Source organism: Pelobates fuscus, chromosome 10, assembly GCF_036172605.1.
Source record: "Pelobates fuscus isolate aPelFus1 chromosome 10, aPelFus1.pri, whole genome shotgun sequence".
NCBI lineage: Eukaryota > Metazoa > Chordata > Amphibia > Anura > Pelobatidae > Pelobates > Pelobates fuscus.
The window spans coordinates 39,370,880-39,482,980 of record NC_086326.1 but is presented as its reverse complement, the minus strand read 5'-3'; the positions used below and the strand labels follow the sequence as shown (position 1 = coordinate 39,482,980).

Genomic DNA, 112,101 nt, shown 5'->3' with positions numbered 1-112,101 from the left:
TCAATACAAGGTGTCCAGCTTAAAAGCTTTCATCTCCAATACAAGTCCTTAGTCTGAGTCAGCATACATAAGTGACTCAGAAGCATGTGAGTTCAAACAGTTATCTATGGTCATTTTATTGATTTATGACAATATTACCCTATGTTTTTTCTCTCTTTTATTGTGTTAGACATTTATCCAGGACGATACTGGTAATATAATTTTAATTGCATGTACTGAGTGCTCTCACTATTTTACTTCTTTATGCACTTTAATTCTGTGTGGTTGAGTTAATTAAAGTGCATAAAGAACCAAACCTTACTGTTTTTCCCATACCCTTAACGTTTTACTTTATTCGGCTTACTCAGCCATTGCGGGATGACCTGGCTATCTGGGATTCCTTCTTGGCCTCCTATAATGGTAGAACGTACTGGCAGGCTCCGGAGGTCTTTAACAGTAAATTGTCACAAAAAATTATTGTCCATAACTAGATGAAAATGTATACAACTTATTATTGAGTTGATAAAAAAAAAAAAAAAAAGTTTGGTATAGCATTAGGTCAGAACTAATTTTGTTAGGAGAAACTGTGCTAGGTACAGTGGGATACGTGCTACTAAGCATGTCAGAGTCTAAAGTAGTTTGTATAAAAGTATAGACTTTGCACATGCTCAATCTGCTCCTAGAACTGATGTGTGATGTCATTTATTCAGTTATGCTGGGGGTGGGGCTGTTGGGGCTTGGAGACCAGAGAAAGAAGCATGTTCAATACCTCTCTTCTTAAGACTCCTCCTCCTGTGCAGAGTTGAGAATAAAGGTTTTCCTATTTCTTTTAAGTATTAGCTCATTTAGAAAGTACATTTTTATTTACAGGCTGCCATGTAGTCTGTCAGTACTGCTGGATGAAGAGTGGGAAGACAGTCTGTCTGATATCCTCCATCTCTCTGCTGAACGTAGCGTTGCCATATCGACAATGCTTTCCTGAATACATATCACTTCATCATACTGATGGCAGTGCATGAAAAGTGCTGCCTTCTAGTATATGTTGCATGTTTCCCTATTGATTAATTAACAACAGTGCCGAGCAACTGCCTGCCTTGACATTTTAAATATGGTAAATACGTTACATAGCTGGATGAAGAATATTAATACTATACAAAAATCGTTAATAACATGCAAATCATATTAAATCACACAAACTAACAAATATGTAAATGTAAATACATACTGAAATATTTCCATAATACCCTAGACAAACCCTCATTACCACCACTCAAAATCACGGGACACACCCTCTTTACCACCACTCAAAATCACGGGACACACCCTCATTACCACCACTTGAAATCACGGGACACACCCACATTACCACCTCTCGAAATCACGGGACACACCCTCTTTACCGCCACTCAAATTCACGGGACATACCCTCTTTGCCTCCACTCGAAATCACGGGACACACCCTCTTTACCACCACTCAAAATCATGGGACATACACTCTTTACCTCCACTCGAAATCACGGGACACACCCTCTTTACCTCCACTTGAAATCATAGGACACACCCTCTTTACCACCACTCGAAATCACAGAACACATCCTCATTACCACTGTCCTAATACCCAGGTCACACCTTCACTAATACTGCCCTAATACCCTGACCACACCTTCATTACCACTGCACTAATACCCTGACCACACCTTCATTACCACTGCTCTAATACCCTAGCCACACCTTCATTACCACTACCGTAATACCGTGGTCACACCCTGATTACCACTGCCCTAATCTCTGGTTACACCCTCATTAACTATAGTTTATTGACCACACACTCATTACGTATGCCCTGACCCCTGGCTCCACCTTTATTATGACCACCCTGATACCATGGTCACACACTCATTTCCACTGCCCTAGTACCCTGGTCATACCCTCATTCTGAGTACCCTAATCCCTCGGTCACAGCCTCATTACCACTGCCCTATCCCTTGGTCATACCCTCATTATGAGTTCCCTAATCCCCTGGTCACAGCCTTTTTACCACTGTCCTAATTCACTGGACACACTCTGATTGACAAATCTTTCTTTTCCTGACTTACTTGCTCACCCCTCTTACCATGTCAGTATTTACACCGTGACATTAGCCTCCTTCCAACTTCCCTCTTCCACATCCCTCTTGCCTTTTCCGCTGCATCATTTTAACCTTATTTTCCTGGACTTCCTCTCTTTCCTAAATTCTATTTACTTCCTACAGTTTAGCAGTTAATTTAGAATCTCCAGGTTCTTTTTATTGCGTCTTCTAGTTAATTTAATAGAATTTGTAACAACGTGCGATAAGCACATAACAATAGACATTGCGTGCTTCTATCTTAACACATATGATGTTCTATGCACCAGATACCTGAATTTTGTTGGGATATAATGGCAGCATGTTGTGTCCAGAGGAATGCTATAGATGTGAGATCTGCATCCCATTTCCTGTTACTCAAAAATCATGGACACAAGTGCACTACATGCAATGAACATTACTTTGCAAACTATTGCATATCCAAAATATCTACAGGGTTATTTACTAAATTGAGAATTCAACGTGAATTCAATATGAATTTTAAATTTGAGTTCAGAGTAGTCAAACTTAAAACTTAACTTCTGACTGTTGATGTAAACTGATACATAATCATTTTATATCTGCTCGGATCATTAAATATGACAGCCAACTGCTATACGTTAACAGAGCTAAATAAGAGACAATCATATACACAGGAAATATCTGAAGTGTGAATAGTGACAGAACATCAACAAAAACTCTAGAGATAAAGGAATAGGGTGGGAGCTGAAACATCCAGGCAGTGAGCACAACATTCTGAGAGGGAGGAGAAAAACTCAAAAAGGGAGGACACACCAAAATATAGTCTTTGAGGATATTTAGAAGGACACAGTCATGCGTTTTTCAAATGTATGCTAAATCATGGACAGCATGTGCATTTGTTTACAAATCTGATTAATCACCACCACTAATGGTTCATCTTGGTCCTGAAATCCCATCGCTGGCCAGAGAGAAGATGAAGACTTGGACTTGGATCCTGCTCCTTATCCTGAGTTGCCTTCCAAGTAAGGGTGACTTCAGAAGATTATAGATTTGTGATTATAATGAATTGTTAGTGTTATTCAATATACAATACAGCCTTATGGAAGGACATGTCATCAGTGACCAACTTAAAGGAGAGATGATTTTGTTTGTTTTTTTCACTAGCAATTGTCTTTAGTGTTAATATTTTCCAGTATTACATGTATTTAGATGCGTATTCCTCTTCATCTTCTAATTCTTTAATCTCCTGCAGATGTGTGCCAGGGAGCGGTTGTCACTCAGAATGAAAAGTTGCTACTAGTGTCGCCAGGGGAGTCAGCCATCATGAGCTGTAACCAAAACGATGCCAGCAACTACTACATGTACTGGTACCAACAGAAACCAGGAGAAGGACTAAAGCTTATTATTTTGTCCACTGGAGAAGGTGAAACACAGAATATGGAACCAGACTTTCAATCAGACTGGGAGCTTGAGAGAAAAGACACTCACAATTCGGTTCTACGGCTTAAATCAGCCAAAACAGAGGACTCGGCTGTGTATTTCTGTGCATGGAGTATACACAACAACAAAACCCAGGGAAGCAGCTGGCATAAACTCCAACCACGGAGGGAGCATGAGGGTGCTCTAGAATATATTTGCTGCTTCACAGTATAAACTGGATACATAGTTTCTCAATATACAATATAATTATATAAAGGCTGATTTGTTAAAGATGTGGTACCTTTGCTGTGTTACATTGTATTTATTAAATGTATCTTCTAAAAGAGAGAGGAATCTAGTTTTCATTTATTTATTCAACAGAAGATTCTCAAGTTCTCTTTGTGTTTCTAAATATATGTTGAAATGATGAATATGTTTATACATGCGGTACTAAGAATTAAATATTTGGGGCATCTGCTGGAAACAAAATCTTTTCTAATCCTATATATCTGGGATATAGCTCAGCTCTTTACTAACCCTGTATATCTGGGATATAGCTCGGCTCTTTACTAACCCTGTATATCTGGGATATAGCTCGGCTTTTTACTAACCCTGTATATCTGGGATATAGCTCAGATCTTTACTAACCCTGTACATCTGGGATATAGCTCAGCTCTTTACTAACCCTGTATATCTGGGATATAGCTCAAATCTTTTCTAATCCTATATATCTGTGATATAGCTCAGCTCTTTACTAACCCTGTATATCTGGGATATAGCTCGGCTCTTTACTAACCCTGTATATCTGGGATATAGCTCGGCTCTTTACTAACCCTGTATATCTGGGATATAGCTCGGCTCTTTACTAACCCTGTATATCTGGGATATAGCTCAGCTTTTGTGTAAACCTGGATATCTGGTATACATCTCTTTACTAACCCTGTATATCTGGGATATAGCTCGGCTCTTTACTAACCCTGTACATCTGGGATATAGCTCAGCTCTTTACTAACCCTGTATATCTGTGATATAGCTCGGCTCTTTACTAACCCTGTATATCTGGGATATAACTCGGTTCTTTCCTATCCCTGTATATCTGGGATATAGCTCAGCTCCTTACTAACCATTTATATCTGGGACATAGCTCAGCTCTTTACTAACCCTGTATATCTGAGATACAGATACAAAAAGAGAAGTCCTGCGCTTAGTCCCATTACTGCTGGGCCAGCAGCAAGGACTACAATACACATCAGCCCCAATATATAGTAAAAACCAAAGAAAAGAAAATGTTACCTGCGCTTTCTCCTTAAACCCTATGTATATTTAGACAAATGGAGGTAATTTAGTTGCTCCAATGGCCATTGGAGGGAATGCCCGCCTGCCAACGTCAAGGCAGACCCCCCTAAGTGGGTCCTAACACTGACCCTTCAGCCTGCTTCCTTGAGCTTCTGGCAAAGATATCTCTAATGAGACAGAAAGGGGTATTTTTTATATACACCCCTATACTTATTAACCCTTAATAGGGAACACATGGGATGGGCAGCAGCATTGTAACCAGGCTGTGTGATACAAAGTAAATACAAATACAAAAAGAGAAGTCCTGCGCTTAGTCCCATTACTGCTGGGCCAGCAGCAAGGACTACAATACACATCAGCCCCAATATATAGTAAAAACCAAAGAAAATAAAATGTTACCTGCGCTTTCTCCTTAATCCCTATGTATATTTAGACAAATGGAGGTCATTTAGTTGCTCCAATGGCCATTGGAGGGAATGCCCGCCTGCCAACGTCAAGGCAGACCCCCCTAAGCGGGTCCTAACACTGACCCTTCAGCCTGCTTCCTTGAGCTTCTGGCAAAGATATCTCTAATGAGACAGAAAGGGGTATTTTTTATATACACCCCTATACTTATTAACCCTTAATAGGGAACACATGGGATGGGCAGCAGCATTGTAACCAGGCTGTGTGATACAAAGTAAATACAAATACAAAAAGAGAAGTCCTGCGCTTAGTCCCATTACTGCTGGGCCAGCAGCAAGGACTACAATACACATCAGCCCCAATATATAGTAAAAACCAAAGAAAATAAAATGTTACCTGCGCTTTCTCCTTAATCCCTATGTATATTTAGACAAATGGAGGTCATTTAGTTGCTCCAATGGCCATTGGAGGGAATGCCCGCCTGCCAACGTCAAGGCAAACCCCCCTAAGCGGGTCCTAACACTGACCCTTCAGCCTGCTTCCTTGAGCTTCTGGCAAAGATATCTCTAATGAGACAGAAAGGGGTATTTTTTATATACACCCCTATACTTATTAACCCTTAATAGGGAACACATGGGATGGGCAGCAGCATTGTAACCAGGCTGTGTGATACAAAGTAAATACAAATACAAAAAGAGAAGTCCTGCGCTTAGTCCCATTACTGCTGGGCCAGCAGCAAGGACTACAATACACATCAGCCCCAATATACAGCTCGGCTCTTTACTAACCCTGTATATCTGGGATTTAACTATTTACTAATCCTGTATATCTGGGATACAGCACGGTTATTTACTAACCCTGTATATCTGGTATTTAGCTCAGCTCTTTACTATCCCTGTGTATCTGGGATATAACTCGACTCTTTACTAGCCCTGTATATCTGGGATTTCCAGGGCCGCCATCAGGGGGTGACAACCATGATGGTTGTCACAGGCCTGGTGGTCCATGGGGGCCTCGGCCCCACATTCCCAATCGGTAGTGGCAGAATTGCCACCATTGCAACTTTACAAGAGCCGCACGCTGACTGGGCCCATCGATTGGCCCATGCACTTAGGGCCACCCAAAGGGCATATATCTTATATATCTCCAGGGACCCGTTCAGCGCTGCAGCCCTTTAAAAGCACAACCGTGCCCCTTTCAATTATGTCAGCCACACCAGTGCGGAGGAAGCCTGTCACTTCCTCCCAGCTTACTCCGCGCAGGATGGAGGAGGCAGAACGGAGGCTGTAAAGAGGTAAGAGCCAGACCGACTCCTATCAGCCCCAGCCACCCTCCTGCACCCAAGGTAAGTAACAGAATGATGGCTGAAAAATTAGCTATGTGTGTGTCAGTATGTATGTATGTATGTATGTTGGTTAGTATATTTGTGTGTGTCTGTATGTATGTTATTCTACAAGGAAACATAAACATGTTATACTGTAATATTTTTCACAATGTAGCTGTAGCTGTAGCTGTAGATTTTTCAGCATCAACTCTTTTTTTGGAGTCAAAAAATAAAACAGGTTTATCTGTTTGTATACATGTGTTTTTATTATTTATATATGCATGTTTTTAATTCCCCTCCTTTTTTACCTCTATGTTCTCACTGTGAATCAAGTGGTTTAAAAATGCGCCAGTCAGTATACTGTAAAATTCTGAGCCATTCAACTCACAGATAAAAATGAGAATGTACAACTAAAAGAGTGCATTAAGGATAAAAAAAAAATATATATATATATATCTTTTTTTTCTATCAATCATTTTTTTGTTTTGCTTTGGAGCCATGGAGGATACTCCAAATCACGAAACAAAAGAAAAATCGTATTTGTTTTGTGATTTAGTCATATGGAAATTTGGAGTTACAGAATTCGGATGAGTTGCTGATCGACAAAAATTGTGTGCATGGTTTACATACATTTCTATGATCTGATTTTCCAAGGACACAGCATTTTTATAAAAATGTTTTTATAAAATCCCTACTCTGATTATTTTGTTTCACATATTCCCTACAAAGTTTTTAAAATAAATGTTCTTTGTGGACTAGTGGATCCATTTTTATGAGTAATCACACTGCGTATTGTGATTATTTGACATTGCATTTTATGTGTTTTATTGTATGGATAAAATATTTACGTTGTATCCAACACAACTTGTGATGTGATGTGCGAAAACTGTCATTGGTTCTGAATGAGGCTTACTGTTTGGGTGCCATTTTAATCTACACAAATGTTTTGTGTAGATTAAAATGACTCTGTAGTTGAAGATGTGTGTCTGTCTCTAGCAGGAAGAAAGGTTGACGATGAAGACTGAACATCTGAGCATTGAAATGAAAAATCTAGAGAGGAAGTGAAAATTAGAGAAAAGAGAGTCAGTAAAATTATGGAGCATCTCTATGTGTAGCAGGAGGAGACATCTCGAAAGGAAGTGCAGTAATTTTGAGAGCAATCAAAGCTGACACATTATCTAGGAGGAGCGTATTACTATAGTCCACCAGAATGTGCCAATAAAGAGGCAGCTTGTCTGATTATGTTCTAGATATAACTTAGAATTCCAGGAACAGAATGTAAGTGGCATTCGTCTTCTCTTTACAGAGACACATTGAGATGAAGACACTGCTCCGTGTGATCTTCTACCTGAAGGTTTTCTCATGTAAGATGGAGACTCAGGAGATTTGTCTATGGTTTCTCTGAATCCAGGGCAGAGATGGACGCATCAACCCTTTAGCCAGAGTTTGTGCAAAGCAGTAATCAAACTATGTCTCTCAAAGTATTTACATTGGGGGTGCCCAAAAGGTAGATTCCCAGGTGCAGTAGTACTACAACTACCATGATGCTTTGCATGTCTTTAGAATGATAAAGCATCATGGAAACTGTAGTTTTAAACCATCTGGGGATCTACCTTTTGAGTACCCCTGATTTACATTATCAGAAATAGAAAATGGGTATAAAGTTATTTATAAAAGCCCAACTCATTTTGTAAATTGGAGATATAGATATAGATATTCCATATTGTGACGTGAAGCAGAAAAATAAAAATTTTTCTTCTGTCTCCACTGTCCCCAGGTCTGTCCCACGCTGTGACCGTGACTCAGGACAATACTTTTATATTGCTGCATGATGGAAGTAGTATGGATGAAATATCCTGTATGCATGATGCAACCGAGAGCTACAATATGTACTGGTACCTGCAGAAACCAGGGGAAGGCTTGGTGCTTATTGCAGTGTCATATGGCGAGAAAGATGTCAACCTAGAGAATGGGTTTGAGAACAAGTGGGTAATCACTCGGCCAAGTAATGCGAAATCTACGTTCACACGAAATGGGACAGTGAACATCCATGACTCTGCCACGTATTACTGTGCAGCCAGTTTACACAGTCATAGGAAGCTGTGACACAGCTGGCACAAAACATGAAGCTTAGTTTCTGCTGGAGAAGAAAGTGAAATCAGAAATGTCACCAGCAGGGGGCACTGCTCTCTTATTCTCCAGTCTGTAAAATGTAATTTTCTTCTCAGTAAACATATAAATTGCAAAAAATAGAAAGGAAAAGGAAACATAGTTATTCACCAAACCCAGAATTTAAAGTGCATTCATTGCAGATTTCTAATTTAAGGCCAAAATAGCTGAATTGGAAGAATTATCTAAGTCATCTATGGTTTCAGTTCAGCTACTCTGGCCTTGAATTAGAAATTCACTTGGAATCCCCTCTTTAGGAAATAACTATGTTTGTAGTTTTCATTCTTTAATAAAGAGAAACCAATCTGGGCCACTTTGCTATAGTTTTTTTGTTGTTGTTGTTTTTTTACAATTGTTGACATGTACTCACTTTTTTGGCATTAAATAATAAAAAATAAATCAGGTTTACATATCCTCATATGTAAGTTTTCATGCGGTTTAAATGGTTAACTGTGAGTTTTGGTGACTTGAGACACAACTATTTTTTTTTTCTAAAATGTCCAAGTATTGAAATTCTCCAACTCAACCAAACTGGATATTGTCTTTCCAATTATGCCTATTTTGATTTCGATGTATATAGTATGTATATAGTGGGAGGGGGCATGCAAGATTCCAAAGTCTAAGAGGGGATACAATTAATGGTTACAAAGCCTACTGCAACAGTGATGAAAGACATTGCACACACATGTGTATATACAGTATAAAATATAACTTTTTCCATGGACACGCTGTTTGGGTTAAATAACGTACTGCTCCCCAAAATGGTACCCAATAACAATTATCCCAAAAAGTTCATAAACTGTAGGGGTGTCTAATAGAGTGGACTAGGCAATGGGCTCTTTGGTTTAGAGAAGTGGTTCCAACACCACCAGTCCTGGAATTTGTCGATTTTCAATTCCGTCACTCTTTGGATACTGACAAACCCTGGATTGTTGGTGTACCTTAAAAACTGGATTAGTCCAGAATAAGGAGAGAACAATGGCATTTTTATTTCCAATGTCATAATAGTGTATAAGGTAATTAGCTTAAATGACAACTGTCGTCAAATTTTCACATGTGGTTAAACTATTATAACTTTTAATAAAAATTAAGGATTTTTTAAAAATGATATTGCTTTAGTTTTTTTTTTTTTTTTAGAAAAATAGTCACTTTTTATCTGACTTTTATTCTCTCTGGTTCCAACTTTTTTTTGACTGGCAGAGTAGATTCTCATGATTTAGTTCATTACGAGAAACATGAATAGCACTCACATTGACTGGTAAAGCGACAGCGTGTAAATACAAAGCATCATTGGATAAGACGTTCATCCACAGTTGAAGATTTAACATTGGACAACACTGCTCTAAATAAATGTATGTATCTACATAGGGAGAACTATCTCATAAGCATGTGTGACAATGACATACAGATAATTGTATGAGTCTGCCTGTGCGGAACAGTCATCACGAGAAAAATGGGAAATAATAAAAACCACGGAGCACTCTGAAGTGACCCAATATAGCCCCCCCTCATGGTACATGGTGCTCCAACCAAGAGTCTCATAATCCAAAATGATACATCAAATGAAAAACTGATGGGCCACACAATGTGTCAATAAAGGGTAAAACTCCACTGTGGTTTATCCGTAATAAGTTTACACTCTATTGGCACATCGTGCAGCGTGCCAGGTCTTCATTTGAGCTTTTGGAAAAAAGACACACGGTAAATGAAAAAAACATCTGTTTAGGTAAAAGAAGAAAACACCAAAGGAAGGAAACAACAGCTGTTGGGTAAGAGACAGTAAATGAGACAACATCAGATGCAGCAGGAGGAGACATGTCACCGTCAAGAGGAAATGACATTCACTGGAAATGTAACAGAGAGCAGCAGAGAGTCAGACACATATTGACTGAGTATTCCAAAAGGAACATAGTAAACCTGACCCCAGAAGGTTCTAATATAGAGACAGTTTGTAGATTGATAATTTTCTAAAAGTAATTCTTAGAACTGAATAAAGGGACATTTATCTTCTCTTTTTAGTGAGGTGTTGAGATGAAGAGACTGTTCCATGTGATCTTCCTCCTGAAGGTTTTTTCATGTAAGTAATATATTGAGGAGATATTATTTGAGGTCCCTTTGACTCTAGGTCAAAAGTGTCAAACTTATCCCTAAGTGCACTAGGTGGCATGCAGTGTGTTTCTACAAACTTTGAATATTAAAGTAAATACATATGTTCAGAAAGATATAACAATAGGGTGAATAAAACAAGGTCTACTTTAAACTTAGAATAAAACTATAAGTTTCTGGGCACTCACTTTAATTATAGTATATATATTTTTATAGTCTATATACAAATTTAATTGTTAGGCGTGCAGAAAGTATAACATTCAAGTCAAGCACAAATTAATAGTAAAATGATGGACAATAACAATTTAAGGACATCAACCTTAAAATAAAATAAAAACATATAATAATGTTTCCTTTGACGGAGAGATAAAAAAGATGCAGTAAAGTTTTTGTAGGTCACTTTGGTTATTGGGTAAATATATTGAGATTTTAGTTCAGTTTCAGGGTAGTGTGAAGTAAAAATGAAGTAATTAAGTTATTAAATGATGACCCCTCTCTGTGTTTTAATTATGCCTTGCAGGTCTGTGCCAGGGTGTGGTGGTAACTCAAGAAAAAAGTCTTCAACTGGTCACAGTTGGAGAACCGGCAAATATTCACTGTAGACATGATGATAAAACGGGTGCTTATTCTATGCTCTGGTACCAACAGAAACCAGGAGATGGTCTAGCACTCATGGGAATATCAGCAAGGGAGCGTGATTCTACCATGGAGGAGAACTTCAAGGGCAACTGGGATATTGAAAGACCAAATCTGGAGGAGTCCATTCTGAAGCGGAATGGGACAGTGAGCATCCAAGACTCTGCCGTGTATTTCTGTGCATCCAGTTACACAGCCATCGGAAGCTGAGACACAGCTGGCACAAAACATATCCCAATTATTTATCGTTACAGAACATACATTGTAAGGAATAATCTAACCAGCAGGGGGTGCTCCTCTTTCATTTTTTTTAATTGTAAATCACTGAACAGCGAACAGTAAATCAGATATAAATTATATATTTTTGTAAAGGGACATTTTCTTTGATACTTTTCCGCATTTACGGAAAATGTATGGAAAACTTTCTTGTAAATATAGAACAGTGAATGGAATAGAACATGGTTGTGAATGGATGGGGAAGACGGAGTGTGCAAATGAAATAATGAAATGTATTTTATTAAATCCTCTATTAAAGTGGCTCTGCCACTTTTTGAGCTTTTCGTACAGATATAATCTTTATAAAAAGCCCATTTTCATTGTGTTGAATGTTTTTGAAATTTCAAACCAACCAAAAGATACACATGTGATAATATAAGGGATGCTAAGTCTCATATAGTGGTTTTAAAAAAAGAACAAGTGTGTTTAAAACAGCATCCATAGCTAAAGGTACCTGCAGCAATGCAAGATAAAATCCTATACCTGTCTGTGCTCATTTACATATTTATCAGGAACTCTGTGATAATTGCGGAATCATGATTTCTTGAGTCCCAATGAGGACTTCTCAAAATAAGATGATTGGTGGCCTTGGCGCAGTCACTTATTGCTGAGTTTATTCAAGTGAAAATTAACCAATAACCAGATAGTGGGGAAATAGTAAAAACTAGTAAAAAACTCTCTATTGGTTACTTTTTCTTAGTTGCTTTGTGCCTTAAATAGTGGGAAAAGGCTCCTATCAGTGTACTGTATTGTAAAACGCTATGGAATATACTGGCGCTATATAAATACCAGTAATAAAAATAATAATAATACTACAAAATATATACATGATATTATATTATGTATCTATTTTGCAGTACACTGATTGGCCCATGTTTACGTCGCTTTGGTTTGTTCTCCTGATTCGATATCCAAATTGAAATTCGGTCAATCGTCTGAATCGTCTGAAGTTCGGGTGTTCTAAAAAATTTCTGCGTTTGGTAAAAATAACTTAGCAGAACTGAGGATTCTCCCCTTGCATTTAGTCATTTAGCAAGTGAACCTCTAAGGGCTTTAGCAGGAGAGAGGTTTGTGGGCAGCTCTTAATTAAATATATTCAGATGCATTAAATACAGAACAGGTTTCCTGGGAAAAGCAGGAAGACAAAACCCACAAGACTTCACTGGTGCATGATACATGTTACAGCTTAGCTCAATTCTTGCCAGACTGTAGCTCACAGAGCAGACACACTGGGTTCTGTGTGCAGTTTAACCTGCAACCTGCCAGGCTGTAACTCACAGAAAAGACACACAGTTTAGAAACATAGAATGTGACGGCAGATAAGAACCATTCGGCCCATGTAGTCTGCCCAATTTTCTAAATACTTTACTTAGTCCCTGGCCTTATCTTATAGCTAGGATAGCCTTATAGAACAATAAAAGGTAAACAATAATCCACAAACAATATGTATGTAGACAGCAACCTTAACGAAGGGGATCTCTCCAACCCTTCAAAGAACAAGAAATAGTAAAAAGACAGGCAAGACTGCGCCAATAAAACAGTAAAAAATAAATATAAGAGAAACAACGTTCCAATAATAAGGGTATAATCCACTGGAATAGGTAGTTGGAAATAAAAGTCTCACTAAAATATCAGGATAGGGTGAGGGTGAAATCCTCAGAAGTTGATCTGTATATGTGGAGAGACAAAGGGGAGATACAACGACTAATAGTGCAATATGCGAAAATCCAGGGATACAATTGATTAAAGATAGGTGATACACTCACATTGAAAAGATCTATACCAGCTCTGGGATGGAAGGCATAAAGCGGCATAATCCCCATAATCACCACAGGAGTGGTACGTCCCTCAATACAGTCTGGGTATCCAAGACTCTGACAGGTGATAAAAAGACAACAATAGTGCTCTCGATGTGATAAAAAAATGAGATATAAAATAGATAAAATTATACTCACAAATATAGAGCAGGAATTACTGCTCTATTTATAAAGCGTTGGTGGAATGATCCCCACCTCGGATTTCTTTGGGTACAGGAACAGATCCGCACTGCATGGCACGTTGTGTCCACTCATTGAGACATCAATATTCAGTCTCTTGGTAAAAGAAAATGATTTTCTTTTACCAAGAGACTGAATATTGATGTCTTAATGAGTGGACACAACGTGCCATGCAGTGCTGATCTTCTTACCATGGAAGAGGTAAAGGAGGAAGCAATGGGGTGCCCTGTGAGAGGTACAGGGGGAGCAATAAGAAGGGGCAATGGGGTGCCCTGTGAGAGGTACAGGGGGAGCAATAAGGAGGAGCAATGTGGTGCCATGTGAGAGGTACAGGGGGAGCAATAAGGAGGAGCAATGTGGTGCCATGTGAGAGGTCCAGGTAAAGACTGTGGCAGGTAAATATTGCCAGGGTGGCAGTATCTGGTGAGTTAATTATTTATTGAATTATCATATATACAGACATTCAAGAAAGGTATAGGTGTGTGGAAAAATCTATTTTTCATTTTTTTTAATGTATTTTACATTTCACAAGACACATGTCCAATTGCTACGTGTCTACAGGTTGTTATTACATGCCACACTCTGTTTAAAATTATTTTACTGATGGACTCCAACATGTTTGTGAATACTTGTGTTATGTCTTTTCTAGATCCTGCTGATATTGTATAAGCATTTGCTGAGATGTTAATCAAAGTGACTTATTAATAAAAATAAGTGTTTAAATAGTTAAATGTGCAAATGCAAAACTAAAATATTTATCAATTCAGAAAAAAGACAAAAAAAAGAAAGTCACAATGACCCGGAGAATGACTGAAACTTATGATATTTTCTACAAGTGATAAGGTTTGAATTCCACCCTGAAATGGTCAAATTGCAGATTTGGCCATGTATTTCTGTGCAGTTAGCAAACACAGTTACAAAATGGATAAAGATGTATGAGCAAGAAAAGGTGGATATGATGTAAAAAAAAATAATATATAAGATAGATAAAACAATATGAAGTTTTCTGAAAGCATGAAAATTGAGAAGAACATAAAGCATTTATTAAGATAGGTAGTACCAGGAACATGCTGGTATAAAGTTGCATGGGGGAGGACCTGCATTGTATGGGAAGGAGTTCAAATGAGGAGTGGAAGCATGGATTGGGGTGTTAAACAGAGTGAGTAATGGAATGGAATTTCTGTGGAATGTGGAAGGTAGGCGATGGATTTAGAACAGTAAAAATGAAGAAGGAACATGCAATTAGAGTGATAAATCTGGAATGCGGAAATGTAAGTGCTTCTCAAGAACAACTCTCATAATTATCAAAACCCAGCTGGAGAGGATATTATTGTCATTTATCATAAATTGTGAGAACCTGCCTTTATAGAAACAAGACTTCCTCAATAAGACAGGAAGACAGAAACCACATAACCCATCTGAAAAGTTCACAGTGTACTATATAAGCCACTAATGTCTGACGAGAGCATATAGAACAGACTCACTGGTGGGAGTGGTCATTACATTGAATAAGAAGGCTTTGTTTCATTAGGTTTATACACTGCACATTACTTACTGTAAGGAGTCTTTGTCTAAACATTTTAGGGCAAACATTACACTACTGATAGTTGTTTTTATTTCAGGAAAGTAGATGTCAAGATCTTATTAGATGAAATGTGGACACAATTCTCACTGCATGCACTATTGATCATCCTACCATGTAAGTGGTACAAGGGAGGCAATGATGAGGGGTCCAATGTGAATGGCATAGGGAAGGGCATTAATTGGGGGAGATAATGTGAGTGGTAAAGAGGGGAGAGTGATGGGGAGACCAAGTGTGAGGTTCAGGTGGGACTGTGACAAATATAGAGTTAAGATGTAAAAAGGTTACAACTTTAAAAAAAATAACAGATGCATTTAAATATGATTTTTTTTTACTGTTCTTCCAAGATATAAAAGGGAGAAAGACTAAATCATTTTTAAAAAATAATTATTGATATTCTTTGTTTTTATCAGGTCTGTGTCTAGGACTGAAAGTTGAACAAGGTTCTAAACTCAAGATTGTTAATGTTGGAGAACCAGTGGAACTTCACTGTATTTATGATGACAGCAGCAAGCCCGGAATGCTTTGGTACCAGCAGCGAGACGGAGAGGGACTGAAGCTCATGATATATTCTGCTACTGATAATTCTAAGTCTGATGCAATGGAAGATGGGTTTGAGGCGTGGGAGTGGAAAAGGCCTACTCTTCTTAATGCCACCTTGACATTGTCAAAATCGCAGACTACAGATTCGGCTGTATATTTCTGTGCAGTCAGTGTACACAGTTGCAAATCTCTGAGAAACACTGATCATAAAACCTGCAGCTTAATTCAGCACCACTAAAAGGGACAGCTCCAGAGGGGGAACAATGCAACGCAGTAACTGAATGATTCCATAACGAGAGCTAGGCTTGCATCTGGCTATTGAATTGTATTTGCAAATGGTTATAGAATTCCATCTCAGGAGAAATTGCATATTTAAGAGGTGAGAGAACAGTGTAAAAAATTATAAGTGCAAAAAAAATATATATATAATAAAAAAATAAATGTATATAAAATTAAATATTGTATTGCATTTATATACATGCATCGTTCCATCCGTCCATCAATCCATCCATCCATTTCATTCCTTTCCATTCCCTCCCATCCAACATATTGCATAAGTTGGGCAAAAAGGAATAAATGCCTTCAGTTATGATTATCTACCATACATTATTAAATAGAGATTTGCATGGGCGAAACATTTCTTTGTCTTGTTTTTATCCATTCATTGTCAAATTTTGGTTTGTTTGAAATTCTGAAATTATCAATTTGGAAGGGCCGTAATTCATAAAAATTTCAAAAACAAATTTAGATGCCCCTATTTCCATTATTCCACAGGCTACTAAATTAAGGCACTGTTTAGCAGATAGCTCGCTACTTTGGTACCCTTAAAAATAGTCGTCCCACGTAAGAATACCAAATTAGGCAGCTAAACACAAAACAAAATGAATCACTGTATCCCAAGTTCTTAACTCTGCAGATGGGGGTCAATAAGTGTGTGACTCTCTCAGGATTTTTGGAGTCCAATACTGAATTGGCAGTCTGGGGTCTCAGATGGTAGCTGTGTTGTTCTAAAGCTCTCCTAGTGGACACACAGACACATACAAATAAACACAAGAAAAAAAAAAGGAAATGAGATATTTGCAGTAATTAAAAAGTAATCATATAACTGAACTTAATTTAATTAAAAATACAAGGTAAAACCATTTGCAAAGTAAAATTATTTAATTATTATTATTATTCAAATTAATATCTCCCCACCGGTTTAAAAGGTAAATGGTTCAAAAGTTTTGCCAACCAGTTGCCTAGCAGATAAGTTGGTACCCTAAATTATGGCAATCACACGTAATGATAGAAAATTAGTGAGCTATCTACTAAACAGCTGATTACAGTTATCAAAATTAAGAAAAAAAAGGCCTTTCTTAACATTGCTGTTTTAGTTGCTTAATAGATAAGTTCCTAATTTGCTATCTTTATGAATATAAATGGATCTAAAACATTTTTTGCCATAATTCGTCCGGAATTCTTTATTTTTTGATTCGTTCTCATTTGTACAGAGTTTGGAAATTTGAACACTTCCGAATTGCTGAATTTGTTTGAATTTGGATGAAATTTGATCCATAACAAAATGAATTGCACATTTTTATTATTTAAGGCATTTAAACTATTGGGTGTTAATATGGCTGTACGTTTAAGTTATTTTGCAGAAGTATCAATGGGATATATTTACTAAATCATGGCTTTCTAGTAGAGGGTTTCTTTAATAGCTTTATGTAAGCCTCTCAGAACCCCCGCTGGAGAGGAGATATTTGTCAGTTCTTATCAATCGAGAGCACCTGTTTTTATAGACAGAAGGCTTCCTGAATAAGACAGGAAGAAAGAAACCACAAAACGTTTCTAAAGTGTTCATAATGTACAGTTCCTCCTGATTAGAGGACATTGAGCAGACTTACTGATGGGAGGGGTTATTGCATGGGATCAAAAAGATTAACTTCACTCGGAAAACACGCAACATATTCTAATCAAAAGCAGTCTTCCCTTACACATTCCACAGTGAATGCTTAATGCAATACAGTTTAAACGGACGGTTATTCTCATTCCAGGAAACTGATAAGATACATCTCGTTGGGTGAAATGTGGACAATATTCTCATTGTTTGCGATTCTCACCTTTCTACCATGTAAGAGGTACAGGGGGATATGTGCAAAGTACTGGGGAAGCAGTGATAGGGACTGGTATATCTCAATAAGTTTGAGGTGCAAAGAGAATGGGGAAAACACTTAATAAAATTAAACGCAATCACTAATCCAGCAGATTGTGAAGGAATCTACGTTTAGTAGCTATATTGTCATTTATGCTATTTTGCTGCACCATTTAGAAACCGGTTTTAGAAAATATTGCCTGCCAACGCTGTTAACGAAACATGATTTATGATGTTATAAAGTCCTTAATATAGATTTCTCTCTCTGTGTATTTTCTGTCAGGTCTGTGTCTTGGGGTGAAGGTTGAACAGGATCCCAAGCTAATCATTGTTCCGGCTGGGAAACCAGCGGAGTTTCAATGTAAACATGATGACAACAGCTATATTGCTATGTTTTGGTACCAACAGCGGCCCGGACAGGGACTGAAGCTTATGATACATTCTACAAGCGAAGATGCTAAAAGCGATGCAATGGAAGATGAGTTCAAGTCGTGGGCTTGGAACAGGATGAGTCGTCTGGAATTCAGCCTGAAATTGCCCAACTCTCAGACTTCAGATTCAGCCGTGTATTTCTGTGCTGCTAGTAAACACAGCCACAAATCCCTGTGCAGCACTGAGCACAAAACCTGCAGCATAATTTAGCACCACTTATTGGGACAGCTCTAGGAAGGGAACAATTCAACATACTGACCTGCAGGTGGAGCTGTTCCACAACATCTCTCACTGATTTGCTTGTTATATAGAGTACAACTGACATTATGTAACACTGCAACAAGTTAAAGCGGCACTGTCATGCCGAACTTACCTTTCCCCAAAAGATTCCTCTTCTCCCCCTCTCTCAGGATCTGTTCTTCTTTTCTTCCTATCTGCTCTATCTGCTACTGTCCTCCCCCCGGCCCCCACCCCTGAGCTGCAGGTGGGGGCCCTATAAAAGAATAATGGGGGGGACCTACTGTCCTCCCCCCCCGGCGGGTGGGGGCCCTAAGTTACAATAAGGGGGGGGACCTACTGTCCTCCCCCTGCCCCCACCCCTGCATGGTGGGTGGGGGCCCTAAAAAACAATAAGGGGGGGACCTACTGTCCCACCTGGCCCCCACCCCTGAGCGGCGGGTGGGGGCCCTAAATGGAAATTCCCCCCCCATCAAAGGTGACTAGGGGTCCCCAAGCCCCTAGTCACCCACCCCCCCACCCAAATAAAAAAGCCCCTACCTACCCTCCTCACCCTAAAAAATAGTGAGGGGGGAATAAAATTACTACCCTGTAAAGTAAAATTCAACTTACCATTCAACGTCTTCTTTTTTCTAAAATTTTCATTTTTCAGCCCCAAAAAAGGCCAAATAAAAAGCCATCATACCCGTTGAACTTAATAATAAAATAAAAAACCCGAGCGCAAAAAAAAATTCCCGACGAAAAAGAAAAAACCCGACGCTCAAAAAATTAATCCATCTTCACCCATGGAGGGCTCCGCGCAGACTGAGCTCTGCAGGGTGAGGGAAGGCTTCAGGGGCGCCCAGGGACCAACACCGGCATGGATCGCAACCTACACAACGACCTAACCTGCCACCGGGTCACTCACTCACAAGGCCCAGACAAACTACGATAAGCAGGCAACACAGGGGGTTCCCTATACGGCGGTGCAGAAATCGCGACAGCAACACAATCATCGTCCGTTGATGAGCCACCTTAAGCCACAACAAAGACCTACCACAGGGGCACCCCCCCACTGCTCCTCTCACAAGCTTCTGGCCCCATCTAAGAGTCAATGCCACATTAGAAGGCCCCACACTCCTAAGCATGGCGCACCCTGTAACGACTCACCACAATGCCGAAAACCCACCGGCCACACACACGAGAGCACTTATACCTACCGGCTGCGAGCGACAAATGTTGGAAACTGGCCAAAGGAGCACACCAATGCCGCACACTCTCCCCTCTCTTCCCCACGCGGTGAAAGGACAAGGCAGCGACGCGGAGGGTATGTTGCAAGGCGACCAGCACGCAACACCCTAGCCCTCGAACCGGCCCAGACTATGATGAACTCATGCCCAACTCACCTGAGGCCTACCAGAAGGGGCATCGGATGAAGCAAGACCAGAAGGGTGACCCTTCCCATTCTCCCACGAGACAACACCTACAATCATAACCCATAGCTCCTGCTAAACCAAATATTTTGCTTTACTTGTTAATCTTTCTTACGGCTCCTTTACTTTTCATAACTGAAGGCAAGGTCAACAATCAGTCAGTTAGCACACCCTCACCCAGTAACCCTCGGGGGCTCAAGCCCACCTGACAAGCACAGCATGTTAATCCCTCATGTACAACTCCATACATAATAGAGCTTACACTCAGGCACACAGCCTATGTAACCAATACCAAGATACGGTTAAGTCCACACACATAAGCCAGAACACACGTAGGCCCTACTCACCTTGTTATTTAAATCTGTAACTTAGCGCTATGTTAGAGGGTCTACACTCGAACAACACCTGTAACCTGAGTGTACTCTCACAAACTACACGCACGCATGCCCTTTACATCTTGTTACCCGTAATTTTAACTTGTAACGTATTAGAAAGTTTCAGCTTGTTAATAATATAAAAATGTGCAACGTCTTTCATGCCACTGTTATCACTGCAATGTCAAAGTTTACGCTGTTGTGGCGTCACGGAATCAATTTGTAATCACCTGCACAACAAAAATAAAGAATTTTAAAAAAAACAACAAAAAAAAACGGGATTTGGCCATGACAGCGCCGCTTTAAAGATTTTTTCCACTTTAGTTATACAATATGCAATTCACTTTAAATTCAATTTGAATTCCAATCACTGCATAACTATTACCATAATATTACAAACAATGCTACAGATTTGCACACTTTACTACACCTCAAACATTTCAAATTTATTATTTTTTTAATAAAATATTTTACTAGGAAAGATACATTGAGATTTCTCTTGTTTTTAAGTTTATCCTGGGTTCTTCAAGTATGTCCTGGGTCAAATAGTTGAAGAAGAATAGTCTTGTTTTAATGCAGCCACCGAGGATTACGGTATGCTCTACTGCTATGGAGATCTATGATACACCAGTGCACACAACAATAATACATTCATAAACACCAAATATTACTGTGAGTTTTATTGCTGTGGAGCTTCATAATACACTCATACACACTGCACATTACTGTGAGTTTTATTGCTGTGCAGCTCTGTGATACACTCATACACATTGGACATTACCGTGAGTTGTATTGCTGTGGAGCTCTGTGATACACTCATACACACTGGACATTACCGTGAGTTGTATTGCTGTGGAGCTCTGAGATGCACTCATACACACTGCACATTACCATGAGTTGTATTGCTGTGGAGCTCTGGGAAACACTCATACACTGCACATTACTGTGAGTTGCATTACTGTGGAGCTCCATAATACACTCATACACACTGCACATTACTGTGAGTTTTATTGATGTGGAGCTCTGTGATACACTCATACACTGCACATTACCATGAGTTGTATTGCTGTGGAGCTCTGTGATACACTCATACACTGCACATTACTGTGAGTTTTATTGCTGTGGAGCTCTGTGATACACTCATACACACTGCACATTACCGTGAGTTGTATTGCTGTGGAGCTCTGTGATACACTCATACACTGCACATTACTGTGAGTTGTATTGCTGTGGAGCTCCATAATACACTCATATACACTGCACATTACTGTGAGTTTTATTGCTGTGTAGCTCTGTAATTCACTCATACATACCGCGCATTACTGTGAGTTTTATTGCTGTAGAGCTCTGTGATACACTCATACACTGCACATTGCCGTGAGTTGTAGTGCTGTGGAGCTCTGTGATACACTCATACACACTGCTCATTACTGTGAGTTGTATTGCTGTGGAGGTCTGTGATACACTCATATACTGCACATTACTGTGAGTTGTATTGCTGTGGAGCTCCATAATACACTCATACACACCGCACATTACCGTGAGTTTTATTGCTGTGCAGCTCTGTGATACACTCATACACACTGCAGATTAAAGGAAAACTCCAGTGCCAGGAAAACAATCCGTTTTCCTGGCACTGGAGGTTCCCTCTCCCTCCCACCCCCCAATCCCCAGTTGCTGAAGGGGTGAAAACCCCTTCAGTCACTTACCTGAGGCAGCGACGATGTCCCTCATCGCTGCCTCCTCCTCCGCGCCACTCCTCCTACTGTCTCCATCGGCCGGTGGAGCATTAGTGCTCCCCATAGGAAAGCATTGAAGAAGATTTTCAATGCTTTCCTATGAGGAAATGAGCGACCCTGGAGGTCCTCACAAAGCGTGAGGACGTCCAGCGACGCTCTAGCACAGATAATCTGTGCTATGAGTCAGGAAGTTCCCTCTAGTGGCTGTCTAGTAGGCAGCCACTAGAGGTGGAGTTAAAGGGAAACTCCAGTGCCAGAAAAACGATCCGTTTTTCTGGCACTGGAGGGTCCCTCTCCCTCCCACCCCCCAATCCCCGGTTACTGAAGGGGTGAAAACCCCTTCAGTCACTTACCTGGGACAGCGGCGATGTCCCTCGCCGAGGTCTCCGCCTCCGCGACGCTCCTCCTATTGATTACGTCGGCCGGTGGGCGAGACTAATCTCGCTCACCGGCCGAGGAGACCTAATGCGCATGCGCGGAAATGCCGCGCATGCGCATTACGTCTCCCCATAGGAAAGCATTGAAAAAGCATTTCAATGCTTTCCTATGGGGTTTTGAGCGACGCTGGAGGTCCTCACACAGCGTGAGGACGTCCAGCGACGCTCTAGCACAGGAAACCTGTGCTAGAAACTAGGAAGTGACCTCTAGTGGCTGTCTAGTAGACAGCCACTAGAGGTGGAGTTAACCCTGCAATGTAATTATTGCAGTTTATAAAAAACTGCAATAATTACACTTGCAGGGTTAAGAGTAGTGGGAGTTGGCACCCAGACCACTCCAATGGGCAGATGTGGCCTGGGTGCCTGGAGTGTCCCTTTAACATCAGAAGTCTTGCTTAAAGACCCTGTTTCTTCAATCTAGTTCAATCTAGTTTAGTACCTCTCTCTACACTTTATGCCTTCATTTACATCTCTATACCCACCTATGCCTATATATTGTCAAAGAGTACAACATTCTGCCGGCACAATGATTAAAATATTTAAAATATTTCCTCCTCACACTGCCACAGTCATAAGTATATATAGTGAGTTTTTGTGAACCCTTTTTTTTTTTTTTTTAAAGAGGAAGATTTCACTTTTTATTTGGCTGAGCAGCCATATTGGATCAAACTGGACCAACTGCTGCTCAACCTAACTTGCTGGTCACTCCACTTTCACACAGAACAATCAAAGCCATAGACATAGAATACATAGATGCCACATTCTCTGCTGAGAGGCGAGAAATGCGGCAGCCATCTTGGACCGGTCGCCGCTCTAATAAAGCTATTGAAGAACACTTGGAAAGCCCATCTCACTAAAGGTAAGTGAAGGACTTGGGGGCACTTATAGCCCTTAATGCCCATACCCCTTAGTACCTTTACCCCTACCCCATGTCATTAATGCCCCTTCCCCTAATCCTTAATACCCATACACATAGTGTTAATACCCTATCCCAGCACACATAGTCCTTAATACCCCCACCCCAGCACAGGGGTATTAACACTGTAGGGGTAGGGGTATTAACACCATAGGGATAGGGGTATTAAGGATTAGGGATAGGGGTATTAACACTGTGTGTGTAGGGGTATTAAGGATTAGGGGTAGGGGCATTAATGACATGGGGTAGGGGTAGGGGTACTAAGGGGTAGGGACATTAAGGGCTATAAGTGCCCCAAGTCATTCACTTACCTTTAGTGAGATGGGCTTTCCAAGAGTTCTTCAATAGCTGCAGTAGAGCGGTGACCAGTCCAAGATGGCTGCCGCATTTCTCGCCGCTCAGCAGAGAATTCCATAGACGTGCGGCATCTAGGTAGTCTATATCTATGATCACAGCAACAGGTAAGTTAGACTGAGCAGCAGGTAAGTTAGACTGAGCAGCAGATAAGTTAGACTGAGCAGCAGTTGGTAACAGTTGTCTAATTCAATAAGGCTGCTCAGCCAGATAAGATACAAGCTAATTTTCTCAAAAAAAAAAAAAAAATCATTATACATCATTTATAAAAAAAATAAATGGCTCCTAAAAATAAAACCATAAATGAAGTTTTGAGGCAGTTTTTCAATAACTCCTGTCATGTCTACTCAACACTTGTTGAGCATGACAGGAATTGCAACAATGTTATATTTTTCTTAGAAAGGGCTAAAGGAAACTAAATGGAAACTCTCAAATGCAGAGTGATCCCGCAGAGACCTGTAATCTACAGAGATTCAGTGTTATAGAATTTCACATCTAGTAATTAGTAAATTCTGCACTCGTCAAGGTGGCTTGCCCAAATTTTGATGAGCCTGCTTGAAATTGTAATTCTCCTTTTTGTAATGTAGTTTAGATCTCGAGTTGTATATTTTGCGTTCTCCAGGTAGGTAGGATTCTGTATTATCATCATGTACAGCTGGAGTAGAGATATTTTTCAGTCGTTATAAATTGCGAGGACCTGTACTTATAGACAGAAGGCTTCCTGAATAAGGCAGGAAACCAGGAACCACAAGTCATCTGCAAAAACATTCACAATATCCAGTCTGAGCCATTAGTGTCTTATCATAGGACATCGAGCAGACTTGCTGGTGGGAGATATAATTACATGGGATCGGAACAATTTATTTCATGAGAATTATAGACAGAACATTAGTTACTGAAAATAATCTTACACCATATATTTTAGGGCAAACACAAGATACAAGTGAAAAAAAAACCAACATAATTTAAACTGACGCTTGTTCCAGGAAATTGATCATCGAGTTCTTGATGGGAGAAATGTGGACAACATTCTCATTGCATTCAGTACTGATCTTCCTACCATGTAAGAGGCACAAGGGCCAGCAGATGTAGGGCAGAGATTGGTGGAGGGGGTGGGGGGGAAACTATATTAAAATAATCTGAGATTTATCTCTTGTTTGTGTTGCTCACATGTTAGGTTCTGTATAAATCTCAGAGTGGACCGTGGATCACATGTTAAAATAAATATGATAGGATTTTCATGATTTTCTGCTATCACTTTATATTTCTCTTTCTGTGTTTTTGGCAGGTTTTTGTCTTGGGGTGAAGGTTGAACAGGGTTCTAAACTTATCATTGTTGAGGCTGGGAAGCCGGTGGAGCTTCAATGTAAACACGATGACACCAACATGTTTGCTATGTATTGGTACCAACAGCGACCTGGAGAAGCACTGAAGCTTATGATATATTCAACAGGGGAAAACGCTAAAACTGATGCAATGGAAGATGGATTCAAGTTGTGGGCTTGGAACAGGCCTTCTCGTCTGAATTCCACCCTGACATTGTCTAGTTCTCAGACGGCAGATTCGGCTGTGTATTTCTGTGCAGTCAGCCAACACAGTCACAAATTTCTGAGCAACACTGAGCATAAAACCTGCAATTTCATTCAGCACCACTAACAGGGCCAGTTTATAATCCTGACCTGCAAGTGGAGCTGTTCTGCCATCTTTCATTTATTATTACCAATGAATGCATTAAAATGTATACATTTTTCCCTCTACAGTTCAGTAACACTAGTATCATATGACCTTGACCACACAGTGCAGCATGTCCACACTATCTGACAGAAAATAATGTCACACCTAACATACATTTTACAGATAATCTCTCTCACTTTTTCATATAAACACACATGCCACATAGTATCAGACATGCACAACAAACAGTGTCACATGTACTATCACATACAATGACCTGTAGACAGACGTGTAAACCACAGCCCAGCATTTCACATAGTGAAATATACAGAGACTTAGAGACACACTTTCTATATGTGTTATGCATATTGCACTCACTAAACACACACCATACACAATGTCACAACCGGCTTAAAGGACCCCTATAGGCACCCAGACCACTTCAGCTCAGTGAAGTGGTCTGGGTGCCAGGTCCATGTAGGGTTAACCCTGCAACTGTAAACATAGCAGTTTCAGAGAAATTGCTATGTTTACATTAGGGTTAGTCCAGCCTCTAGTGGCTGTCTCATTGACAGCCTCTAGAGGCGCTTCCGCGCTTCTCACTGTGATTTTCACAGTGAAAAGACGCCAGCGTCCACAGGAAAGCATTGAGAAATGCTTTCCTATGGACTGACTGAATGCACGTGAGGCTTTCAGCGGATGACATCGGAAGAGGGAGGAGAGTCCCCAGCGCCGAGGGAGCCCGGTGCTGGAGAAAGGTAAGAATTTAACCCCTTCCTCCCCCTTCAGCCCGGCGGGAGTGGGACCCTAGGGTGGGGGACCTAAAGACCCTATAGAGCCAGGAAAACAAGTTTGTTTTCCTGGCACTATAGTGGTCTTTTAACTTGAAAATACTTTTTGGGCATATAAAAACCAGGGCTTGAGTCCTGCAGGAACGCGTGGGAACGGCGTTCTTGTACTTTTTTTACAGCGGGAACGCCGTTCCCGTTGCTCCTGCAGGAACCCCCATGTTCCCCCTGTTATGGGGTCCAGTGGGGCTAAAGCCCGGCGGGCGGCTGTGGTGCCTGATACACGCGGCGAGGGAGCTGCTGGTCTGTCTCCTCTGCTCCCTCGCGCGCTGTCTACGGAAGCCGAAATATGATGTCATATTCCGGCTCCCGGCATTAATAGACAGCCCGCGAGGGAGCAGAGGAGACAGACCAGCAACTCCCTCGCCGCGTGTATCAGGCACCACAGCCGCCCGCTGGGCTTTAGCCCCACTGGACCACAGGGACAAGTCCACGCCAGCTCTCCAGGTAAGGAGGCTGGGTGGACATTTGTTAAGCATTTTGTAAAAATATATGTTTGTGAGTGTGAGTCTGGGAGTGTATGTGTGTGTGTGTGTGTGTCTGGGAGTGTGTGTGTTTGTCTGTGAGTGTCTGGAAGTGTGTGTATGTGTCTTTGTCTGTGAGTTTATGTATCTTTCTTTGGGAGTGTGTGTGTCTGTGAGTGTGAGCTTATGTGTGTGTGGCTGTTAGTGTGTTTGTCTGTGAGTGTATGTGTCTGGAAGTGTGTGTGTGTGTTTGTCTGTGAGTGTCTGGAAGTGTGTGTATGTGTCTTTGTCTGTGAGTGTATGTATCTTTGTCTGTGATTGTGTGTTTGTCTGTGAGTGTTTGTTTTTCTGTGAGTGTATTTGTGTGTGAGCCTGTCAGAGTGTGTGCGCATGAATGTCATCAGTATGTGTGTGTGCGTGCGCGCGTGCGTGCGTGCGTCTATGCATACAAGTGTATCTTTGGGGGAGAGGGGGGGGGTATCTCGGGTGAGTTCCCACACTTTTCCCCCCAGGACTTGACCCCTGATAAAAAACCTTACACTTCAGATGTCCCCCAGCATTCTAGTTAGTTCAGGAAGGTACAGACACAGAAAGTGAGATTATCCTAGAGTACAATGCAGTTTATTACATGCCCTACAAAATAGTTTTTAATGGGAAAAAAAAACCAAGTATTAATTTACACAAATTAAATTCTAAAAACATTTATGATAATTTTTAAAGCTCTTAAAGTCCCAGGTGTTATACCGCTGGTCAAGCAGATGACGACAAATCATTCCTTATTTGTTATTATTTTATACATAGTGCATATTACAATGAGTATTTTTACTATTTTATTTGTTATTATTTATATAGGGCCAACAATGCCGTACAGTGGATGGACTAACAAATATATAATTATAACCAGACAAGTTTGAAGCACAGAGGGGTTGAGGGCCCTGCTCAATGAGCTTACATGCTATAGGCAGGGCTGTATTTTGCGTGAGGCAAACACCCTCATCCTCACCCCCACCCGCCGCCCACCCAGACACCCACCGGGATATACTAACACCTCCCCACCGGGACCATCCACTGCTGGGACCAGGACCCGGGAACCCCCCTGGAGCCCCCCTCCCCGCTCGCTCCCGACGGTTCCGGGACCCCTCGAGCAGTCATGGGATGTACCCAGAGCGCAGAGTACAGAGCTGCGCTAGAGAGAAGCAAACAGTCCTGCTACTGGGTGAGCTACCCCCACCTACCCCCATCTTCTCTACTGCTCCTTAATCTTCCCCAGCAACCCCCCATATACTCTACTGCCCTAAAATCTGCCCCAGCAACCCCCCATCTACTCTACTGCCCCCAAATCTGCCCCAGCAACCCCCATCTACTCTACTGCCCCCAATTCTGCCCCAGCTGCCCTCATCGCCTCTACTGCCCCCAAATCTGCCCTGCTACCCCCATCTACTCTACTGTCCCCAAATCTGCCCCAGCTACCCCATCTACTCTACTCCCCCAAATCTGCCCCAACAACCCCCCATCTACTCTACTGTCCCCAAATCTGCCCCAGCTACCTCATCTACTCTACTGCCCCCAAATCGACCCCAGCTACCCCATCTACTCTGCTGCCCCAAATCTGCCCCAGCTACCCCCATCTACTCTACTGCCCCCAAATCTGCCCCAGCTACCACATCTACTCTACTGCCCCCAAATCTGCCCCAGCTACCCCATCTACTCTACTGCCCCCAATATGCCCCAGCAACCCCATCTACTCTACTGCCCCCAAATCTGCCCCAACTACCCCATCTATTCTACTGCCCCCAAATCTGCCCCAGCAACCCCCATCTACTCTACTGCCCCCAAACCTGCCCCAGCTACCCCATCTACTCTAAAGCCCCCAAACCTGCCCCAGCAACCCCCCATCCACTCTACTGCCCCCAAATCTGCCCCAGCTACCCCATCTACTATTCTGCCCCCAAATCTGCATTTCTGCCTTACTGCTCTCCAACCTGCTCATATACCACAATCTGCCCCACTGCACCCTATTCTGTTCATACACCCCAATCTGCCCTACTGAGGTACATGCGTTATCTGCCCCCTGCAGCTGGGGTACATGCTCCCTTAATCTTTATTAATCAGGGATATTAATTTTCTCCTCCCCCCACCTCCTCTCACCTGCCTTACTGGGGTTTACGAATCATCTTCCCCAGGCATGCATCATCAGCACCCCTTCTCTACCATACCAGGGTACATCGATAATCTGCTCATACATCTAATGACTACCCAGTACTGTGGGGGGCATGTCACTTGTCAAACAGCATAATGAGCCTGGGTGTCTAATCACTGGGTGCAAATGGGCATTTACTTATAACTCACATAATATAGATAAAACCCCTATGCTATATGCCATATTGTAGAACTGTCAAGATTGTCAGACTGATGTTGAATAAGATGTATATCCCTCAGTGTGTGTGTGTGTGTCTGTTAGTGTGTGTGTGTCTGCCAGTGAATATGTCTGTGTCTGTCAGTGAGTGTGTCTTTGTCTATCTGTCAGTGTGTGTGTCTGTCAGTGAGTGTGTCTGTGACTGTTAGTGTGTGTGTATCTGCCAGTGAGGGTGTGTGTCAGCTGCTGTGTTTGTCAGGGAGTGTGTGTGTCAGGGTGTGTGTGTGTGTATGTTTGTCAGGGAGTGTTTGTGTGTATGTCAGTGTGTGTGTGTCTGTGAGTGAACATGTGTGTCTGTCAAATTAGTGAGGATGTTTGTGTCAGTGTGTGTATGTCAGTGTGTGTCTGAGAGTGTGTACCTGCCAGTGTGTGTGTGTGTGTGTGTGTCTGTCTGTCATTGAAAGTGTGGGTTGTTTAAACAGTGTGTGTGCCAATGACTGTATGCGTGCGCCAATAACCATGTATCTGTCAGTGAGTGTATGTCAGTGTATGTGTCAATGAGGGCGTGCGTCTGTCATTCAAAAAAGTGGCCTTGATACGAAGTGGTGGGGCAAATGTAGATAAGGGCGGTGCCTGAATTTAGTCGTGCCTAGGGCAGCACAAATCCAAGATACACCACTGGCTATAGGGACTGGGGTAAAGTGACACAAGGTAAGGGAAGGGGTAGAAAATTAGGTTGATAGAATAGTATTTGATAAATAGCAAACTTTCTTGCAGCACTGCTGGGTCTGAAAGCTTTTTTAAGTCTGGCTGTGAGAGACAGATATATGAGGGTAAGATAGGTCTGCAATAAAGCTGAGGAAAGGGGATGTGCATCTGAGCACAGAGATTACGTCATGGTTGTTCTATAAAAACTAACACATGGTTAGATATCAATAAAATAACATGGGGCAGGGGGCAGAAATCAGAGGGTAAATAGAGATATGTATGTAGGTGAATAAAACAATAAAATGCAGGGTTAGTAAAACTGTACATTACTGTTAGTTGTTGTGGATATTCATTATATACTCATACACGGTGAGCATTACTGTGAGTATTATTACTCATACACAGTGAGCATTACTGTGAGTATTATTACTGTGGATCTCCCCTATATACTCATACACAGTGAGCATTACTGTGAGTATTATTACTGTGGATCTCCGCTATATACTCATACACAGTGAACATTACTGTGAGTATTATTACTGTGGATCTCCGCTATATACTCATACACAGTGAACATTACTGTGAGTATTATTACTGTGGATCTCCCATATATACTCATACACAGTGAGCATTACTGTGAGTATTATTACTGTGGATCTCCGCTATATACTCATACACAGTGAGCATTACTGAGTATTATTACTGTGGATCTCCCCTATATACTCATACACAGTGAGCATTACTGTGAGTATTATTACTTTGGATCTCCGCTATATACTCATACACAGTGAACATTACTGTGAGTATTATTACTGTGGAACTCCCATATATACTCATACACCGTGAGCATTGCTGTGAGTATTATTACTGTAGATCTCAGCTATATACTCCTACACAGTGGGCATTACTGTGAGTATTATTACTGTGGATCTCTGCTATATACTCATACACAGTCAACATTACTGTTAGTATTATTACTGTGGATCTCTGCTATATACTCATACACAGTGAACATTATTGTGAGTATTATTACTCATACACAGTGAGCATTACTGTGAGTATTATTACTGTGGATCTCCGCTATATACTCATACACAGTGAGCATTACTGAGTATTATTACTGTGGATCTCCCCTATATACTCATACACAGTGAGCATTACTGTGAGTATTATTACTTTGGATCTCCGCTATATACTCATACACAGTGAACATTACTGTGAGTATTATTACTGTGGAACTCCCATATATACTCATACACCGTGAGCATTGCTGTGAGTATTATTACTGTAGATCTCAGCTATATACTCCTACACAGTGGGCATTACTGTGAGTATTATTACTGTGGATCTCTGCTATATACTCATACACAGTCAACATTACTGTTAGTATTATTACTGTGGATCTCTGCTATATACTCATACACAGTGAACATTATTGTGAGTATTATTACTGTGGATCTCCCATATATACTCATACACAGTGAGCATTACTGTGAGTATTATTACTGTGGATCTCCGCTATATACTCATACACAGTGAACATTACTGTGAGTATTATTACTATGGCTCTCCGCTGTATACTCATACACAGTGAACATTACTGTGAGTATTATTACTGTGGATCTCTGCTATATACTCATACACAGTGGACATTACTGTGAGTATTATTACTGTGGATCTCCCATATATACTCATACACAGTGAGCATTACTGTGAGTATTATTACTGTGGATCTCCGCTATATACTCATACACAGTGAGCATTACTGTGAGTATTATTACTGTGGATCTCCGCTATATACTCATACACAGTGAACATTACTGTGAGTATTATTACTGTGGATCTCCCATATATACTCATACACAGTGAGCATTACTGTGAGTATTATTACTGTGGATCTCCGCTATATACTCATACACAGTGAACATTACTGTGAGTATTATTACTGTGGATCACCCATATATACTCATACACAGTGAGCATTACTGTGAGTATTATTACTGTGGATCTCCGCTATATACTCATACACAGTGAGCATTACTGAGTATTATTACTGTGGATCTCCCCTATATACTCATACACAGTGAGCATTACTGTGAGTATTATTACTTTGGATCTCCGCTAAATACTCATACACAGTGAACATTACTGTGAGTATTATTACTGTGGAACTCCCATATATACGCATACACAGTGAGCATTACTGTGAGTATTATTACTGTAGATCTCAGCTATATACTCATACACAGTGGACATTACTGTGAGTATTATTACTGTGGATCTCCGCTATATACTCATACACAGTGAGCATTACTGTGAGTATTATTACTCATACACAGTGAACATTACTGTTAGTATTATTACTGTGGATCTCTGCTATATACTCATACACAGTGAACATTATTGTGAGTATTATTACTGTGGATCTCCCATATATACTCATACACAGTGAGCATTACTGTGAGTATTATTACTGTGGATCTCCGCTATATACTCATACACAGTGAACATTACTGTGAGTATTATTACTGTGGCTCTCCGCTGTATACTCATACACAGTGAACATTACTGTGAGTATTATTACTGTGGATCTCTGCTATATACTCATACACAGTGGACATTACTGTGAGTATTATTACTGTGGATCTCCCATATATACTCATACACAGTGAGCATTACTGTGAGTATTATTACTGTGGATCTCCGCTATATACTCATACACATTGAGCATTACTGTGAGTATTATTACTCATACACAGTGAGCATTACTGTGAGTATTATTACTCATACATAGTGAACATTACTGTTAGTATTATTACTGTGGATCTCCACTATATACTCATACACAGTGAGCATTACTGTGAGTATTATTACTGTGGATCTCCGCTATATACTCATACACAGTGAGCATTACTGTGATTATTATTTTTGTGGATCTCTGCTATATACTCATACACATTGAACATTACTGTGAGTATTATTACTCATACACAGTGAGCATTACTGTGAGTATTATTACTCATACATAGTGAACATTACTGTGAGTATTATTACTGTGGATCTCCGCTATATACTCATACATACACAGTGAGAATTACTGTGAGTATTATTACTCATACACAGTGAGCATTACTGTGAGTATTATTACTGTGGATCTCCGCTATATACTCATACACAGTGAGCATTACTGTGAGTATTATTACTCATACACAGTGAGCATTACTGTGAGTATTATTACTCATACACAGTGAGCATTACTGTGAGTATTATTACTGTGGATCTCCGCTATATACTCATACACACTGAGCATTACTGTGAGTATTATTACTGTGGATCTCCGCTATATACTCATACACATTGAGCATTACTGTGAGTATTATTACTCATACACACTGAGCATTACTGTGAGTATTATTACTGTTGATCTCCGCTATATACGCATTACTGTGAATTTTGAAACAGTTTGCATGGGTTTACACCAATCCAGTGAATGCTGTTTACATCCCATGCCACATACTTATACACAGGTTAAAGTAAAGGATGAATTGGAGTTGTTTTGCAATAGTCTTGCAGTTATATGGTTCCTGTGATTCATTCATAGTTAATTGTGGTTTATAATAAATAACAATATATAATAATAATAATAATATTGTTTTGTAATGTCTGATATAATCTAAAAGGGTTCTCTAGTTCACTTGTTAATCAGTTTCCTTCCTATCCAAACATAAGCTTTGGGGATTAATATATGAAGCTGGGTTCCTGCTAATTTCTCTTCTAGGAGTTCCTAAATGATTGTGTCTATTAATGTGTCCATTTCATAATGCCAGTAGTACTCTTCTAGCATCTAGAAGGTTATTCAATAAAGTGTGAGTTCTAAATTAATTTCAAATTTAAGGTCAAAATAACGGAACTGGAATAATTCTCTAAGCAAGTTCTAATTTCTGTAAAATCCATCCATTGATCTGAAGCAGATATTAGCTGAGCAAGATGATATAATAAATATAAAAAGTGGAAAGGAAGAACTGTACAACAAATCATTACATAAACATGTACAATAACACTGCACAATACAGCATTGCATTAATAGTGCATTTGTATTTTTCAGTAAATATGTTAAAACATTTTTTTTTATATACAAAAATATGTATTATCTCTGAGTATCATACTTCTCCGCTGTTTGCACCATTCTCTATGTGATCTTTGTGGGTTCATAACACGTATGTGGAAGCTGTGGCAGTTTGGTGAATTAAAAATCGAACAAATAACAGAAAAATGGATGGCAAACTTTTCTGTTTTTGCTTGCATCTTATAATATGAACTTAACAACAAAAATGTGTTATTATTTTCATAAGACTGAGGAATAGTCCACAGCAAGTGTATTGCATGATCTGTTTGACAACTGAAAAAAAGGTTAAATACACACTTAAACACACTTACACTTATATTAAAATATCTTAATAAAGAAATGGTATTTTATGTACAGGGGCATATGACTAGCTGAGGGTGGATACAGGGTTGTTTTTACACACATCCTATGGATTAACTGTATGTATCTCATTTGGCCTCGATTTAAAGGGGTACTCCACTGCCCACAGAGTAAAAAATAAAAAATCACTATTTAGTAGATATACCTTCAGTGAATACATGCATTATTTTTTCAAGCATATATTCATTAGGGGTATATCTTAAAAGAGCTTGCAAATGCTGCAGATCTTCTGAACTGAAGTCTAGCAAGCCCTCCTTTTTTTCTGGAAGAGACATTCAGTCTCTTCACAGGGAATAACCAATCAGAGGCTTCTCCTTGGGAAGCCTCTGACTTGGTGCCCACTTGAAAGCTGAAGTGTTTTTGGGGTGCGCAGTGGTCCTTTAATTATTTTTAATAAGCAAGCTTTTTAATATGTTTTAATACACTTTTAAAATGTATTCTCAAATTATTATATATTGGGATTTAGAACTTGCAATGCTTTTATTCATTTAACACCACTAACTTGCTGCATCACCTTCATGTAAGAGACTCAGAAGCCCAGCTGGAGAGAGAGATGGGGAGGGTATAATTGTCAGGTTTTATAAATTGTAAGCACCTGTGTGTATAGACAGAAGACTTCCTGATTAAGACAGGAAGAGAGAAACCACAAGGCATTTCCAACGTATTCACAATGTACTCTGTGAGCCTCTAGTGTCTGACTAAAGGGCATTGAGCAGACTCATTGCTAGGAGAGGTTATTACATTTTCTTAGAATGATTTATTTCATTGGACACATAACACATTACTCCAGTAAGTGTTACACCAAACATTTCAGAGAAAAGACTCAAGAAGGTGCAAATAAAGAAGTAAAGGTGACTTTTATTTATTTATTTTTCCAGAAAACTGAAAACCAAAGTCGTGAGAAATGTGGATGTCTCCATTTCATCTGCTGCTGTTCTACCTACCATGTAAGAGATACAGGGGAGGTAGAGAAGGGGTACGGTTATGTTATTGATATGGAAGGGAACAGTAATGGGGTGAGGCCTTGTGCGAATTACAGAAGAGGCAGAAGAAGCCATGCAAGGCATGCTGAGGAGATGGGCGTGATGGAAAATTGGACGAGACCTCATGGCTGAAGCTAAATCTTGGTACTTGACTGTGAAGTGTTTAAGTTAAATTATCTGATACAAGTTAGGGGTTAAAGACAAAGTCAAGGCGATGAAAAATAAAATTAAATACATTTACAGAACTGTTGATGAAGTCTCAAGTAATGATGTTTAAGCCTCTATTTAATATTTTGGGAAACGGTTTTCAAATAATTTAATATTTTTGGATGAAATTCAAAATAATTTAATATTTGTAAAAAATATTTAGATATTTTTTGATATGTTGATATCTATTTACATATGATATATTTTTTTGATATTTAGATATTAAAAAAAAAGTATTTGAAAAGTATAGCCAAAAATATTAAATCATTTTAAATATGTACCTAAAAATATTAAATTGACGGCTTCACCTGATTCTATTTTGGCTATATTTGTATCCGTTTATTTTTGCATGTGTAATGTGAACCTCTTTACCTATTCATTGGCTGTCTGTCTTTCTTGATCTTATTGTATTATTACAAAACACAGATTTCTTTGTTTCTGTGTTTTTGGCAGGTCTGTGCCTTGGGGTGAAGGTTGAACAGGATTCTAAAATAATCATCGTTCAGGCTGGCATCCAAGTGGATCTTCATTGTAAACACAATGATACTAGCTATTATGTGATGTATTGGTACCAACAGCAACCCGAACAGGGACTGAAGCTTATGGTATATTCAACAGAGGAAAAATCTAGAAATGATGCAATGGAAGATGGGTTCAAGTCGTGGTCTTGGAACAGGCCCACTCTTCTGAATTCCACCCTGACATTGTCCAAGTCTCAGACGGCAGATTCGGCTGTGTATTTCTGTGCAGTCAGCAAACACAGTTACAAATCCCTGTGCAACAGTGAGCATAAAACCTGCAGCTTCATTCGGCAGCACTTGCAGGGACAGCTCACTATGCTGAGCTGCAGTGGGAGCTGTTCTATCAGCTCTTCTTTATTATTATTATCACAACAAGATATAATAATATAAAAACAAACAAAAAAAAAAGTTAATCACCTTACAGTTCAGTTATACTTAACTCTTATCATTCTCACCTAACAGTGGAACCCAATCTCAGAGTCAAGTGTAGGGAGGGAACGATACGCCATAGTGACCTGCTGGGGGAGCCCTGCTATGATTATTGCACAGCTGTCGGCTAATATATAGGATTGTAAAGGCATATGTCAATTTCTCTAATGATGCTGCCACAAAATACAGAGCAGTAAATTCACTAATCTGTGTAAGTTACAGACATGTATAGCTAGCGATGGATGTCTGTGAGGTTTAGTAACATACCCATTCACTATTTTTTTTTACATTTTACATTTATACAAATGCAAATAACAGTATACAACACATTGAGTTAAACTGACAATAGAATCTGCTACAATGTCTGTCAATATCATTAGTAATTCAAAATACAGATTAACCCCTTGTGTGACATGTCATGATTCCCTTTTATTCCAGAAGTTTGGTCCTTAAGGGGTTAAAGGAACAGCACACACACACACACACACACACAAATACAGTTTTAAATCTTGCAAGGTTACTTAAACACATATCCTAAGCAAAGTAATATAGGGATTGTTTTGTGGTATATGGGAAATAAACATACTAGCTACAATGCAAACTGCTCAATAGCTTCAGGCGGCTTTATATAAAATGAATGCTTTTCTGTGGTCAGTACGATCAGTGATTCCCAATTGCTTCAGTTTAACAAAATGTAACTGTTAACAACTGGCAATTAGCTGCTGTCGAACATTTTATCATTTCCAATAGAGATTAATAGGAGACAATAAATGCCAAATTTTCCATGGTAAAGACAAAAAGAGAATTGAGGGCACATCCGAAACAAGCTTTTCTAAAGAATGGTGCTGCCATAATGACCAAAAAGTATAATACAGATTGAGGTGCACACATAATAATGCATTTCTAAATTCTGTAAGGCTACGTAAAATCACCTATCTCAGCAAATATGGGTTCCACCATATGGCCATTTTGTGTTAAGCCCACCACTACTTCAAAGTAACCCAATTTTGGTGGGTCCTACACTAATTCCTACATGGGAGACAAATTAAATGGTGCTAGTGCTAAATAAGTCTAAGTGTATTTTAATAATCTGTTGTAAGTGCATTGTTGTATATACTCACAATGCAAATTATATATCTGCTCTATGAAAATTGTAGTTAAAGTGACACTATAGTCACCAGAACAACTACAGCTTAATTTTGTTGTTCTGGTGAGTATAGCCAGTTCCTGCAGGCTTTTTAATGTAAACATTGCCTTTACCATGAAAAGGCAGTGTTCACATTACAGCCTAGGAAAACCTCCAGTGGCCACTCCTCAGAAGGCCACTAGCTTTCTGGAGCTCTGCATGGAGATGCTAAACTTTCGCCATAGAGATGCATTTATTCAATGTATCTCTATGAGGAGATGCTGATTGGCCAAGGTGGTGTTTGGCTCTGCCAACTGGCCTTCCTCCTTGGCGGATATCATTAGATTTGACAATCTCGGCTAATCCATTGGTTTCATATGGGAAAGCATTGTAAAAGGCTAAGATAATTAATTCTGACGATGTCAGCAAAGGATGGGCATGGGCATGGGCAGAAATAAGGTCAATTATTACTATATTAAAGGGGGGCCATGGAAGGGGGCACCCGGGGGAGGGACTAAATAGTTAGTTTAACACTGTAAGGTCAGGAATACATATTTGTGTTCCTGACCCTATAGTGTTCCTTTAAAGTGATTTTACTATCCAAAACCTCCTCAAATTTATACTTTCCTGTGATCACCTCCAAAGGGGCCTCTGAAGCTTAGGGGCTGGGTGGGGTGCTCAACCCACAAGGAATATGGTATAGATTCCACACTTGCATAATAAAGACAAAAAGTGAATTGGGGGCACACCTAGAACATGCTTTTCTCAGGAATGGTGCTGCCATAAAGACTAAATTGTATGAATAATGCAGATTAAGGAACAGCGCACACATACAAATACAGTTTAAAATTTTACAAGGTTACTTAAAATCACATATCTCAGCAAACATATATGGGGATTCAGTGCCACAATATGACCATATTGTGTTAAGCCCACCACTACACCACATTACCCCAATATCGGTGGATCCTACTCTAATTCCAACGTTGGAGACAAATGAAATAGTGCTAGTGCTACAAAAGCTAAAGTGGATTTTAACATTTTCTTTGATTTGTAGCCTCCAACTGGTTTTACCAAATGCTTGAAGTCTACATCACCTGTACCATCAGCGAAGGATAAAATTCTACAACTATCTTCGTGAACCAAAATATTTATCTGTATACAAATCACTTAGGATATATGAAGTGCTAATTTGTAACTAAGGCTTCAATTTAAAGAGCTTTCCAGATGATTCAGTATTGTTAGAAAATCTTTCTAAATGATTTATTTGTAAAAATTCCAGTAGAATTTAATGGTTACTTCCGTAGATAAATCGTCATCTGAAAATATTGAAACATTTGGAAAGCTAAATTAAATTGAGGCCGTTGTGTTTTTTAAATTATTTAATATTTTTAGATAAACTTTACAAATATTTAATACTTTAATTTTGTAACATTTTGAAATTGTTTCATGTATTGATTTATTGTTATAAAAGATATTTTAATATTATTACTTTTTTTTTTACAATTTTATCTACACTTTTTACATTTATTAGAAAAGTTTATCCAAAAATATTAACTTGATGCCTCCAGTGTTAAACTCTAAAAGTTTTACATGCAGTACTTAATTGCATAAAGACACCACCATATAATAAAGCACTGCTAGATTTGTCAACCTATTATATATAGGATTTAAAGACTTGATTGCATTTTTGTTTAGTACCGGTAGGTGTCTGTCTTACCTTCCTCAAGAACCCCAGCCGGAGAGGAGATATTCAGTTATTTTATAGTATGAGCACCTGAATTTATATACAGAACACTTCCTGAATAAGACAGGAAGTAAGAAACCACTTAAGTGATCTGTAATACATTACTCATTGAAAGAAGTCACTATACCAGTTAACACTAAGAAGAAAGTTAGGTTTGTCCCAGGAGGCTTGACATTTCTATCTTGATGGGTGGAATGTGGACACCATTCTCACTGCATATAGCACTGATCATCTTCCCATGTAAGAGGTATAGATAGAGACAATGATGAGAGATAATTGTTTTACATGCAAAATGTGTTCAATTTAAATTTATGAATGTAACTTGGGGAGCAGAGATAGGGTAGGATCATGGAAAATTATGTTAAATAACTGCACTGAGGATAGTGTCTCGTGCCTATTTTATTTTTTACCTTAGATTTTCAGGTTTGTGAGATCTAAAAATGTTTTAGAATGTATTGTTTGCCCATGAAACACTGGATAAGATATAAAAAAAAAAAAAAAAAAAAATATTGTCTCTTTCTGTGTTTCCATCAGGTCTATGTCTTGGGGTAAAGGTTGAACAGGGTTCTAAACTGATCATCGTTTCGATTGGAAAACCGGTGGAGCTCCAATGTGAACACGATGACTCTAGCCTTTGGAGAATGTATTGGTATCAACAGCGACCTGGACAGGAGCTGAAGCTTATGGTTCTTTCAACAGCTGCAAACTCTGATAGTGAGACCATGGAAGAAGGGTTCAAGTCATGGGTTTGGAACAGGCCTACTATTCTGAATTCCACCCTGAAATTGTCCAGTTCTCAGACTGCAGATTCGGCTGTGTATTTCTGTGCAGTTAGCGATCACAGTCACAAATCTCTGAGCAACACTGAGCATAAAACCATGCAGCTTCATTCAGCACCACTCAGTGGAACCGCTCCAGGATAGGAGCAACTCACTAAAGTCTAAAGTCACCTGCAGCTGTTGTACAACTCTTACAATGCTATTACATATAGACAATGTAAAAGGCATGCACTTTTTTCTTTTACTTTTTGTTGTGTTTGTACCACATAGCAGGGAGCACACAGTGCAACATATTCATTAATCTGTATGTCCTTTATACCGCCATTGTGTATAATTAGAGGAGCAAGTCTGCAATGTTTAAATCAGCATCAGAAATTATGCCAGTCTGTTACAAAAAAAAAACAAAAAAAAACCCTTTCCTAATGATTTACCTGCAGAAATCACCATTAATGTTTAGGGGAATATTTGCAGATAACTTATTTGTTATTTAAAAAAAAAAAAAAAAATCTAATGCTAATTAAAATAAATTAAATTGAGGCCTAAGTCGCTCCTATTTATTATTCAATTAATTCCCTCCAATGTTGGGGTAGCTGGGGGGACATAAGAATATCTCTATTTTTTATATATTAGCCCTTACCCACTGGCCATGGGTGGGAGCACATGAGGTGGACCGGTCTAGCCACCCTCCATCATTTATTTAGAATAACCTGTATGCTATTAGTGACTTTGAAGCAATAGCCAGAGTAAGCAACAAATGGCTGCTCATTGTTTGGTGGGCATGCCCCTACTTGTGGCATGGCTAGTTGGGAGCCTGTGGGAGAATTAAAAACTCCTTTGTACTGATGTGAGTTCATATTTACCCCCATAGGCTTTTACTTAATATCTTTTTAACGACTAACAAGGCTCCTCACTAAAGAGGCTGAAAAACTGTGCTTTTGAAACACTTTTTTTTTTTAAAAATTAATTCTCTATCGAGTACCCCCCTGTTTATTGGGTTTGGCTGCTAGAGTTTCAGCTGACAATAAAATCCAGTCAAAATTTTATAGAAAAGAATTCACTCCAAAACAGTCGCTATTTATTAAACTGTTTTCGGTTACTAGAATAAAATTAAGGCCTTCATTAATACAAATCATCAACAACAGAGACAGTGTCAAACACACAATACACTATATTATACACATTATATACAGCAGCACACAGTGCATCCATTATTAACTAAATGATAAATAGTTTGGAGGTGACAGGGGATTTTTCTATATTTTTTAACCAAACTGGACAACAAGTCACCTATATAATAAGCTCTGATATTTGTACCTAAAGTTTCCCTGTTCCATTCCAATAATTCCCAGTTAACTGAATTACCCTAATTATTTTATTCACATGTAATAGTGCAAGGTGGATTGCAACTCTTATAATGCTTCTCAAGAGCTGAGTGATTATTCTGGTAGTGAAATCTATGTATAGTATTGCTATAGGCCAATTTCACTTCTTGCAATCACTATCCCTTGGATGATTACAGTCTACAGCTGTTTTTTCTAAATGTTTCATGAAAGTTCCAAGACATTTTTTTCAACCTCCAAATAACAAATTAAAGTCCCTGGATCTAAACCAATCATAGGACACAACCCCCATCAATATGAGACAGATTGTGATGGAAGTAGTAGTACACAACAGTTGTTGTACACGAGTATGTGTCCCCACCCAAAGATAAATTACATATATTTATATTAAAATTATCTTCATAAGCTATACCTTTATCTCAAATTAATATAAATTCCTTAGGATTCATTAAATCCTACTTTCAACTCTAAATATATTATAATAGGAATCCAAAGTATACAGGGAGTGCAGAATTATTAGGCAAATGAGTATTTTGACCACATCATCCTGTTTATGCATGTTGTCTTACTCCAAGCTGTATAGGCTCGAAAGCCTACTACCAATTAAGCATATTAGGTGATGTGCATCTCTGTAATGAGAAGGGGTGTGGTCTAATGACATCAACACCCTATATCAGGTGTGCATAATTATTAGGCAACTTCCTTTCCATTGGCAAAATGGGTCAAAAGAAGGACTTGACAGGCTCAGAAAAGTCAAAAATAGTGAGATATCTTGCAGAGGGATGCAGCACTCTTAAAATTGCAAAGCTTCTGAAGCGTGATCATCGAACAATTAAGTGTTTCATTCAAAATAGTCAACAGGGTCTCAAGAAGCGTGTAGAAAAATCAAGGCGCAAAATAACTGCCCATGAACTGAGAAAAGTCAAGCGTGCAGCTGCCAAGATGCCACTTGCCACCAGTTTGGCCATATTTCAGAGCTGCAACATCACTGGAGTGCCCAAAAGCACAAGGTGTGCAATACTCAGAGACATGGCCAAGGTAAGAAAGGCTGAAAGACGACCACCACTGAACAAGACACACAAGCTGAAACGTCAAGACTGGGCCAAGAAATATCTCAAGACTGATTTTTCTAAGGTTTTATGGACTGATGAAATGAGAGTGAGTCTTGATGGGCCAGATGGATGGGCCCATGGCTAGATTGGTAAAGGGCAGAGAGCTCCAGTCCGACTCAGACGCCAGCAAGGTGGAGGTGGAGTACTGGTTTGGGCTGGTATCATCAAAGATGAGCTTGTGGGGCCTTTTTCGGGTTGAGGATGGAGTCAAGCTCAACTCCCAGTCCTACTGCCAGTTTCTGGAAGACACCTTCTTCAAGCAGTGGTACAGGAAGAAGTCTGCATCCTTCAAGAAAAACATGATTTTCATGCAGGACAATGCTCCATCACACGCGTCCAAGTACTCCACAGCGTGGCTGGCAAGAAAGGGTATAAAAGAAGAAAATCTAATGACATGGCCTCCTTGTTCACCTGATCTGAACCCCATTGAGAACCTATGGTCCATCATCAAATGTGAGATTTACAAGGAGGGAAAACAGTACACCTCTCTGAACAATGTCTGGGAGGCTGTGGTTGCTGCTGCACGCAATGTTGATGGCGAACAGATTAAAACACTGACAGAATCCATGGATGGTAGGCTTTTGAGTGTCCTTGCAAAGAAAGGAGGCTATATTGGTCACTGATTTGTTTTTGTTTTGTTTTTGAATGTCAGAAATTTATATTTGTGAATGTTGAGATGTTATATTGGTTTCACTGGTAAAAATAAATAATTGAAATGGGTATATATTTGTTTTTTGTTAAGTTGCCTAATAATTATGCACAGTAATAGTCACCTGCACACACAGATATCCCCCTAAAATAGCTAAAACTAAAAACAAACTAAAAACTACTTCCAAAAATATTCAGCTTTGATATTAATGAGTTTTTTGGGTTCATTGAGAACATTGTTGTTGTTCAATAATAAAATTAATCCTCAAAAATACAACTTGCCTAATAATTCTGCACTCCCTGTAATGTAGTTCTGCTATGTATTCCAAACCATTAACTATTGAGATTCCAAGTTTTTATTGTAGTTTACATTTAAACCAGTAGGTTTCTATATCATTTTCATGTACAGCTCTCAGAACCCCAGCTGGCAAGTAGAATTTTGACAGTTATTCTAAATTGTGAGCACCTGACTTTATAGACATGTGCCTTCCTGAATAAGACAGGAAGAGGGAAACCACAGAATGTATCTGAAATGTTCACAATGTGCGGTGTGAGCTGTTACTGTCTGGCCAGAGGACTTGATGCTGTGGAAGGTCAGAGAGCTTTATCTCATTTGGTTTACACACAGAGCATTATTTATCAAAAGAACTCCTACAGCATACATTTCACAAGACTTTTAAAGATACTTTTATTCTTGTTCCAGGATGGGAAAAATGTGCACGTCAATCTCACTGTACACAGTGCTGGTCTTTCTACCATGTAAGAGATACAGGAGAAGCAGTCACAGTGAAGCTGTGTGAGAGGTAGTGGGGAAGCAGTGATGGGGAGGCTGTGTGAGAGATACAGGAGAGACACGAATCCTGAGAAGAGGCAGAATTGTGGGACACCATATAAGAAGTATGGGGTGGCAGAGATAAGGGGTTAGAAGGATTTGGGTGATGAAGTTGTAGTTAAATCACTACACCGAGCTGAGACTAGGTAGCATGCAAACATGCATTTATTTAGGAATTAAATGTCTTTTGCAGATTTAATTTACAATTTAATATAAGATTTTCAGGTTTGTGAGATGTAAAACTGTTTTACAATTTATTGTATGCCAATCAGTCCATAAATAATGAAGCACTGAACCTATTATTATTATAAAAATAAAAATAACTTTATATTTATTAATCTTTCTGTGTGTTCTGTTAGGTCTGTGTCTTGGGGTGAAGGTTGAACAGGGTTCTAAACTAATCATCGTTCAGACTGGGAGTCCTGTAGAACTACAATGTATATATGATGACTCTAGCTATCCTACAATGTTTTGGTATCAACAGCGACCCGAAGAGGGACTCAAGCTTATGATATATTCTACAAGTGATAATGCCAAGTCTGATGCCATGGAAGATGGATTCGAGTCGTGGACTTGGAACAGAACAACTCTTCTGAAGTCCACCCTGAAATTGTCCAGTTCTGAGACTACAGATTCGGCTGTATATTTCTGTGCCGTCAGTAAACACAGTTACAAATCTCTGAGCAACACTGAGCACAAAACCTGCAGCTTCATTCAGCACCACTAACAGGGACAGCTCCAGGGAGGGAACACATACTGTACTGAGTTGTAGATGGCCTCTTTGGCAATCTCTACATTATTGTAATATTAAACTTAAAAGGTACACTTGTTTAATTTTAATTTTGCAGTGCTGACAGAATGCAAGTCGGTATAGGTGTGAATGGATATACTGTTAAATGGATATAATTGTTGTCAGTGTCACACCCCACTTTACTTGCACACTAAACATTTTACATACAGAGGACACATGCAGTATGCATTGAATTAGATACTGAAACACACACACAATGTGCAGAATTTCATACACACAAACTGCATTCCGCATTCACACCGCCAAACACATACAAAAATATAAAATCTGCCTATCTGCCAATCTGTTTGTCAATCCATCCATCTGTCTCTGTGTCTATCTCTCTCTCTCTCTCTCTCTCTCTCTCTTTAGATCCAGATAACAGGCCAACATGAACAAGCTTTACTTTCAAGTGAGGTTGGGTTAGTTTTGCAAAACCCATGTTAATGCAATTACATGAGATTTTTTTATTTCACTGTAACCTCATGAACATCTCACCTTTATCCCCAGTTTAGAGGATATATTGGCATTTATGTGTGCTGCTTAACATAGTTGAAATTAAACCTACAACCGAGACAGAGAGAGGACATGCCTAGTATTAAGGCATTTGGCATGGTGTTGCTGCTGTTAAGGCTGAATAGTTTACAGTATCATAAAGTCAGCTTTTTTTGGTCTAAATTTTGAAATTCCCTTTGAATTCCAGACAATTCTCACTTTAGTGAATAACTCAGAAAGTTTAAATGTAGGATACTGAGAGGTCACTGCAATGGGAGGAATGGACATCTATGGCCAAATTGTGCAAATAGCTCTTGCTTGGTGCTTCATCAATGACCAAGATGGTCCTACTGAACCATTGTTTGTTTGCCATAGATGTGGCGTGTTTCCACAACGCTGTGTGTGAGGCACTGTAACAGCAATGGAATAAGGCAAGTATTGGATATAAAATCACAGAGATAGTCCAGGCACTCAAGGATGTCTGAACGGCAGTTTTAATGAAGATTAGTACATATTTCAATTGAGACAGAAAGAAGAAATACGACATTCAGCAAATAGCATACAAGGTAAGAGCGTGTACACAATGTATCGAGCTCTCTGACCTTTTATCAAACACTCACCTGTACGTTCACGTATAAAAAGGCAATTTTCATCTTCTTACTCACACCAAAGAATTGCATCTTGACTGGAGGTCTTGGTTAAATATCTACAAGAAAAAGCTTTTCATAAATGAAAACAACTATACCTCCCATTGCTACTTGTAAGATATATTAGCTTTTATTTTGTCTCTAAATTTCTGCTTATAATAGGGTCTATTATAAATGTAAGAACCATTTTATATCAAATTGAGAGCAAATGGACACAAATAATCCTCTCTAATAAAATGATATGTGGATCCATTTCAGACTTAGCTGAACACCTGTTCTCAATGCTGGCTCCATCAGTCCATCACTTAGTGTGTTTCCCAAGCCAGCGCTTAGACAGCTGGTACCAACATTGGGACAGCCAGAGACACAGATTCACATAGGAATTCATGGGGGTAGGAGAGTCAAGCTTGATAAGCATGATGTCATTGTCAAAGGTAAAATGATTGTAGTTGCTGTGTTTGATCACCTTGGCAGAGTCAATTAACTGCTCAGTGTCCTCTCTCACAGCAATGTTGTGCTCACCCACTCTGACCTGATTGTTCCTGCCAGAGGGAAGGTAGGAGAAACATACATTAATTCTAATTCCATAGAAAAGTTATTGTCATTGCAGCTGTTTTGGAAGTCTCTATCACATCTATATTTTCACATATATGGCTACAACAGGCATAGAATCTGCCTGCTGGTGTCAAAACAGTCTTGGTGTATCTTACATAAAAAGTAATTGTTTATCTGGCTCAGATAAAACATTCAAACAGCTTGTAGCAATGAGATGCAGAAAGCACCCACCAGCAAAAAACACCATTAGTTTGTACTTCCCTGGCTCCAAACTAAACATTATACATAATATCCCTGTTAAAGGAGCACTCCAAGTTCCATAACCTCTTCAATGATCCTTTAGTTGTTATGGGGCCCGTAGTTCCCTGGTGCACCCCCAATGTAAGTAGTAAACTGTTTAAGTATAGTTAGACTCCTTACCTGGAGTCTGCTGGGTCACACCAGACAGAACCTCTCTGTGGAAGTGAAGTTGAAAGCTTCTGCTTAGGCAATTCCGTTAGCTTTCCTCAGCTAAGCCCAGCAGTGAAGGTTCCAGCTCATTGGCTGAAAGTTTCAGCTGATTGCTCTCAACCAATGAGCTAAGCCCTGCACCGCCTGGCTTTGTTCGATGAAGAGGCTTTATGGTAGAGATTAGGTGTAACGTGGTTTGACTTCTTACGTTGGGGTTGGTGATGGCACTGCTGGCACCATAACCACTAAAACACACTGGCTTTAATATCCATTCAGCTACTTTAAACTCAAGGTTTCTCTGAGATTCTTGCACCCACAATCACGTTATATGAAAAAATAAACTGAGCTGTCTTTGCTTTTTTACTAGTTTTATCTATTTTATCTAATTCATATCGTCCAATCCAATATTTCTCATAGAAGCAAACAAATAAAAAAATAAAATCAGAAGCAGCTTTATGGTGTAGTAGAGTGTCAGGCGGGTGTTCTTGGGGAGAATATTCTGCCTCTCGTACATTCACCTGAACTACCCTTTTCCCTTTCACCTAATTTTAACATGCAGGTGGAAAATTTTTTATGTATACAGGTAAAGATTACTATTATCACTGGCCTTGTACTGTGTGATATTTTTGGAGAGTAAATAACGTGTTCCTACTGACAGTCATGTTATCAATTCAGCTGAAGTCAGGATGCTATTAATATTACTCGAGACATTTCCTATCGGATACAATTTTTTTTTAGCACTGTTCATTTATTACTGGCATTATTTTTTCATTTGATTTTGGATTATTGCTTTCCATTGGGTAAATATTTGAAAATACAATTTTAATAAATTATTCTACTAGATACTATAATGGTACGTGTTATTTTTTCATTGCAATTAAGATAATTTGTTTCTTGTGCATATTTCTGCAGGAATATTGTTTGATATTACTAAGTTCATTAAGGATGTTTTTGCCAGTATCTCCGTTACAAAGAGTCTGAGAAAGTACATATAAGGCCTGAGGGCAATATAGTCACTAGGACCCCCCAATCCATGAATTACTCTGAATTGATGTGTGAGGTAAATGCAGCATTAACCTACAAAGCTGCCACTTAAATCAGCTTATACACAATGATTAAAGACAGCTCACATGGTAGAGAATACCTGACTGATCGTGTTCCTTGGCTCTGTGTTGCTTTGCTCAAAACGTCCCCAGTCTTCCTCATGGTCTGTCAGGTTGAATGGGGACTTCTGGTTAACAGCGATTTTCAAGCAATTTTTCAGGACTTTAGCTGACCATTCAGATTCTTGGTTTTAAACTGCTTTCATGGAGCTTTGTCTGTGTATAGAGTCATTATCATGATGGAAGTTGAACTTCTACCACAGTCTCATGTGTCTAGCAGATTTGTGCAAGGCAAAATATAATTTTTTTACCTGGAAAATTATTGAACTGGGTGATTTTTTTTTTCTGCAGCATTTAGGCTCACATGAGTTTCCTCCCTGAAATTGTTTTTGGAAAAGCAAATTGGATGAACCAAAAGGGCATAAAAATTGGCCAATCAGTGTACTGCAAGATATAAATATTATATATAGAATTTACAGAATACTCATAGGTGCATTTTCATGCAATTTATCTCACAGATGAAGGTAAGAAGAAATAATCAATAAAGGGAAAAAAGAGGAACTGTAAAGTATCTACATTTATATACTGCCATTCTATTTATTAAATATATATTTAATCCCCACCAATCATCTCTTTTTTTTTTTGGCTCTATGGATGGATCTCTAAATTACAAAACAAATGAAATCGCTCGTACAGTTCCTGTTTCCTTTGTTTTGTGATTCATCAGTATAGCATTTTGAAGTTATAAAATTTGGATTTATCGCTGATTCAGAACAATTTAGACAAATGACATTTTATTTGAAACTTAACGCACAAATCCAGTATCTTTTTTTCAATTTGACAATTTTTATTATTTTCTTAGCATATTGCTTAAGTATTTCAGGGGTACAGAAGAAAAAGAAGGGTAGGGACATAAATTTTTGAGTGCTTACATTCGTATCATAATTCCATGAACACGTAAACAAGTTATACATTGCTTTATACAGTGCATTATACGTAAACAATATCCACAACCTGGAAGGCAGGGGAGATGGTTGTTGATCACATAAGGTTCTCTACCCTCTGAGACTTCCCTTGTAAGGGTGCCCGTGCCTACCCGGAGGTGCCTCTTACGAATGTGTTTCATACCTCCGTGGTGAATGGGAAGGGGGGAAGGGGTTAATGGGGATGTGTAGGGGAGGGGTCGGGGGGTAACTTATATACAAGTGGGTATATATCAAAACTGCACAACAATATTATCAGCACGATGTTACTAGTGCTACAGGTACCTTCTATATTTCCAGTCCACCGTGTAACACGATGACTGTGGGTGAAAGGAGAAGGAACAATTTTGACCTCAGCCCATATGTCCTTTAGTCCCGCTTAGCATGTTTCAACAATTGGTATCTTTGCATCCTTTTACATTACTTTATATCACTCATCTCCCGGTGTTCCCATCCACTCTGATGTTCACTCTTCCCCATCTATCGTACATCCCGTCTGTTTCCAGTAGCTATCCCACATGCAGCGCGCCTCCGCTGTTGCCCCCGTTATCCCTATTTGGCGATAGGCCATTGATTCATAATCCCAGTTTGTCTGGATTTGCCTAAGTAGTGCAGATTTCGTGGGGGTCGTTTGTGTTTTCCATGTTCTAGCTATGAGGAGGCAGGCGGCCACTATCGTATGAAATAATAGTTTTGTGTGTACCCTGGTAAGACCTTCTGGCCATATGTACAGGAGGCAGATTTCTGGTGTTAGTCTCATAGGTGCAGGCAATAGGTTCTTAATGATTTCGCTCACCATGGCCCAATAGGGTTGGATACGTGGGCAGGACCACCATATGTGAAGTAGGGAGCCCCTGTCTGCCTCGCATCTCCAACAGCGGGACACAAATCCAGTATCTAACAGACAGGAACATGTTTTTCACTCGAATTGTCCTGTACTTGGCTCTGTCCATCTTGCTCTCAGTCTTGGTCAGTTTTCCCATCCCTGTCGACAAAAAGCCACCAAACAACATCCTGACTTCACCACATCGCTTCACTGTAAGGATAGTGTTCTCAAGGTTATGAGGTGAGTTAGCACTTTGTGCCAGGGTTCTAATGTATCTGACAAGATAACCCTTTTACATGTCCTCCACAGGCATTCTATCACACTTCAAATGGGATTCAATATATTCTGTATTTAGAGCAATGATTTTCTTCTCACCATATTCCGTGAAGGTAAATTTTGTGAAGTTCCAGGTATCAGTTCTGGATTTCTCTGACTGCTTCAGAGTTACAACTATCTTGTTGAGTGATTGATAGATTAAACACTTTACATATATATATACTCCATAGAACATGTAAACATACACAGCAGTGTACATACACATTACACGCCATTGTTAACACACACTCAGTAAACTCAACCCCTGACCTAGTGATCTCTACTAGACTTTGTCAAACATTGGATGCGTTGTGCATACAATCCACTATGAAAAAAACTTTGACCAAGAAAAATTTCTTCTCTTTCCTTATTATGTTTTATCCAAATAGACACAATAGGTAAAAACACACACAAAAAAATCTAAATATTATTGTAATCTATGATTTTTGGTATTACAAAATATAGCACTTATTAATATTATAAAACAGTATATCAACCAGAATGTGAAAAAAGATTAAACAACCAATGAAATGTATTTATTACAGTCGGCAAAATAAATTAACATCACGTAGTAGATACAATTTTATTGTGCACAAAAATAACTTAAAAAAAAGTTTGAACGTAAATATCTCCAGAAAATTGAATAATAAGTAAATGTCAGTAAAACGGTAAAAAAAAAAAACAACAACAACAAAAAAAAAATTCATCATAGGAGATATGGCGAAGTTTCTAATTTCCACTCCCAAAATATAATTTAGCACAAGGTCACTGATAATTGTATCCATTACCTGTACACAGTCAACATTACACATTTTTCACCTGTGTGCTGCAGTTGAGATAAAGGGGGAATGGTTAGTTTAGGTAAATGTATAAATGCTGGAATACTCTGACCCAAAAACACATCTCTGACATCTATCCAGTTCCCACCATGAAGCTTCTTCTGATTTGTGTGCTGTTGGTGGCAGTTGGTGAGTCTTTTTCGCTGGATTAATATGGCAATTTAGCTATTAAACTAGCACATATAACTAAACAAAGTGCAATGATTGCAGAAATCTCCTTACGGCTGATGTTCTCGAGTGAAAATAAACCTTTTTACTTTTTCCTCTCCCCACAGGTGCATTTGAGGATGATGATGATAAGATTGTTGGAGGTTACATCTGCACCAAGAACTCTCTCCCATACATTGTATCCCTGAATATCGGTTACCATTATTGTGGAGGTTCCCTGATTACCAGCCAGTGGGTGGTCTCTGCTGCTCATTGCTACAAACCGTAAGTATTTAACCTCTAGATAGAAATGTACAATTACATCTTTCTGCTTAAGAGCTTTTTGTTTTTATTAGTTTTAAAAGAATAAACGTCTATTAGACATTCTATTCTTCTGGTGGCTTTCTTTGTGTGCTTGGTTAAGGTCCTATCCACAGCTTGGGAAGGCAAAAAGCCAAGCATGGGTATGGACAGACAGAGAAACAAATGGCAGATGTGTCACTCTGCAGCTTTCATTGTGTGACTGCAAATGTGATAGAATTCCCCAAAACATTGGATTTGTATTGGTCATTGAACTAAATGAATAGATTGTTTGGGAAACTGTAGAATGTTAACATCCCTTGCTCCTACACACACAATCTCCCATTATGGTTGCAATTTTTTATAAAACTAAATTATTACTAAATCAGAGAAAATGTTCCTCATGTCATAGCCAGGTAGTTACTATTAATAATATCATTATTGCCATTTATATAGTGATAACTTATTCCACAACGCTTAGTTGGATCTCAATTCACAGAAACAATCTGAAATACCAACACACGTGTATCTGATTGTGCTACATTTTCTCTTACAGGAGCTTTCAGGTCGTTCTGGGAGAGCACAACATCGCTGTGAGTGAGGGCACTGAGCAGGTTATTAGCTCTGTCAAGGTTATCAAACATCCCAGCTACCAGTCCAGCAAGACAGACAATGACATCATGCTGATCAAGCTTGCCTCTCCTGCCATCCTGAACTCCTACGTGAATACTGTGTCTCTGCCCTCTGGCTGTGCCCCCGCTGGTATCAGCTGTCTGATCGCCGGATGGGGAAACACACTGAGTAGTGGCAGTAAGTTCATACTAATGCATAAATACTTTGTGGGGTCACATGGGTTTTGTGGTTATTACACTATTATTGCTAATGTTGTTTTCAAATAACTTGTGTCTTCTCATTGAACAGTTCTCTAGGAGGGATCTCATTGTTAAAAATAGGTATTAATCTGTCTCAACACATAACAAAAATGTCAGTTATTGGTCAAACTAATTAATGTATCACTTTGTACCATTACTAAAGTGTAGAAATTAAGTTTGTAAGAAATCATCTGCATGCTGGTAATGTGATAAATCACACCAAATAAAACAAAGCTTGAATAGATATGAGTTTTCTGTTTCTATTAGAACAAGAACTGTTAGTGACAGTTAGTAAATAATAACTAATTGACCCATCTAGTCAAATCAATATAAGCAGATATAGAAGTGACAGACTGCTTGTTCCCTCAGAGTGCTCTCATTGGTAAGAAAGTTACGGGAATTTTTTTTAATCTCGTCAGTAAATCCAAGGAGTCTCTACTCAATGGGATATGCTAATTCTCCAATAAGCTTTCAGCTCAGTGAATTCAGACTGTATTTTCCAAGGTTTCCTTAACAGATCAGAATGTTTTATCCAGGATTTAATTCACATGTAACAATATTATCGGTTAATCAAATCCTGTTTTATTGTAGCCAATTACCCAGATCTTCTGCAGTGTCTCAATGCCCCAATTCTGACCGATACACAGTGCAGCAAGTCCTACCCTGGGAAAATCACTGGTAACATGTTCTGTGCTGGTTTCATTGAAGGAGGCATTGAAGTTAAATTTTATATGAAAATCTCTATAAAGTCCTTGGAGTGCGGTCATTTCTGCTATGTCTACATATTCCATATAATAAGTGTATATATTTACACAATTAACGTCACATAGATTTTTTCTTTTATTATATAGATTAGACATTTTTGGATGTTTTTGATTATTTTATTTCATATATATTTTATATTCTATGTAATATATATTTCAGTAGTGTCTTACAATCTCTGTTATATTCCCACAGGGTGACTCTGGTGGCCCCGTGACCTGTAACAGTCAGCTCCAGGGTGTGGTCTCCTGGGGAATTGGCTGTGCTCTGAGGAATTACCCCGGAGTATACACCAAGGTCTGCAACTACATCGACTGGATCCAGAACACCATCGCTTCAAACTAAAACTTATCAAGAATTTCCTCTTTATTTTTTTCATTATTTAAAGCAAAAGTTTAAATAAACTCCACCTGTGCTGTTTAACTGTGAAACCAAATTCTAATAAACTCTAGTTTTATAATTAAGAAGCTGCTGTTTTCACTTCATGTAATTTCAAGGAAGTTAAGGATAAATATTTTATTTGAGGAAATATTGATCCAGTGAGGGGTGAAAGAAAACTCTGGCTCTTGCAGTAGTGTATTGGCCTGATAAAATATGTTAAAAAAATTTTTTTTGGTACATTTCATGAAAATACTATTACAAATATCCCATTGCCTCTGGATGTCCCTGATACAATCAGAGCTGGAAACATAAGGGTTATTTAGCAATTGTTAAAATTTGCTAATTAACTGAATGGAGGCTTGTTGGTATGTAATGTTAATTGTAAATTGTCTACTAATACCAAATCTCAAAGTACAAAGCAGAAATCACATTGATATATTAAAAAAATCATGTTTGAGAACCTGATCACAACATACTTATATAGTAGTGTCTACTGGTCTATGAAGAAGTTCTGTAAAGGTCACAAAATGTATAAGAAGGTTGTCCTTAGTGTCTCTTTGTAAGCATTTAGGATGCACAGACATGTGGGATAAAACAAAGAAAAGGACATATGTAAAGAAAAAAAAAGTCTAGTTTAACGTCCTTTTATTTTAATGCAAAGCTGCGGGATTCTGAGATTTATTTTTCATTTTCATCAGTTCTTTTTCTCATATACATGAGGAACAGCATAGTGCAGACTGTTTTGTATGACGCAAAAAAGATCAGTTTATCTGTTAAAAAGTTAAATAGTCACATCAATCTCTGTGGGGTCAAGTCTACTTGCTCTGCCCTATGTTATAAATAGGAATCTCTCTATCTGAAATCTTGAAAAATCTTGATTATCGTATGTTTACTGTCTGTGTTTAAATAGTAGAATATCTTTCTCCCACTGATTCCGAAACCCATTTGGTTTGATTCCAAATAGCATGACCACATGATCTTGGCTTCTCCTGCATTTCTAAAATCATTTCTCAGCTTCCTCTGCCTTCTGGATTATGATTGGTAAAAAGTATCTGAGCTGCTTTAAGTCCGTAAACCGATAATGTTTCTACAGACAACTTTTCCATAATAGCTATTAATACACTAACTCAAAATAACAAAAACTGTATTTATATATTTGACTTCCTTCATCCTGACATACACAAATCATTCAGAATTAAAAATATAAAAAGTGAAAATATAAAATTGAATAAGGAGATCTAGGGGAAAAAAAAAGTAAGAAAGATAGATATAAAAACCCCAAATTGTAACAAAGCCCCACTAGTTGCATTTCAGTTTTTACATCCACGACCTGGCTATGGCTGAAGGAGGGGAAAGTGCCATAATATAATTTTTTCTAATACACAAAAATGAAATCTTTTGTAACATACTCACATTGAAAGGAACTGTGCAATTTGATGATAAAATAAGAGAGACGAAGATAGAAATAAAGGTAGTGTTATTTAAAAGCAGAAATAGTGGAATAAAACAAGAGACTATTCTATAATATCCAATTATTTCAGTATATTGTTCAACAAATCCAAGGATTTCACGTTTAAAATGGAATAATGAGGCAAAATGTGTTTTATTCTTGAACTAATTTGCATATGCCCACCCAGAATCCCTTGCAGTAGTAACATCACTCGAAATTTGGGATTTATGTGGGAAAAGCAAGTCTTATGGCTCGACTGGTGTGCAGATCTGTGTTTAACATTGTATTAACTGTGTACTGACTTCAGGTGGAAGGGGTTTTCAATCACAATTTTTTCTCACCATAACCTTTTTGATTTTTGCTTCCCAAGCACTACCAACTGCCTCAATAGCAAGCCAGTACACAACCTCATGCTGATGAGTTGCATTAACAATTAAACAAATGTACTTGAGTGGTTTACTAGTTTTGCATCTCTTCCTGAGTTGTGTTTCAAATCTGTTTTATACAGCAAACACAGATTCAAAGAAACCCATGTTTAAAATGGAATAATGAGGCAAAATGTGATTCTTTGTTGAACCCATTTTGCATATACTCACCCAGAATCCTTTGCAGTAGTAACATCACTGCAAATTTGAGGTTTCTGTGGGAAAAGCAAGTCTTGTGGCTGGTGTGGAGATCTGTGTTTGACTATGTATTGACTATATATATATATATATAAAGAGAACACCAACAGGCTTCAGAATAACCATGGTGCATTCTGTGTAGATTGATGACACCTGTATATCAGAGCTCTGACTGGGATTGACTGGGAGATCACAATTGATATTTGACCACCCAGCCTTTGATAATTGTGTGCAGCCTTATAGTAGCATCAGCCACATCACCAGATTAAAAAAAACACAATACCTGAAAGTCTCAGAGTCACTAAACAACTTTGTGTCTCTTCTACAATAAAAAGTATACAACATCTCTGACTGAAGACCACTGAACTCATAATACAAGTGAAGGTGTTCTATAATAGGCAACATATATATTGAATGGTTTTCTAGAGGTAAATCTAACATAAGCTTTATAATTTGTCCCTCAAATTGTAGAAATGTCATTTTAATAATATTTTCCAGAGGCAGTGAAATAACGGCAAAGTGTAATTTTAAAATATTTTTTGTATTAACTAATAAAATTGCACTTGTTGTCATGTTTTGCATTGGTATTAATAGGTTTGATCAACTAATAAAATATGGCAAAATACTTTATCGTTTTCTTATTTACATGAATTTATCAGAATAGGTTTATGTAAATAAAAGTGAACAGGTCTCATTAGATCATTTCATTAATCCTTTTGACCTTGTTCTCTGACATCTTAAGATATAGTTTTATTTTGTATCATTAGTTATGTTGTGAAACTTTCTACACTCCTGCTAGTGTGAAGTCTTCCCTAGATATATATGATTTCCCTCCTTGCTCTGAGATGAAACACAATCTTGTTTTAAAATGTTTATGTCGGGTGCTTTGTAATTGTGCCAGCATGTAATAGATTATAGGGTATTTTATTTTTTGTGGCATGTAAATAAAATCTTTCCTTTTCAGTTATTTCTGCAAATGGTCTAATAACGTAGTCTGAGATTTACCACCATAAATCAAATACAATCATTTCCAAGTGACCACAGAGCACAGAATCATAGCAGATAGGTGATAAAACACAAACATTGTTCACCCAGGTTGAGCAACCATGAATATTTAGTTAATGACAAAGAAACTAATTTGAAGCAATAACATCGTTTTCTTAATAAAATTTAATTTAATGAAATCCATTTAATATTTACACATAGTTATAGTGAAGGCGAGAATATCATGAACGATAAATGTTATATTGTAATGGAGACGAAAGGTGCAGCGTTTTTTTAAGAGTTTCAGTATGATGTTATTGTGTTCTCAATCCAGCTTATGTAGTTGCAGACTTTTGTGTAGACACCAGGGTAGTCTCTCTGAGCACATCCCTTTCCAAAAGAGACCACTCCATGGAGCTGTCCATCACATACTACAGGACCACCAGAGTCACCCTGAAAGGAGAGAGAATTTAAAAAAAAAATCAGATTACATAACCTCTGATGATTACATCAAGATCATGCCATTATTTAGTGATAACTATGTGAGGTAATTACATCGATATCCTAGGTTTGGTTCCCGCAGGTAAATATAAAAACACAACTAGAGTATTATTAAAATGCTTGTTTTCTATCAAGATCAGGCCATCATTAGAAAATAAAATAACACATAGCGATTATTGTCTTGAAATGATAAAATATAAAATAATGAAATCAAAGTGTCGGCTTGTCCGATATCTTTTAAACTTGAATACCTAAACCATTTTAATAGAGGGTGGTGTCAGGTGAAAATGTAGGAACTGCTGGATCAGGAATGGTAAGATACATTACCTGGCAGGAATCCTTGCCACCTTCAATGAATCCAGCACAGAACATGTTACTGGTGAATCTCCATGGATAGGCAATACTGCACTGGGAGGAAGGCAGGACCGGGGCATTCAGACACTGCAGGAGATCTGGGTAATTTTCTAAATAAAATAAAAGCCTTAGTTGGTAAATCAGGAATGTGTTTGGTCATTTCTCATGAGACAACAATATGGAAAAAGTTTAACTTTTCTTATAAGGTATGAAACAAATTGCCTTATAAGAAAAGTTCCAATTAAAAATAGTAATTTGGAAAACTAATTGTATGACATTTTTCAAATTACCCTATATAAATGGAAAAAGTCATACAATGATGAATTTGTTGGATCTATTTAAACCAGCTAGAGTACATTAACATATCAATGTCTGAATGCTAGATGGTTAAAGTCAATATAAAGAAACATATTCATTCACATAGTATAAGGATCTAAGACCTTTAAATTACCTCCATCACTCAGTGTGTTTCCCCATCCAGCAATCAGACACCTAGTACCAGCGGCGGGACAGCCAGAGGGAAGAGACACAGTATTCACATATGAATTCAAAGTGGCAGGTGAGGCAAGCTTGATCAACATGATGTCATTGTCAAAGGTAAAACAATTGTAGTTGCTGTGTGTGATGACCTTGACTGAGCTAATGAACTGCTCAGTGCCCTCTCTCACAGCGATGTTGTGCTCACCCAGTCTAACATCAAAGTTTCTGCAAGAGTGAAAAGTAAGGCAATCAGATACACCTGTGTAGGGTTAATAATTCTATGACACCACATGAAGACCTGCTACCTGTATTTTTCCCCATGCAGACATTGGCCTTGTTTAAATATTTTTGACAATGCTTTTAAAATTAATTAATAATTTTCGATAAGGTTTTAAAAAAACATTTTCAAACATTAAAATATTTATATTAAATATATATATATATATATATCAACGTATCAAAAATATAAAATTATTTCTCAAATCATTAAATTACATTTTAAATGTTTATCTAAAAAATATTACTTTAAGGACATTGTCCTATACTTACCGTAATTTATAATTTACTTTGCAAAATTAACCAGGACTGATATATATTTACAATTTCATGCTTTTCAAAGTCTCTTATTGATATTTGGAGTGGTTAAAATACACTTACGGTTTGTAGCAATGAGCAGCAGAGAGCACCCATTGGCTGGTAATCAGGGAACCTCCGCAATAATGGTAACCGACGTTCAGTGATACAATGTATGGGACGGAGTTCTTGGTGCAGGTGTAACCTCCAACTATCTTATCATCATCATCCTCAAATGCAACTGTGGCAGAAAGAACATTAAGTAAAAAAAGTGTGAAACGTGACACTCTAGGAAGTAGTGGGATTATTGGACCCAATACCATTTAATTATCATTATTTTATTAGATAAAGTATAACAAGGTGGACCTACTGAATTGCTACTTAAATTCCCAGATTAAGCCACAAGAAGATACTCACCAGCTACTCCCAGGAGAGCACAGATAAGAAGGAGTTTCATGGTTTAGAAGGAGTCAAAGGTGTTAGAGATGTGTTCTTGGATGGGATTATTGTGCCATTTATACTTTTACTTGAACTAAGCCTTCTCCTTTTATCTCTCTTGCAACATACAGATGGAAAGTGTTTGCAGTGTACAGGTAAAGGTTACTATTATCAATGGCCTTGTGCTAAGCAATATTTTGGGAGTGTAAATGGTAAACGTCACTGTGTTCTTGATGATAATCATTGTATTGATTCTACTAAAATTATGATACTATTAGTTTTACTGTAGACATTTCCTTTTGGACAAAGGTTTTTAGTTGTGTCACTGTATTTTCTACATACAGTTGAAATATTTAGTTAAACTCTTTTTTTAGTACATCATATTTGTATCCAATACCTCTTGTCAAATTATTTTGCTAAATGCTTTCAATCTATTTTAATGGTGATTTCTGCTGTCATCATGTGTTTGTTGTGTATATAATGTAATTAGCAAAAAATACCAAATATCGTAAGACCACAGTTCATAGATTTGTTGGTGTTAAGATGTTTGTTGGTGTTATTATGTACATATACATTTCTTTTTAACGTTTTGGTTATATTTCTGAATAATCTATCGATCTTTATGTACTTATCTGGCAAAAGTAAACTATATTAACTTCATCTAAATCTGTTCTTATTTTGCCTCAATCTCATACATACACTTATAGCACACCCCTTAATGGGATTTGTAATGTCAAAATTATAGCTTTATAAATATAAACATGACTAAAACTGTTTTTGTGGGTTTTTTTTAAATAATAATGGATTATTTAATTTGGTTTGATTGCTACCAAATAAAGTATTTTTGGGGAAATACCCCTATTGTATTGGGACGTATACTTCTTCTTTGTTTTTACTGTCTTAAGTTTCTATTTCATTTTATTTACTTTCTGATCCTATTCCTGGTACTGTGTAAGAAGAAGTTACCGGCTGCTGAACAGTTGATCCTTGGTCGGGATTTTACTACCCACTCTGAATACTATGAGCAGACCAGGCTGCTCAACCATTTGAGAGTGATAATGTGATTTCATTGTGAGTGATATGATATATAATGGTATATTTGTATCTGGACAGAGAGCACTATATTGTGTTTCTTTTATAATTCATGTGTATATTGTCACGGCTGAAGAATCTGTGACCAATCGATGTCCATGTGATGGGGATTAAACCATCATTTGCTTAATTCATTGAGCTTAAGTTTTACTTATTAGATCCCTCAGTGTAATAGTCCAGTCAGAAGCAACATTTTAAGATACAGAATATTGTGAGCTCTATCCGCTTGGAATTTTCTTTTTTTTTTGCATTTGTTTCTATGAAATAAAATATTTGTCTGTTATTTGGCAGAACCTGGTTTCCATTTCTTTTATTTGTTAATATCAAAAGTATACCTTTATAAATATAAACAGGAGTAAAACATTTGTTTTCAATAATTCATTAGAACATTTTTTTAAGTGAATTCAAATTTAAGGCCAGCACAGCTGAATGGCTACTTTTTTCTATAATTTTAAATTCACTTTGAGTTCTCACTTTAGCAAATAACTCTCAGAATCTTTTCTCTTCTTCTTTAATTCTAAAAAAATCTGTTCAGTAAACTGCAGGTATTAAAACCACAACGATTACACAAAAAAGCAATCTTGCTTAAACAAGGTGTTGAAAAGAAAACATATTTAGTAAACACAGTCTTAAGCTGATTTCAGTAGAATTGATAACACAGTTATTATTGGGAATATGGTGACGTTTGTAATTTCCTCTCCAAAAATATCGCTCAATACAAGGCCACTGATAATAGTAACCTTTACCTATACACATTAAACACTCTCCGTCTGCGTATTGTAATCAGGGTAAAGGGGGAGGGCTAGTTCAGCTTAAAGTATGAAACGCAGAATATTCTTCCCTCAAAAAACACATCTCCCTTGCTTTTCAATCTCCACCATGAAGCTGATTCTGATCTGTGCTCTACTGGGGGCAGTTGGTAAGTGTCTTACTGGGGATTACTATGGAATTAGCATGGTTTGATTTTTTTTTGTTTTTGTAATCATAAATCAAGTTTCCATTACTGTATTGTGCATAATTCACGTTCCCACTGCCCACAGCTGCATTTGAGGATGATGATGATAAGATTGTAGGAGGTTACACCTGCACCAAGAACTCCGTCCCATACATTGTATCACTGAACATCGGTTACCATGATTGCGGAGGTTCCCAGATTACCGGCCAGTGGGTGCTCTCTGCTGCTCATTGCTACAGATCGTAAAAATATATATCTATATAACTTCCTCATTCTATACTCGTATATACCCTTAAAAGAAGCTTCTTGAATGAATCAAATCCATATAAGAAGATCTAGGATACTAGACTTATTTTTCTCCATTCCCTTTTATGTATATGAGGAACAATAGGAAAGCATAGGGCAGAACATTTACTCATGTTTTAAAAGTTCATATCAAATATTGGGTGCCAAGACCACTTATCAAGTCCAAAAATAAAATCCACTGCCCTATGTTTTTTTTCTCTTCATTGGTTAAGGGAAGGGAAAGTGCCATGATCTGGGGAACCCTTTAACACTTTAATAGAGAACACTTTTAAAACTTTTGTATAATACTAATTGTAAAATGAAATGTCTAAGTTAAGAACAGACGAAGAGAGAAAAAATGAAGGTCCTGGCAACAAGGCTGCAGTCGGTTCTGCCACACCTGATCCACGCGGACCAGACTGGTTTGATTCCTGAGTGTGAGGCCCCGGATAGCACCTTGCGACTTTTTGCTATACAACATCATGCAAGAAAGATGAACCAATGCATGCTCCTGCTGTCAACAGATACCGAAAATGCCTTTGATCCCGTTCACTGGCCATATATGATGGCTACGCTGAAGTGCATGGGATTGGGCACAAGATTGCTCACTTGGATAGCTGCACTATACAGCAAACCACGTGCTTCGGTGAGAGTGAATGGAGATTTGACTGCTGGCTTTAACATTCGCAATGGGATGCGCCAGGGTTGCCTGCTCTCTCAGATACTTTTTGTTATGTCCTTAGAACCACTGCTACAGGTCCTCCGTCAAAATCCGGATATTCGGGGATATGCACTGCAGGGGGTGGAATATAAAGTTATTTCTTATGCAGATGACCTCCTCTTCTTGACGAATCCGAGGATCATGTTGCCCTGTCTCTTGTCATAATTCGGGAGGTTTGGCAAGTTATCTGGATTTAAACTCAATCTGTCAAAATGCAAAGTAATGCAAAGTACTGAATGTCATGTTCCCAGCAAGCAATTATACGGCAATAGGTATGGTATTTTCGTTCCACAGGCGCTATGGTAAAATGAAATATTTAGGAGTCTGGGTTACCACGGATCCACGCGATTTATATAAATGCAATTTCCTTCCCCTATTGAAGATGATATTAGTGGATTTGCGGAAATGGTCATATCCCCATGTGTCCTGGCATGGCACAGTGGCAGTGGTTAAAATGAACATGCTCCCGCGGGTGTTATACCTCTGCCAGACAGTCCCACTCGCCCAGCAGGCTACTTTCTTCTCCTCCTTGAAGTCAGCGGTGATTGGATATGTCTGGCAGGGGGGTTTGACGCTTTATCAATACCTCCTGGTGGGAAACAGCCTTGCGAACAACAAGTTTGAAAAGGCAATGGGAAGAACTAATTGGCAAATATTGTTTGGCTACACAGTGGGAAAGGGTGCTGTTGTGGCAACACAAGAGCTCTATAAGCTCACAGTACCAGGAAATTAACTATAAAATACAATCACTCTGGTATAGGGACGCTGCCCCTTCTCCACAGGATCTTTCCTACTGTGCAGCCCACCTGCTGGAGATGTCAGTCCGATAGAGGTGCGATGTGGCTTATATGGTGGGAATATCTGGTCATAGTACCCATCTGGGACATGGTGAGGACTGAGGTGACTGATATCCTCGGGGATTTGGTTGAGTAGTTGGGGGAACTTGTTTTGCTACACATGTGTTCCAAATCTATTTCGACCTACAAGAAATCTATCTTACACCATTTGCTTAATGTTACTAAGGTCCTGATTTCTGTACTTTGGAAAGGGACAGAGATTCCCACTAAGGATGCCTGGTTACGAAGGGTGGAGGATATACAGGCAGCTGAGGCGATGCATGCCTCTCTGCTCGTGACGGGTTCCAGACACTCTGAGGCTGGCAGCCGTGGTTTGTTTATGTGGCGCGTGATTTATAATATTAGTCCTGGCGGGATACATAATAGTGCTCGCTCACCCGGGTACGGGAATCCCTCTTGTTTATTTTTTCCTCATCTCTTTCTACACTCTCTTTTTACACTGCTTTCTTTCGTCGACCTTATTCTCATGATCAGTGCAGGGAAGGATTGTCCGAATATTTATATTAGCCTAACTAGTATGGTAAAGGAAAACTCTGGTAGACGATACTGCTGGAGTGTTCTCGGCGCATCATGTTTCCACACTGACTGTCCCTTTATGGCAGTTTTGAGTTGAAGGTTAGCTATCGTTAATGGGTTGATCCAGAGAATGAGCTATTGTACACTGGATCTATCTGTTTTACTGATCTGTTTGTACAGCATTGGCCTGCGTGCCTATCAGTTCTTGCTCTTGTGAATACAACTTTTATGTGAAAGAAATAAAACGAGAAAAAAAAATTTGGAAGCATAAAAGTATAGAAAATAAAAAAAGAAATTATAAAAATATAAAAAGAAATAAAAAAGTATAGTGTATTGGCGATAAATGGAGAATACCAAAAGGCCTCTCTCGTCACCAGAGACAAAATACACGTCCTAAAAGTCCCACAGTCAACAACTAACTTTCTACCTTCTCCATACTTTAAAGTGAAGGATACACAATCTCCTTTGTCATCACAAAAAACTGAATAAGTGAAACTATTCTATGATAGGCAGCATCTCTGTTGAATAGTTTCCTATAGATAATTCCATCAAAAGTTATATAGGTTTTCACTGAAACTATATGAATGTCATTCTAATAGTAATTTCTAAATGCAGTGATTGCACTGGTTGTTATGTTTTGCATTTGTATTAATAGGTTTGAACAGCTAATAAAATACTGCAAAATTATTTATCTTATTTACATGAATTTATCAGAAAAGATTTATTTAAAATAAAAATTAACAGGTCATATTAGATTGTTACATTCATCCTTTTGACCTTGTGCTCTGACATCTTAAAATATAGTTTTATTTTGTATCATTAGTTATGTTGTGAAACTTTCTGCGCTCCTGCTAGTGTGAAGTCTTCTCTAGATCACTTTTTATATAACCATGAATAATATGATTTCCCTCCTTGCTCAGAGATGAAACACAATCTTGTTTTAAAATGTTTATATTGGGTGCTTTGTAATTGTGCCAGCAAGTGATAGATTATAGGGTATTTTATTTTTGTGGCATGTAAATAAAATCTTTCCTTTTAAGTCATTTCTGTAAATGGTCTAATAACATAGTCTGAGATAAAACACAAACATTGTTCACCCAGGTAAAGGGGCCATGAATATTTTGCTAATGACAAATAAACCAACTGACAGCAATGAAAAACTTTTCTTAATAAAATTGAATTTATTTAAATCGATTTAATATTTAGACATTGGTATTGTGAAGGAGAGAATATGATAAATAATACAGGAGTTTCAGTTTGATGTTATTGTGTTCTCAATCCAGCTTATGTAGTTGCAGACTTTTGTGTAGACACCAGGGAAGTTTATCTGAGCACATCCTCTTCCAAAAGAGACCACACCATGGAGCTGTCCATCACATACTACAGGACCACCAGAGTCACCCTGAAAGGAGAGAGAATTTTAAAAAAATCAGTTTATACCAACTAAAATCAAGCCATCATATAAAAAATATAAAATATCTAACAGTGATAATTGTCTTGAAATTCCAAAAATACAAAATAATAAATCAATGTGTCGGGTAGTCACAAATCTTTAAAACTGGAATACCTAAACCATTTTAATAGAGAATGGTTTCTATCTGTAAAGAAAAAAAAATCATAGAAAACGTCTGTTTTTTAAGAGTTAATTGATTCAAACTTTTTTAAAAATGCCACTATTTGAGATATTTACATGGTTCCTATAGGTAACTCCAATAGCACAACTAAATTATTAGCAAAATACTAGATTTGAATGTTGGGTTCATATCAGATGAAAATCACAGCTATGGGATGTGGGAGCTGCTGGATCAGGAATGGTCAGATGCATTACCTGGCAGGAATCCTTGCCACCTTCAATGAATCCAGCACAGAACATGTTACTGGTGAATCTCCATGGATAGGCTTTACTGCACTGGGAAGAAGGCAGGATCGGGGCATTCAGACACTGCAGGAGATCTGGGTAATTTACTTAATAAAATAAAAACATTAGTTAGTTAAACCAGGTATTTATTTGATAATTTCTGCATGAGATCACATTATAGAACAGGTTGAACTATTCATATAAGGTAAAATACATTATTTATGTATATTTATACATGTGAGCATATTTTCACAAACATGCACGTTCCACTTACTTATAGTATTACAAATTGCACTATACAGAAAAAAAGGGGTGGTGGTAAGGTGGCGCTATGATGTGCTGCTAAAACCACAGTGAAATCAACCACAGTTTCACAGAAAAACATAAAGCAAAAAAAAAATATATATATATATATATATATATATATATATATATACATATGGAACATGGGGGGGTGGCTGCACTCACCTGAACATGCTTAAATGGGGTGCTGCTGGGGGCCATATTATACAATAAACAATACACAAGATCCAGCGCACTCTCCTATCTACTAAACAGCAACTTCAATGTTGACAGATTTTATTAGTTTTTAAAAGGTTTTTTTTAAAAACACCTTATCTAGGCAAAAAATAATGGGGATTTAGTTACATTATATGATCATACATTGCACCCCTCCCTGTCACAGGTGCCTCATCTCAGGTCCCTATTTAGCCTTGTACTGCAGAGAGCCTCAGATGGAATTTTTTTCCCAAGTAAGTGGGTTAATCTCATAAGAGCAGACATTAGACTGTGAGAGTAGGACCTGCCAAAGATGGGGTACATTGACGTTGTGGCAGGCTTATGCAATGTATGATCATATAATGTAACTAAATCCCCATTATTTTTTGCCTAGATAAGGTGTTTTTAAAAAAAACCTTTTAAAAACTAATAAAATCTGTCAACATTGAAGTTGCTGTTTAGTAGATAGGAGAGTGCGCTGGATCTTGTGTATTGTTTATTGTATAATATGGCCCCCAGCAGCACCCCATTTAAGCATGTTCAGGTGAGTGCAGCCACCCCCCCATGTTCCATATGTATATATTTGGGAGTCTAGCCAACTCCTTGGTTTTGCACCCCTCCCTGTCACAGGTGCCTCATCTCAGGTCCCTATTTAGCCTTGTACTGCAGAGAGCCTCAGATGGAATTTTTTTCCCAAGTAAGTGGGTTAATCTCATAAGAGCAGACATTAGACTGTGAGAGTAGGACCTGCCAAAGATGGGGTACATTGACGTTGTGGCAGGCTTATGCAATGTATGATCATATAATGTAACTAAATCCCCATTATTTTTTGCCTAGATAAGGTGTTTTTAAAAAAAACCTTTTAAAAACTAATAAAATCTGTCAACATTGAAGTTGCTGTTTAGTAGATAGGAGAGTGCGCTGGATCTTGTGTATTGTTTATTGTATATATATATATATATATATATATATATATATATATATATATATATATATATATATAGTGGATAGCGCACTGAAAACCCAAGAAAATATATCAGGGTATTTAACACAATATGAAAGATATACAATACATATACCCATAAAGCAGATCTTTGTCTTGATGTCTCTGAAAAGAGTAAAGCTTACATAGGGCAATATTGTACTGATAGGTATCCAGGTATCATATGTATATGTTTAAATGGTAGAAATTCCTACTCACATTTAAATGAGCCTGTATTCAAACTGGCTCAGGTATATAGACTTGAGTAGGATATGTGGGTCAAATCCTTTAGTAGATATGTTCCTCCCCAGTATGATAGAAATCAGAGAATGATGTTAGGAAAAAGTATTCAACATTTATTTAAAACTGAATAATAAAATCTTACATTGAAGAAGTACTTCTTCAATGTAAGATTTTATTATTCAGTTTTAAATAAATGTTGAATACTTTTTCCTAACATCATTCTCTGATTTCTATCATACTGGGGAGGAACATATCTACTAAAGGATTTGACCCACATATCCTACTCAAGTCTATATACCTGAGCCAGTTTGAATACAGGCTCATTTAAATGTGAGTAGGAATTTCTACCATTTAAACATATACATATGATACCTGGATACCTATCAGTACAATATTGCCCTATGTAAGCTTTACTCTTTTCAGAGACATCAAGACAAAGATCTGCTTTATGGGTATATGTATTGTATATCTTTCATATTGTGTTAAATACCCTGATATATTTTCTTGGGTTTTCAGTGCGCTATCCACTTTATATATATATATACTATATATTTTTTGCCTTACAAATTGCACTGTTGGATATTTTTTCTCTTTTTCTCTTTACATGTATATGAGTATTTGGTTTCCCCATTTCAATTTATAGGGGTAAGAATTATTTGATTTTTTTTGCTTAGCGCTGCACATTTAGTGTTTGGGAGGTGGAATGGATCACATAAACACTAAAGTAAGTTTAAAAAAAATACATTAGACTTTTCAAAAAAATTACCGTATTCAATTGGAAAACTTCATACAATTAAGGATCTATTTACGCCAGATAGAGTACATTCACATATCAATGTCTGAATGTTACATGGTTAAAGTTAATATAAAGAAACCTATTCATTCAAATATAATAAGGATCTAAGTAAAAACTCGACTAAGACCTTTGGCTTACCTCCATCACTCAGTGTGTTTCCCCATCCAGCAATTAGACAGCTGGTACCAGCGTCAGCACAGCTAGAGGGCAAAGATACAGTATTCACATAGGAATTCAAGGTGGCAGGTGAGGCAAGCTTGATCAGCATTATGTCACTGTCAAAGGTAAAACTATTATAGTTGTTATGTTTGATGACCTTGACTGAGCTGATGAACTGCTCTGTGTCTTTGCTCACAGCGATGTTGTGCTCACCCAGTCTAACATCAAAGCTTCTGCAAGAGTGAAAGGTAAGGCAATCAGATACACCTGAGTAGGTTTGTTACTATCATTTCTATGACATCACATGAAGGCCTATTACCTTAATTTCTCATACAGACATTGATCTTGTTTAAATATTATTGAAGAAGCCTTTCAAATTATTCATTAATTTTTATCACATTTTTTTTATTTTTTATCCCCAACATATTAAAATATATATCAATACGTAAATATATATTAATATTAAAATATGAAAAATAAATCATAAACAAGATATATCAATTTATAAAAAAAAAATCTACATATTAATATTAAAATGTTAAATATTATGGTGGAGATTTTTTAAACCATTACATCATTTTAATTGTTTATCCAAATATATTTAATTGAGAACATTGTCTCATATTTAATATATCATTTGCTGTGAAATATTAACCAGTACTGATTTATGTTTAAAACATTTCAAAGACTCTTAATGATATTTGGAGTTGTTTAAACACACTTACGGTTTGTAGCAATGAGCAGCAGAGAGCACCCACTGGCTGGTAATCAGGGAACCTCCGCAAAAATGGTAACCGATGTTTAGTGATACAATGTATGGGATGGAATTCTTGGTGCAGATGTAACCTCCGACAATCTTATCATCATCATCATCATCATCAAATGCAGCTGTGGCAGAAAAAAAAACATTAAGTAAAAAAACTGAAAAGTGACAATATTAGCCGGTCCATGGAATATGTAAAATCAATTTTTGCAAAAATGTTTGCGCATCACGCAATTAAGCATACAGGATCATGTTACGCTTTGCTAATACACTTTTTAAAATAATCATGATTAAAATAAAGAAGCATATATTTTGCTATATATGTTTGTTTTGTATCAAAAGATACATTTGTTTATAATTGAGTATGGTAAGTGAAGCCGCGGTTGACCAGGTATTTGCACCTGAGATAATATTTAACTTAGTGCCAGCAATAAATAAATAAATATATATACACACACACACACACACACATATACATATATACATACACACAGAAAATAAAAAAATTACCGCCACTCATGGGCTTCTTTCATCCGATTTATTTTAGGTGAAAATAGTCAGGTCGACGTTTCAGCTCCCGATCGGAGCTGAAACGTCGACCTGACTATTTTCACCTAAAATAAATCGGATGAAAGAAGCCCATGAGTGCCGGTAATTTTTTGATTTTCTATGAATTTGGAACTTGGCACCTGGCAGCATTATTATTTAGAGTTGGAGTGCAAGAGTTTTTTCAATTTGTTTATATATATATATATATATATATATATATATATATATATATATATATATATATATATATATATATATATATATATAGGAAACATGGGGGGATGGTTGCACTCACCTAAACATGCTTAAATGGGGTGCTGCTGAGGGCCATATTAAAAAACTTTTACAAACTAATAATCTGTCAACATTGAAGTTGCTGTTTAGTAGATAGGAGAGTGCGCTGGATCTTGTGTATAATATATATATATATATATATATATATATATATACACACACACACACACACACACACACACACACACACATTAAAAATAAATACAAATTGTTGCGGGTTCATATATACACGTAGGCATACCAATGGCATTTACAATAAACAGTAAAAAAGAATACACAAACTATACAACAAATGCAGAAGAATCAAATTTGCTGAAACACCAAATTAGTTTGTTAGCAGTGAGATTCCTGGACCCAATATTTTATTACCACCCTTTTGTTAGATAAAGTATAACAAGGTGGAAAGACTGATTTAATAGTTAAATTTAGATTAAGCCCCATGAAGAGACTTACCAACTATCCCTAGAAGAGCACAAATTAGAAGCATTTTTGGCTAATACCACTATTGTATTTAGGACATATACTTTTTTTTTTTTACTTTCTTTCATTTTTATTTTATTTTATATACTCTCTGTTCCTGGCACTGTGTAAGAAGAATCTTGTTACTGGCTGTTGAACATTTGATCATTGATGTGGATTTTACCACCCACTCTGAATACTTTGAGCAGACTGGGCAAAATTAAATTTTTATCCCGAGAATTAATGCCCCTATTTATATAAATATATGTATTTCATGATTATATAAGAAATGATCCAGGGAAAACTGCACACTATATACAAAATATAGGTTGCACCAATATAAAGTCAAATTAGTCCACAATTGCTGGAGTCTGTTCTCAACTGGTAACTGTCCACACCTCAAATGGTGGGAGTATATGAAATTTAAGCAGAAAATAACTAGTGATGGTGCAGAGCATATGGAACTAGGTGCAGGCCAATAATGTATATGGTATATCACTCACATTTGAGAGAGCTATAAGACCAGCTCTGAGCTTATCAGCATGCAGTGGTACAATCCCCACTGATGGATATGTAGATCTGAGGGCTGGTCCCTCAATGTGTGGTTTGATATGTAAAAGATAAAAATGGCAAACAATAGTGCTCACTGTAATCAATATAATAAAGGTTGTAAAAGTAAGAATATTCTACTCCCATGGATCCTGCTCAAATGGTAGCGCTTGGGTAGCATAATCCCCTCCAGGGATATGATGTTAAGTAAATTCTCCAAGGAATAGGACCAAAGTTTCCTTATTCTGTATGTTTTCTAATGCCAGGAATAGAAGAAGTTACAAAAATAATAAAAGCAGCTAAAAGCATAAAAATCATAATAAATAGACAAACACAACTAGTAGTGAATGCCAAATATACATTAATGCTTTAAAAACAAAAGTTAGAACAACACAATGTCTTTCGCTAACTAGGGGGCTTTATCAAGTGAAGACTGCACACTAGCAGGAGCGCAGAAAGTTTCACAACATAACTGATACAAAATAAAACTATATTTTATGATGTAAGAGTACAAGGTCAAAAGGATAAATGAAACAATATAATGTGACCTGTTTACTTTTATTTAAATAAACCTATTGTTATAAATTCATGTAAAAAAGGAATCAATAAAGCATTTTACAGTATTTTATTGACTAATAAAACACACACACACATATATATATATATATATATATATATATATATATATATATATATATAAAATTATTTTTTTGTGTGTGCATGGTTGCAAATACAGACTGACTTGTAGTGTCAGCATCAACAAGCTTCAACAAGCATGGAGACACATAATTTTCAACAAGTATGTGGATGAAAAATGTCTGCACAATTAGTATTTTATAAGAAAATAGGCTAATCACACATGTCTAGGTTCAATTGCTATCAGCTGAAAACAGCAACAAAGTTGTATAGAAGACATGGTAGGAGTAGGGCAACAGCTTAGTATACCACACTAGATTTATTGGAGACTTCCTTCATAAATTGTAACACCTAGAAGTGCATTTTCATCTGAAGCTTATAGATATGAGGCATATATAAGGAAAAGAAGAGATGAAATAGCTTAGATCTGCTAGAGAACAAGAGGGAGCATGTAGTAAGCAACAGAATTGATTATAACATGCAGCCGGGAGCTTAAACATGCCAGTCAGCCGATCCCTAGTACAGGGAATTCACAGTCCCATATGACATGGATTTTCAGCCTCTGAGACGATTAAGTCAGCTGTGGGTTCTGTTTCTGCTGTCGCCCCCCACCTATCTCTCCTTCTTCTGGAGTGGAAATTAGAAACTTCACCATATATCCTATGATGATTTTTTTTTAACCGTTTTACTGACATTTAGTTACTATTAAATTTTCTGGAGATAATTAGGTTCGGACATCTGTTTTCTGTTCTTTTTTTTTTTACACAACAAAATTGTATCTATAATGTGATGTCAATTTATTTTGCCTACTGCAATACATAAATTTAATAAGTTGTGTATGATTTTAAAAAAATAAAAATCTGATTTATATACTTTATTATAATAAAAATAAGTCCTATATTTTGTAATACCACAAAACATAGTTTTGGTATTAGAGTACCATAATATTTAGCATAGAGTACCATAATATTTAGGTTTTTTTTGTGTGTGTTTTTTTCCTATTCTATTTGAACAAAAAATGATAGGGAAATGGAAGAAATTATTCTTGGTAAAAATGTTTTTCATAGTGAATTGTATGCACAAAGCTTCCACCGTCTAACTATGTCTAGTCTAAGTCTAATAGAAATCACTAGGTCGGGGGTTTGCAATTTCTGTGCTAAGAATGTGTTAAGAATGGTGTGCATTTGGTATGTAAACTGCTGTGTATTTTTGTTCTATGGAATCTAGATATGTAAAGTGTTTAATCTATCAATCACTTAACAAGATAAGAGTAACTCTGAAGCAGTCAGAGAGATCCAGAACTGTTACCTGGAACTCCACAAAACTGGGCTTCCTGGGATATGGTGCAAGTACAGAATATATTGAATCCCATTTGAAGTGTGATAAAAGGCTTGTGGCAGACATATAAAAAAGTTATCTGGTCTGATACATTAGAACACTGGCACAAAGAGTTCCTCATAACTTTTAACACTATGCTTACAGGGACACAATGTGGTGGAGGCACGGTGTTGTTGGGAAGCTTTTTGTTGGCAGGGACGGGAAAACTGGCCATGATTAAGAGCAAGTTGGACAGAGACAATTCAAGAGGAAAACATGTTTTTTCTGTTAGACACTATATTTGTGCATTCAATTTCAAATAAATAAATAGATTAGTCTAAATTTCATAACTACAAAACACTATACGGGTGAATCACGAAACAAAGGAAACAGGAATTGTATGAGCCACTTTATTTGTTTTGTGATTTAGAGACCTATTCATGGAGCCAAAAAAAAAAGATGATTGGTGGGAAAAAAAGTTTATTGATGGTTAAGGGACATCTACTAAAAATGTTGTTTTTATTCACAGATCAAGTGAGAAGTGACCGATAAAGGGGGAAAGGGAAGAACAGTATCCTGAAAAAACACTTGAAATAAGCTTATTTAATGCTGCACTTACCTCGCACATCAATTCAAAGTAATTCATGGATTGGGGGGTTATAGTGACTATATTGCCCTCAGGCCTCACACTCTTTTAAATGGAGAAAATGTCAAAAGCATCTTTAATGAGCTTAGTAATGTTAGAAAATATTCCTGCCTAGAAACAAATTATCTTAATTGCAATGAGAAAAAAAAAATATGTACAGTTATAGTATCTAGTTGAATGATTTATTAAAATTGTATTTTCAAATATTTTCCAGTAAAAAATAATGCCAGTAATAAATAAACAGTGCTAAAAAAAAATGTATCCGATAGGAAATGTCTCGAGTAATATTAATAGCATCCTTCAGCTGAATTGATAACATGACTGTCAGTGGGAACACGTTATTTACTCTCCAAAAATATCACACAGTACAAGGCCAGTGATAATAGTAACCTTTACCTGTATACATTAAACATTTTCCACCTGCATAATGAAATTAGGTGAAAGGGAAATGGTTAGTTCAGGTGAATGTACGGAAGGCAGAATATTCTCCCCAAGTACTCATGCCTGACACTTTTCTCTACCATAAAGCTGCTTCTGATTTGATTGGAGGATTGCAGAGTTCTCCTTCTATGAGAAGCATTAGATTGGACAACATAAATTAGATAAAATAGATAAAACTAGTAAATTAGCAAAGACAGCTCATTGTATTTATTCATATAAATCGAGAGTGGGTGGAAGAATCTCAAATAAACTTTGAGTTTAGAATAACTGGATGGTTATTAAAGCCAGTGTGTTGTAGTGGTTATGATGTCAAGAGTGCTGTGACGCACTCCAAGGTAAGAAGCCAAACCTATTCTCTACCAGAAAGCCTCTTCAATGAACAGAAAAAGAATAGGTACCAGTTCAACACAAAAGTGTCACACATAAAATAAGTATATTTATATTTTTCAGTAGTATAGGTCTTAAAACCCATCTTAGACCTACAAGATAAAATACGAAGGTAACATAGCGTAAAACCGTTACAAATATACAGGGATATATACAGATGCAACCAAACTCACATGATGTAGAACCATGTCAGGGTCAGGGTCTATACAAATAGCCCAAAGGTGCCCATGCAGGCTAAACAAGATCCCAACGGTATCACCACATTGATCCAGTAAGGTCAAATAATTTGTATTATAAAATAATTTTGTTTTTCAGACCTCTATTATTTTATGTGTGACACTTTGGTGTTAAACTGGTACCTATTCTTTTTCTATTATTCTCACTAGTGGTAGGGGAGCACTTTGTACCTTTGACACATCATTTTTATATACTGTAGGAAGTGCCTAGACACTTTTTTTCTGTTAACAATTCTTAATCGAACAGAGCCGGGAATCGTAGGGCTTAGCTCATTGGCTGCGAGGAATTAGCTGACACTCTCAGCCAATGAGGCTAAGCTGAAGAGAGCTAATGGAAGTACCTAAGCAGACGCTTTCAACTTCAGTTTGCATAGAGAGGTGGTGTCTAGTGGCACAAAGCAGACTCCAGGTAAGAAGTCTAACCATTCTAAAACTGTTTTACTACTTACATTGGGTGGGCACAAGGGAACTCCAGGCCCCATAACCACTAAAGAGGGAAATTATATAAAACATTTGGTCCCTGACTTGTGTTGACAATATAAGAAAGAGAAAGGGAGTTTTATACATATATGGCGGCAATGCATTTTTATACGTGAATTATGGAATAGGACATATGCATTTTTAAGAGATCAAGAAATAACCCTCCTAAAAAAAGCGCCACAAATTTCTATATATTTGTTTTCTTTTTTTCTTTGACATCAGAATATGATATTACTTGTTTCAATTCCTGTGGGTTCACAAATGAATTCATCAAATACCAAATCATCATATGTTGTAATCTATCTAGATTGTACTCTATCTATCTTTGTCTATTTTAATTTCTATTTCTTTCTTTTATTTGTCCTAACACTATTACAAAGTTTTTACAAACTAACAAACGAACTGACGAACACACACACACACCGAAAACCTCCCCCCAAACCCCCCCCCCCCACCGGCCCCCCCAAAAAACATTTGCTCGGTTCACTGTACGAGAGAAAGAATATATATTCCCATGTCAGGCTCTCGAGGGGGTGGGGGGGGGGGAGAGTGGGGGGGAAGCCAATTCCCTGTCTAAAAGTGCCCAAACAATATGTAACGTGGGGGAATTCTTCGCAGGGGGGGCCTCCCTACCTGGACTTTTTAAAATCCATTTATCCCAGTATGTATACTGAAATCCCTTATAAGGTGCAAATTTAGTAATGTCCCTTTCCATTTTGCATTGAGTAATGCTTTGAGCCTGAATCTTAGCCCAGTTATCTACCATAGGAGATTTCCAATTCCTGGCTATTGAAGTTTTAACAGCCATTAAGATATGTAAAATAATGGGTCTAGATTCTTTATTGATGCCCGTCATATCCATATGTAATAGAGCCATACTCGGAGTTAACTCAATCCTTACTTCCAGTAAATATGATAAATAATTGGTTTAACTCATCCCATAAAGGTCTAATTTTCAAGCAGTCCCACCATATATGTTTGAAGTCTGCAATCCTTTCATTGCATCTCCAGCAATTTGGTAGGGCTGTTGGATACATTTTTGCAATTTTGTAGGGAGTATTGTACCATCTGTTTAATATTTTGTAATGAGTTTCATGTATATTTAACCCCTTGAGGACGCAGGACGGTTCAGGACCGTCATCGGCATTTTTGCGTTGCCGACCGACGACGGTCCTGAACCGTCCTAAATTTAAAATGTACTTACCCGATCGCCGTCGTTCCCCCGGCGGCGATCGGCGGTGCTCCCGGTGTGGGGAGACTGCCTGCAGCCCAGACAGTCTCCCCATGGCGGTTTAGGACCCCTGGGGCCATGTGATCGCCCAACAGGGCGACCACATGGTCACAATAGGTGTCCTAGTCTCTGCCTGCAGGGGGACTGTCTGTGCTGACAGGCAGTCTCCCTGCCAGTGTAAAATCATAAAAAAATTTAAAGTTATAGTTAATAAAAAAAATATATATTATTATATATGTGTATATATATGATATATAGACATATATTATACCTATATAATATATGTCTATATATCATATATATAATGTCATGCTAAGTGTATTTTTATATTAATATGTACATATATTAATATAAAAATACACTTATAATTAATTTGCACACGTATATATATAATATATATAATAACTATATATATTGTATATATATATTATTATAAAATATGAATAATAAATAATTTAAATTAAATTAAAAAAATTAAAAATAATAATAAAAAATTGAAAAAAAATTATATATCTATACAAAATTTTATTCTAACTGTATTTTGATATTAATATATATATATTTATATCAAAATACACTTAGAATGAAATTGTATATATATCTATGTATATTTAAATAAATAAAAAGAATGCGAACTATTCATATGTCGATATACAAAATTACATAAATAATTATATAAATATACACGTAGACTTCAAATATATAAATATGCATATATATTTAAATTCTACGTGCGTATTTAGGTAATATTTTTACATAATTAAGTTATTTTATTGATTGCAATTTAAGGGACCTGCCTGCCAACCCAGGCCGAAAGACCAGAGAATTTAATTTGCGATCACTGTATTTTACCCTGTAACGTTCTACGACACCCTAAAACATGTACATGGGGGGTACTGTTTTACTCGGGAGACTTCGCTGAACACAAATATTAGTGATTCAAAACAGTAAAACATATCACAGCGATGATATTGTCAGTGAAATTGACTTTTTTTGCATTTTTCACACACAAACAGCACTTTTACTGATGATATAATTGTTGTGATACATTTTCCAGTTTTGAAACACTAATATTTGTGTTCAGCAAAGTCTCCTGAGTAGAACAGGACCCCCTATGTACAGGTTTTATAGCGTTTTTGAAAGTTACAGGGTCAAATATATAGGTCAAATATTTTTACATTGAAAATGGCCAGGTTGGTTACGTTGCCTTTGAGAGCGTATGGTAGCCCAGCAATGAGAATTACCCCCATGATGGCATACCATTTGCAAAAGAAGACAACCCAAGGTATTGCAAATGGGGTAAGTCCAGTCGTTTTTAGTAACCACTTAGTCACAAACACTGGCCAAAATTAGCGTTCAATTTAGTTTTTTACTTTTTTCACACACAAACAAATATGAACGCTAACTTTGGCCAGTGTTTGCGACTAAGTGGCTACTAAAAAAGTCTGGACATACCCCATATTGAATACCCTGGGTTGTCTACTTTTAAAAAAATATGTACATGTGGGGTGTTATTTAGCAATTTATGACAGATAACAGTGTTACAATGTCACTATTGATACATTTTAAAAATGTATGTTTTGAAACCGCAATATCCTACTTGTAATTATAGCCCTATAACATGCAAAAAAAAAGCAAAAAGCATGTAAACACTGGGTATTTTTGAATTCAGGACAACATTTTGAATCTATTTAGCAGTTTTTTTCATTCGCTTTTGTAGATGAGTAAAAGATTTTTCACATAAAATTCAAAAAACGTGTATTTTTTTCAATTTTTCATCATATTTTTTCATTTTTTTAAAATTAAATTAGATGAGATTATATAAATAATGGTATGTAAAGAAAGCCCCTTTTGTCCTGAAAAAAACAATATATAATTTGTATGGGAACAGTAAATGAGAGAGCGGAAAATTACAGCTAAACACAAACACCACAAAAGTGTCAAAAAGATGCCTGGTCGCAAATGTACAACATCGCAAAAAAAGTCCAGTCCTTAAGGGGTTAAACAGTGACAGACTTTATATAACGTATTTAGGGAGTTGTTCCATTCTTTCATGGTTATATCCTTGGCCAAGTCATAATTCCATTTAATAATTGCCCGGGGGATAGACTTTCTCTGAGTCTTATATATTATTTTTTGGCATTTGTTTACTAAATGGGTATAGTCTGACTGCTCATATAAGTCTGATAGAAGCTTAACTGGTGGTTTCAGAGGATTGCATCTTAAATATGTAATTAAAAGAGATTTTACCCTAATATATTTGAGCCAATCATTATTAGGTATGTTTTATTCAGATTGGAGTTGTTCAAAACATTTTTTAACAGAAGGTTGGATATCTTCCTTATTTATCACTAGAACAAGCGCTAATAGATTAGCTTGTGCAATGTCTTGGATAATTGGGATACTCATGCCTCCTTCATCTTTTTTTCCTGGACATAATATCTTTTTTCATTCTAGGTTTTTCGCCTGCCCAAATAAATTTGGTAAATTAAGTTTGAATTAATTCTAACCAGCTTTCTGGGATCTTGGTAGGGATCATTCTCATAATATACAAGAATTTTGGCACAATATATGCTTTTAGTGTGTTTCCCATACCAAGAGATTTCCAGAGTTTTCCATTTCTTCAAGTTAAGGTTTGTTTCTTTAATTAAAGGAAAAATATTAATCTCTAGCCATTTCTTTGGGGTTTTAGATATTTTTATACCCAGATATTTAAAGTGACTTGTTTAAATCCATAATTTTTCTCTATACTATCAATATCATTTTGGGACGTGTTTAAATATAATGCTGTAGATTTTTCATTATTTATCTTGTAATTAGAAAAAATGCTATAATTTCTGATGGTATCGACGACTTGGTCAATAGAGTCTTTTGGTTTCTGAACAGTTATCAGTACATCATCCGCATATAGCTTGATTTTTTGGTTATTATTTTCTCCAAAACCTCTTATTCCTTGATTAGATCTTATGTCTACTGCCAAAGGTTCAATTGATAAAATATATAATAATGGTGATAGAGGGCAGCCCTGGCGTGTGCCATTTGAGATTCCAAGCCATTTAGACTTAATTCCGGGACCCACTATTCTGCCTTGAGGGTCACTGTATAATGCCACTATTGCACTATGCCACTATTGCACTATTGCAGTATCTCACCTGAAAATCCAAATGAGACTAATGACTCTCTGACAAAAGCCCAGCTGACCCTTTCAAATGCTTTTTCTGCATCCAATGACAGGGTCAGAATTGGTATACATTCTTCTCTTGCCTGTTCCAATATCCCTATCGTGTGTCTTATATGGTTAGTGGAATAAATCCCACCTGGTCTCTATGTATTATATAGGGGACTATTTGTTTAACTCTATCAGCCAGTTTTCCCGCATACACCTTGATGTCTACATTTAAAAGAGAGATCGGTCGATAGCTTTCTACTTTCTCTGAGTTCTTATCCGATTTTAATATTGGGACTATGTTGCCCTTAAGCATTTCCTGTGGTATTTTAGTTTTTAATACAAATTAATTGAAAGTAGTCTCTAGATATGGTGATAATTCCCTTTTAAATAGTCTATAGAAGCTTCCCGTAAATCCATCTGGCCCTGTGGCTTTATTAGGCTCCAGGGTCTCTATCCATTTGTGTATTTCATATAGGGAGATTGGGGCATTCAATTCTTTCAATTGAGTTTCTGGAATTTTTGGAATTATTCTATCTTTAAAATAATCTTTAGGGTCAGATTTTTTGATTTATTTATTTTCTCACTATGCACTTGGGTTATTTTTGATAGCACGTTTTGTTGATTTAGCCTAGTAATAGGATCAGAAGTTTGGGTAGGCATTAGTCAAGTGCGGTGCCGAGGTAACAGGGACAGGTGGAGATGTGTATTTTTGGTTAATGGGGAAGTGTATATAGAGGCTTTTGGTGCCCTGGGCGGGGAGAGTCACCCGAATCGAGTGATTTATATCTGACTTATATACTATAGGGCTCAGTATACTCCCTGTTTAGCACTGTAATTGGAGCAGGGAGTTTACCTGCATAAAGTTATTGCTGTTTACTTACCCCTGTGAGTTTACCTATAGTGAGGGTTACCCCCTTTATCTTAGAGTGCTCTTTCTAGGCTTCCAGGTTTCCTCTTTTTGTTTACCTATAGTGAGCACTCAGCTTGAGTACCTACCTTCTGCATTACCTATTAATAAGTGGGCTATTGTTTTTAACTTAATAAAATTGTTTATATTAATTTTTCTTTTTGATTTACTAGTACACGTTTACAAGGTTGTACTTCTTTTTCTCTACTCGGTCACCTAATGGGGTGCTGTAGTTTGAGAATTAGTCTTTGTTTGCTATATTATTAACTTCATCAGGGTTACCCCCTATTAGTACAACCTGATGACTTTATTGACTTAAAGTTTTGGGGGGATACTGTTTTTTCCTAATTCCACACTTGGCGAAGGAACAGTACCTGACATGACCTAGAGTCAAATCTTAGAGCATGTCAAATTATACTGTACTGTATTTATAGGATATAATTATTTTTGTGGGAAAACCCCATTTATATTTTATATCCTTATTTCGAAGTATTTTGGTCTAATCAGTATATTGCCTTCTTTCTAGTCTAGTATGGTAGGAAAAATCAGGGTAGATCTTTATTTGTGCGTATGCTGGAATCGTATGGATATTTCTCGCCGCTTTCATGATCTGTTCCTTGAGTCTGGATGAAACGCAGCATATAATAACATCATGTGGTTTTGAACTGTGTATTTCTGGGGATTTGAATGTCCTGTGATATCTCTCCAAGATATGGTTATACCCTGATACATCTATATCAAGAGCTTTTACAAGTTCCAAGATATAGTTTTTTAATTGCTCATGTGTAATGTTTTCTGGAATATCACGTAGTCTTAGGTTATTCCTTCTTGTTCTATCTTCTAGTTCAGCAATTTTTTATCCATATTGGAAAAAATATTTTCATGTTTTTTAATTAGTTTATCTTGTTGTTGAAATTATTCTTTCACTTGGAGCATATGCAATTCATTTTCTTGGAGTTGCATCTTTATTTGGTGTTGTTCATCTTTAATTTCTTTTCTAATGTTGTTAATTTTCAATTTTACATTTTTCAAGCAGAGAATCTATATTGGATGAAAGATTTTTTGGGGTGCATCTTGCATATTTATGATGCTTTCGTTTCCCTCCAAGTTTGATTTGTTTGTTTGGGGGGGAGAAAAAAGAGAGTTGTTTTTGTGGTTTGTTCTCTTGTTTCTCATCTCTCTTCATTGCATTCTTTGGGTCATTGTTTTTTTTTAGTAGCCATGTATGCGATCTGCCCTTTTCCAAATATATTCTGTTCACTTTCTTTAAGCCCAAGGGTATTTATGGCACAACCAAATGCTCAGCTTAATCCTTTTGCCCTTACTTTCTCTCCTTCTTTCCTCTCTCTATCTGCTTCTTAGATGATAAGATTTCGGAGAAAGTCCTGCACCTGGGTTTTATATCTTAATTATAGTGAGTAATTATGTTAATTATTTGGAGTTACTCCTGTCTTTCTCCCTTCTTTTTTTTTTCTTTTTCCCTTTTTTCTCCCTTCTTCCTCCCTCCTTTCCTCCTGTTAAATACAGGTGATTTATTCATAGGAGATCACTCCCTTCTCTATTTCCACTTAGTTAATTATAAGCCTTAGTTTAATTTAATTAAGTACAAACTTTGGTTTGATTTCAACTAGCTTTCCTTATTTGTTTCTTCCCTCCCTCTTCTCCCTCTTTTATTAACCGTTAGTTTGATTTTCCGACAAAGTGTCACATATCTTAAACAAGGGAAAAAAACAACAAAAGACAGCAAGTTGTAAGAGTTGAGGAAGACTCCCTGCCTGTAAATACTATTAACCTTGATGAATCACATATTCATTTTGATTCACTTTGATGACAAAAAAAAAATCAGTACAAGAGGTCCCAAAAAGGAAGGGTCTCCTTATCCAATATATTTCCTATTATAGTTAAATATAGTAATCGATTCCTATACACACGTGGCTATGTTATTTCCTCCTTCCAGTTAAACCTCGGTCAGTTTAATAAATCTCAATTACAGTACCTCCATGAAGTCTCCCTGCTCTCCTTGACACTTGATACTTAGCGTTAGTTGCATGTTGGTTGCGGTTTGCAATTGCAATGTACGAGATTTTTCCCTGCAGTCCTAAGCCAGAGAATGGATCAGCACACGCCACGGGTTCTGTCGGTCTTCTCGTTGGCTCCTACATGGTCCCCTTTGCTTCCTCCGTTCTTACCGCCGCGAGCGTAACCACGTGTTACGTCATCGCTCCTTCCCCTGTTAGAAATGCTAACACCCACAAATTTATTTTAAGAAAAATTCCCAGAGGAAGAAATACTATTAATAATATAGGCTTTGAATGTCTAATAAATCTTAATTGCTGAATACTGGGGAGAATCTATAACACCAAGTAACTTAGAATTGAAACAGCAATTAGAATATCAACTTAAGATCGAAGCAGGTTTGGGATGGTAAGACAAATGTGCCAAAAAAAAGCATGCTCTCACTGGCTAAAAAATATATAGTATATAATAGGGAGATTAAGAAAGACAGGAAACAGATGAGATTTGTAGTAAAAGATGCAAGCATGACTAATAGAACACTTTGTTTTTTAGGCATTGTGGAAGCAGATTATAACATACCTAATATAAACCATCAGGGTCTGGACTACAGGTTTTACTTACTTTTTACATTCTCTATAGATTGGACTATATGCTCACCTTTGATTTTAATCACCATTTTTAAATTTTGAACTATATTTTTATTTTTTACTAAGAAAAGTCAAGTCACTCTCCATTCTTCATTTTTTGCACTTGGACACTAACAGAAATTTTATTTTGGGCTATTAGTTCCCTGTACTAATATGCCCAATTGCCCAGTCATGGACTCTAAATATCTTTTATATATATATATATATATATAAAAGTATATTATAAGGCATATATACTAATAGCCCTGTGTTTTCACAGGCAGGGCTACAGTTATTTATGTTATAATTCCAAGACTTATAGACTACTTGGTCTTATATCTTATTTTGGACTTTTTATCAAATCAATGACATTTCATTAAGAGTTAGTATTTTGAATACTATACTTTTTTTTTACCGTTTATGATTTAATTTTCATATTACTTTTATTTTTTTTATTATTTAAAGTCTATACCTATTTTATTTTTAGCTCCTGTATTTCTACACTATATTGCATAGTGTACTATTTTTTTTCTGAATGTTGTATAGGATTTGGTGAATTCCTTTTATTTCCTGTTTTAGAGCTAATGTATTTATTGACTGTATCTGTTCTGTCTTATTCCCTCTTATCTTTCTGTAATATTAATTTTGTGGATATCAGGAATTTGCACTTTATAATAAAATTGAGAATTGTCTGGAATTCAAAGTGAATTCCAAATTTGAGATCAAAAAAGCTGAACTGGAAGCTTAGCTGACTTGGGTAAATATTCTAATTCAGCTATTTAGGAAATAATTAACACATAATATGTAGAGATGATAACCAGCACTTTAAAGTAGGCTTTGTTTTTCCAACTTGCTGATACTATAACCATACTGAAGCCCATGGAATAAGCAAAGCTAGGTGGAATGGGCCTTGACAGAGCTAGGAGGCAGGCCTATGGAGGAGTGTTACTTGATTGGTCAATTGAAATAAGGGGAGTGGCTTAGTCATATAAATATTCGCCATTTTAAAATTGGGTTCCATTTTAATTCGAAATCTTTACCTGTTGTTAGCTGTTGCTGGCTTCTGGTGGGGATTTCTTCTTTTTTGTCTTTCAGATGGATTCCGTGGCTGAGAGTGATATGGCAGCGATCCTCGAGGGCATGAAGGCGGCGATCCAGCAGCATGGCACAGCTTGGATGGAGCAGCAGCTGGGGGCAGCACTGAGCATGGCGGGTCCGGGCTAGGATCCGCGGAGGTAGCGGCCCAGAGGCGACCGCGCAGCAAGGTCGGCAAGCAGCATCTGAGGTGTGCGGTCAGGACAAGATGGCGCCGAGGAACTCGGAGGCAGCGAGCTCGTTATCGGCAGCGGGTCCCGTTGGGAGCAGGGAGCAGCCTGCAGGACAGAGTAGACGCGGTGAGTCGCCCCCTGGGTCAGTTAGGGCAAATAGGGGTAAAAAGCAGGGGTTTTCAAATACGGCCCTCTTAACCCGTTCAGGTTCAGCGAATGATGGGGCAGCCAGTAAGGGCTTGGACAGCAGGGGACAGTCAGCACCTGCCACACATTCCAGGGCGGGTAGGGCGGCACCCAGAGCACGCAGCGGGTTACAGCAAGCGAGGGCTAGGCCGCAAGCACCCCTTCCATCAGCGCAGCGGCCGCAGGTGACAGGCGATAGGACTGCTCATAGGGCGCTAGTGATGGGTGGCGGGGTCGCAGCAGGCAGTGGCATGGCCCCCTCCAGAACTGGCACTGAGATGGGGCGCTGTAGGCCGGCAGACCAGCGGGCGGGCAGGGAAGGCCGCGCTCAGGATAGGTCGGACAGCCCCGTTAGTTGGCGCAGGGACAGGGGGGGTGATAGGGGATCCCGTCATCGCTCCAGGAGTAACCGGCGGAGCAGACAGCGCAGCAGCAGCGGGGAGTCGGCGGTTGGGCGGTACCGCGGCTCTCCCGTTCGGGGTCCAGTCTCGCGGGGGAGTGCATCTAGGTCGGCGAGCAGGGGCTCTCCTGACAGGCGAGACAGAAGTTCGTCCGGGGACAGGTGTGGCGGAAAGGGCCGGCAGGCCAGGAGTAGCAGTACGCATAGGAGCGCAAGGGCTGAGGTTAGGGAGGATTTGGGTTCTGAAGACGGCCTCCCCAGTTGTGCTTCTTTCGTCCACAGGTCATTGGATGTCGGGTCAGCGGGCCGTAGGAGGCCTAGGGACGGCGGAGACTTCGCAGCAGCATCGCCAGGCCCATCGCATGGCGGAGTTCGGGATGCAGCCCCAGGATCAGCAACACCTCGGGGTTTGGTCGGTGAGTTGCACAGTACACCACACTCTGGAGATTTATTAGAGGGTTTAAAATCGTTCCTTACATCTTGGAGTTCAGGGCTGGATAAGGGGGCTTCTTTTAGCAGGGCTTGGTTGCCAGGATCGTCGGGTTTGGGGTCGGGGGTGCTTCCGGTCCCCGAGCGGGCAGGGAGCGGGGCAGGTGAGTTGGCAGCAGCGGTAGGGGGGTCAGTAGCCTCAGATGTGGCTGTGGAGAGGGACACGCTAGTGGGGGAGATTCCGGATGCAGCACGGCAGAATGTACACGTGTCGTTTACGGGTCCGCTAGGGTGTCACCTTAAGATGGAAGTTAAAGAAAGGTTGTGGAAGGGTGAATTTGTGGAGATCTTCTCCCTTCTCCCTTTAGATGAGTACCTGGATTTGAAGGAGGAGGATAAAAAGGACGCTAAGAAAGAGGAGGAGGAAAAGCGGCGTCGGTATAGGAAAATCCCGAAGACTTTCGGGAATTGGTTGCGAGCATTTTGCATACTGGCGAGTGTGCTGGGGGAAAAGGCCCCCGATAAATGTTCCCAGTTGTTTTGTTACTTAGACGGGGTGTGGGAATCTTACCGCACGTATGGGGGGCTGGCCTGGTGGCGGTACGATGAACAATTCCGCCAGAGGCTATCAGCTAATCCAGGGATGAGATGGGACCAGATGGACCTACCATTATGGATGAAGCTGATGATGTCCCAAAAGGCGGCCCCCTTTCAAGGGGGGGCTGGCGCCGGTGCCTCTTCCACCGCGTCGGCTGCGCAAAGGAAGGGTTTTTGCTGGCTCTATAACGAGGGCCAATGTAAGTGGGGTGCCTCATGCCGCTTTAAGCATGAATGCTCCGGTTGTGGAGGGGGGCACAGTTACAACAAGTGTTTCAAGCGGGGTAAGTCTGCAGCACCTAGCTCGGCAGGAGGGGCTTCGGCACCATCCGCTGCCGCTGGGTCGGTCTCCAGTGAAGGTAGACGCGATGCTCCCGTGGCTAAACAGTTTCGGTAAACGAGATGATGCTGGCTTGTTGTTTGAGGGATTTACGAAGGGTTTTATCATTCCCTTCCGGGAGCGGGTTGTGGCACCTCGTTTCCGTAATCTGCGCTCCGTTGGCGAACATCATGATGTAGTGTGTGAGAAATTGCTTCATGAGGTTCGCCTGGGCCGGATGGCGGGACCGTATAAAGTGCCTCCGCTGCCCGATCTCAGGGTTTCCCCTCTAGGCTTAGTGCCTAAGAAGGAGGCGGGAAAGTTTCGCCTCATCCACCACTTGTCATACCCGAAAGGGTCATCGGTCAATGATGACATTGACGGGGCACTCTGTTCTGTTTCCTACGCATCATTCGACCAGGCGGTCGAGCTGGTAAGGGAGGCAGGACGCGGAGCGTTGTTGGCTAAGGCGGACATAGAAGCGGCTTTTCGCCTTTTGCCCATTCACCCAATGTGTCACCACTTATTGGGTTGTTTTATCGATGACAGCTATTTTGTGGATCTGTGTCTGCCCATGGGTTGCTCCATTTCCTGTGCGTACTTTGAGAAATTTAGTACGTTCGTGGAATGGGTAGTGAGGAAGGAGGCGGGCACCAAGTTTGTGGTCCATTATTTGGATGACTTCTTGTGTGTGGGGCCGGCCGGCTCCGACGCTTGCCGTTTCAGGTTGCGGTGTCTTGAATGGGTCAGCCAGGTTTTTGGGATACCTCTGGCTCGCGACAAGACTGTGGGGCCTGTTACTTGCCTTAGTTTCCTAGGACTTGAGATTGACACGGTCGCCGGGGAATGTAGGTTGCCAGAGGATAAGTTGGAGTCCCTGCGCGACGCTATTTCAGAGTTGCGGGGGGCAAGGAAGGCGACCCTGCGGGATATACAATCGCTGTTGGGACGGTTGAATTTCGCTTGTCGCATTATTCCGGTGGGTAGGGTGTTTAACCGGTTCCTAGCCAAAGCCACGGCGGGAGTGCGGTCACCTCATCATTTTATTAGAATCACCGCTCCGATCAAGGAGGACTTGGGGGTTTGGGAGACCTTCCTGAAGGATTTTAATGGGAAGGTCTTTTTCAGGGAAAAGTGTATTGAATCGCCCGAGTTGGAATTCTTTACCGATGCATCTGGGAGTGTAGGTTTCGGGGCCTACTTCGCGGGTCAGTGGTGTGCGGAAAGATGGCCTGAAAAGTGGGCAGTCAGCCCGCTGATTCGGAACTTGGCTTTTCTCGAGCTGTTCCCATTGGTGGTGGCACTCTCGTTGTGGGGCCAGGTTTTACGCAATAGGAGAGTGGTTTTCTTTACTGACAACATGGCTGTTGTGGAGGCGGTGAACAATCTGTCAGCGTCCTCGGTCCCAGTGGTCCGCTTGCTTCGCCGGTTCGTTTTGTACTGCATGCAGTTAAACATTGTTTTTCGTGCACGTCATGTCCCAGGTTTCTTAAACGTAATTGCGGATGCTCTTTCTCGCTTTCAGTGGGAAAAGTTTCGGGCGGAGGCTCCGACCGCGCAAAAGGAGGGTCTGCCATGTCCGGATCAGATGTGGCGGCTCGGGACATCTTGCTTGGAAGACTGATCAGGGATTTGTTGGCCCCGGGCACGTGGGCAGCGTATAGTAAAGTATGGGAAAGGTGGGACGAAGCAGTAGGCTGTACAGGGGACATGGTATCGGCAAAGGTACGTTTAGAGACTTTATTATGGTTGCTTTGCCGGCTGTTCGCAGGGGGTGCTTCCCCGGCAGTGGTTGGTCGAAACTTGGCAGCCCTAGCGTTTCTCTTCAAGCTCCGTGGGTGGGAGGATGTGACGAAGTCGTTTATTGTGCGGCAGGCAGTTAAAGGTTATCGCAAGGGGAGGTATGTCCCTGACAGTAGGAGGCCGGTGTCTTTCACGGTGCTTCTGCAGCTTCTGGGGGTCTTGCCAAGTTTGTGTTTTTCGCTGTTTGAGGTCTTGCTATTTAAGGTGGCTTTTGTATGGGCCTTTTTCGGGGCATTTCGGGTGAGCGAGATTGTGAGTGGGAGTAAGCTTAGGCAAGGGGGTCTTCAGTTCGAGGACGTGGACTTGAGGGTCGCAGAAGTAGCTATTCGGCTACGGCGCTCAAAGACTGATGTCTTTGGGAGAGGTCGGACGATTAAGCTGTCTGCTATACCTCAAGTGGAGGCTTGCCCGGTGGGCTGTGCTCAGCGATACGTGGAAGTCCGCCCTGAAGGGAGGGGTTCCTTTTTTCGCCATGCTGACGGCTCGGCGTTGTCAAGGTTCCAATTCACCAGGGTGTTTAAGTTGGGTTTGGAGCGCTTGGGTATGGATCCCTCGCAATTTGGCACCCACTCGTTCAGGATCGGGGCTGCCACTGAGGCGGCGAGATTAGGCTTGGGGGACGAGCTGGTTAAGAAAATTGGGAGATGGGAATCGCTTAGATTCCGTTCATATGTACGACCTGACCTGTTATTATAAATCATGTTGATGTTTTGGCGGTACAATTCAGGTTGGCCGTGGTTATAAGTTATTTCCTTTCCTTTCAGGTGGAGTCGCATGGATAGTAGGCCATTCATATGTCTACTGGGCTGAACGGAGGGCTGCAGTTCGGAGACAAGGCACGCAGCTCGGCTTTCCGTTGGAGGTGTTACGTGTGTTGTGGTTTGGCTTTCGGGGTCATGATTGGAGAGATACGTGTTTGGATTTATTTCGGAGGATAGGGCAGGGGGAAGTCCCCGATTTGATATTGTTCCACACGGGGGGGAATGATTTTGGGTTGGTCCCGCAAAGGGAATTAGTTCGTGGAATTAAAAGGGACTTGGATAAGTTGAGGTCTTTGATCCCCGGGGTGGTTATTGTTTGGTCGGAAACGGTACCGCGTTTCCATTGGCGTCATGCGAGGGATTTCGCAGCGATGGCAAGATATAGACGAAAGTTCAACAAGTTGTTGGCGATTTTTATTAAGAGATCTGGGGGGGTAGTTGTGCGGCACAGGGAGCTGGAGGATATGTTACCGGGATACTTCCGGCGTGACGGGGTGCATTTGTCTGATGTGGGTTTGGATTTCCTTAATTTGGGCTTTCAGGATGGTTTGCGGCAGGCTTTGTTTATTCGGGGTGGGGGCGCCCAGGAGGCTTGAGGGGTCAAGCTCTGTGCTGTGGCGGGGGTAGGTCGGTTTTTGGTAAGTCGGATAGGTCAAGAGGAATACTTACCTTTAGATTTGGTGGTAGGTTCGAGCTCGGCGGTAGCTACGAACCTGGGGGTGTAGGGGTGTCTCGGTATGCCCCTACACTGGAAATGGATGCCCTTGGTGGCTGGGACAATGGTGTAGGGGTGTCTTGGTATGCCCCTACAGTGGAAAGGGATGCCCTTGGTGGCTATGTGATGGTGTAGGGGTGTCTTGGTATGCCCCTACTGTGAAATGGGATGCCCTTGGTGGCTATGATAATAGTGTAGGGGTGTCTCGGTATGCCCCTACAATTGGAAATGGTTGCCCTGGGTGGCTGTGTTAATTGTTTATGTTATTTATGATATGTTACATTGTTATATGGTATTATGTAAATATGTTTGAGGTCATTGTCTGGGTATTTAGTTATGTTAATTGGGGGAATGTCTGTTCAAATGTTGGTGACAATGACCTCTTAAATTTTATATTTTAATTTGATATATTTATGTAATTAATAAAGCCGTGGAATATTTTTGCCAAATAATCCTTGTGTCTGTGTTTATTGGAGGTTAATTGGTTATAACTGGAATAGGCCAAAAGAGACGACAATGCGCATGTCATGAAGCCCATGGAATAAGCAAAGCTAGGTGGAATGGGCCTTGACAGAGCTAGGAGGCAGGCCTATGGAGGAGTGTTACTTGATTGGTCAATTGAAATAAGGGGAGTGGCTTAGTCATATAAATATTCGCCATTTTAAAATTGGGTTCCATTTTAATTCGAAATCTTTACCTGTTGTTAGCTGTCCCGCCCACCCTCCCTAATTTAGTGCGTTAATGGTTAAGATTTATGACTCTCCCGTTTTGTCACGGCGGCGGGGGATGGTTTAGTTTAATTGGGGGTAGGTCGGTTTTTGGTAAGTGGGATAGGTCAAGAGGAATACTTACCTTTAGATTTGGTGGTAGGTTCGAGCTCGGCGGTAGCTACGAACCTGGGGGTGTAGGGGTGTCTCGGTATGCCCCTACACTGGAAATGGATGCCCTTGGTGGCTGGGACAATGGTGTAGGGGTGTCTTGGTATGCCCCTACAGTGGAAAGGGATGCCCTTGGTGGCTATGTGATGGTGTAGGGGTGTCTTGGTATGCCCCTACTGTGAAATGGGATGCCCTTGGTGGCTATGATAATAGTGTAGGGGTGTCTCGGTATGCCCCTACAATTGGAAATGGTTGCCCTGGGTGGCTGTGTTAATTGTTTATGTTATTTATGATATGTTACATTGTTATATGGTATTATGTAAATATGTTTGAGGTCATTGTCTGGGTATTTAGTTATGTTAATTGGGGGAATGTCTGTTCAAATGTTGGTGACAATGACCTCTTAAATTTTATATTTTAATTTGATATATTTATGTAATTAATAAAGCCGTGGAATATTTTTGCCAAATAATCCTTGTGTCTGTGTTTATTGGAGGTTAATTGGTTATAACTGGAATAGGCCAAAAGAGACGACAATGCGCATGTCAAGCCTTTACATGAGCAACACCATTCAAGTTTTTGTAAATCGCACATCAGAATTGTCTTAATACTAGGCATGTCTTATCTCAGTCTTAGTAACCCTTAGTTATATAATTTGTCTGTAAACCTTAAAAGCTTACAAGGGGACACTAAGGACACCCTCCTATGCATCTAGTGACATTTACAGGACTTCATAGACTACTTGACACTACAATATAGTGTATCTTGTGATCATGTTGCAAATATGGTTTTATATAAAAAGGTCATTTTTGCTTTGTTTTTTGAGATTTTGTATTTGTAGATTGAATTGTAGATTTGTAGATTGTAGATTTGTAATTTACGATTGAAATGACAATCACTTTGTGGAGAAGTTCATTAGCATATTTTAATAATTACTGAATAACCCTTATGTTTCAAGCTCTGACTATATCGGTGTAAGAATTTGTAAGAATTTGAAAAATTAAAATGTTTCTAACATATACTATCATGACAGGACACTACTTTACTTTGACCCCTCACTGTACCAATATTTCCTCAAATAAAATCTTTGTTCTTAACATTTTCAATTACATGAAGTGAAAACACACAGTTGTTAATTATAAAACTAGAGTTTATTAAAATTTCATTTAACAATTAAACAATGAAGTAATAATGGAAAAATAAAGAGGCAATTCTTGATAAGTTTTAGTTTGAAGCGATGGTGTTCTGGATCCAGTCGATGTAGTTGCAGACCTTGGTGTATACTCCGGGGTAATTCCTCAGAGCACAGCCAATTCCCCAGGAGACCACACCCTGGAGCTGACCGTTACAGGTCACGGGACCACCAGAGTCACCCTGGGGAAAAATGACAGAGATTGTAAGACATTACTGAAACAAATATTACAGAGAATATAATACGCATATAAAATAAAATAATGAATAACATCCAAAATCGTCTGGTATATGTATATAATAACGCCACAAAATCTATATGATTGTATTGTGTAAATATATAGACTTATTATATAAATATATTATCCCCTCAATATCATTTTAATCATTACATTTAGTTACAGGATTACATATACCTATATCTATAAGCTCACTAAGGGCGAGCAGCTACTTTTCTCGTTGTAGCCATTACCAGAAATAGTTTTATAAATGTGTATCTATTAACTAATATGTATAAGTGCTCAACAATAAGAAACATGGTTGGATATATTACCTGGCAGGAATCCTTGCCTCCTTCAATGAAACCAGCACAGAACATGTTACCAGTGATTTTCCCAGGGTAGGACTTCCTGCACTGTGTATCGGTCAGAATTGGGGCATTGAGACACTGCAGGATATCTGGGTAATTGGCTACAATAAAACAGGATTTGATTTACTGGTAATATTGTTACATGTGAACTAAATACTGGATGAAACATTCTTATCTGTTAATGAAACATTGAAAAATATAGCCTGAATTCACTTAAAGCTTATTGGATTGACTCCATGGATTGGCTGACGATTGGCTGACGAGATTAGAACGTTTCCTGTAACTTTTTTTTAACAATGAGAGCACTTTGAGGGAACAAATAGTCTGTGGCTCAAATATCTACTGGTATTAATTAGACTAGAAGGGTAAATTAGTTATTATGTAATGTCTCTAACTGTTCCTGTGCTAGTAGATTCAGAAAACCAATATCTATTCAAGCTTTGTTATCTTTTGTGAGCTTTAACACAATACCAGCATGCAGATGATTTCATATAAATTTAAATTCTACCCTTTTGTAATGTCAAAAAAATTTAAATGAATTAGTTTGTCCTATAAATGATATTTCTATTATATTGTGGGGCAGACTAATACCTAGTTTTAACATGGAATCTCCCTCCTATAAAACTGTTCAGTGAGTAAGCATCTAAGTTATTTGAAAACACAATTTTCAATAATAATGTGATAACCACAAAACAAATGTGACCCCACAAAGTATTTATGCATTAGTATGAACTTACTGCCACTACTCAGTGTGTTTCCCCATCCGGCGATCAGACAGCTGGTACCAGCGGGGGCACAGCCAGAGGGCAGAGACACAGTATTCACGTAGGAGTTAAGGATGGCAGGAGAGGCAAGCTTGATCAGCATGATGTCATTGTCTGTCTTGCTGGACTGGTAGCTGGGATGTTTGATGACCTTGACAGAGCTAATAACCTGCTCAGTGCCCTCACTCACAGCGATGTTGTGCTCTCCCAGAATGACCTGAAAGCTCCTGCAAGAGGGAATATAGGAAATCCAATGCACGTGTGTTGGTATTTGAGATTATTTTTGTAAATTTAGATTTTACCAAGCACTGTGGAATAAGTTATCACTATATAAATGCCAATAAGAATAATAACAACTACCTGACTATGACATGAGGAACATTTCCTCTGATTTAGTGATAATTTAGTTGTATAAAAATCGCAACCATAATGGGAGATTGTGTGTGTAGGAGCAAGGGAGGTTAACATTTTAATATTTCCCAATCTATTCATTTAGTTCAATGACCTATACATTTCAAACGGAATTTGTTTGGGGAAATTTCATTACATTTGCATTGACACAACGAAAGCTGCAGAGTGATACATCTGCCGTTTGCTTTTCTGTCTGTCCATACCCATGTGTGGCTCTTTACCTTCCCAAGCTGTGGATAGGACATAAACCGAGCACACAAAGGAAGACACCAGAGGAATAGAATGTCTAATATACTTCTATTCTTTTAAACCAGTCATTAATAAAAACAAAAAGCCCTTAAGCAGAAAGATGTCATTGTACATTTCTATCTAGAGGTTAAATACTTACGGTTTGTAGCAATGAGCAGCAGAGAGCACCCACTGGCTGGTAATCAGGGAACCTCCACAATAATGGTAACCGATATTCAGGGATACAATGTATGGGAGAGAGTTCTTGGTGCAGATGTAACCTCCAACAATCTTATCATCATCATCCTCAAATGCAGCTGTGGGCAGAAGAAAAAGTAAAAAGGTTCATTTTCACTCGAGAACATCAGCAGAAAGGAGATTTCTGCACACACGACCCTTTGTTTAGATAAAATACAATGTTTTAATTTAATAACTAGATTTCAATATTAATCGCCAGGAAGAGACTCACCAACTGCCACCAGCAGAGCACAGATCAGAAGAAGCTTCATGGTGTGGACTGGATAGATGTCAGAGATGTGGTTTTGGGCTTAGAGTATTCCAGCATTTATACATTTACCTAGACTAACCATTCCCCCTTTTATCTCAGTTGTAACACGCAGATGGAAATGTTTACTGTGTACAGGTAATGATTACAATTATCAGTGACCTTGTGCTGAGCAATATTTTGGGAGTGGAATTTAGAAACATCATCATATTTCATATGATGGTTTTTGTTATCAGTTTTACTTTTATGTAGTTACTATTACATTTTCTAGAAATATTTAAGTTCAGATATTTTTTTCAGTTATTTTTCTGTACAATAAAATTGTATCTATAACATGATGTCAATTGATTTTGCCTACTGCAATAAATACATTTCAAAGGTGGTTTATGCTTTTTTCATATTCTGGTTGATATACTGTATTACAATATAGATAAGTGCTATATTTTGTAATACCAAAACTCAAAGATTACTAGAATATGTTGTTTTTGAGTGTTTTTTTTGTATCAATTGTGTCTATTTGGATAAAACATAATAAGGAAAGAGAAGAAACTATTTTTGGTAAAAGTCTTTTTCATAATGAATTGTATGCACAAAGCTTCTAATGTCTGACAAAGTATAGTAGAGATCACTAGGTCAGGGTTTGAATTTACTGTGCTGAGTGTGCGTGTTAACAATGGCGTGTAATGTGTATGTACACTGCTGTGTATGTTTGCATGTTCTATGGAGTATAGATATGAAAAGTGTTTAATCTATCAATCACTCAACAAGATAACATAAACTCCAAAGCATTCAGCGAAATCCAGAACTGATACCTAGATGCTCCATGAAACTGGGCTTCATGTAATATTGTGAGAAGAAAATCATTGCTCTAAAAACAGAATATATTGAATCCCATTTGAAGTGTGATAGAAGGTTTGTGGAGGACATGTAAAAGGTTTCTTTGGTCTGATACATTAAAACACTGGCACAAAGAGCCAACTCTCCTCATAATCTTGAGGACACTATCCTTACAGTGAAGCAATGTGGTGGAGGCATGATGTTGTTTGGAGGCTTTTTGTTGGCAGGGATGGAAAAACTGACCAGGATTGAAAGAATTTTGGTGAATCAGTGATTAGTCCAAATTTTATAACTACCAAATGCTATATGGATGAATCACGAAACAAAGGAAACAGGAACTGTACGAGCCACTTTATTTGTTTTGTGATTGTGAGACAAATTGCATGTAAATACGCTTATGTGTATTCTTTTAAATCTAAAATTAATATTTATCTCTTGCAGTACACTGATTGGCCTATTTGCATGCCCTTTTGTTTAATCCAATTTGCTTTTCCAAAAACTATTTAAGGTAGCAAACTCATGTGAGCCTAAATGCTGCAAAAAAAACCAACAACAATTTACCCAGTTCAATAATTTTCCTGATAAAACAATTATATTTTGCCTTGCACAAATCTACTAGACACCTGAGACTGTGGTAGAAGTTCAACTTCCATCATGATAATGACTCTATACACAGACAAAGCTCCACTAAAGAATTTTAAAACCAAGATTCTGAATGTCTTAGATGGGCCTAGTCAAAGCCCAAAACGGTCAACTAAAATCCTGAAGAATTGCATGAAATTCATTGTTAACCAGATGTCCCCATTCAACCTGACAAACCATGAGGAAGACTGTGGACATTTTGAGCAAAGCAACACAGAGCCAAGGAACACGATCAGTCAGGTATTCTCTATCATGTGAGCTGTCTTTAATAATTGGGTATAAGCTGATTTAGGTGGCAGCTTTGTAGATTAATGCTGCATTTACCTCAAACATCAAAAACAGAGTAATTCATGGATTGGGGGGTCCTAGTGACTATATTGCCCTCAGGCCTTATATGTGCTTTCTCAGACTCTGTGTAACGGAGATAATGGCAAAAACATCCTTAATGAGCTTAATAATATCAAACAATATTCCTGCAGAAATATGTACAAGAAACAAATTATCTTAATTGCAATGAAAAAATGACATGTACCATAATAGTATCTAGTAGAATAATTTATTAAAATTGTATTTTCAAATATTTTCTCCATGGAAAGCAATAATCCAAAATCAAATTAGAAAAATAATGCCAGTAATAAATGAACAGTGCTAAAAAAAAAATGTATCCGATAGGAAATGTCTCCAGTAATATTAATAGCATCCTGACTTCAGCTGAATTGATAACATGACTGTCAGTAGGAACACGCGTTATTTACACTGCAAAAATATCACACAGTACAAGGCCAGTGATAATAGTAACCTTTACCTGTATACAGTAAACATTTTCCACCTGTGTGTTGAAATTAGGTGAAAGGGAAAAGGGTAGTTCAGGTGAATATATGAAATGCAGAATATTCCCCCCAAGAACACCCGCTTGACACTTTTCTGTCTCCACCATAAAGTTGCTACTGATTTGATTGGAGGAGTGCAGAGTTTTGCTTCTATGAAAAGCATTGAATCGGACGATAAAAAATAGATAAAACTAGTCAAGTAGCAAAGACAGCTCAGTTTTTTTTTTCATATAAAGCGATAGTGGGTTCAAGAATCTCAGAGAAACTTTGAGTTTAAAATAGCTAGATGGATATTAAAGCCAGTGTGTTTTAGTGGTTATGGTGCCAGCAGTGCTGTGATGCATACCAATGTAAGAAGTCAAACCACGTTACACATAGTCTCAACCAGAAAGCCTCTTCATCGAACAAAGCCAGGCGGTGTAAAGCCAGGCAGTGCGTGTGGAGGTCAAAATGTTGTTTTAATATGCACTGATTTTTATTAAACTGTAATTTCATCATCCTTGAGTGCCTGGACCATCTCTGTGATTTTATATCCAATACTTGCCACATTCCATTGCTGTTACAGTGTCTCACATACAGCGTTGTCATCACACGTCACATCTAAGGTAGACAGACAATGGCTCAGTAGGATCACCCTGGTCATTGGGGAAGCACTGGGAAAGAGCTATTTTCACATCTCGTCCATAAATATCCATTCCTTCCATCACAGTGACCTCTCCATATCCTACATTTCAACTACCAGAGTTATTCACTAAAGTGAGAGTTGTCAGGAATTCAAGCAAATTTCAAATTTTAGACCAAAAAAAGCTGAGCTGGAAGCATATCTGTCTCGGAGAATTTTTCCAATTCAGATATTTAGGAATTAATTAACACATAATATGTAGTGATGATAACCAGCACTTTAAAATATGCTTTGTTTTTCCATACTGACCATACAGCCTTAACAGCAGTAACATAATTCAAGTTTCAGTAAATCTCACATCATAATTGCCTTAATACTAGGCCTGTCCTCTCTCAGTCTTAGTAACCCTCTTCAGTTGTAGGTTTATTGTTATCTATTTGCTCTAAATTGAGGATAAAGAGAAAAGTTTGTGAAGTTACAGTGAAATAGCAGCTGGACAAAGACCCTTGCGTTGGATCAAAACACTTACGATCTGTAGCAGAGTGCACCCATTGGCTGGTAATCAGTTTACTAGATATTTTTTCTTTTGAACACCTTTTTAAGCAAGATCCCTTTTTCAAAAAGGCAGTGTAGCACACAGAATATGGTAAACTGAACCCAAATAGATAAAACAATCCAGGTATCTGAATGCAAAAACATAACATACAGGGATACAATTTCTAATTAGTGGGATAATAGCTGCTTGATCCAAGGAGACATCTGACTGCTATTTTGGGGTCAAGAAGGAATTTTTTCCTAGTTTGTTGCAAAATTGGAAGCGCTTCAGACTGGGTTTTTTGCCTTCTTTTGGATCAACAGCAAAAGCATATGTGAGGCAGGCTGAACTTGATGGACGCAAGTCTCTTTTCAGCTATATAACTATGCAACTATCTAAAATTATTAATAATACAGCATAGTGCAGATTATCTCAAAAGGTAAGGAATATTTTAAAAAGTATATATATATATAGAACACTCTTAAACAGAGAGCTAATAGACCTAGCTCTGGTGGAAATAGCCGTTGGGTCCGTTTAGGCGACCCACCCTTATTTAATGTATACGTCCACTCCTATTGAAAAGCACATACAATGAGGAAATAGAGTAGCACAGTACTAAATAGATAATAAAAAGTCTTATGCCAAATCAACACTCACAGACATAGAGCCCCATATAGCTCTATAATAGCGCTTTGTGTAGTTTGGGACTACACTCCCTCTTTGTAAGTAGCACGGAATACCTTAAACCAGGATGAAGATATAACAAATGTATTTAATATGCATAGATTGTAGCTTCCTCAGCTGGGTATACAGAGTATTCTGTATACCTGGTTGAGGAAGCTACGATCTAGTAGTGAAACGAGTTCTGGGAAAATTTTATGGACATTGTTCCTTTTTTATTTCTTATGCTTTTAATGGTGTATTAAATAAATGTGTTATATCTTCATCCTGGTTTCCGGGAATTCTGTGCTACTCACAAAAAGGAAATGATGTATTATTAATACTTTTAGGTACCCGGATTGTTTTGTCTATTCGAGGTACAGTTTACCATTTCAAAAACACTAGACTATCTACCTTTTTATTTAATTGTTGGTGTAATTTTGGAAAAGTTGCACACTTTGGTGTTTAGCTGCTACCTTTTTATATAATTCTTGGAATATTTCTCTCATTTAAACGACTATTTTAAGCGCTATTACCTTATTTTTTTTACCAAGCTTGCTTTTTTGTGTAATCTTGGTGGCTTAAATATCTGCAGTTTTCCCAGAATTATTTACTAAAGTGAGAATACAAAATGAATTTCAAATTATAGACCAAAGTAGCCAAATTTCCAATTCACCTAAAGTGTTAACTTTTTTTCCAATGAACGTTGCTTCATAATTATATAAAAAAATATACATTTGTATTCCTTTTTATATTTATAAAGGTATACTTTTGATCTTAACAAATAAAAAAAAGATAGAAACCAGGTTGTGCCAAATAGCAGACAAATATGTGATACAAAGATAGAAAGAACTGCTAAAGAAAAAAAATTCCAACAGGATATAGGTCACTATTTTCAGTATCTAAAAATATTGTTTCTGATGAGACTTATGGTTAAATCCAAGGGTACATGTAAAAGAAGTGACATACAAACCAATTGTGCAGAAAAATGTACAAGGTGGGACATCAACCCTAACATGTATATGTGCCCACTCAAATTTCATGGATCTAATGAACTAGCTCCAGTTGAAATAGTGTGCAGTGATATTTCTCCACTTGTATTTCTTGTGGATAATCAGCCAGTGGAGACTGGTGATATAAATGCAACAAAACTCTCCAAAAGATGAGAGAAGAGCAAAAAATAGTGGAATATTGCATTATAACTTTAAGGACCTAATAAGTGAAAAACATACTCACAAAAGAGGAGCTTCTGACTTAAGATCAATAAATTATGAGAATAATGGTATAAACCCCACCATGTGGATATCGATAGGGTCACAGATTTTTCAGCAACGACAATATACACATGAAATATAAAAGAAACACAATATAGTGCTCGCTGTCCAGATAAAAATGTACCAAATAATGAAATCATTACACTCACAATGAAATCCCGTTATCACTCACAAATGATTGAGCAGCCTAGTCTGCTTAAAGTATTCAGTATGAAAAATCCCCACCAAGGATTAAATGTTTAGCAGCCAGTAACAAGATTTTTCTTACACAGTGCCAGGAACAGGAGCATAAAATAAATAAAATAAAATAAAAAATCAAAGACAGTAAAAACAAATAAAAAGCATATGTCCCAATACAAAAAAGGTATTAGCCAAAAAATACTTTATGTGGTGACAATAAAAACAAATGAAATAGACCATTATTATTAAAAAAACAATGACACAAAAACAGTTTTATTCCTGTTTATATTTATAAAGGTACACTTTTGACATTATAAATCTGATTACGGAGTGTGCTTTTTAGTGTCTGTATGTCTGTATGAGATAGAGGCAAAATAAAAACAGATTTAGCTGGAATCAATATAGTTTACTTTTGCCAGATTAGTACACATAGATCGATAGATCGATAGATCATTTAAAAATATAACAAAAATAAATAAAAATAAAGTATATATATATGTATTAAAACACAGACAAACATCTTAACACCAACAAATCTACGAAACATGGTCTTATGTTATTTGGTATTTTTTTTACATAAATTACATACACAACAAGCACATGTTAAAAGCAGAAAAAAATGCATTCAAATAGATTGAAAGCATTTAGCAAAGTAATTTGACAAGAGGAATTGGATATAACTATAATGTACTAAAAAAATAAATAAAACAAATATTTCAACTGTATGTAGAAAAGAAAGGGACTCAAAAATAAAACCTTTGCCCACATGGAAATGTCTCGAGTAAAAGTGATAGTATCCTAATTTTAGTAGGATCAATACAATGATTATCATGAAGAACACAGTGACATTTGCCATTCTTTGCTCCCAAAATATTGCTTAGCACAAGGCCATTGATAATAGTAACCTTTGCCTGTACACTGCAAACACCATCTGTATGTTACCAGAGAGATAAAAAGCGGAAGGCTCAGTTCAAGTAAAAGTATAAATGGCAGGATAATCCTATCCAAGAACACATCTCTAACACCTCCGACTCCATCTACATCATGAAACTGCTTCTGATCTGTGCTCTTTTGGGGGTAGCTGGTGAGTCTCTCCATGGGGCTTAATCTGGGGATTTAACTATTTAATCAGTATGTCCACCTTGTTATACTTTATCTAATAAAGGGGTCGTAATAAAGTAATATTGGATTAATGAATTTCAGTACTTCATGGAGTGTCACGTTTCACACTTTTTTAACTTAATGTTCTTTCTGCCACAGTTGCATTTGAGGATGATAATAAGATTGTTGGAGGTTACATCTGCACCAAGAACTCTCTCCCATACATTGTATCACTGAACATCGGTTACCATTATTGCGGAGGTTCGCTAATTACCAGCCAATGGGTGCTCTCTGCTGCTCATTGCTACAGATCGTAAGTGTATTTTAACCACTCCAAATATCATTAAGAGCCTTTGAAAAGCATAAAATTGTAACTACAAATCAGTCCTGGTTAATTTTGCACAGTAAATTATAAATTAAGTATAGGACAATGTCCTCAATGTAATCTTTTTCGATAAAAATGTAAAATGATTTGAAAATTTTAAAAATATTTTTCTATTTTTCTATTTTGATACATTGAGATATATATATATATATATATATATATATATATATTATATTTTAATGTTTTGAAAAAAACTATTAAAAAACTTTATTGAAAATGATTGAAGAATATTAATAGCTTATTGAAAAATATTTAGAGAAGGCCAATGCCTGCATGGGAAAAATCAGGTAGTGAGTCTTCATGTGGTGTCATAGAAATATTAAAAAAGAAAAAATACTTATGTGTATCTGATTGCCTTAACTTTCACTCTTGCAGAAGCTTTGATGTTAGACTGGGTGAGCACAACATCGCTGTGAGAGAGGGCACTGAGCAGTTCATCAGCTCAGTCAAGGTCATCACACACAGCAACTACAATCGATTTATGTTTGACAATGACATCATGCTTATCAAGCTTGCCTCACCTGCCACCTTGAATTCCTATGTGAATACTGTGTCTCTTCCCTCTGGCTGTCCCGCTGCTGGTACCAGCTGTCTGATTGCTGGATGGGGAAACACACTAAGTGATGGAGGTAAGCCAAAGGTCTTAGTCAAGTTTTTACTTAGATCCTTATTCTATTTGAATGAATAGGTTTCTTTATAGTGACTTTAACCAACATTCAGCCATTGATATGTACACTATATGGTAAAAATAGATCCTTATGAATTTTCCAATTATATTCTATAATTTGGAAAACTTTATACAATTAGTTTTCCAAATTACTATTTTTAATTGGAATTTTTCTTATAAGGCAATTTGTTTCATACCTTATAAGAAAAGTTAAACTTTTTCCATATTGTTGTCCCATGAGAAATGACCAAACACATTCCTGATTTACCAAGTAAGGCTTTTATTTTATTTAGAAAATTACCCAGATCTCCTGCAGTGTCTGAATGCCCCGGTCCTGCCTTCCTCCCAGTGCAGTAATGCCTACCCATGGAGATTCAGCACTAACATGTTCTGTGCTGGATTCATTGAAGGTGGAAAGGATTCCTGCCAGGTAATGCATCTGACCATTCCTGATCCAGCAGCTCCTACATTTTCACCTGACACCACCCTCTATTAAAATGGTTTAGGTATTCCAGTTTAAAAGATATCTGACAAGCCGACACATGGATTTCATTATTATATATTTTATCATTTCAAGACAATAATCGCTATGTGTTATTTTATTTTCTAATGATGGCCTGATCTTGATGGAATTCAAAACAAGCATTTTAATAATACTCTAGTTGTGTTTTTGTATTTACCTGCGGGAACCAAACCCAGGATATCGATGTAATTACCTCACATAGTTATCACTAAATCATTATCTGATCTTGATGTAATCATCAGAGGTTTTGTAATCTGATTTTTTTTTAAATTCTCTCTATCAGGGTGACTCTGGTGGTCCTGTAGTATGTGACGGACAGCTCCATGGTGTGGTCTCTTTTGGAAAGGGATGTGCTCAGAGAGACTACCCTGGTGTCTACACAAAAGTCTGCAACTACATAAGCTGGATTGAGAACACAATAACATCATACTGAAACTCTTCAAAACCCGCTGCACCTTTTGTCTCCATTACAATATAACATTTATCGTTCATGATATTCTCGTCTTCACTATAACTATGTGTAAATATTAAATGGATTTCATTAAATTACATTTTATTAAGAAAACAATGTTATTGCTTCAAATTAGTTTCGTTGTCATTAACTAAATATTCATGGTTGCTTAACCTGGGTGAACAATGTTTGTGTTTTATCACCTATCTGATATGATTCTGTGCTCTGTGGTCACTTGGAAATGATTGTATTTGATTTATGGTGGTAAATCTCAGACTACGTTATTAGACCATTTGCAGAAATGACTGAAAAGGAAAGATTTTATTTACATGCCACAAAAATAAAATACCCTATAATCTATTACATGCTGGCACAATTACAAAGCACCCACTATGAACATTTTAAAACAAGATTGTGTTTCATCTCAGAGCAAGGAGGGAAATCATATATATCTAGGGAAGACTTCACAGAAGGAGGAGCGCAGAAAGTTTCTCAACATAACTAATGATACAAAATAAAACTATATTTTAAGATGTCAGAGAACAAGGTCAAAATGATTAATGAAATGATCTAATGAGACCTGTCCACTTTTATTTACATAAACCTATTCTAATAAATTAATGTAATTTATGGCACTTTCCCTTCTCTCAAGCAATGACGAGAGTTGTTTTTATTTAGCCTTGAAGAAGTCCTTTTCATGGCAAAAATCATAGGGAAGAGCATCTCATTTTTGGACTTGATAAGTGGTCTTGGCACCCAATATTTGATGTGAACTTTTAAAACATGAGTATATAAAGTCATCTTTATTCTTGCAAAATGTTCTGCCCTATGCTTTCCTATTGTTCCTCATATACATAAAAGGGAATGGAGAAAAATAAGGCTAGTATCCTAGATCTTCTTATATGGATTTGATTCATTCAAAAAGCTGCTTTTTTTTAAGGGTATCGTATGAGTATAGAATGAGGAAGTTATATAGATATATATTTTTTTCTTTCCACGTGTACTTTTCTCATTTTTTGCCACTTGTCTGTATAGCTGAAATACCCACAAGCTTGGGACATCCATAGGAATCGTCTATGCATTTTGTGTCCTTTATAGGACTCTTTCACAGATTATTAGTAGTGTTGTCGCGAACCCGAAATTTTCGGTTCGCGAACGGCGAACGCGAACTTCCGCAAATGTTCGCGAACGGGCGAACCGGGCGAACCGCCATAGACTTCAATGGACAGGCGAATTTTAAAACACACAGGGACTCTTTCTGGCCACAATAGTGATGGAAAAGTTGTTTCAAGGGGACTAACACCTGGACTGTGGCATGCCGGAGGGGGATCCATGGCAAAACTCCCATGGAAAATTACATAGTTGATGCAGAGTCTGGTTTTAATCCATAAAGGGCAGAAATCACCTAACATTCCTAAATTGTTTGGAATAACGTGCTTTAAAACATCAGGTATGATGTTGTATCGATCAGGTAGTGTAAGGGTTACGCCCGCTTCACAGTGACAGACCAAACTCCCCGTTTAACGCACCGCAAACAGTCCTCTATATACAGAGTAAACATGGCTCCCTCTATATACAGAGTAACATGGCTCCCTCTGTATACTGTGTAAACATGGCTCCCCTCTATATACAGTGTAAACATGGCTCCCTCTATATACAGAGTAACATGGCTCCCTCTATATACAGTGTAACATGGCTCCCCTCTATATACAGAGTAACATGGCTCCCCTCTATATACAGTGTAAACATGGCTCCTCTCTATATACAGAGTAACATGGCTCCCCTCTATATACAGAGTAACATGGCTCCCCTCTATATACAGTGTAAACATGGCTCCTCTCTATATACAGAGTAACATGGCTCCCCTCTATATACAGAGTAACATGGCTCCCCTCTATATACAGTGTAAACCTGGTTCCCTCTATATACAGTGTAAACATGGCTCCTCTCTATATACAGAGTAACATGGCTTCCCTCTATATACCGTGTAAACATGGCTCCCTCTATATACAGAATAACATGGCTTCCCTCTATATACCGTGTAAACATGGCTCCCCTCTGTATATAGAGGGAGCCATGTTACTCTGTATATATAGGGAGCCATGTTTCCACTGTATATAGTGTAACATGGCTCCCCTCTATATACAGAGTAACATGGCTCCCCTCTATATACAGTGTAAACATGGCTCCTCTCTATATACAGAGTAACATGGCTCCCCTCTATACAGGGGCGTACCTGGAGCATTTGGCACCCGGGGCGGATCCTTTATTTGGCACCCCCCTCCCCAACTTTGAAATGTAAAAAACAGCTGCAATTTTTTTTAAATGTATGTTTATGCAGTGTGTGTATAGTGTGTAAAGTGTGTGTATATTGTGTGTATAGTGAGTGTGTATAGTGTGTACAGTGTGTGTATATTGTGTGTATAGTGAGTGTGTATAGTGTGTATAGTGTGTGCAGTGTGTGTATAGAGTGTGTATAGTGTGTGTATGCAGTGTGTGTAGTGTGTGTGTATAGTGTGTGCATAGTGTATGCAGTGTGTGCAGTGTGTGCATAGTGTGTACAGTGTGTGTGTATATTGTGTGTATAGTGTGTGTAGTGTGTGTATAATGTGTGCAGTGTGTGCATAGTTAGTGCAGTGTGTGTATAGTGTATGCAGTGTGTGCAGTGTGTATGCAGTGTGTGTAGAGTGTGTATAGTGTATGCAGTGTGTGTATAGTGTGTGTATAGAGTGTGCAGTGTGTGTATAGTGTGTGCAGTGTGTATAGTGTGTGCAGTGTGTATGCAGTGTGTGTAGTGTGTGTATGCAGTGTGTGTAGTGTGTGTGTGCATAGTGTGTACAGTGTGTGTATAGTGTGTACAGTGTGTGTGCATATTGTGTGTATAGTGTGTGTAGTGTGTGTATAGTGTGTATAGTGTGTGCAGTGTGTGTATAGTGTGTATGCAGTGTGTGTATAGTGTGTATGCAGTGTGTGTATAGTGTATGCAGTGTGTGTATAGTGTGTGCAGTGTGTGTATAGTTAGTGCAGTGTGTGTATAGTGTATGCAGTGTGTGTATAGTGTATGCAGTGTGTGCAGTGTGTATGCAGTGTGTGTACAGTGTGTATAGTGTATGCAGTGTGTGTAGTGTGTGTATGCAGTGTGTGTAGTGTGTGTATAGTGTGTACAGTGTGTGTATAGTGTGTACAGTGTGTGTGTATATTGTGTGTATAGTGTGTGTAGTGTGTGTATAGTGTGTATAGTGTGTGCAGTGTGTGTATAGTGTGTATGCAGTGTGTGTGTATAGTGTGTATGCAGTGTGTGTATAGTGTATGCAGTGTGTGTATAGTGTGTATGCAGTGTGTGTCCCCAAGCCCCTAGTCACACAACCAAATAAAAAAGCCCCTACCTACCCCCTCACCCTAAAAAATAGTGAAGGGGGAATAAAATTACTACCCTGTAAAGTAAAATTCAACGTCTTCTTCTTCTAAAATCTTCATTTTTTTAGCCCCAAAAAAGGCCAAATAAAAAGCCATCATACCCGTCGAACTTAAAAATAAAATAAAAAACCCGAGCACAAAAAAAAATTAATCCATCTTCACCCATGGAGGGCTCCGTGTCAGTGTTTATCAGGGATCCTTAGGATAGGTGTCAATCCATATCTGCCAAGTGACCCTATGTAGGGGGAACAGTCCCTATTCTGCTCTGTGTCAGTGTCTGGAGGGAGTATCTGCAGTAACACAGAGTGTCTGGGGGGAGTATCTGCAGTAACACAGGGTGTCTGGAGGGAGTATCTGCAGTAACACAGAGTGTCTGGGGGTAGTATCTACTTGTAACATTTATATGCACTAAAAAAAAAAAAAATAATAAATTGAAAAAAAAATAAAAAATGGTTGCAGCTTCCGAATTAATCTAAAATGGATGCTGTCCAGTAGGTGGGAGGGTCTGCTAGGGAGGGTGTGCTGCTGATTGGCTGTAATGTGTATGCTGACTGTGAGGTACAGGGTCAAAGTTTACTCAATGATGACGAATAGGGGGCAGACCGAACACCGCATGTGTTCGCCCGCGGTGGCGGACGCGAACATGCTATGTTCGCCGGGAACTATTCGCCGGCGAACAGTTCGGTACATCACTAATTATTAGCCATCACTATATAATATTGTTCTCAAACATGATTTTTTTTATATTAGAAAAGGACATTTTTGCTTTGTAATTAGGTATTTTGAGAGTTTACCATGTAAATGGCATCAACTGTAAGGTGTCAGGATCGGGACAGGGATCCAACACGCAGAGTACAAACAGTAGCCAGATACGTATACCGGACCTTAGAATGGCCGGACTAACGTAAGTAGTACAGTATAGAATGGTCAAAGACAAGCCGAGGTCGAGGGTAACAGAAGACAGGTAAGCGAGAGACAAGCCGAATCAAGGGTAACAGAGATAAGCAGAGTAAGGTAAACAAGCCGGGTCAAAACCAAAAGGGATAATAGAATACACAAGCACTGAGTGACTAGAACAAGCTAGAACCACGACAGGGCAATGAGCTAATGAAAGAAGCTCTGTTAAATACCCTGTTCAGAGCAGTAACCACGCCTCCGAGGCGTCCTGATTGGTCCTGCAGCAATTGACTGACAGGTCGTTCCGGGGGAGTGTCCTGATGACTACTTCCTGCCTAGATGCTGTAAAAGGCAGTCACTCCCTCGCGGCCGGCCTAGCATGACCGGATAGACCGCGGGGAAGGGAGCCATCAGACCTTCTGCATGGAGGAACAGCTAAGTCTCTACCTCTTTCGGAGGTAGAGACCACAGGTACCCTGACAGTACCCCCCCTCTCAGATACGCCCACCGGGCGGAATGAACCGGGACGAGATGGGAAGCGAGAGTGATACGCCCTGCGGAGACGGGGAGCATGAACATCCTCCTGAGGTACCCAACTCCTCTCCTCAGGACCATATCCCTTCCAATCAACTAGATATTGTACTCTCCCCCGGGAGATTCGAGAATCAATAATAGAGTTAACCTCATACTCCTCCTGACCCTCCACCTGAACGGAGCGAGGAGGGGCTATTGTGGAGGAAAATCTGTTACATATGAGTGGTTTCAGCAATGAAACGTGAAACGAGTTCGGGATGCGTAAGGTATTAGGAAGAGCTAAACGATACGCAACTGGATTGATACGGGTCAGCACCCTGTAGGGTCCAATATAACGAGGAGCGAACTTCATGGAGGGCACTTTTAAACGGATGTTCCTCGTGCTCAGCCATACCCTATCACCAGGAACAAAGACCGGAGCCGCCCTTCTACGTTTATCAGCGTGTTTCTTGACCAACATAGAGTTGTGCACAAGGATTTGTCGAGTTTGATCCCACAACTTCCTCAAATTGGCAACATGAACATCAACCGACGGTACCCCCTGGGAAGGAGAATCCGAAGGAAGAATAGACGGATGAAAACCATAATTCATGAAGAAGGGGCTTGAATGAGTAGAATCGCAAACGAGATTGTTGTGTGCAAACTCCGCCCAAGGAATCAAACCGACCCAATCATCCTGGTGTTCAGAAACAAAGCATCGTAAATATTGTTCAATTTTCTGGTTGGTACGTTCAGCAGCTCCGTTAGACTGAGGATGATAGGCAGAAGAAAAGTTTAATTTAATACCAAGTTGAGAGCAGAAGGACCTCCAAAAGCGGGAAACAAATTGGGATCCTCTGTCCGATACAATTTGAGAGGGTATCCCATGTAGGCGAAAAATCTCCTTAGCGAATATCTCTGCCAATTCGGGAGAAGACGGGAGTTTAGGCAGGGGAATGAAGTGTGCCATCTTAGTAAACCTGTCAACCACGGTGAGGATAACAGTCTGTCTTTTAGAGATAGGTAGATCGACAATAAAGTCCATGGCCAAACAGGACCATGGTCTTTCTGGAACCTCCAAGGGTTGCAGGAATCCACATGGAAGCGTATGGGGTTGTTTGGTTTTAGTACAAACTTCACATGCAGCGATGAACTCCTCAATATCCCTCCGTAAAGCAGGCCACCAGAAGTCCTTAGAGATCAACGCGTAAGTCTTGCGAATACCAGGATGTCCCGCCATCTTGCTATTATGTAAACACTGTAAAAGTTCCAGTTGAAGAGCAGGAGGAACGAAATGACGGCCCGCAGGAGTCTGTTTAGGTGCTAGATGTTGCAACTTAATGATCTCTGCCAATAATGGAGAATGAATCCTGAGATTCGTATTAGCAATGATATTGCATTTCGGAACTATAGAAGAAAGAACTGGTTCAGGTACAGTAGAAGGTTCATATTGGCGAGATAATGCATCGGCTTTAGAGTTTTTAGAACCAGGTCTGTAAGTCAGTACATAATTGAAGTGAGTCAGGAATAAGGACCAACGAGCTTGTCTAGAGGATAAGCGCTTAGCCTCCCCAATATAGGACAAGTTTTTGTGGTCCGTCAAAATCGTAATAGGGTGTAGGGTCCCCTCCAACAAATGTCTCCACTCCTTTAAGGCTTTAATGACTGCTAACAGTTCCCTTTCCCCGATGTCATATCTGCTCTCAGGCCCAGAAAATTTCTTAGAGAAGAAACCACAAGGGTGTAACGGTTTATCCACCCCTAACCTTTGAGACAGAACAGCCCCAACTGCTGTCTCAGAGGCATCGACCTCGAGCAAGAAAGGCAGAGTCGTATCAGGATGGACTAGAATGGGAGCCGAGGCAAAAAGTTCCTTGAGAGTCTTGAAAGCACCCAGAGCCTCCTTAGACCAGAACTTAGTATCAGCCCCTTGTTTGGTCATATTGGTAATAGGCGCAATGATAGAGGAGTATCCTTTAATGAAGCGCCTATAGTAGTTGGAAAAACCAATAAACCTTTGGATAGCCTTGAGTCCTTTGGGCAAGGGCCAGTCTAAAATAGATTGGAGTTTTACAGGATCCATTTTAAAACCTTCCCCAGAAATCACGTATCCAAGAAAGTCTACCTGAGACTGATCAAAACTGCACTTCTCCAATTTGCAATATAGACCATGTTGCAGCAGCTTGTGTAATACCTTTCTGACCTGTCTATGGTGAGTCTCAATCTCCTTAGAGTGTATTAGTATGTCGTCCAGGTAAACGATAACACAATCATGCTGAAACTCCCTAAGTACCTCATTAATCAAATCTTGAAATACTGCAGGAGCATTGCATAGTCCAAATGGCATAACAGTGTATTCGTAATGACCATACCGGGTATTGAATGCCGTCATCCACTCGTGACCTTGCTGGATTCTCACCAAATTGTAAGCCCCTCTGAGATCTAACTTGGTGAAGATTTTGGAGCCCTTAAGACGATCAAATAACTCGGTAATCAGTGGGATAGGATAGGCATTTCTGACAGTTATTTTATTCAAGCCTCGGTAATCGATACAAGGTCTCAGCGTGCCATCCTTCTTCTTAATGAAAAAGAACCCAGCCCCGGCCGGAGAAGAAGACCTCCTGATGAATCCCTTTTCTAAATTCTCCCGAATATACTCCTCTAGAACCGAGTTTTCCTGAACAGACAAAGGATATACATGGCCCCTCGGAGGCATAGTGCCGGGTAGAAGCTTAATCTTACAGTCAAATGACCTGTGTGGAGGCAAAGAATCGGCATTATTCTTGTCAAACACTGCCCTTAAGTCTAGGTAAAGGTCTGGTATTTGTCTTTCTGTGGACTGAGTAGGATTCTCCGGTATGTTAATATTAGCTAATGGAGAAACCTTGCACAAACACCGATCCTGGCAGCCCTGGCCCCACGAGAGTATCTCTCCTAACTCCCAATCGATAATAGGGTTATGTTTTTTCAACCATGGGTACCCCAGAACTATGGGAACGGAAGGAGACGAAATGAGCAGAAGAGATAAATTCTCCACGTGTAGGATACCCACATTTAAATTAATGGGTATGGTCTCACGAAAGATAACAGGGTCTAGTAGTGGTCTACCATCTATGGCCTCAACGGCCAAAGGTGTCTCCCTTAGCTGGGATGGGAAATTGTTCTTACTAGCAAAGGCTTGGTCGATAAAATTCTCAGCAGCACCGGAATCTATCAATGCCATAGCCCTTACTACTTCCTTCCCCCAAGTTAAGGAAACTGGTAGCAGAAGCCTGTGATCTTTATAATCAGGAGTAGAGGACAAAATAGAAACACCCAAGGCCTGTCCTCTAGAGAGACTTAGGTGCGAGCGTTTCCCGGGCGGTTAGAACAGTTCGAGAGTAAATGACCCTTGGCTCCACAATACATACACAAACCCTCTCTTCTCCTGTGCTGTCTTTCCTCCTCAGAGAGGCGGGTATACCCTATCTGCATAGGTTCAGTAAGCAAAGATATCGTGGAGTCAGGACTTGGAACAGCGGGAGCTAACCTAAAAGAAGGTCTCTGGTTCCTCTCTCGAGTGTTCTGTCTCTCTCTTAGACGTTCATCTATACGAGAGATGAACGAAATTAAATCCTCTAAATTCTCAGGGAGTTCTCTGGTAGCAACCTCATCAAGGATTACATCAGATAGGCCATTCAAAAATACATCCATATACGCCTGCTCATTCCACTTGATTTCTGCCGCCAGAGACCTGAACTCTAGTGCATAATCCACCAGTGTTTGGTTCTCCTGTCTCAGGCGCAACAGTAATCTGGCTGCATTAACCTTTCTACCTGGAGGGTCAAATGTTCTTCTAAAAGCAGCTACAAATGCGTTATAGTTATAAACTAATGGATTATCGTTCTCCCATAGTGGGTTGGCCCATCTCAGAGCTTTCTCAATGAGTAGGGTGATAATAAAACCTACTTTTGCCCTATCTGTAGGATAAGAGCGAGGTTGCAATTCAAAGTGGATACTAATTTGGTTTAAAAAACCACGACACTTCTCAGGAGCCCCACCATAGCGTACTGGGGGGGTAATGTGAGAAGAAGCACCCACTGTGGCTACCTCTAGACCTGAACCGACAGGAGAAACAGGGGTATTACGTATCTCCTCTGGTGGGTTATTGGCACAAGCTAATAGAGCCTGTAGCGCAAGCGCCATCTGATCCATTCTGTGATCCATGGCTTCAAACCTAGGATCAGGAGCAGCCAGCTGACTGTTTGTACTTGCAGGATCCATTGGCCCTGTCGTAATGTCAGGATCGGGACAGGGATCCAACACGCAGAGTACAAACAGTAGCCAGATACGTATACCGGACCTTAGAATGGCCGGACTAACGTAAGTAGTACAGTATAGAATGGTCAAAGACAAGCCGAGGTCGAGGGTAACAGAAGACAGGTAAGCGAGAGACAAGCCGAATCAAGGGTAACAGAGATAAGCAGAGTAAGGTAAACAAGCCGGGTCAAAACCAAAAGGGATAATAGAATACACAAGCACTGAGTGACTAGAACAAGCTAGAACCACGACAGGGCAATGAGCTAATGAAAGAAGCTCTGTTAAATACCCTGTTCAGAGCAGTAACCACGCCTCCGAGGCGTCCTGATTGGTCCTGCAGCAATTGACTGACAGGTCGTTCCGGGGGAGTGTCCTGATGACTACTTCCTGCCTAGATGCTGTAAAAGGCAGTCACTCCCTCGCGGCCGGCCTAGCATGACCGGATAGACCGCGGGGAAGGGAGCCATCAGACCTTCTGCATGGAGGAACAGCTAAGTCTCTACCTCTTTCGGAGGTAGAGACCACAGGTACCCTGACATAAGGAGAACAAGTCTCTATTTAGTTAATTAGCA

The 112,101-nt window shown here is 38.7% G+C and overlaps 5 protein-coding genes and 7 gene segments (V, D, J or C); 9 read left to right on the top strand and 3 right to left on the bottom strand.

The window, feature by feature from the left end:
- The first annotated feature begins 2,947 nt into the window (after nt 1–2,947).
- Nucleotides 2,948–3,718, top strand: LOC134574708 (T cell receptor beta variable 6-6-like). The segment is given in 2 exon segments: nt 2,948–3,087; nt 3,318–3,718. Coding segments are annotated over 2 exon segments (495 nt in total).
- Nucleotides 3,719–7,796: 4,078 nt separating this feature from the next.
- On the top strand, nt 7,797–8,615 carry LOC134574707 (T cell receptor alpha variable 9-2-like). The segment is given in 2 exon segments: nt 7,797–7,873; nt 8,287–8,615. Coding segments are annotated over 2 exon segments (375 nt in total).
- A 1,616-nt stretch (nt 8,616–10,231) lies between these two features.
- Nucleotides 10,232–11,630, top strand: LOC134574705 (T cell receptor alpha variable 9-2-like). The segment is given in 2 exon segments: nt 10,232–10,755; nt 11,305–11,630. Coding segments are annotated over 2 exon segments (372 nt in total).
- A 3,548-nt stretch (nt 11,631–15,178) lies between these two features.
- LOC134575344 (T cell receptor alpha variable 5-like) lies at nt 15,179–16,219 on the top strand. The segment is given in 2 exon segments: nt 15,179–15,392; nt 15,689–16,219. Coding segments are annotated over 2 exon segments (414 nt in total).
- A 1,579-nt stretch (nt 16,220–17,798) lies between these two features.
- On the top strand, nt 17,799–18,597 carry LOC134574704 (T cell receptor beta variable 6-1-like). The segment is given in 2 exon segments: nt 17,799–17,934; nt 18,239–18,597. Coding segments are annotated over 2 exon segments (405 nt in total).
- Nucleotides 18,598–24,841: 6,244 nt separating this feature from the next.
- On the top strand, nt 24,842–25,512 carry LOC134574703 (T cell receptor beta variable 10-3-like). The segment is given in 2 exon segments: nt 24,842–24,919; nt 25,145–25,512. Coding segments are annotated over 2 exon segments (423 nt in total).
- A 9,689-nt stretch (nt 25,513–35,201) lies between these two features.
- Nucleotides 35,202–48,048, top strand: LOC134574702 (T cell receptor alpha variable 5-like). The segment is given in 3 exon segments: nt 35,202–35,339; nt 44,476–44,775; nt 47,966–48,048. Coding segments are annotated over 3 exon segments (426 nt in total).
- A 3,160-nt stretch (nt 48,049–51,208) lies between these two features.
- Nucleotides 51,209–53,545, top strand: LOC134574701 (trypsin-like). Its single transcript, XM_063433818.1, has 5 exons — nt 51,209–51,248; nt 51,395–51,551; nt 52,123–52,376; nt 53,030–53,157; nt 53,396–53,545. Exons 1-5 carry the CDS (start codon nt 51,209–51,211, stop codon nt 53,543–53,545), a joined length of 729 nt encoding a protein of 242 aa, XP_063289888.1.
- Nucleotides 53,546–56,941: 3,396 nt separating this feature from the next.
- LOC134575342 (trypsin-like) lies at nt 56,942–59,003 on the bottom strand. 2 transcript variants are annotated; one of them, XM_063434620.1, is made up of 5 exons: nt 58,950–59,003; nt 58,631–58,776; nt 57,945–58,198; nt 57,467–57,603; nt 56,942–57,091 (listed from the first exon to the last, which is right to left on the bottom strand). In XM_063434620.1, exons 1-5 carry the CDS (start codon nt 59,001–59,003, stop codon nt 56,942–56,944), a joined length of 741 nt encoding a protein of 246 aa, XP_063290690.1. The 2 variants fall into 2 exon arrangements, with proteins under 2 accessions (XP_063290690.1, XP_063290691.1); XM_063434621.1 differs by having other exon boundaries at nt 58,631–58,787; nt 58,964–59,003.
- A 5,659-nt stretch (nt 59,004–64,662) lies between these two features.
- On the bottom strand, nt 64,663–72,748 carry LOC134574700 (trypsin-like). The gene is made up of 6 exons (XM_063433817.1): nt 72,677–72,748; nt 72,505–72,586; nt 68,672–68,834; nt 67,926–68,179; nt 65,239–65,375; nt 64,663–64,812 (listed from the first exon to the last, which is right to left on the bottom strand). The coding sequence occupies exons 1-6, from the start codon at nt 72,746–72,748 to the stop codon at nt 64,663–64,665; spliced, it is 858 nt and encodes a 285-aa protein (XP_063289887.1).
- An 18,389-nt stretch (nt 72,749–91,137) lies between these two features.
- On the bottom strand, nt 91,138–93,748 carry LOC134575334 (trypsin-like). Its single transcript, XM_063434612.1, has 5 exons — nt 93,661–93,748; nt 93,352–93,508; nt 92,526–92,779; nt 91,753–91,889; nt 91,138–91,382 (listed from the first exon to the last, which is right to left on the bottom strand). Exons 1-5 carry the CDS (start codon nt 93,698–93,700, stop codon nt 91,233–91,235), a joined length of 738 nt encoding a protein of 245 aa, XP_063290682.1. The 5' UTR covers nt 93,701–93,748; the 3' UTR covers nt 91,138–91,232.
- Nucleotides 93,749–100,320: 6,572 nt separating this feature from the next.
- On the top strand, nt 100,321–102,396 carry LOC134575340 (trypsin-like). The gene is made up of 5 exons (XM_063434619.1): nt 100,321–100,360; nt 100,537–100,690; nt 101,138–101,391; nt 101,723–101,859; nt 102,236–102,396. The coding sequence occupies exons 1-5, from the start codon at nt 100,321–100,323 to the stop codon at nt 102,383–102,385; spliced, it is 735 nt and encodes a 244-aa protein (XP_063290689.1). The 3' UTR covers nt 102,386–102,396.
- The last annotated feature ends 9,705 nt before the right edge of the window (nt 102,397–112,101 follow it).

Coding starts and splice junctions, on each gene's coding strand:
- LOC134574700 (XM_063433817.1), bottom strand. CDS start 72,748: ATGGCCAGTTTTCCCGTCCCTGCCAACAAAAAGCTTCCCAACAACACC. Junction 68,835..72,504: donor CCAGTTTTGTGGAGTTCCAG/GTAACAGTTCTG, acceptor TTTCTGCCACAG/CTGCATTTGATGATGATGAT. Junction 64,813..65,238: donor GTGGCAAGGATTCCTGCCAG/GTAATGCATCTG, acceptor CTCTCCTTTCAG/GGTGACTCTGGTGGTCCTGT.
- LOC134575342 (XM_063434620.1), bottom strand. CDS start 59,003: ATGAAACTCCTTCTTATCTGTGCTCTCCTGGGAGTAGCTGGTGAGTAT. Junction 58,777..58,949: donor TAGCTGGTGAGTATCTTCTT/GTGGCTTAATCT, acceptor GTTGCATTTGAG/GATGATGATGATAAGATAGT. Junction 57,604..57,944: donor AAACACACTGAGTGATGGAG/GTAATTTAAAGG, acceptor TATTTTATTTAG/AAAATTACCCAGATCTCCTG.
- LOC134574701 (XM_063433818.1), top strand. CDS start 51,209: ATGAAGCTTCTTCTGATTTGTGTGCTGTTGGTGGCAGTTG. Junction 51,552..52,122: donor GCTGCTCATTGCTACAAACC/GTAAGTATTTAA, acceptor TTTCTCTTACAG/GAGCTTTCAGGTCGTTCTGG. Junction 53,158..53,395: donor TCATTGAAGGAGGCATTGAA/GTTAAATTTTAT, acceptor ATATTCCCACAG/GGTGACTCTGGTGGCCCCGT.
- LOC134575334 (XM_063434612.1), bottom strand. CDS start 93,700: ATGAAGCTTCTTCTGATCTGTGCTCTGCTGGTGGCAGTTG. Junction 92,780..93,351: donor GCTGCTCATTGCTACAAACC/GTAAGTATTTAA, acceptor TCCCTCTTGCAG/GAGCTTTCAGGTCATTCTGG. Junction 91,890..92,525: donor AAACACACTGAGTAGTGGCA/GTAAGTTCATAC, acceptor GTTTTATTGTAG/CCAATTACCCAGATATCCTG.
- LOC134575340 (XM_063434619.1), top strand. CDS start 100,321: ATGAAACTGCTTCTGATCTGTGCTCTTTTGGGGGTAGCTG. Junction 100,361..100,536: donor TGCTCTTTTGGGGGTAGCTG/GTGAGTCTCTCC, acceptor TTTCTGCCACAG/TTGCATTTGAGGATGATAAT. Junction 101,392..101,722: donor AAACACACTAAGTGATGGAG/GTAAGCCAAAGG, acceptor TATTTTATTTAG/AAAATTACCCAGATCTCCTG.